The sequence below is a fragment of the Cibotium barometz genome, chromosome 48 (genome assembly GCF_041138505.1).
Source record: "Cibotium barometz isolate CiBa-2024 chromosome 48, ASM4113850v1, whole genome shotgun sequence".
In the NCBI taxonomy this organism is placed as follows: Eukaryota; Viridiplantae; Streptophyta; class Polypodiopsida; order Cyatheales; family Cibotiaceae; genus Cibotium; species Cibotium barometz.
The window spans coordinates 13074535-13218713 of record NC_141093.1 but is presented as its reverse complement, the minus strand read 5'-3'; the positions used below and the strand labels follow the sequence as shown (position 1 = coordinate 13218713).

The following is a 144179-nucleotide window of genomic DNA, read 5'->3' as shown; positions in this document are numbered from 1 at the left end:
TCACATGTTAACACATTCATTCACATGCTAACACATTCATTCACATCCTATATCATTCATTTACATCCTGATTCACATGACATCACATCTCATCTATTCATTCACATTTATCTGATTCACATCACATCTCATCACATCTATTTACCTCTCATTCTCATCACTTCTATTCTCATCACATCCATTCTCTATTCAATCTCATCTATTTATAGAATGTAAGAGAATTCTTATTTTTGATATAAAGATTCTTTACGCATCTATTTATGCATAAATTCAATTTTAAGGAGAATAACACTTTCAAAATAAAAATAAATCTTTTATGCATCTTTCTATGCATAAATTCAATTTTGATGAGAATAACTCTTTTGAAATAAAAATAAATTTCTTTATGCATCTTTCTATGCATAAAATCAAAATTGATGAGAATAACTCTTTTGAAATAAAAATAAATTTCTTTATGCATCTTTCTATGCATAAAATAAAAATTGATGAGAATAACTCTTTTGAAATAAAAATAAATTTCTTTATGCATCTTTCTATGCATAGAATTTAAATCTAATGAAAATCACTCTTTTATACTAATAAAAATAACCAATATGCATCTTTCTATGCATAGAATTTAAATATAATGAAAATCACTCTTTTATAATAAAAAATAACCAATATGCATCTTTCCATGCATAGAATTTAAATCTAATGAAAATAACTCTTTTATTATTAAAAAAATAACCAATATGCATCTTTCTATGCATAGAATTCAAATTTAAATGGAAATTGATCTTTTATAATAAAAAAATAACCAATATACATCTTTCTATGCATAGAGTTTAAATCTAATGAAAATCACTCTTTTATAATTAAAAAAAACCAATATGCATCTTTCTATGCATAGAATTTAAATTTTAATAAAAATAACACTTTTATAATAAAAATATTTTCACTATATATATATATTTTTTGTCCAGAATGAAAATAACATTTTTAGAATACACAAATGGTGGGGATTACTCTTTTTGAATAATAAAAGATAAAACTTATTTCACAAAATTTAAGAAAATTTTGCCATAACCTCCCTTGTATGGCTGACCATTTTTCAAAATTTTCTATCCTCAAGTTACTTAAAAATTATCCCAAATGGTTTAAAGCATCCTAAACTAATCAAATTCCACTTTTAAAAGAGAAACAATATGAAAAGTTTAATTCTAACAATTTGATTACTTATCTAGGATAAAGAAAGGCTAAATTTAAGAATGAAGAGGGGGGGAAAGCCTTTCCAACAAGGCATAACATCATTTTTTCATCTTAAAGAAAATAAAAATTAGAAAACCATTAAAAGGAATAAAGAAAAACTAGGATTTCTAGCTTACTTGAATTTTTGTGAGCTTTCCTTTGGCTTGATGGTTTGAGGGATCTACTCTTGTTTGCAATAAGAGTGGCCACCAATTCTTTTGAAGAGGGAAAGGTCAAAAACTAATGAATTATCAATAAATTCACTATTTTTGGCTCTGGGGTGTAGAGTAACAATGCATAAAACACTATTAATCATTTACAAAGGGGGAGGCCTTATTTATAGGAAAAAGTGAGCCTCTAACCAAGCAAATTGATTCTAGAATTTTCCATATCAGTTTGGTCAATTTTTGACCATTTTTAGGTCAGTTTAGCTTACTTTTTGGATCTAGTTGAAGTAGGAGAGAGGAGAGATGAAAATATCTCATTATTTGTGAGTTTAAAACTCAACCACACATGTGAAATAGGTGCTCCTTCATGAGGGGAATTCCCCCACACTGAGGTGTAAAAATGCATCATTTCTTCTAAATATCTCTTCTTTTTTAACTAATAACCTTGTCCTTAGTCAACTCTTCATCTTATGTGAGTATTTACTCATTTTTGGGGGGGTTTCCTTTTATTCTTCAATTTATCACCTGCCTAGATTTGGATTAATCTAATTGGTCCATAGGAACCTTAATTCAAAAATTTCAAAAAATTTGGACCTTAGGCTAAGGTCCTTTTTACGTGATTTCAATTTATTCCAATTGCACATTGGAAATTTCTTTTTGAATATCTATTTCAGGGGAAACCATTTTAGACACTAGGAGGATTTTTATATCCAAAATATCTCAATTTTGAATTACGGCCCTCTAGACATTTTCTCTCTCTAGGCCAAAACAGGGTAAAATAGGATCTTCATTTTATTTCAAAGAGGGGAATAATTATAAGATCAGAAGGGGAGGTTTTTACACTTACACACCTCAAAATTCGGAGGGAGGAATCTTATATCCTACCCCACTTAAAAAACACGATATGTCCTCATCTCGCAAAATTAGAGGAGAACTCTTTTCCTTAAGATCCAATTGATTTTGGGGTTCCTTATAGTATGGTGAACCCAACAGAATCCTGGGATAAAGATCCCTTATATAAAACTCATGATCAAATAATAATTCACTTAGATTGTAACATTCAATCCTTATCGTGAAATAATGATCCATGAGACCGAAAATTCTATTTGAACAGTCCTTCATGGAAATTTTCAAATATACAGATTTTTAATTTGACATCCCTTAACTTGATCCACTGGGTCAAGTGTTAACAGCAACAGCAATCTGCCAGCATAATCCACTAATCTCATAGTGATTTGCTGAAGTCATCAATGTCATTCCAGCTACGAACATCATCACAGGGACTCGTCCCATTCATCCTCATTGTGGTTTTGCTTAGTTTATTACATTTCAACCAAAATTCAGAAATCTTCATTTTTCAATCAGAATCCAAATCAACTCATCAATTCTCAACGAGAATTTAAAATCATATCAACCACATTTGAATTCATCGTCTGGATAGGATTAATGCTTATAATTTTAAGTTTTAGATTTACTCGTATATATTGCCAGTAAAGAGCTGCAGTTTTACCCTCGGTATATACGGGTAGTCACGGTCCTTGGAACTATAAGGTAAATATCATCATGTTTAGGCCTCAAGCAAGTCAGGGATTCCATACAATTGCGGTACTTCCATCTGAAGACCCAATTACCAATTTACGAATTTCAGTTTGAATATCAATTCGTATGAATTTTTTCACACAATTATAATCTTTTACTGCTTCTTCATAAATTTTTAACATTTTTGGCTTCTCGGTTGATCCTCATTAGCCAATTTGCTCTGATACCAGCTGTGAGGTCCCTCTCCCCATCGCGCAATGAATTCAGGGGTGCTAGCAGCGGAAGTAGCACTTCTTGTGTGGGGCACGGTCCCACACTCGGGGCCTCGCCCACCACGGATATCTGGACAAGAGACTAATCCATCACTTCTTCCAAAACCGAACCTGGAAAAACTTCCCTTGCCTCGAAAGCACGGGCGATTCCTCCAGGATAACTTTTCTCTAACATAGTCAAAAGTTTTAACTAACTAATTTAACCAAACTTGTAAGTCCCAAGTCAGATCAAGGAAAAGATTTGACCAAACTTGTAAGTCCCAAACTGATTTGACCAAACTTGTAAGTCCCAAGTCAGATCAAGGAAAAGATTGCACTTGGATCATAGAGACCAACGCTTTTTTCCTCATTGAGAGACACAACTGATTTGACCAAACTTGTAAGTCCCAAGTCAGATCAAGGAAAAGATTGCACTTGTTGGATCATAGAGACCAACGATTTTTTCCTCATTGAGAGACACAGCCGTTGATTCTTTTCCATAGAGCAATTTTTGTCCGGGATTTACTTCATCTATCGTACCATAACAGAATTAAGTCTCAATTTAAGGATCCATCAGTCCAGCCTAACCCCATCCAGTCCCATGGGTTAGCCAACCGCCAAACCACTGTAGTGATGGGATTCAATTAAGAATTTGGTTAGGTTATCCCAGGAACCAGGGAAAAGAGTTCCCAGGCCCCCTAGCCAGATATTCATGCAAACTTAAAACTAGTCACACCACTTACACACCCAATATGAAATTACATTTTTCACAGATTCAACAGTCTTTAAAACAATAATTTAATGAAACCATAGTGTCACTGATCACAATCCTCAAAATCTCCGGTTGAATCCTTATTTCCAATCATTCCTTCATCGGTGTACCTATGGCATCAGTGGCAACCAAGACGCTCACCACCTGTTCACATAGGGGCCTTTTCGATAGTTTCTACCTCATAGTAATAACCACCAATATATTCACATATCAAAATGGAATCTCTGTTGAAGATCAACAAGATCAACCAAAGAATCCATATAAAAGAGCCATGGACTCATCCGTTGAGGACGAGCAAGGTCAACCAACCAGATCCATGCCCAAATTCAGAAAACAACTCTTACTCCTTGTTCCAATATCTTCCTCGACGTATGTGTGGGTATCTCCGGTGACCCAAAGCCCGAGCACCGTATGGTAAGCACCCTCTAGGATCCTTCGGTAGGTCACCTAGCACTTCACTCATAGGCCACTTCCTTGGTCCCTCATCCACTGTACCGGAAGCTCACCATTTAAATAAAACCGAGGCTGGTCAAGACCTCGACTGACCTTGCTATGCGAGACGTCCTCCGTTGACTCTTCGTTGTAGTTGCAACTTTAACAAATAGGTTTCCACGACCTCATTCACAAGACGGTCAAAATGCTTCCCCAGCATTCTTGACATAAAACAGTCATTTAAAAACATATTTCACATACAAATACAGTTTCAACAATATTTCCATCTTTTCTCATCACTCCATATCCTTTCACATTAGTCCCCATCTTTTCTCATCTTCCCACAAATTTTTTTCTTCATCGATCCCTATCACATCACATCATTCCCACAGCAAATCACATCCAATCGCATCATCCAATCACATCAAATCACATCCAATCGCATCATCCACACATCAATCCACATCCATACATCCATCCACATCATGCACATTATCCACACATCAACCCAGATCATCCATACATCACACAACATCCATACATCCATCCACATTATCCACTCATCCATCCACATCAATCCACATTATCCACACATCAATCCACATCATCCATACATCCATTCACGTCAATCCACATTATCCACACATCCATCCACATCTTCCATACATCCATCCACATCAATCCACATTATCCACACATCAATCCACATCATCCATACATCCATTCACGTCAATCCACATTATCCACACATCCATCCACATCATCCATACATCCATTCACGTCAATCCACGTTATCCACACATCAACCCACATCATCTATACATCCATCCATCCACATCAATCCACATTATCCACACATCAATCCTTTGAAATCCACATCATCCACATCAATCCACATCATCCATACATCCATCCATCCACATCAATCTACATTATCCACACATCCATCCACATCTTCCATACATCCATCCACATCAATCCACATTATCCACACATCCATCCACATCTTCCATACATCCATCCACATCAATCCACATTATTCATCCATACATCCATCCACATCCATCCACATCAATCCACATCTTCCATACATCCATCCACATCAATCCACATTATTCACACATCAATCCTTTGAAATAAAAATAAATTTCTTTATGCATCTTTCTATGCATAAAATCAAAATTGATGAGAATAACTCTTTTAAAATAGAAATAAATTTCTTTATGCATCTTTCTATGCATAGAATTTAAATCTAATGAAAATCTCTCTTTTATAATAAAAAAAATAACCAATATGCATCTTTCTATGCATAGAATTTAAATCTAATGAAAATCACTCTTTTATAATAAAAAAATAACCAATATGCATCTTTCTATGCATAGAATTTCAATCTAATGAAAATCACTCTTTTATAATAAAAAAATAACCAATATGCATCTTTCTATGCATAGAATTTAAATCTAATGAAAATCACTCTTTTATAATAAAAACAATAACCAATATGCATCTTTCTATGCATAGAATTTAAATTTTAATGGAAATCACTCTTTTATAATAAAAAAAATAACCAATATGCATCTTTCTATGCAGAGAATTTAAATCTAATGAAAATCACTCTTTTATAATAAAAAAATAACCAATATGCATCTTTCTATGCATAGAATTTAAATCTAATGAAAATCACTCTTTTATAATAAAAAAATAACCAGTATGCATCTTTGTATGCATAGAATTTAAATTTTAATAGAAATAACACTTTTATAATAAAAATATTTCTACTATTCATTTTTGTATTCCTAGAATGAAAATAACATTTTTAGAATATACAAATGGTGGGGATTACTCTTTTTGAATAATAAAAGATAAAACTTATTTTACAAAATTTAAGAAAATTTCGCCATAACCTCCCTTGTATGGCTGACCATTTTTCAATTTTTTTCTACTTAAAAATTATCCCAAATGGTTTAAAGCATTCTAAACTAATCAAATTTCACTTTTAAAAGAGAAACAATATGAAAAGTTTAATTCTAACAATTTGATTACTTATCTAGGATACAGAAAGGTTGAATTTAAGAATGAAGAGAGAGGGAAAGCCTTTCCAACAAGGCATAACATCATTTTTTTATTTTAAAGAAAACAAAAATTAGAAAACCATTAAAAGGAATAAAGAAAAAGTAGGATTTCTAGCTTACTTGAATTTTTGTGAGCTTTCCTTTGGCTTGATGGTTTGAGGGATCTACTCTTGTTTGCAACAAGAGTGCCCACCAATTCTTTTGAAGAGGGAAAGGTCCAAAACTAATGAATTATCAATAAATTCACTGTTTTTGGCTCTGGGAGGGAGTAGAGTAATAGTGCATAAAACACTATTAACCATTTACAAAGGGGGAGGCTTCATTTATAGGAAAAGATGAGCCTCTAACCAAGAAAATTGATTCTAGAAATTTTTAGATCAGTTTGGTCAATTTTTGACCATTTTTTGGTCAGTTTAGCTTACTTTTTGGATCTAGTTGAAGCAGGAGAGAGGAGAGATGAAAATATCTCATTATTTGTGAGTTTAAAACTCAACCACACATGTGAAATAGGCGCCTCCTTCATGAGGGGGATTCCCCCACACTGAGGTGTCAAAAATGCATCATTTCTTCTAAATATCTCTTCTTTTTTAACTAATAGCCTTGTCCTTAGTCAACTCTTCATCTTATGTGAGTATTTACTCATTTTTGGTGGGATTTCCTTTTATTCTTCAATTCTCCTCCCTACATTTGGATTAATCTAATTGGTCCATAGAAACCTTAATTCAAAAAATTCAAAAAATCTAGACCCTTAGGCTAAGGTCCTTTTTACCTGATTTCAATTTATTCTAATTGCACATTGGAAATTTCTTTTTGAATATCTGTTTCAAGGAAAACCATTTTAGACACTAGAAGGATTTTTATATCCAAAAATATCTCAATTTTAAATTACCTCCCTCTAGACATTTTCTCTCTCTAGGCCAAAACAGCGTAAAATAGGATCTTTCTTTTATTTTAGAGAGGCGAATAATTATAAGATCAAAAGGGGAGGTTTTTACACCTGCACACCTCAAAAGCTGGACGGAGGAATCTTACAGTAAAAGAGAAATTCCCATGATAATTGGATTGCACTCATTAAAATGAGAAAAAGAGGGATTTCAAGTTTATTAAAAAAAAGGTAATTAAGAAGTTTAATGATAACTAAGAAAAGATGGATTTGAATTTTTATGATAACTAAGAAAAGATGGATTTGAATTTTTATGATAACTAAGAAAAGATGGATTTGAATTAAATTTTAGTGTCAAAAGATGAATTTCCACCATAATTCTACCTAATGAATTAAGGTTGAGAAATTATGTGATAGAAGGAATATCTTTGGATATTTTAATTGGTAAAATCACTTAACGGATATTTACCCAAAACTGGATGTTTATCTGAAGGGAATTCTTGTAGAACTAAACCAAATGAATTCGGTTAGACTACGAGAGGGACGGATAGTAAACCTACTTGTCCATCTCTCGATCTGATTTAAGTAAAAACTTCGTGGTGGGAGACCAATTCCACTTTCTAATCACAAAGAATAGACTACCGGAACTAAACTAGTTTTTCACACTTTTTGAGGTTATTCATCGATCCATTCTTGCAATCATCTTTCCTTTCTATCCTGTCGAATAATTTCTTAAATTTGAACCTCATTGTTCTGAGCTTGATCACAACCTTGGGATAGTTCCCACAATCATTCCTTTGATTTCGATAACTTAATCCTTTCGGAACTGATCTTGACAATTGAATTACTTTCTTACATTCTGGCAACGGTCAGACTTGACAGTGGAACAAGACTCGCACCTTGGTTCATAGAATCAATGATTTTTTTTCCATCGAAAGAAGCGAGGCACAGTCGTTGAATCCTTCCCCTAAAATGAGGACTTATTCGGGTCCTATAATACAAAAAGAAAATCTAAATATAATCCCGCAACTTTCCTTTATCCAAAAAATATATCCTTCTCTCGATCCTTTAGCGAGAGGATAACAACACGGCCATTATCCCACTACGATTCTCGGCCATTCTGAGGATGACCATCTCATTGTTTCATTGATGCTTGATCTTTTTTGCAACCTGTAACTTATTAGGATCTTCTATAACTATAGGTGTACTTCAGCATAACTTGAATGTCACCAAATCTGACCAGAGTACATGTACATGCACCTAATATCAACAATACATATGCAAACACTGTCTGTGCTCCCAAAATGCACCACTGCACTATAATAACCAGATTTCGACAAGAGATAGTTCTCTACTAGAACTTATCAAAATAGTTGCAGTTACCGAACGGAGACCGAAACGCACCCAAAATGCGATTATCTCTGCAAAACTGAAGTACAATGTACTAGTTACCACACAAACATCTCCAAGCTTGCAAAGAAAGCTCCTCAATCGGAGATGTGTAGCTCCCAGAGCTACCAAGGGGGTGTTGTACCTAAACCAAGAAGCAGAAGAGATGATGATACTCTTATCCATGTACCTCTTCCTTGATTTCTTGTTCTTGCCTCTTGCTTGCCTCCTTATCTCTCACCTAAATTGAAGCTCTGATACCATAAAGAGAATGCAGGGGGAGAGGGAGAGCTTGACTTCCTTGCAAGCAAACACACACACATAAGAGAGTACAAGACACAAGAGAGAGATGAATGGCTGACTTTTCTTCTATCTTCTTCTCTTCTCTACAACCATATAACTAAAAGATAAGAGTACATACATAAAGGGAAAGAACTCTCCTAACATACAAATGGTCGTGGTCCATAGTGTGAACCAGACTATATGAGCTAGTGCTATAACTATGTCATAACTCTAGTACTCCAAACTGGCTATCACCACACAGCTTGTCATCCACTGGCAACATATCAACCATAATCTCACCAACCATGCCAGTGGTATAAGTGTAGAAGCTATCACCCATGCGGGTCATCAATGTCCAATAGATCACTAGTTGAGCTCAATATCTCAACATCATACGAGTCTATAATTGCATTGATTTTGAATTTCTAAAGAGTGCAATTTGTCCCATCAAGCATGGCTAGTGGAAGAATGTGTAAGTCTGGTGCAATAGCACAATAGTCGAGGTAGAAGCCATCACTCTTGGTATTCTATGTAAAGAAGGACTAGACTTTGTGCACTATTTTTGTTAAAAGAACCTAATCTTTAATCCTATATAAAAATATAGCATAGCAAAAAGAAAGATAGCAAAACAAAGTGTTATAAAAAATGCAATAGATAGAGAATGGATACAATTTAAAACTCTGAGATAGGTAAAATGTGATGGTGTTATCCACATGTGTGTGCTCTTCAGTAGGCTTAGATGGTTATCTAGATAAACTCTGGATGGGTTTGGATACTCACAAGTGTTGTATGCCTAGCTTGTGATAACCATGTCTATATATAGTGTTGAGTGGTGTGATAGCTGTGTATACAACATGGATGGTTATGTGGTATAGACATGGGCCACCCTTCAAACGTGACTACCCTCCAAACATATTCTATGCCGTAGCTTGTGATAACCATGTCTATATATAGTGCTGAGTGGTGCTGCGTATAGAACATGGATGGTTAGGTGGTAAAGACATGGGACACCCTCCAAACATGGCCAACCAACCATACTGCCCATATTGCTGGGTTAGGGGCTCCATCTAATGCTCAATCCCTTGACCATATTTCAATGGTCACAATAATGAATCCATCAAGATCTAAGCCACAGGTTTCCACCAAACACATGTGCACTAATGGCTTCTCCTCATAATGGGGGGACCTATACAAATGTGCACCAAACATTGTGATATACATCCTAAGTGGTGCACATTAAGTGTATACTAACAACCCCCTCACAAAGATCCCTCAAAAATCCCTTATAGAGAGATTGGTTATCTCCCTCACATAGAGATTTTTGTTGCCTTAAAGATATGGTTATAATTTAAATACCAATAACTAAAGAAAAATGCATAAAGAAAGGAGACATGGTACTCATATCAATGCCAAGAAAAGAAAATGAAAGTTGAAACACAAAGGCCAAGGAGTCACAAAAATTGCTCGTTAAGGGACAATATAAAGATAGAGAACCTAGATGAAGTTTAGATATAGGGAAGAAGAGTTTAGATAGGGAAGGATGGTACAATGATAGCAAGTTGAAAAATGCTCCTCTCACCTGGGACATGCTCTAAGAAAAATGAGAAGAAACAAAAAGAGTCTAATAGAAGACAGAGGAGTCTAATAGAAGACAGAGGATAGGGCACACCTTGAGGTGATCCGATAAAAAAAGAACCAAATAGGCCATAGGTACATATTTCTATCCACAAAGCTAAGACCTTCATGATGTAGCTAAAATGATGGTTGAGATGGAAAAAATTGTGGAACACGATTACCTTGAGGTAAATTTCCCCCAAAAGGACCACATAGCTACCTTGGTTACTCTAGTAGTCACAATGTAATTTCTTAGGGGACATCAACTTTCATCATGGTACAATTGTCAATCTATAGCTTCAATTGGTTTAAATGAAAATTCTATAATGGAACTAGATCTATAACTGTTAGTTGTTTTGAATAAAAATTCTATAAAGAAACTAAATCCACATTTTATAAGATATATGTGACTCCACTAAAAGAAAGAATCCATAATTAAAAAGGGGATCAATTATAGCCATTGATTGTATAATATTTTGGTAGAAACTAAATCCACATCTTATAAGATATATGTGACTCCACTAAAAGAAAGAATCCATAATTAAAAAGGGGATCAATTATAGCCATTGATTGTATAATATTTTGGTAGAAATCAAATTTATACAATTGAGCTTCTCCATGGGGGACGATACCATACCTTTGGTAGATAAGGTTATCCCAAAACTTTTAAGATCCAAAGCCTCATCTCCATCACCTCAAGATAACCCTAAAACTCAACACTCCTCTTGTCCCACCATGTTGAATGTCCCCTCAACCCATTATGGGGATCTAAAAACTCTTATCAACAGAGATGAAGACTGTTCAGATATCGAGCTCATCTAGTGAGGCGGTGGACACTGATGACCCGCCTGGGGGATAGGCCACACACTTACACCATTGGCATGATTAGTGAGATCATGGGTGATATGCGACCAGTGGGATGACAGGCTGTGTGACAGCCATTCTAGAGACTGGCATAGTTATGGCGCCAGCTCATTTAGTTGGCTTCACACTATAGAGAACCCTAGTATGTATTTGGTTGAGTACCTTTCATATTGTGTGTACTCTTATCTTTATATATGGTGTGTTGAGTGTTGTGTGAAGAAGAAGAAGATTTTCAGCCTCTCACCTTGTGTGTTCTCTTTTAGGGTTTTGTGAGTGTGTGTGTGCTTGCAAGAGCTCAAGCTCTCTTCTCCCCTGCATCTTTTCAAAGACTACCCTCCATACAAAGGCTCAACCTCAAAATAACCCACAAGGAGGTCACTAAGTAGGACTAGATATCCTATCTATGTACGATGCACAAAGAAGGTCACTAAGTGGGAGTAGATAACCTATCTATGTACGATGAAGAAGAAAGTACTTGGTAGCCATTGCATGTTCAACCAAAAGCTTACCCATGTGAGAAAAAAGTAATATGCCAAGTGGGAGCAATAGATTATTACCCACCATGACTAGATCAATTATAGAGTTTTACGCACAGATCACCCCCTCTAGTGGGGAACAATAGAGTTCTTATCCATAACCTAAGCTCCCTCTAGATCCAAGTTGGTAGGATTCTTTGATGGGAACCCTTCCATTTGTTGGGTCCCAAAACAATGAGCCATTAGTGCCACAATCTCCTAAGCTAAATAACACCTCTAGTAGTTGGCCTAATAGTCCCAAGCTTCTAGAAAGCTAAATAACACCCGTAGTAGTTGGCCTAACAGTCCCAAGCTTCTAGAATCTGAAGGCTTCTATATATGGAGAACCCCTATATCTAGGTCTTGAGGTCAAAGAATCCTATATCACAAGCATTTAGAAATAGGCCATCAAATGCTAAACCAAGGATGGATTAAAGATCAAAATCCATGCCTTTGACACCACTCTACAAAAACTAATAGTAGAATGAAGAGCATTGGCTGCTACCATCTCTACTTAACCTTATATTATGTGTCTAATCCTTATTAAATCAAGTCATTAATCTTGTTTAATACACACAGAGGTACATCATTCTAGTGAAATTATAGTGAGATTTGATCCCATACAGAGGCAACTATATTGTCCTATTGGACAGAATTTTTCGGGCTGAAAACACGTTTCGGGCGCGTTAGGACCTCCATTTTTCAGAAAGATTAGGAGCACTGCGGGTAAGTCATCGATTCTATGCAGAACTTTGTCTTAAGAACTGCAGGAAGACAGATTGGTTGTGTAGACATTGTGTGTGCTGCAAGGAGGTCAACAGTTGCCATTGGGTGTATGTATGCACATTGAGGTCATCGGTTGTTGTGACATTTGAGTGTAGTACAGTACCGTTGTAGAAAATACAGCAGTTTGTGTGCAGGACAAACCAAAGTGTTGTTTCTAGTAAATTTGTGTGTCTGGCAAGATGTCAAATGATGGCATAAACCAGATTGTTGCTGAGAAGATTGACAAGAACAACTTCCATGCTTGGAGGTTCAGGTTGACAAATTTCCTACTGGGTAAGGGTTACTAGGACTACATAGAAGGTGAGCATGAAGAGGCACCGGAGATACCGGAGATCAATCTGACTGCTGTGTAGATGTGAAAGAGTTCAAGGATTGGAACCAAGGAGCCAAAAAAGTTATGTATTGTCTCTCTATCAGTATACATGCCACCATGATTGGGCTCATACAGGATGCCAAGTCCCCCAAGGAGGTGTGGGACACCTTGGTAAAACTCTATGAAACGAATACCAAGGCACGAAAGATTAGTTGAAGAATGAACCTCATACTGTGGAGAAAAAGAGTATGTCTGTGAATGACTATGCATTGAAGTTCAAGGGTATTGTGAAATCCCTTGCATCTATTGGCATTTCAATAGATGATGATGATAAGGTGAAAGTCCGTCTACGTGGTCTCGGGCCATAATACAAGGCGTTCAGACTCGGGAAAACATTCCCAATTTCACAAATTTGGTGTCTCTGTTGATTATAGAAGAGAAGAGATTGGGTGAAGACCAAAAGTCTTCACAAAACCAAAACAGTTCAGAGCAACAAGCCTTCTACAAAAGATCAAGAAGAGGACGAGGTAGAGGAGGCCGTGGACACGGCCAAGGAGGTGGCCGAACAGGTAATCAGAATTATGGCCAGCATAGCAGCAACAACAGTCCTAGAATTCACAACAGCAATAACACACAGGTGGACGAGGCCAATTGAGAGGCAGGGGGAGTCAAAGAGGTCGTGAAATTACCCAACTAATTGGGTCCACCCTACCACCCACTTTCTAGATTTGGGATACGATCAACTTTCAGGTTTTTTAATGATGGAGAGTCTAGTGGCTTAGAGATGAGCCTTGATGAGGATCTTGGGATACCAGCTATGAGAACACCTAGTGTAAAGAAGGCTATGGAATCCATGAATGCAAAGTTGCGAAGATCTGGGAGGAGAGTGAAGAATCCTGTGCACAGGTTTACCTATGATGGTTATGTGGCATATCACTATGCATACATGGCAGAATTTGTACAGGTTGTAGAGCCCACATGCATTGATGAGGCTTTTGGAAATGTGTGTTGGGAGAAAGCTATGGATGACGAGATGGATGCACTATATGGAAATGAGACTTGGAATTTAGTGCAATTGCCTGAAGGCAAGAAAGCCATTGGATGCAAGTGGGTGTACAAAGTAAAACATAACAGTGATGGAAGCATAAGCAGGTACAAGGCTAGATTGGTAGCTAAAGGATATGCACAGACATATGGCATTGATTATGAGGAAACTTTCAGCCCAGTTGGCAATAGTGAGAGTTGTGATAGCAGTGGCTACATCAAAGCAATGGTCTTTACATCAGATGGATGTAAAGAATGCATTCTTGCATGGGGATTTGCAAGAAGAGGTGTATATGTTGCAACCACATGGTTATGAGGATGTGAGTCACCCCCCCGAGCATGTTTGCAGGTTGAAGAAAGCCTTGTATGGCTTAAAACAAGATTTTTGAATATCTTGTCACTATTGGCTTTCATGTAGCCAATGCAGATTTCTCGATGTATGTGAGACACAGTGATAGAGGGGTTGTGCTTATTGTCATCTATGTAGATGACCTGATCATTACGGGGGACCATGCTGCAGAGATCTTTGATGTAAAGATCTTGCTTAGACAGAAGTTTGAGATGAAGGATCTGGGGGAGCTCAGATATTTCTTGGGCATTGAGGTGATTAGGTCACCACATGGTATTGGATTACTGTAGAGACAACATGGCTTAGACATGTTGTCCAAGAATGGTATGATAGGCTGTGAGCCTATCTCAGTGCCATTGGATCAGAATGGCAAGTTGAGTGCAGATTTAGGAGAGATTTTGGAGGATCCTACTATGTATAGGCACATAGTAGGAATCTTGATCTACATGACGATCACCAGGCCAAATTTGAGCTATGTTGTTGGGTTGGTGAGTCAGTTTATGCAGGTTCCTCAGAAGCCGCATTTGGATGCATTGAGACGCATACTGAGATATGTGAGGTCTACTTTGCATTGTGGACTATTTTATGAAACAAGGACAGAGATATGTGTACATGGGTACACATATGCTGATTGGGCTGGTAGTATCTCAGATAGAAGATCTACTAGTGGCTTCATGTTTTCTTTGGGGAGTGCTGCTGTGACTTGGAGCAGCAAGAAGCAGCCTACGGTTGCTCTATCCAGTACTACAGAGGCCGAGTACAAAGGTGCTACTATGGCAGCATGTGAGGTAGCTTGGTTGAGAAAGCTACTTGCAGATTTGTGGCTATCAGTGGATAGACAAGTTGTCATTTTCTATGACAACATTAGCAGTATACAGTTAGCCAGGAACCTAGTTTTCATTCTCGCCCGAAGCATATAGAGGTCCACTACCATTTTGTCAGAGAGAAGGTTTAGCAGGAGCGTTGACCTTGTTTATGTCAGCACACAGGATCAGGTCGCTGACATCTTCACCAAAGCATTGGGTACAGAGAAGCTTCGCAGATTCAGGGCTTCGCTTGGTGTACATGAGATGGAGTTGAGATCGAGGGGGAGTGTTAAGATATCGAGCTCATCTAGTGAGGCGGTGGACACTAATGACCCGCCTGGGGGATAGGCCCCACACTTACACCAGTGGCATGGTTGGTGAGATTATGGGTGATATGCGGCCAGTGGGATGATAGGCTGTGTGACACCCATTCTAGAGACTGGCATAGTTATAGCGCCAGCTCATTTAGTTGGGTTCACACTATAGAGAACCCTAGTATGTATTTGGTTGAGTACCTTTCATATTGTGTGTACTCTTATCTTCGTATATGGTGTGTTGAGTGTTGTGTGAAGAAGAAGAAGATTTTCAGCCTCTCACCTTGTGTGTTCTCTTTTAGGGTTTTGTGAGTGTGTGTGTGCTTGCAAGAGCTCAAGCTCTCCTCTCCCCTGCATCTTTTCAAAGACTGCCCTCCATACAAAGGCTCAACCTCAAAACAACCCACAAGGAGGTCACTAAGTAGGACTACATATCCTATCTATGTACGATGCACAAAGAAGGTCACTAAGTAGGAGTAGATAACCTATCTATGTACGATGAAGAAGAAAGTACTTGGTATCCATTACATGTTCAACCAAAAGCTTACCCATGTGAGAAAAAAGGAATATGCCAAGTGGGAGAAATAGATTATAGATTATTACCCACCATGACTAGATCATTTATAGAGTTTTATGCATAGATCACCCCCACTCTAGTGGGGAACAATAGAGTTCTTATCCATAACCTAAGCTCCCTCTAGATCCAAGTTGTTAGGATTCTTTGATGGGAACCCTTCCATTTGTTGGGTCCCAAAACAATGAGCCATTAGTGCCACAATCTCCTAAGCCAAATAACACCTCTAGTAGTTGGCCTAATAGTCCCAAGCTTCTAGAAAGCCAAATAACACCCATAGTAGTTGGCCTAACAGTCCCAAGCTTCTAGAGTCTCAAGGCTTCTATATATGGAGAACCCCCATATCTAGGTCTTGAGGTCAAAGAATCCTATATCACAAGCATTTAGAAATAGGCCATCAAATGCTAAACCAAGGATGGATTAGAGATCAAAATCCATGCCTTTGACACCACTCTACAAAAACTTATAGTAGAATGAAGAGCATTGGCTACTACCACCTCTACTTAACCTTATACTATGTGTCTACTAATCCTTATTAAATCAAGTCATTAATCTTGTTTAATACACACAGAGGTACATCATTCTAGTGAAATTATAGTGAGATTTGATCCCATACATCCATTTAGTGATCCTTCTATGTGACCTAAGTTTTAATATGGTATCATTAGGGCTCCCTTCCATGGGAGTGCATCTTAATTATTAACTAAGTAAGAGAATCTTGCTTATTAGTGCTTATTAGTGAACCTTTATGTGTGAGTGAGTCATTATCTTTGTGAGTATGGGTGTTTTGCAGACTTGCTTTATAAGCTTGTATGTGAAAGATCCCTTTCCCCACCACGTAATGAATTCTGGGGTGCTAGCAGCGGAAGTAGCACTGCTTATGCGGGGTAGGGTCCCTCACTCGGGGCCTCGCCCATGTATATCGGGACAAGAGACTAATCCCTCGGTTCTTCTAGAACTCGGAAAAACTTCCCTTGCCCGAAAAGCACGGGCGATTTCTCCAGGATATTTTTACTCTAACGTAGTCAAGAGCCATAACTAACTGAATTGATCTGACCGAACCTGTAAGTCCCATAGTCAGATCAAGGAAAAGACTTGTACTTGGATCATAGAGACCAACACTTTTTTCCTCATTGAGAAGCACAGCCGTTGATTCTTTTCCATAGAACAATTTTTATCTGGGATTACTTCATCTATCGTACTATAACAGAATTGAGTCTCATTTTAGGGATCCATCAGTCGAAGCCTAACCCCATCCAGTCCCGTTTGGTTAGGTTTTGTCCCAGGTACCAAGGAAAAGAGTTCCCAGGTCCCCTAGCCAAATATTCATGCAAACTTAAAACTAGTCACACCACTTACACACCCAATATAAAATTGCCTTTTTCACAGATTCAGCTGTGAAAACAATCTTTTAATGAAACTATAGTATCACTGATCATAATCCTCCAAAATTTTTCGATTGAATCCTAATTTCTAATTTTTCCTTCATCGATGTACCTATGGCATCATTGGCAACCAGAACGCTCACCACCTGTCCACTCAAGGGCTTTTTCGATAGTTCCTAGCTCATAGTACCCGACAATATATTCACTTATAAAAATCAAAATGGAATCTCCGTTGAAGATAAGAAAGATCAACCAGCAGATCCATATAAAAGAGCCATGGACTCATCTGTTGAGGACCAGCAAGGTCAATCAACCAGATCCATGGCCGAATTCAGAAAACAACTCTTACTCCTTATTCCAATGTCTTCCACGACACACGTGTGGGTATCTTCGACGACCAAGAGCCCGAGCACCGTATGGTCCGCACCCTCTAGGATCCTTTGTAAGTCACCTAGCGTTTCACTCCTAGGCTGCTTCCTCAGTCCCTCATCCACCATACCGAAAGCTCACCATTTAAATCAAACCGAGGCTGGTCAAGACATGGGACAACCTTGAAAATGGGACAACCTTGCTACGCAAGATATCCTCCGTTGACTCTCCGTCAGCTGTTGCAACTTTATCAGATAAGTCTCCACGACCTCATTCACAAGACGGTCAAAATGCTTCCCCAGCATTTTTGACATAAAACAATCATTTAAAAATAGGTCATAAATATAGTTTCTATAACAAACTCTCGTCTTTCCACATTGTTCCACATCAATCCTCATTTATTTCATATGTATTCCCATTCTCATCACATCATTTTCCATCTCATCATATCTTTCCTCATTTATCCGCATCAGATCTCATCCACTCGCATCACATCTCATCCACTCGCATCTACCCATATCCACATCTCATCACATCATATTCATTCACATCACATAACACATCTATCCCAATTTACATCACATCTCATTCACTCACATCTCGATTCACAACATGACATCACATCTCATTCATTCACATCCCAAATCACATCACATTCATTCATATCCATCACATTCATTCATTCATATCCACCACATTCATTCTCATAACCATCCCATCACATGCATTCTATCCACATTATATCACATCACTTCTATCCACATCATATCTCATTCATACACATCTCATCTCATTCATCCAGATCCATCCAATCATTCACATGTACAACTACCCACATCTATCCCTACATTCATATCTAACTTCACATCCACATATATTCAACTCACATCACTTCTCTTACACATCCACATCCATTCTTTACATACACATTCACATCCATTCTTCACATACACATCCACATCCATTCTTCACATACACATTCACATCCATTCTTCACTGTTATGAGAATATATTTTAAGTCCTCTTTAAGAATATTATTTTCCCCTCTTGAGTAATTTGGGGACGTCTAGGTTACTCTCGCGTCATGTCGGCTAGTTTAAATCCGACACCACTATAAATATTAATACGTGCGGTATATGACGTATGCTTGGGGCCGTCTATGATTATTTCAGTTAGGTTTGTATTGGCAGGGCGATTCCTGGAGTACTTACGCCTGGTAGTCATGAGTTGGTTATGGTTTGTGCCTGTTTAATATTTGTGGGATTAATTTAATTATTAATTGGGCTTATATTTTCAGGTCAAGAAGATTACGAGGATTGATGAATAATGTTGAGGAGAATGTTTCTTATGCGCATCATATTTATTTTTACAAGCGTAGCTTGTAACCTTAGTAGTTGATTTTTCCATTTTGATACATTGGGAAAAATACATTTATAATGTTGAATTTATTAAAGCCTAAAGGCTTTACCCTAGCCCCAATTTTTGGGACACTCTATTTTTATTGTGGAAGAGTCGTGCTCTCTAAAAGCACACTTTGTATATTTTTGGGGGCTATGGCCTATTTTTGCTTGGAAGCTAATAAAAATACTCTTGTGTGGGGGAAGGCCATGCACAAGGGGGGGGGGGGAAGATTGCACCCAGCCTTGTGTTGATTGTGTTGATGGTGATGTTTTTCTTTCTCTTGCCTTATGTTTTGTTTTATGCTTTAATTTTCAATTTAATTCAAGTAGTTGTTTTAATATTTGATATAATTTATGAGTTTTTGATTATTCTCTTCAAGAAGATTAAAGGGTCCTGTTTCAGTGTCAGAGCTTTGGTGTAATTTAATTTTCTTGAAGGCGGTCAAAAGAGGTGAAAGAGACAAAAACAGAGGTGATTTTGGTAATTTTCTTGAATTTAAATTAAAGAAGAACATGTTTAGGGATTTTTGTTTATGTATAGATGAAATAAAGCTTGTGTTTAACCATTGGGTAATCAATCTCCATCAATCTATTGCCCAAAGGGTAAAACTAGGTGGAAAACCATTAGTGGGATTCCCAAAACCATAAAATCACCTTCCTCTTCACTAATCCTCTTCTTAATTTGTCCGTACGGATTGAAAGAGCAAGCAGAGGAGCATGGAGAGCCATAATCAGAATTGCTAAACCTTTCCTTTGCTCAGTTTCTATAATAGAGGGATGAGAATTGTTCAAGAGTTGTTTTCAAAAATTACTTTTGATTTTTATTTATTTTTTCCTCCTCAGTTGATGCGCTGGGCCCAAGCTTAAAGTAATATATATATATATATATAAATTTCCAATTGATTTTTTTTATCTCTCTCTCTCTCCCTCCTTCATACCCGGGCGGCAGCGTGCAGATTCTCCATCCGGCCGGCGGGGCGAGCGCTGTGCAAATTCAGGGAGGGGAGGAATTTTCAGATTTGCGCGAAATCCAGGAGGCACTAATTTTTTTTAAAAAGAAATAAAATAAAATCTCCCTTTTTACTCTTACGCGCTGCGTTGTCAGAATAGCTGTGGGAGAAAAAGAAATTGTAAAGCTTATAAAAGCTTTAATAAGCTTAATTAAAAGCTTATTAACCAACATAAAAGCTTTATATATATATATAAGCTTTTGACTAAGCTTTAAAAGCTTTCAAATAAGCTTAAATGAGATCAATAAAATGTTTTACAAAAGAAAAATATTTTTTTGACTATTCCCATCATATTTTATCGAAAAGAATCTCATGTACATATAGTTAGTTTGGATTTCTTCTACAGATTTTTAGAACTTACCTCAAGAGAAATTTTGAGAGTTGTCAAATTCTTGTGAATAATGTTGTTTTCTAAATCCTCATGAAGTCTGAATAATATAAACAGCTTGTTAGTGAAGATATCATTAAAATGTTGCTTTAATCTACGGCTAGTTTTCTAATTTTAAAGAGTACATGGATTATTTCTTGAAAAATTATGCATTTGTGTATTGAGCTAACTTGGCAGGACTCACATCTACCTCGACGTTCCATATGAGATAAGAAACCCTATCTTTTCTCTTATTTTTAATTTTTTCTATTCCTTTTAATTGTCAGGAAATGGGTAAATATCCGCAGTACCGTCGTACTATTCAGGAACAGCTTGATTCTCCCCATATTCTTTTGAATCAAGAACGAGGGCATCGGGACAAATTTCAAAGAAAGATTGAACGACATCTGTCTAGAATGAACAAATATATTAAGAAGAAAGTTAAAACTGTGGAAGCATCTGACATGCATAGTCCGACCAATGACATCGTATCCAAGTTGTCTATTGTCAAGTGTTTCAGGTGTAAGATGAAGGGACATTATGCTAAATCTTGCCCAACTAAAAAGAAGAACCAAATTGCATCAAACGACAAGCTTGACACCGAAGAAGTTAACGCACTCGACACATTAACCAAAGGTGGAGGTATGTGTAAATTTTTTTTAATTTATTGTATACAATTTCTTGTTTGCTTTTGTATCTGTCTTCTGAATATTCTTTCCTTCTAAACCTAGTTAGAAAACTTTAGCTCCTGAAAAGAATTTTAGATACCGTGACCTAACTAGAAAGATCCAGACAAGATTAGAAAAAGTTATCTTCAAGATCTAGTTGCCCAAATTCAAGTAAAAATGATTGCTAGACATTTCATAGAAGATTAAGACCAATTTGAAGATTCAAGAACCAAGCAAGTTTCTCCAGTCTTTGATTCAAGTTATCAATTGCTTCACCCATCGAATTTAGTGATGATGAGAAAAGTAAAGAAATAGCTCTCAAGTGACTAGAAACCAAGCTTAAGTTATATACCAATCACAATTACGAAGTTTATACCAATTCAAGTAAAGTTTTGTTTAAATTTTCAAGTGTACTAGTTTAAGATCTATCCAAGTACAAGATTCTTTCTAGACCAAGAATTGCTCTTAAGTCAAAGATATATTCAACCACAAGATTAAAACCCCTTAAGAACAAGATTTATTCAAGAATTACAATTATGATTAATTAAAGACTAATCTCTCAATTTTCGTCCATTCAAGTATTTTTAATCTAAGCCAAGATTCATTACTAGTATATCAAGTTCTTGCTATCAACTAGGGCACAAGATGTTTATCTTTTTTCAAGTTCTGATTTCAAGTTTAAGATTAAGCTTAAGATTAAGATCCCCTTTAGATTTCATTGTTTACAAGTAAGATTCACAAATTCAAGAATTATAAACCTATTCAAAGATTATAATTTTTGAATTTAGTTAGACAATTACAAGATTAAGATTAAGATCAAAAACAAATCTCGAGAATTCATCAAGATTAAGATAAAAAATAAATCCCCAGAATTCATCAAGTTATTGACAGTAATGTAAGTGATTATTTTTTTCAATCTTAAGTTGATAAGAATTTCCATTTCGACCTAATTCATTTTTGGAATAAGACTTGTAGTCTAATTTTGAGGATAGAGAAAAGTTATGTCAGAATGAAAGTTTCAGAGGGAATTAGCTACTCCGCCTCAAACTTCTGTTCTTAAGGTAGTGTCGTGTGGAATTAATCTATGGTATGGGACATTAGATTGGTTTTACATGGCTACACCAGACGTATCTATGTCTTCTATCTTTCACCAGCGAGTGTTTGTATGTGGAAGGTACCTCTGTGGAATGGGACACTTAGATACATTTCACATGCGTTCACTTGTTTGGTTTTATTTTCAGAAATTGTTTGATGTGATGATCTTGTCCTCCACTTGTGCCATGAATTCCACTCATTGATTGCACAACTGAGGACAGTTGCTTCCCAAGAGGGGGGACTGTTATGATCCATGTTAATCAAATATCTTTTGACATTCAAAAACCATCCTCAAGAAGATGCAAAATGGATGCCCGAGAAATTTTTCCGAGCTTATCCTGAGATCCTTCGTTATTTTCAAACCCAGCAAACCTGCAATTGAGGGCAATTGCAAACTCAAGCAAGAGGGATGTTATGAGAATATATTTTAAGTCCTCTTTAAGAATATTATTTTTCCCTCTTGAGTAATTTGGGGATGTCTAGGTTACTCTCGCGTCATGCCGGCTAGGTTAATATCGTGGGTGACACCACTATAAATATTAATATGTGCGGTATATGACATATGCTTGGGGCCGTCTATGATTATTTCAGTTAGGTTTGTATTGGCAGAGTGATTCCTGGAGTACTTACGCCTGCACGTGCGGTATATGACATATGCTTAGGGCCGTCTATGATTATTTCAGTTAGGTTTGTATTGGCAGGGTGATTCCTGGAGTACTTACGCCTGCCTGGTAGTCATGAGTTGGTTATGGTTTGTGCCTGTTTAATATTTGTGGGATTAATTTAATTATTAATTGGGCTTATATTTTCAGGTCAAGAAGATTACAAGGATTGATGAATAATGTTGAGAAGAATGTTTCTTATATGCATCATATTTATTTTTACAAGCGTAGCTTGTAACCTTAGTAGTTGATTTTTCCATTTTGATACATTGGGAAAAATACATTTATAATGTTGAATTTATTAAAGCCTAAAGGCTTTACCCTAGCCCCAATTTTTGGGACACTCTATTTTTATTGTGGAAGAGTGTCGTGCTCTCTAAAAGCACACTGTATATTTTTGGGGGCTATGGCCTATTTTTGTTTGGAAGCTAATAAAAATACTCTTGTGTGGGGGAAGGCCACGCACAAGGGGGGGAAGATTGCACCCAGCCTTGTGTTGATTGTGTTGATGGTGATGTTTTTCTTTCTCTTGCCTTATGTTTTGTTTTATGCTTTAATTTTTAATTTAATTCAAGTAGTTGTTTTAATATTTGATATAATTTATGAGTTTTTGATTATTCTCTTCAAGAAGATTAAAGGGTCCCGTTTCATTCACATACATATCCATATCCATTCTTCACATACACATTCACATCCATTTTCACATACACATTCACATCCATTCTTCACATACACATCCACATCCATCCATTCACATCCTCCATTGATTCACATCACATCTATTCACATCATATCTCATTTCTATGCAAGTTTTTAGTTTGATTTTCTTTTGAATACAAGGAGTATTTCTTGACTCAGTATCCCCAAAACTTCTTGATCGGAATTCTGAATTTTCATACCAAAATTATCAAACACTCATAGAAATTAAGAGAATTCTAATTTTTATATAAAATTTCTTTATGCATCTATTTATGTATAAAAATCAACTTCAGTGGGAATAACTCTTTTATTAAAAAAATCCTTTTATGCATAAAATCAAATTTAATAGGAATAACACTTTTAAAATAAAAAGAATTTATTTGTGCATCTATTTATGTATAAAAATCAATTTTTATAAAAATAACACTTTTATAATAAAAAAATTCCTTTATGGATCTTTCTATGCATAAAAATCAAATTTAATAAGAATAACACTTTTGTAATAAAAGAATTCTTTTATGCATCTATTGTAAGAAAGCATTATGGGCCCAAGGCCATGGACAACTAGTAAGTAGGTGTGAACTCTTGGGTGGAGTATAAATACCAATGTAAATGGGATTATGGGTCATTCATGATAATGTTATCTGTTCCAAGAATCAATGGTGAGCTTCTCCCGTGAGATGCTAAGTGGTGACTCCTTCATGAGCCACGTACCCCTGTTACTTTCTTCCATTGGTATCAGAGCCTGGCTTTTGATCCATGATTTTTAATTTTTCTTTTTTTCTTCTCATTTCGTGAAATTTCTGCTTCATTTGATTCATGGGGGAAGGGGATATGGCTAAGGTAGAGTTTGTGGTTCAAATCTGAGCACATGGACCTATTTTTTTTTGAATGAGTGGACCAAATTGGGGAAAATTTCTAATCTTGATTAGCAGTTGTTAATCAAAAACGTTTTTTTGTTTGGGAGCTTTCTTGCAAACCCTAGCCATGGAATCTCAACATGAGCAAAGGGCATTGAGTCTCTCATGTATCTAGCAATGTTTTATGAAGTATTTCACCTATTTTCCATGAGCAATGGGGCTCCCAATGTGGCTGAAAATCACTACCAAAGCTGCCCACGTTTTTCACCAAAGTGACCCTAATCTTCATCTCCTTCAACAAATTCAAGCATTAAGGCTTCCCGGGTGACATTGGTGAGTTGCTCCATCACTTCCTTACAATTTTGAAGCATTCTTTCAAGCTATGGAGTGAATTAGGGTTTTATTACACATAAAACCCTAATTTTCAGAAATTGGACTTTAATCATGGCCATTCATGCTGCTCTTTATGCATTATGAATGCTTGAATGCTACACATAGCCATTCAATGCTATGCCTTGCATATTGGCATAAGTGAGCATAGCTTTTGGCACATTTGGGGGATTGAATAAAATGTTTTGGGTTGGAAGCCCACTTTTTGGTGACACCGTTTTCCATTGCCGGTTGCACGTTTTTGGTCATAACTCTCTCATACGAACTCCGTTTTTGGAGTTTTAGTACTCAAAACGACCGGCTCGTCGTCCTCTTCGAGACGAGCTATAGGTCTTGAGGTGCAGGATTCAGAAAGTGCTCTCTGTTTTCACTTTTGTACTGGATTTTCTAGTCCCGAACAGGAACTCGCACCCAGAACACGACCCGAGATCACCGCTCCGTGACACTTGGATGTTGTTGATATATGTGGAAATGTATTGACATTGCCATGAGTGGATGTGATGAAGGAAGCACTATGAACCATGTATTATGATATGAATGAGCATGAGTCATGCTATAAATCAATTGTAAGTCAACTCTACTCATTCATTTGAGCTTGTAACTCACGATTTTATTCCTAGAATCTAGAATGAAGTAAGGGTACCTTGGCATTTGGAGGAGAGGCCAAGGGGAGAATGTCTTGAATCTTCCTTGCCGTTAGTGCCGGGTAACGCGGTAAGGAAGAGGATTAGGTACTTGGTGGTAAAGAAATGGCCTCAACCTTCACCTTGGATGTAAACTTGGTGAAGGGGTGAGAAGTACTTGGCCGGGAGATCGGCAAGCATCGACGCGCTTCATCGACCACTTCATTCGACTTGAGCAAACAAGCAAATCCTCTACATCGACTTCTTATGCAAAAGGACAAAATTGATGCCATAAGGTCACATGCTCAGATGGAAAAATGATTGAGGATTGATTTGCTTACAGTGGTCAAATGCATAAGGATTTTAATACTTGATTGAGATGCTTTGATTTGATTGAGATTTGGTGCAAAAAGAGGGGAGACCATGGCAAAATTTTTACAAAATTTGCCTATTTACAGCCAGGACAAATCCTTGAATTTCTAGGGCTTTTCAAAAGCTTTTCAAATCTGTCCTGAAAGCTCTTCAATCTACCCGAAAACCTCTTTCAAACAAGCTAAAGATCACTCAAATCAGAGTAGTATTGAGCGGTCAAAGTTAAGAGTTGACTTTCAGCTAGAACAGTTGACTGGTCAAAGGTTGTTAACTTTTTCAAATCTATTTTTGGGGATCCTTACTTGTCTCATCAAGAGCTTCGCATCGATATAAAGATCACCCAAATCGGATAAGAATTGAGCGGTTAACATCAAGAGTTGACTTTCAGTCGGTACAATTGACTGGTCAAAGGCTGTTGACTTTTTCAGATCTGTTTTTGGGGATTCTTATTCGTCTTGTCAAGAGCTTCGCATCGATATAAAGATCACCCAAATCGGATACCGTTTGAATAGAAAAAAAAAATCAAGTAAGTGGTCTTTGCAAGGAGGGATCAATTACGCGCATGGAAATGACTAGAGGAGGTCAAAACAAGGGAGCCCGGAATGAAAATGATCAAAGACAACCGGAAGCAATGATGGCAACAAGCTCATCAACGAGGAATGAAGAAAGTTCAACCATAAAAGCACCATCTCCAGATGAATCTCAGCCAGTGGAAATGCCTCAATCTTTGGGAACTACTCCGCTAACAGTGGACATGATGTTAATGGCTATGGAGAGTATGTTTCAAAGGATTGAAAATAACCAAACAAATCGGCAACAACAATTTGGTGAACACCTCATGGAACGGTTCGACAAGCGACACCACTACCTGGATGACGTGATGCAAAGAGGGTTAAAAGACTTGGAGAAAGCCATTAGTGCATTGGCTCCTATCAAGCTCAACCAAGAAGCCGATATGAATGCAATGGATGGTGTACATTATGATGCCAAACATGATGGAAAGCCTTCTATGCCAGAAGAGAACAAAGTAAGACAAATGATGCCACCTCAAATGATGCCACATTCTTCTTACATGGACAAGGGCAAGAGACCTATGGGTGATGCTTCTTATGAGAGATCCAATGCCAGTATTCCAAGAACTTCATCCTTTATGCAAGATGCAAGAAGAGGGTATGAACAGAAGGGATTTAAAGATGCAGGTGATTGGCAATTGGAAGATGAGCAAATGCATAGACACTTGGGTGAAGGAAGAGGATTTGATGATCCAAGAGCACGGCAGAGGGGTTCAAGAATGCATGGTGATTTTGACAATGCTGTGAAGGACAAAATCATATTTAATAAGTTCAAAGGAGAATCAAATTCTATCGAAGACTTTGAAGAGTGGGCAAACAAGATGGATCTCTACTTCAAAATCAGCCCAAGGAGCGAGATTGCCAAAGTCTACTTCGCCTCACTTCATCTTGAAGGTTTTGCTCACACTTGGTGGAGGAGGAAGTAATCTCATGGTTATGTCATCACTACTTGGGAAGAATTCAAGAATGACATGGCAGAAGAGTTTACTTCTTGCATGCAAAGGGACAATCACATTGTGGAATGGGACAAGCTAGAGCAAATCACTACCGTGAAGGAATATTCTCATAAGTTTCTAAAGCTTCTATTATACTTGGACGACTTTGATGAGCATTATCTTGTTGTCAAGTATATAAGGGGCTTGAAAGCTCCTATTGGTGGTGATGTCAAGTCTCATGAACCCGCCACTTTGAAGAAGGCAATGATGCTTGCAGAAATTCATGAAGAGAAGTACTTGACAAAGTGGGCTAGCAAAGGGAATATCAAAGGGGAAGTGATCACAAGGACTGACATGGGTTCTCATGCAAAAACAAGACCTAATCTTCCAAGATTTCCTACCGTGTATGGTAGAGGGTCTAATAGACTTCCATTTAAACCACCATTTATGTCCAACAAAGCTACATACAATGAGTCCAAGCCAGCAAATGGGGGTTCAAAAAGCAAGGTTATCAAGGAGGACCGTTTGCATGAAATGAGGCTCAAAGGTCTATGTTTCAAATGTGGAGAAAAATGGAACAAGGATCACTTCAAAGTATGCAAATCCAAGGATATTTCCATAAGCTACATTATCACTGCTAATCATGAGGAGGAGGAATTCCTTGAATGCAATGATGCCTTAGGATGGGGAGATCCTCATGAGGGTGGAGGTTCTCATGATGATGGTTTTGATGAAGAAAATCCCGAGTTTCCTTTTGATCCGAGTGGGAAACTAAAGTTTGCTCATGACAAAATGGATGATGGGATGCCTCTATGCGTGTGGAATGAAAACAATAGTGCACATACTACCTTATGTACAATCTCTCATGATGCTTATGCGGGAAGTAAGAGTGCCAACACATTGAGATTGAAGATCAAGGTGAATGGGAGAGCAGCATATGCACTCATTGATACTGGAAGCACGCATAGTTTTGTCAATATAAAAGGTCTTTGAACACTCTCAAAATGCAACCAACTTCTTTACCAAACAAGCACATGGTGCAAGTGGCCAATGGTGATTCAATGGGTTGCAATATGAAGTGTCAAAGTACAGAATTGGAGTTGTCCAAGAGCTACTCTTGCAAAGTTGATCTTTTGGTGATTGAGTTGGGACCAATTGATATAGTACTTGGATGTGATTGGCTGTCCACTTTGAACTCTTTTACCATGAACTTACAGAAAAGTTTCATGAGTTTTGTGCATCATGGAGGGGTTATTACATTGAATGGAATGCAAGGGTCCAAGCTCTTCATGATCAATGCTACTCAAATGAAGAAAGAGTTCAAGAAAGAGGGCTATGTTTATGTACTACAGCTTTGCAAAGAGGAAGATAATAGCAAAAAGGATTGTGGACATGGTTAAGCTACTCAAGGATTATGAAGATATGTTTACCATGCCAAAATCAATGCCGCCAAAGAGGAGTGTTGATCACGCTATTGATTTGGAACCAAATGCCAAACCAATCAACAAGCCTCCCTATCGTTTGTCAAAGGTTGAAAAGGAAGAGGTGGCAAAGCAAGTCAAAGAACTCATTGACATGGGATGGGTTGAACCAAGTCAATCTCCTTTTGCTTCTCCAGTGCTACTTGTGAAGAAAAAGGATGGTACTTTTCGCATGTGCATTGATTACCGTGATTTGAATAAGATCACCATCAAAAATTGTTTTCCAATACCAAGGGTGGATGATCTTTTGGATGAGTTGAAGGGTGCCACATGCTTTTCAAAGATTGATTTGCGTTCTGGATACCATCAAATAAGGATGAAAAGTGGTGATGAGTTCAAAACAGCATTTTGTACACAAAGGGGTCTTTACCAATTCATGGTTATGCCGTTTGGATTATGCAATGCACCGGCAACTTTTCAAGCATTGATGAACAAAGTGCTTCAACCTTTCCTCTACAAGTTTGTATTAGTCTTTTTCGACGACATACTTATCTATAGCAAACATGAGGAAGTGCATTTGAAGCACGTAAAAGAGGTTTTGGAGGTCTTGAGGCAAAACAAGTTGTATGTTAAGGAGACAAAATGTACCTTCATGGCACATGAGGTGGAATATTTGGGTCACATTGTGAGCAAGGATGGCATTTGTGTGGATCCAAAGAAAGTGGAATGTATTAGGAATTGGCCGGTTCCTTCAAACACTACTCAATTGAGGGGATTTTTGGGGTTATCTTCATTCTATAGGCGCTTTATTGCCCACTATGTAGAAATTGCAGCCCCAATGAGACGGACAAATTGAAGAAGGAAACCTTCTTTTAGGATGCCATTGCCAACAAAAGCTTTGAAGATATGAAGAAGATGCTCACATCAGCACCTATTTTGGTATGTCCAGACTTCACCAAACCTTTCACAATAAGGCGGATGCAAGTGGAAGAGGGATTGGTGCGGTACTTTACCAAGACCATGGAGTCATTGCTTATGAAAGTAGAAAGCTGAATGACAAAGAAAGAGAACTCCATGTGTATGAGCAAGAGATGATTGCTATACTCCATGCTATCAAGAAATGGCACCATTACTTATATGGGAGTCATTTTTATGTGAGAAGTGATCATAGGGTGCTGAAGTATTTCCTCACACAACCCAATTTGTCTCCTAAGCAAAGAAGGTGGGTAGCAACACTACAAAACTATGATTTTGAAATTACATACACAAAGGGCAAAGAAAATGTGGTTGCCGATTCCTTGTCTCGTATGTGGGCCTGCTCATTGTATGCTATTTCTGAGGTGCATAAAGATTGGATCATGGAGATACAAGAAGAGTACTTGTTTGATGAAGAAACCTCACAAATAGTGCAGAAATTACAGCAAGGTGTATGTGAAGAGTTACCCCATTATGAGCTGAAAAATGGTCTCCTCTACTACAAAGGAAAAGTCTACTTGGTTCCTACTTCATCATTTATCAAGAAGATCATGGAAGAGATGCATTGTACTCCTATGGCTGGTCATTTGGGTGTCTACAAAACCTTTGATGCAATAAGGAAAAGTTTCTTTTGGAAGGGGATGTGGAAGAGCATTCATGCTTATGTAAGTGGGTGTCGGTCATGTCAATTGAACAAGGATCCTACACATAAACCGGGAGGTTTGCTTCAGCCATTGCCCATTCCCGAAGGCAAATGGAGTCATATATCAATGGATTTCATTACTAACCTTCCGCGCACAAAGAAAGGGTGGGACAGCTTGTATGTTGTGGTGGATAGATTGACTAAAGTGGCCCATTTCATTCCTTCCAAGGTCACATATTCAGCCCAAAATGTTGCCAAGCAATTTGTTGATGGGGTTTTCAAGTTGCATGGTATGCTGTCACAAATTGTGAGTGATCGCGATAACAAATTCATGAGCACTTTTTGGAGAACATTGTTTGAATATATGGGAACCAAGCTTACTCCAAGCACCGCCTATCATCCCGAAACCGATGGTCAAACAGAAAGAGTAAACAAATGGGTGGAAACATATCTATGCCACTATTGTCATGATACTCAAAGCACATGGGATGATTGGTTACCTTTGGCTGAGTTTGCTTACAACTCAACATATCATGTGAGCATTGGCATGTCACCCTTTGAGGCTTTATATGGTTACAAGGTCAATTTGCCTATGTTGGTGGGTACATATGAGACTTCTAACCATAATGCCAAGGAGGAAGCTGAAAGGATGCAAGCTTTGTTGCAACAATGCAAAAGTAATTTGAAGGTTGCACAAGAGAAAATGAGACAATATGCCAATGTTCATCGAAGACCATTGGAATTCAAAGTGGGAGATTGGGTTCTTTTGAGAATACCAAAGTCAAGATATGCGTCTTTGAAGGGAAGCACCAACACCAAACTAGCTCATCGCTATTTGGTGGAAGGAGTGGTGTGGAGAAAAGGATGTCCAAGAAAGCACTATCACCTGGGAACAAATCAAGGGAGCTGTCAAAGAAAGATATTTTCCCTTAGACTTTGAAACCCTAAAGATGAATGAGTTCTATAGCTTGACCTAAAAGAATTCATCAGTGGATGCCTACTACTCCCAGTTTGTTAAACTCAAGAAGTATGCTCCAACTATGGCCTTGGCTCAATCCATTAGTCAATTTGTACAAGGCATGCGACTGACCAGCCTTCAGGATGTAGCTTTTTGAGTCAAACCTTTAGAATTTTAATAAAGAAGAGAGATCTCCCCCTCACTGTATAAGTGGACCAACCCTAGAGATTTTGATTAAGAAAAGAGAATTGTTAGATATATTTAACTAGGGAACGTTTCTTTACAAAAATAGAAAAAGGTTATCTCCCTCATGTGAGTATGTTTATTTTCATGATTGCTACGTGAAATGTGGATGCAAGATTTCGACAAGACTGGTAGCATATTGTAAAACTATTGTAAAATTAAATCAAGGGACATGCTCTCTTGGGAATAACTATCCCCAAAATCAAATGATTAGGTTGGGGCAACTGGGTATTCCCCCACCCAGGGAAACCAACTCCTGAGTATTACAGAGTTGGGGGACAACTGCCTTTTGATGGTTAACCCACCACAAATAAGGGCGAGGGTTCCTTCCAGGATTGTAGACCCAATCTTGATAAGTTTCATGTTAGTGTAGGTGAGTGAGGGGACATTTAACCTTACTAATATTTATGAGATAACTTATCGCCCCCCCAAGACGGTTACAAAGCCTATATTGTATGTAACTCGATGTGTTGAGCGATGTTTTTCTTTTAGATTGTGTTGTAATTCAATTTATGATTATATATGTGTTGTTTTTAAAATGATTTGCTGGCATTAAGGGATAAAGGAACCCATGAAAAGAAATAAATTAAGGAACACTGTTATGAGACGCATATGTACCAACAAATGTGCTTTTAGTAATTAAAAAACCTCAAAGTTGATCGTATCCCAAATCTGGAAAGTGGGTGGTAGGGTGGACCCAATTAGTTGGGTACTTTCCAAAGAAGGAAAATATAGTTAAAATTAGGTAAGACTCCCAAGACCATGAATGTATTTGTATATCGACGGATAGTCACGAATTGTCTCTCGATTACATGATCTTCATAAGAAATTTTGGGGTGTTGCTTATTACTAGTGAGATCCCTCCCTACCACGTAGGATGGTAGGATACGGGAGGTATCTTACAAGTGGTATCAGAGCCATGCTAGGAGTAGAAAATAATAATAATAATTAATTGAGACAATTGAATTACAGGGTACGACCGCATATGAGAATTGATGGAACAATAGAAATACTCAAATTGACATTAGACCACTTAACAATCAAAACAATTGACTAACGAAAAACTTCGGCAAGTCACTTTATAGACTTCTATTGATTGAAAGCATCGAGGATGAACTTTCTATAGTTTTCCTCTACCCCATGAATGTATATTCACTAAGTAGATTCAAACATATGGATGCCGAGCCATGCATCCTTGAGATTTTAGAGAAGCTTAGAGTACTAAAATACTTTGTATTCTATTGGACTCTTTTCCCTGGTCAAATTGTCACTGCAAATGGGGAGCCTCATTACGCATCCCAACATATCTATGCTCTGATCACTCAATTCATCCCTAAGAGTAAAGTTTATTGTTGTGGTAGATTTCACCTAAGATTCTCAAGGATTACTGATTCCACAAAAATCTATGCCTTGGATCTTACCAAACAACCTCCCAAGTTTGTCCTAGGGATAAACAATCTTCAAGAAAGTATTGTAAATCAACACGTAACCTTGTTCTCAAAATGTAATAAAAAGTGAATATTATCTGTTTCACCTCTTTGGGCTTCCTTAAAATTGGCATTAAAGCATGTTCTCTCTTTTCACACCAACAGGAAGACAAATCTAAAAGGAAATTCCTACTTAAGCAAATGCAACCCTCTTTCTTCTCAGGAGAAAGAAAAGATGTGGCTAAAGATGAATAGGCATGGATAGAATCCATGACTGACCATTTCTCTCTTGTTGGTACTAAATGAAGCCAACCAATATTTGTTGGCCCATTTTCGATGACTAACTGGGGATGCTAAGCTATGGTGGAAGGAGTGGTGTAGAGAAAAGGGTGTCCAAGAAAGCACTATCATGGGGGAATAAATCAAGGGAAGAAAGATACTTGCCCTTAGACTTTGAAACCCTAAAGATGAATGAGTTCTATAGCTTGACCTAAAATAATTCATCAGTGGATGCCTACTACTCCCAGTTTGTTAAACTCAAGAAGTATGCTCCAACTATGGCCTTGGCTCAATCCATTAGTCAATTTGTACAAGGCGCCTAAACCCTCCCCTGAACCATCGGCCAGAATCCATGCAACCGACTAGCCTTAAGGATGTAGTTTTTTGAGCCAAACCTTTAGATTTTGATTAAGAAAAGAGATCTCCACCTCACTGTATAAGTGGACCAACCCTAGAGATTTTGATTAAGAAAAGAGTATTGTTAGATACATTTAACTAGGGAATGTTTCTTTACAAAAATAGAAAAAGGATATCTCCCTCATGTGAGTATGTTTATTTTCATGATTGCTATGTGAAATGTGGATGCAAGATTTCGACAAGACTGGTAGCATATTGTATAACTATTGTAAAATTAAATCAAGGGACATGTTCTCTTGGGAATAACTATTCGTAAATGATTAGGTTGGGATAACTGGGTATTCCCCCACCTAGGGCAACCAACTCCTAAGTATTACAGAGTTGGGGGGTAGCTGCCTTATGATGGTTAACCCACCACAAAAATGGGCAAGGGTTCCTTCCAAGATTGTAGACCCAATCTTGATAAGTTTCATGTTAGTGTAGGTGAGTGAGGGGACATTTAACCTTACTAATATGTGATAACTTATCCCCAACGATGGTTACAAAGCCTATAAGTGAAGTGAATGAGTATGTGAAGAATGGATGTGAATGAGTATGTGAAAGAATGGATATAGATGTGTATGTGAAAGAATGTGATGTGATGGAAAGAGATGTGATGTGTCATAAATATATGTGAATGTGAATGTGATGGATATGAATGAAAGTGAATGTGTTGGATATGAATGAAAGTGAATGTGATGGATATAAATGAATGTGAATGTGATGGATATGAATGAATGTGATGTGGTCTGAATGGATGAGATGTGAATGAATGTGAATGAATGTGATGTGATGAGATGTGGATATGGGTAGATGCAAGTGGAAGATCTGATGGGGATAAATGAGAAAAGATGTGATGAAATGGAAAATGATGTGTTGAGAATGGGAATACATATGAAATAAATGAGAATTGATATGGAACAATGTGGAAAGACGAGAGTTCGTTATAGAAACTGTATTTATGACCCGTTTTTAAATGACTGTTTTATATCAAGAATGCTGGGAAAGCATTTTGACCATCTTGTGAATAAGGTCATGGGGACCTATTCTAATAAAGTTACCACAGCTAACGGAGAGCCAATGGAGGACGTCTCGTGTAGCAAGGTCTTGACCAGCCTCGGTTTGATTAAAATGGTGAGCTTCCGGTATGGTGGATGAGGGACCCAGGAAGCGGCCTATGAGTGAAGCGCTAGGTCACTTGCGAAGGATCCTAGAGTGTGCTAACCATACGGTGCTCGGGCTCACATGCATCATGGAAGATCTTGGAACAAGGATAAGAGTTGTTTTCTGAATCCGGGGGCATGGATATGGTTGATTGACCTTGCTAGTCCTCAACAGATGAGTCCATGGCTCTTTTATAGCTAATCTTCAACGGATATTCCATTTTGATATGGGAATATATTGCCAGTTACTATGAGCTAGGAACTATCGAAAAAGACCCTGAGTGGACAGGTGGTGAGCGTTCTGGTTGCCAATGATGCCATAGGTACACCGATGAAGGAATGATTGGAATTAAGGATTCAACCGGAGATTTTGAGGATTATGATCAGTGACTCTATGATTTCATTAAATGATTGTTTTAAAGATAGCTGATTCTGTGAAAAAGTTTGCATGAATACCTGGCTAGGGGGCCTGGGAACTCTTTTCCCTGGTACGCACGACAAAACCTAACCAAATTCTTAATTAGATCCCATCACTACAGTGGTTGGGTGGTTGGGGTTAGGCTGGACTGATGGATCCCTAAAATTGAGACTCAATTCTGTTATAGTACGATAGATGAAATAAATCCTGGATAAAAATTGTTCTATGGAAAAGAATCAACGGCTCTGCCTCTCAATGAGGAAAAAAGCGTTGGTCTCTATGATCCAAGTGCAATCTTTTCCTTGATATGAATATGGGACTTACGGGGTCAGTCAGATTGTTTCAGTTAGTTAAGGCTTTGACCATATTAGAGTAAAATATCCTAGAGGAATCACCCGTGCTTTCTGGGCGAGGGAAGTTTTGTCCGGGTTTGGTTTAGGAAGAACCGAGGGATTAGTCTCTTGTTCAGATATCCGTGGGCAAGGCCCCGAGTGAGGGACCCTTCCCTGTGCAAGTAGTGCTACTTTCGCCACTAGCACCCCTGAATTCGTTGCATGGTAGGGACAGGGATCCCACAACGAGGAGGCCATATTTGGTGCCTTAGAGTTCCTATGAGCTCAAATCCTTTTAAAGGCATCAATAGCAGTTAGTCTTGTATAGGATCAAGCCCAAAAACATAAGATTTGACTAAATAATGAACACTTAATCTCTATTTTACCAAAGTCACTTACAGATTTGATCCAAAGCTTGATGTAGCTTCTCCTTAACGAATTTCAAAATTATGAGGCCACCAACGTGTTCAGCACACCCAAAAACCTCTTGGGAAATCTCCAATGTTTCCAATTAAAAGGCGTGATGGTGATTGTGATTTTTCTCAAAAAAATGGTGCCAGCAAATCGATGCCTCCTGACTGTGTCTATCGGTGGTTTGAGCTTCTGAGGTGCCACGCCTAGATGCCAGGGTGTTGGCAAGAGGGTGTGTGAGTTTTGTAGGCAATGGAGCTGTGTGGAGAGAGAGATCTAGTGTGGGTACTGTAGAAAGTGAAAAATGACTTATAAGGCTATTAGCACCTAATTAGTAACTAAGAAGGTGATTAGGCTTAAAACAATAGCTGAATGCTGAGCTAGGCTCTGCTACCAAGTTGAATTTGTAGCAATGTGATGGGATATGGTGGATCAAATGCAAGAATCAACATGATTAGCAAGCAATTAGAAAGTTATTAAATTAAGATTAGTGCACAATTAATCTAATAGCATATTGCAAGCATGGATACTCAAAAACCAGAAAATTCTCATTAGGCCAATGCCTCAATTTATAGCTTTTACATCCACAAGGTAACAAGCACCCACTCCCCACTCATTTCTCCTTGATTTATGCCACCTCCCCTACATCTAGGGGGCACCTTTTCCTAGAATCTTTCCACACCCCTATATTCACTCATGCTACCCTTGATTCTCTCATCCAATAGATTCTTCTCACCTTTTCACCGCTACCCACTCAATTACAAACTCCCTTTTACAATCTCTAGTTTAGAGCTAGTTCCCACACACACCCCATTCACTTGCATATTTTAACACCCATCTCCTGAGCTCATCCCCCCTATCTACTCCCTCGTTCCCTCTACTCACCAACATCGCTACCCTCTCCTTCGCTTCCTCGGAGTCCTCTCCCACTCACTAGTTAGCAACTAGCCCCCTCACTCTCCTTGCTTCACTCATGTGTGGTCTTTCACCACCCTTGCTAGTACTCACCCCCTCTCTCTCATCGCTCACCACCACTCTTACACTCTCTTACTATAGAACCCCCCACCACTCACATACTGCTCTCTCCCTCCGAGATTCTCTATCTTAGTCTCCTTCACATTCTCTCTCAACTTGTAGTCCCTCTCCCACTCTCCAAGTCTCCCTCCATCTCTCTTACTCTCCCACTCCCATAACACTTGCTCTTTCAATCAATATCCCTCTCTATTTCTTCCATTTTTCTCTATTAAGATAAATAAAATAATTACATCTTTCAATCAATATCCCTCTCTATTTTTTCCATTTTTCTCTATTAAGATAAATAAAATAATTACATCTTAATTTTATTAGTTATATATCACACATAAAGCCTAATGGTGGGATAATGAACTGAGAAATTAGAGGTTGTAACTTCAAGAAGTTTGCAATATACTCTACCTAAGAGAGGGTTTCCATTTGACTCCCAAGTCACGTGAGTTACTTCTAAGCAATAAGAAAAGGTTCAACCATGACAAAGAATAATGGCTCATGGAGGACGTGCAGAACGCGGAGAATGTGGGCATCCTAGGGTAATTGATCATGATGAGGATGCCATTGAACCTCAAATATAGCGGTAGCTATAAATGTTCCCCAAGAAAGTGCAGGACCGGCTTGCCTTCCCGTAACTGCGAATATTGGATCTCAACCTCACTGCGTAAGTGGACCAACCCTAGAGGTTTTGATTAAGAAAACAAAATTGTCAGATGCATTTAACTAGGGATTGTTTCTTTACGAAAATAGGAAAAGGTTATCTCTCTCATGTGAGTATGTTTGTTTGCATGATTGCTATGTGAAATGTGGATGCAAGATTTTCACAAGACTGGTAACATATTCTAAAATTGTTGTAACATTAAATCAAGGGACATGTTCTCTTGGGGATAACCATTCTGAAATGATCGGTTTGGGGAAAATATGTATTCCCCCACCAAGGGCAACCAACTCCTGAGTATTACAAAGTTGGGGCAACTACTTATGATAGTTAACCTACAACAAAGTAGGGCAAGGATTCCTTCTAGGATTGTAGACCCAAGCTTGATGGTTTCATGTTAGTGTAGGTGAGTGAGGGGACATTTAACCTTACTAATATGTGATAACTTATCGCCCATGATGGGCACAAAGCCTAGATTGTATTATGTAACTTGGTGTGCCGAGGGATGCTTTTCTTTCAGATTGTGTTGTTGTAATTCAATTTTATGATTATATATGTATTGTTTTTAAAATTACTTGTTAGAATTAAGGGATAAAGGAACCCGTGAAAGGAAATAAATTTAGGAACTCTATTATGTGATGCATTTGTACCAACAAATGTGCTTAGTAATTAAAAAACCTCATAGTTGATTGTATCCCAAATCCAGAAAGTGGGTGGTAGGGTGGACCCAATTACTTGGGTACTTTCCAAAGGAAGAAAAATATAGTTATATATTAGGTAAAACTCCCAAAACCATGAATGTATTTGTATATTGGATAGCCAGGAATTGTCTCCCGATTAGGCGATCTTCATAAGAAATCTTGGGGTGTTACTTACTAGTGATATCCCTCCCTACCACATAGGATGGAAGGATACGGGAGGTATCTTACACATCAACCCTTTAGTACCATGTTTGTAGGGCTTATTTTAGCTCACAGAGTTTAATGTGCAAACTTTGTTTTAAAAATTGGGAACCACAAACCTAGGTGATTTCTCCACATATTCTTCCTCTCCTTGAGGTTCCCATTAAGGAAATTAGAGTTTCCATTTGGAAAAAAAGCCAGTCCCCTTACGGCACTTCCAATTTAAGAATGGTGTGGAGTGAGGTTAACCTATGGCTATAAAAGCAAAAGTTTCCTGAAAGTCAAAACCTTCAACTTGTGCAAGACCTTTGTGCCTTGTACTTTTAAAAAGTACCATTAGATTTGTATTTTGCTTTGTAATCCCACTTAGTGCAAATTACCTTACACCTTAGAGAGGTCTCAAGTGTGGTTTTTTAGAATGGATTCGTATTTAGATTTCTTGGCTACCATCCACTTTAGATCCCCTTGTGCTTCAACAAAGGTGGTAGGCTCTTGAATCTTGACTACCTCTATTATAAAGAGAAAATTTCACACAAAGCCTTATTTTGCTCCTTCCAACCTTTTGGATCTGCAAACATCTTGAGGTGCATGCTTAAAATTTCTTGTACCAGTTAGGTAATGGCTTACCTTTTTGTAGCACATCATGCTCTTGCTATTAATTTGCAAAATCCATGTCCATAGGAAATGACATAGGCTACCCTCCATGAGAATGTAAGGAAGCCCGTGCTACATGTGGAGGTTGTGTTGCTTTGGTGATTTTCTTGTACAATGAAGAATAAGGAATCTTCTCTTCTATCCAACATGGTTGTTCTTAGATTGCCAAATCATGGCTCACTATATGATCTTCTTTACCTAAGGGTCAACTGATATCCCTTATACTCTATGCCATAACCCAAGAAGATACATTTCTATATTTTGGCATCTAATTTAGTCCTGTGAGCATCTAGAACATGTTTATAACATTCACAATCAAAAACTTTCAAGTGCAAAGCTAAAGGTTTCCTATTTGAGTAGGCATGTAATGGAATCATCCCTTTAATAACCTTTTTTGCACTCCTATTAAGAAAGAATATACACAATGGTGTTAAATTGCCTTAGCCCAAAAGGATTTAGGTAGATTCCTACCATTAAGTATACTCCTTGCCATCTTAACAATATTATGATTATTATGCTCTATAACATTATTTTTCTATGGAGTGTGAGCGGTAGTGTGATGAGCTATCACTTTATCCCTCTTTCTTCATAGAAACCCAAGAATTCATCACACTTAAATTCTCCTCCTCGGTCTGTTCCAAACTATTTCAAAATTTTCCCTGTCTTAGTTTCAACCAATGCAAGCTATTCCTTTGAATACACCCAAATCTTCCTACTCTAATTATCTATAAATAGAAAGAACCTCCAAGTTCAATTGTATTCATCTTCCCCATAGAGATCAGCATGTATGAACTAAAGAGGAGCCTTGGACCTAAAATTAGCCTCTTGTGAAAAGAGTTTCTAGTGCTTCTTTTACCCATCATCATACAATCTTTACATACATCTAGAGTGTCAAAATATTAGTGACAAATGCTTAACTAGATTACCTTTCTACATCTCCTAAAAGAGTTTGCATACTAAGATGCCTATATCCCTCATGGAAAAGTTTTCTATTATTCAAGCTAGTCTGGACTACAAAATGCCAAAAGATCATACAAGTTGTTCCTTCCAATGCCCTTTCCATTCCCATTAACAATAACTACACCATTCTTGTCAAAGTGAACCTATAACTTATGTTCTGTGTGGCCGAGATAGAAAGAAGGCTTCTCTTCATATCTAGAACCCAAAAAAAATCTTTAAATACTTTTTGTATAACCTAGTGAAATAGTTCGTGAACCTTTTATTGGGCACTTTGTATCATTACCCACTACCACCATGATTTCATCTCCCAAATGCTTGAGGGAGGAATACCAACCCTTACAATCGTTTATGTCCCTAGAAGACCCACTACTATCAATGATCCAATAATCATCATGTGCTATAGAATTAGCTATCTCAGTGCACACTTTGTCAATGGCAACAAATAGCTCTATTTTGGTAGCATAACTATATTCTTATTTGGTCTAGAGTGCCATTCTTGGAGTTTTCTTGCTTTTTCCTTCATTTTTTGGCTATGCTATTCTTAGCATCTACTTGCTTTTTCTTGCATTCTTTGGCTATGCCATTCTTGGCATCTTCTTGCTTTTTCTTGCATTATTTGCCTATGTTCCCTCTCTCTTATTAAAATAAAATCATTTAACCTTTTTCTTCTATTTTGAAGAGTTAGAATTCTTACTCTTTTCCCTATGTTAATGATGGAGGAAACTTAGTCCCCACCATTGCGATTGTACATCCTCGTCTCCTTGTCCCAAAGCAATGAGCTAAAGTTCTCAAATGTGAGAGAAGTAGGCCATGGATCCGTTGGTTGATCTTGCTGATCTTCAATGGAGATTCCATCTAGATTTTTCTTATGTGATTATATTTCCTGTAAGATCCCTGTTCCCACCAAGCAACGAATTCGGGGTACTAGCAGCGGAAGTAGCACTTCTCGCGCGGGACAGGGGTCCCACACTCGGGGCCTCGCCCACGGATATCCGGACAAGAGACTAATCCGTCGGTTTTTCCAAAACCAAACCCTGAAAAACTTCCTTCACCCGGAAAGTACGGGCGATTCCACCAAGATAACTCTTTACTCTAACGTAGTCAAGACCATTACTGATCAAGCTGATCCGCCGACTGCACCTATAAAGATACTCGGTCAGATCAAGGAAGAAACTTGCACTTGGATCATTGGGATCAACGCTTTTTTTCCCATTAAGAGGCACAGCCGTTGATTCCTATCCATAGAACAAATACTATCCGAGATTTACTTTATCTATCGTAAACAAAAATTAAGTCTCGATTTACGGATCCATCAGTCCAGCCTAACCCCATCCAGTCCCATGGGTTAGCCAGCCGCCCAACCACTGTAGTGATGGGATCCAATTAAGAATTTGGTTAGGTTTTGTCCCGGGTACCAAGGAAAAGAGTTCCAAGGCCCCCTAGCCGGAAGTTCATGCAAACATAAAACTAGTCACACCACTTACACACCCAATATGAAATTGCCTTTTTCTTAGCACAGCTAACTATAAAACGATCCTTTAATGAAACCATTATGTCACTGATGACAATCCTCATGGTCTCTGGTTGAATCCCTATTTCCAGTCATTCATTCATCGGTATACTTATGGCATCATTGGCAACCAGAACGCTCACCACCTGTTCACTCAGGGGCCTCTTCCATAGTTCCTAGCTCATAGTAACCGGCAATATATTCATATAACAGAATGGAATCTCTGTGGAAGATCAGCAAGATCAACCCACAGATCCATATAAAAGAGCCATGGACTCATCCGTTGAGAACCAGCAAGGTCAATCAACCAGATCCATGCCCGGTTTCAGAAAACAATTCTTATTCTTTATTCCAATATCTTCCACGATGCACGTGTGGGTATCTTCGGCGACCCAGAGCCCGAGCACCGTATGGTCAGCACCCTCTAGGATCCTTCGCGCAGGTGACCTAGCGCTTCACTCATAGGCCGCTTCCTTGGTCCCTCATCCACCGTACCGGAAGCTCACCATTTAAATCGAACCGAGGCTGGTCACGACCTCGGTCGACCTTGCTATGCGAGACGTCCTCCATTGACTATCCGTCAGCAGTTGCAACTTTAACAGTTAGGTCTTCATGACCTTAATCAACAAGACGGTCAAAATGCTTCCCCAGCATTCTTGACATAAAACAGTCATTTACAAACAGTCACAAAATAGAGTTTCTAAATCGAACTCTCGTCTTTCCACATTATCCCTCCTTAGTCCACATTACTTATTCCACATTCCATTCAATAGTACTCATTCTCATCCATTTCCTCATATCGACGACACATTAATTCATATACACATTCACATTCACATCCATACATCCACATCTACATGCATACATTCATTTTTACATCCTCATTTATACATCCACATCCCATATCCACATTCATACATACACATCCATATCCACATCCACATACACATTCACATCCATACATCCACATTTACATGCTTACCTCCATTTTCACATCCTCATTTATACATCCACATCCCATATCCACATTCATACATACACATCCATATCCATATCCATACATCCACATCCACATGCATACATCCACTATCACGTCCTCATTCATACATCCACATCCACATACATACATACATCCACATCTACATCCACATACATACATACATCCACATTCCACATTCACATCTATACATTCACATCTACATCCACATTCACATACATCCACATCCACATTCCCATTCACATCTATACATCCACATCTACATCCACATACATACATACATCCACATCCACATTCCACATTCACATCTATACATCCACATCTACATCCACATTCACATACATCCACATCCACATTCCCATTCACATCTATACATCCACATCTACATCCACATTCACATCTATGCATATACATCTTCATGCATACATCCATTTTCACATTCATACATCCCCACTCCCATCTCCACATCCACACATCTACATACATACATCCATTTTCACATTCCCATTCATATAGCCCCATATGCCTTCACATTTAATCTTTTACATCACATCCATTCTCGCCCTATCACAACCCATATACATCTTATCCTATCACATACACTTCTTACCTCATCCCATACACATCTTATCACATCTTAATTCATCTTATCACATCTTATACACCTCTTATCACATCCTATTACATCTCATATCTATTTATAGAATACAAGAGAATTCTTATATTTGATTCAAGATTTCTTTACACATTTATTTATGCATAAATTCTATTTAAGGAGATTAATACTTTCGAAGTAAAAATCAATCTTTTATGCATCTTCCTATGCATAAATTCATTTTAAATAAAAATGACACTTTTGAATGAAATTTCAATCTTTTATGCATTTTCCTATGCATAAATTCAATTTAGATGAGAATGACACTTTTAAATTTAAATTCAATCTTTTATGCATCTTCTTATGCATAAATTCAATTTGGTAGTAATTACACTTTTAGAATAAAAGAATTTCTCTTATGCATCTAAGTTATGCATAAAATCCATTTATGATGAAAATCACACATTTAGTATAAAAAGAATATCTTTTATGCATACCTCTATGCATGAAATCCAATATGATAAAAGTAACACTTTTACAATAAAATAATCAACTTTTATGCATACCTCTATGCATGAAATTCAAATATGATAAAAGTAACACTTTTATAATAAAATAATCAACTTTTATGCATACCTCTATGCATGAAATCCAAATATGATAAAAGTAACACTTTTATAATAAAATAATCAACTTTTATGCATACCTCTATGCATGAAATCCAAATATGATAAAAGTAACACTTTTATGTTAAAATAATAATCTTTTATGCATGCATACCTGTATGCATGAAAATCAATTATGCATAATATAAAAATCAATTTCTCTAGGATTACAATGAATATCTTTCAATTAATCTAGGATGATAATTCCTAGAATATGGTAGGAAGTCCTCTTTTCATGCTTTGAATGAAATTATTTTATGCATAATTTTTATAAAAATTTTGCCATAGCTCCGCTGCTATGACTGATAAATCTCAATTTTTCTAAGGGATAAAGCTTATCATTAAGGAAATAATTAGAATGATCCCTAATTGGATCATTAATCCATAATGGATTGAATCATCAATATTCATGAAATACATAAACTAAAAGCATAGAAAAAAGCCATTAATTTGGCCTCAAGCATAGATTAATCTTGGATTAAGAAAAAGCTTTATGAAAAGCTTCATTTGGATTGAGAATGGGTCATGAGTATGACCATTTCTTGAGTGAGAGAGAGAGAGAGAAATTACATAAAAACCATTTGAATTAAGCATAAATGAAAATTTATGTAATTCTTAACTATCATTAATCAATTAACTTCAATAGCATTCATCAAATTATGTAACTCTTCACTACCATTCATCAATTAACTTCAATAGCATTCAAAAACCATTCCAATTAAGCTTCTCAAGCTTGAGAAAGGTTGAGAAGAGAGAAGCATTGAGAAATCATAGAAAAGATCAAAATTCACCATTTACCTTACAAATTGCTTGATTCTTTGTTCACGGTAGAGGCCCCCAACCAATCAATTGGTTAAGTATGTTGATGGAGCCACTAATGGGGATTGAAGAAAGAGGGAAGCTCCAATTTCTTCAATTTGGAGAGAATTTTAGAGAATAGTAAAATTAGCATTATTTCAGCATGACTCTAGTATAGTAAAATTCTTCTATTTTTTTCAAAGGACTCATGTTCTATTTATAGGAGAGGGAAGCTCTAACCAAAGCTAACTGAATTCTAGAATTTTTCAAATTCAATTTGGTTGAATTTGGACTAGATTTGGACCTAGTTTGGTTACTTTTTGATTCGGTTTGGTTCCATTTTGATTTGGTTTGGTTCAAGAGAGAGGAGAGATAAAAATATCACATTATTTTTGAGTTTAAAACTCATTCAAGCATGTGAAATATGCACCTCCTTTAATGGACTCCCTTTCCTTACATATGTGTCAAAATGGAATCATTATACCCAAAATATCTCATATTTTTAATATTGCTCATAGTTTTTTACTAATAAACCTTGTACATTTTCAACTCTTCATCTTATGTGAGCATTTACTCATTTTTGGATACCCAAATTATCTCATATTTTTGATATTGCTCATAGTTTCTTACTAATAAACCTTGTACATAGTCAACTCTTCATCTTATGTGAGCATTTACTCATTTTTGGGTATCTTCTTTTACAAATTGGATTTATCTCCTCCCTACACATGGATTGATGCATAGGAACCTTAATTGGACCATAATCCAAAAATTTCTAAAAATCTAGACCGTTAGGCTAAGGTCCTTTATATCCATTTCCAATTAATTCTAATTGCACATTGAAAAGTTCTTTTTGAATTTCTGTTTCAGGGGAACTTATTTTAATAAGATGAGTTATTTTTCTATCCAAAAATATTCATAATCTGAATATTCTCTCTCTAGAATATTTTCTCTCTCTATGTTAAAACAGGCAGAGACGAGATCTCTTATATTTCTGAAGAGGGAATTGATTACAGGGGAATATACTGGACATTTTGAGAGGCTGGGGAGGAATCTTACATTCTCTCCCACTTGAAAAACGCGAGATGTCCTCATCTCGCAAACTTGGGATAATTTTGCGAGATGCACAAACATGAGACTTAGAGAAAGATTTAATTAAGATTAACCACCAAATAAAAAGTCTCAAAGAGAGTAAGGGTCAAGACAAGAACAAGATCTAAACTTTATTCATTCTTGGAACATATACAGTAAGGATAGAAGAACTCTTTACACTTCCATAAGTCCGTCCATCATATGATCACAAAAGCAGCACTCACAAGCTACGCATGTATAAGGTAACTCATCTATGGGAATAATTCTCTTGGTTATTGCCGCACCTATCTCAGTGGTATGAGGTGATCTAACAAAAGGACCTCTGAGAGGCAAGCCAAAAACGGGGTAAAGGCATATCTTCTGATGAGGAAGAAAACACACCAGTAAGAAGACCCACTCAGAAAACCCAAGATGTCTTGATCTCATGACGCAGTAGTATCGGGGACCCAAACCCAAGGCTTCAATAACCATGGCCAAGCGGACATTGTTACGAAAGTGCTGCTGACCCCAAGGTGTTACCCTAGTTATATCTTGATAGGTCTGCCATTTGGTCTGAGCTACAGAAGTTCCCAAGTGAGGAAAAAGTGAGTGCTCATACTGTTCTATAAAATCCTTCTTCACAGACTCGCTTGCATCTTGAAGGTGAGAAATCATCATGGATAAAACTAATTCCTGTTGCCAAGCCAAGAAGGAGATTAAGAAGAAGGGAGATCGATGGAAGTAAGATTACTGTGAGCGACAAGTAAAAGTTACGACTTATATAAAGGAAGGAGCTAGCGTAACTTAGAAGCCAACGGTATCTTGCCACTGAAGTTTTACCGTCTTTCCATGATTTGGGTTTGGCACATTTTTCTATAGAAGGCATTAAGAACTTTGAGATGAAGAGAAAAAAGAAGTTCGTAGGCTAAGTCACCTACTTTCTTTGGTCCACAATATCTGGGGATAACTACTTATACTCCCCTAGAGATAAAGAAATTCTTTTGGTCTGTATTCAAATGAAGACTATAACTGCTTCTTTGAATTCTCTGATTGTCCTCTTCTTATCTGTATATTGTCTCTGTCAATCCTGGGCAGCGTTTATATCTTTATTAATTGCCTGCATCTGTTGCTCTAAGTCGCCAAGCATTTGATTGGTCATCTCGACCCTAATCAATGGGTAAGACCTAGTTAATGGAGTTAAGCAATCTTGTCCAAGAGACGGACCCTGATTAGATTGGTATGAAGGAGTTGGTCTCTGAATTTGGGTTCTAGACTTCCCTGTGCCCTTTTCATGGTAGGAGTCGGGCAGTCCGTTAACTGATGGTCAAAACCTTGGCATCCAAAACACCGGTTCTCACTTCTGAATTCATTGTTCTGAATCTTTAAAACAGGTGGGCTCCTGAGAAGGTATTCTGGGTAAAGTGTCTTCCCTTTTTAAACAGAATCTTTCTTTTATTTAGAGAGGGAATAATTATAAGATTCTTACTCCTGTATACCTCGAAGGCTGGGGGAGAAATCTTACATTCTACCCCACTTAAAAAGTGCGAGATGTCCTTATCTCGCAAAGTAGAGGACAACTCTTTTTCTTAAGATCCAATTTATTCTGGGGTTCCTTATATTCTGGTCAACCCAACAGAATACGGGGATAATTATCCCTTAAATAGAACTCATCATTACATAACAATTTCATTCAATTCATATCATTCAGATCTTTAACACGATAATGGTCCATCAGACCGAAAAAATTTCCTTCTGAACATTCCTCTACGAGAATTTTAGTTAAGCAAGTTCTCAATTTGTCATCCCTTAACTTGATCTACCGTCTCAAGTATTAACAGTAGCAATTTGACAGTACAATCCACTAATCTCATAGTGATTTGCTGAAATCATTATCATCATTTATCATTACAGGGACTCGTCCCAATCATCCACATTGTGGTTTCGCTCAGCTCATTACATTTCAATCAATTTTCAGGGATCATCATTTTTCAATCAGAATCCAAATCAATTCATCAGTTCCCAAACAGAATTAAAAATCATATCAACCACATTCGAATTCATCAATTGGATAGCATTAATGCTTATAATTTCAAGTCTTAGATTTACTCGTATATACTGCCGGTAAAGAGCTGCAGTTATATCCTCGATATATACGGATAGTCATGATACTTGAACTATAAGGTAAATACCATCATGTCTAGGCCTCAAGCAAGTTAGGGTTCCATACAATTACCGTACTTCTAATTGAAGTCCCAATTACTAATTTACGAATTTCAATTTGAATAACAATTTGTATGAATTATATCACACAATTACAACCTTTTTGTGCGTCTTGATAAACTTTTGACATAATTGGCTCCTCGGTTGATCTTATTGGAGATCTATGACATATGTCTGATAAACAGATTTTTCTTTATCCGATCGTACGTAAACAATCACTTAAATAAAAAAAACATTTGTATATTTATATACAAGTTGCAATAAGTACATAGAGTGGCTCGGCTCCAAAATTCAAAATCTCCTCGAGAGACGCATAAGACGACGGTACTGGGCCATAGTCATGCCCTGTTACATAATTTCTCTAATTGCGAAGGGAGCTATTATTTTCTCCTTTAGGGATAAATCGACTAAAGAGTCTATAAACTCGGCAAGCAAGTCTGAAATTTTGAGGCGTTGAATGATATAGAATGACACCACGCGTCATTTTCAGCTTTATCAAAATCATAGCCAATGAGAGGTTCTGCCTCAGCATTGCATGCCGGTTGCAAGAGGCATGGATATATAGTCCTGCAAACCACTTATGCTGTTGTCTCTCCACTAGGTTAGGAAAATATAATTCCTCGAAATGGCGTACGAGTCTTGCTTGGCTTGTTCGAGTTGAAGCGGAAGAGATGAGAAGCTCGAAGGCAAATGCAATCATATGTTGAGACTGGGTGAGGTCGAGAATACCAGATAAATGGGAAACTTCCATCTATAAAAACAATTTCTTTGATTACAATTTCTTCATTAAAGAAGCTTACGGAATGAAAATACATTATGAAAATGCTGTTTCTGAATTCTTATTACCAATTTCAGATAAGAATTTAATTATCCTTATTAGCTTTCAAGTTGGCTCTGATACCAACTGTAAGATCCCTGTTCCCACCGAGCAACGGATTCGGGGTACTAGCAGCGGAAGTAGCACTTCTCGCGCGGGACAGGGGTCCCACACTCGGGGCCTCACCCACGGATATCCGGACAAGAGACTAATCCGTCGGTTTTTCCAAAACCAAACCCTGAAAAACTTCCTTCACCCGGAAAGTACGGGCGATTCCACCAGGATAACTTTTTACTCTAACGTAGTCAAGACCATTACTGATCAAGCTGATCCGCCGACTGCACCTATAAAGATACTCGGTCAGATCAAGGAAGAAACTTGCACTTGGATCATTGGGATCAACGCTTTTTTCCCCATTAAGAGGCACAGCCGTTGATTCCTATCCATAGAACAAATACTATCCGCGATTTACTTTATCTATCGTAAACAGAAATTGAGTCTCGATTTACGGATCCATCAGTCCAGCCTAACCCCATCCACAGTCCCATGGGTTAGCCAACCGCCCAACCACTGTAGTGATGGAATCCAATTAAGAATTGGTTAGGTTTTGTCCCGGGTACCAAGGAAAAGAGTTCCAAGCCCCCCTAGCCGGAAGTTCATGCAAACATAAAACTAGTCACACCACTTACACACCCAATATGAAATTGCCTTTTTCTTAGCATCAGCTAACTTTAAAACAATCCTTTAATGAAACCATTATGTCACTGATGACAATCCTCATAGTCTCTGGTTGAATCCTTATTTCTAGTCATTCATTCATTGGTATACTTATGGCATCATTGGCAACCAGAACGCTCACCACCTGTTCACTCAGGGACCTTTTCCATAGTTCCTAGCTCATAGTAACCGACAATATATTCATATAACAGAATGGAATCTCCGTGGAAGATCAACAAGATCAACCCACAGATCCATATAAAAGAGCCATGGACTCATCCGTTGAGAACCAGCAAGGTCAATCAACCAGATCCATGCCCGGTTTCAGAAAACAATTCTTATTCTTTATTCCAATATCTTCCATGATGCACGTGTGGGTATCTTCGGCGACCCAGAGCCCGAGCACCGTATGGTCAGCACCCTCTAGGATCCTTCGCAGGTGACCTAGCACTTCACTCATAGGCCGCTTCCTTGGTCCCTCATCCACCGTACCGGAAGTTCACCATTTAAATCGAACCGAGGCTGGTCATCACGACCTCGGTCGACCTTGCTAACACGAGACGTCCTCCATTGACTCTCCGTCAGCAGTTGCAACTTTAACAGTTAGGTCTTCATAACCTTAATCCACAAGACGGTCAAAATGCTTCCCCAGCATTCTTGACATAAAACAGTCATTTACAAACAGTCACAAAATACAGTTTCACTCTCGTCTTTCCACATTATCCCTCCTTAGTCCACATTACTTATTCCACATTCCATTCAATGTGTACTCATTCTCATCCATTTCCTCATATCGATGACACATTAATTCATATACACATTCACATTCACATCCATACATCCACATCTACATGCATACATCCATTTTTACATCCTCATTTATACATCCACATCCCATATCCACATTCATACATACACATCCATATCCACATCCATACATCCACATCCACATACACATTCACATCCATACATCCACATTTACATGCTTACCTCCATTTTCACATCCTCATTTATACATCCACATCCCATATCCACATTCATATATACACATCCATATCCATATCCATACATCCACATCCACATGCATACATCCACTATCACGTCCTCATTCATACATCCACATCCACATATATACATACATCCATATCCACATTCCCATTCACATCTATACATCCACATCTACATCCACATACATACATACATCCACATCCACATTCACATCTATACATACATACATACATACATCCACATCCATAAGTACATCCACATCCACATTCCACATTCACATCTATACATTCACATCTACATCCACATCCACATTCCCAGTCACATCTATACATCCACATCTACATCCACATACATACATACATCCACATCCACATTTCGCATTCACATCTATACATCCACATCTACATCCACATTCACATACATCCACATCCACATTCCCATTCACATTCACATACATCCACATCCACATCCACATTCCCATTCACATCTATACATCCACATTCCCATTCACATCTATACATCCACATCTACATCCACATTCACATCTATGCATATACATCTTCATGCATACATCCATTTTCACATTCATACATCCACACTCCCATCTCCACATCCACACTCCTATCTCCACATCCACACATCCACATACATACATCCATTTCCACATTCCCATTCATATAGCCCCATATGCCTTCATATCTAATCTTTTACATCACATCCATTCTCGCCCTATCACAACCCATATACATCTTATCCTATCACATACACTTCTTACCTCATCCCATACACATCTTATCACATCTTAATTCATCTTATCACCTCTTATCACATCTTATACACCTCTTATCACATCCTATTACATCTCATATCTATTTATAGAATACAAGAGAATTCTTATATTTGATTCAAGATTTCTTTACACATTTATTTATGCATAAATTCTATTTAAGGAGATTAATACTTTCGAAGTAAAAATCAATCTTTTATGCATCTTCCTATGCATAAATTCATTTTAAATGAAAATGACACTTTTGAATTAAATTTTAATCTTTTATGCATTTTTCTATGCATAAATTCAATTTAGATGAGAATGACACTTTTAAATTAAAATTCAATCTTTTATGCATCTTCTTATGCATAAATTCAATTTGGTAGGAATTACACTTTTAGAATAAAAGAATTTCTCTTATGCATCTAAGTTATGCATAAAATCCATTTATGATGAAAATCACACATTTAGTATAAAAAGAATATCTTTTATGCATACCTCTATGCATGAAATCCAATATGATAAAAGTAACACTTTTACAATAAGATAATCAACTTTTATGCATACCTCTATGCATGAAATTCAAATATGATAAAAGTAACACTTTTATAATAAAATAATCGACTTTTATGCATACCTCTATGCATGAAATCCAAATATGATAAAAGTAACACTTTTATAATAAAATAATCGACTTTTATGCATACCTCTATGCATGAAATCCAAATATGATAAAAGTAACACTTTTATAATAAAATAATAAACTTTTATGCATACCTCTATGCATGAAATCCAAATATGATAAAAGTAACACTTTTATGTTAAAATAATAATCTTTTATGCATACCTCTATGCATGAAAATCAATTATGCATAATATAAAAATCAATCTCTAGGATTACAATGAATATCTTTCAATTAATCTAGGATGATAATTCCTAGAATATGGTAGGAAGTCCTCTTTTCATGCTTTGAATGAAATTATTTTATGTGTAATTTTTATAAAATTTTTGCCATAGCTCCGCTGCTATAACTGATAAATCTCAATTTTTCTAAGGGATAAAGCTTATCATTAAGGAAATAATTAGAATGATCCCTAATTGGATCATTAATCCATAATGGATTGAATCATCAATATTCATGAAATACATAAACTAAAAGCATAGAAAAAAGCCATTAATTTGGCCTCAAGCATAGATTAATCTTGGATTAAGGAAAAGCTTTATGAAAAGCTTCATTTGGATTGAGAATGGGTCATGAGTATGACCATTTCTTGAGTGAGAGAGAGAGAAATTACATAAAAACCATTTGAATTAAGCCTAAATGAAAATTTATGTAATTCTTAACTATCATTAATCAATTAACTTCAATAGCATTCATCAAATTATGTAACTCTTCACTACCATTCATCAATTAACTTCAATAGCATTCAAAAACCATTCCAATTAAGCTTCTCAAGCTTGAGAGGGGTTGAGAAGAGAGAAGCATTGAGAAATTATAGAAAAGATCAAAATTCACCATTTACCTTAGCATTATTTCAGCATAACTCTAGTATAGTAAAATTCTTCTATTTTTTTCAAAGGAATCATGTTCTATTTATAGGAGAGGGAAGCTCTAACCAAAGCTAACTGAATTCTAGAATTTTCCAAATTCAGTTTGGTTGAATTTGGACTAGATTTAGACCTAGTTTGGTTACTTTTTAATTGGGTTTGGTTCCATTTTGATTTGGTTTGGTTCAAGAGAGAGGAGAGATAAAAATATCACATTATTTTTGAGTTTAAAACTCATACAAGCATGTGAAATATGCACCTCATTTAATGGACTCCCCTTCCTTACATATGTGTCAAAATGGAATCATTATACCCAAAATATCTCATATTTTTAATATTGCTCATAGTTTTTTACTAATAAACCTTGTACATTTTCAACTCTTCATCTTATGTGAGCATTTACTCATTTTTGGATACCCAAATTATCTCATATTTTTGATATTGCTCATAGTTTCTTACTAATAAACCTTGTACATAGTCAACTCTTCATCTTATGTGAGCATTTACTCATTTTTGGGCATCTTCTTTTACAAATTGGATTTATCTCCTCCCTACACATGGATTGATGCTATTGGCCCATAGGAATCTTAATTGGACCATAATCCAAAAATTTCTAAAAATCTAGACCCTTAGGCTAAGGTCTTTTATATCCATTTCCAATTAATTCTAATTGCACATTGGAAAGTTCTTTTTGAATTTCTGTTTCAGGGAAACTTATTTTAATAAGATGAGTTATTTTTCTATCCAAAAATATTCATAATCTGAATATTCTCTCTCTAGAATATTTTCTCTCTCTATGTTAAAACAGGCAGAGACGAGATCTCTTATATTTCTGAAGAGGGAATTGATTACAGGGGAATATGCTGGACATTTTGAAAGGCTGGGGAGGAATCTTACATTTCCAGGTACTATGAGCTAGGAACTATTGAAAAGGCCCCTGAGTGAACAGGTGGTGAGCTTTCTGGTTACCAATGAGGCCATAGGTACACCGATGAAGGAATGATTGGAAATTAGAATTCAAGCTAGATATTTTGGAGAATTATGATCAGTGATACTATGGTTTCATTAAAATATTGTTTTAAAGACAGCTGAATCTGTGAAATAAGAAATTTCATATTGGTTGTGTAAGTGGTGTGACTATCTTGAAGTTTGCTTGAAGCACTGGCTAGGGAGCCTGGGAACTCTTTCCCCTAGTACCCGGGGCAAAACATAACCGAATTTCTAAATGGATCCTATCACTATAGTAGTTGGGAGGTTGGATAACCCATGGGATGGGGTTAGGCTGGACTAATGGATCCCTAAAATGAGACTCAATTCTGTTAAGTTATGATAGTTGAAGTAAATCCCGGATAACCCTTGTTCTATGGAAAAAAATCAACGGCGTGCCTCTTGATGAGGAGAAAAGCGTTGGTCTCTATGATCCAAGTACAAGTCTCTTCCCTTGATCTGACCATGTGACTTATAGGTTCGGTCGGATCAGTTTGGTTAGTTAAGGCTCTTGACTACGAAAGAATAAATTATCTCGGAGGAATCGCCCGTGCTTTCTAGGCGAGGGAAGTTTTTCTGGGTTTGGTTTTGGAAGAACCGAGGGATTAGTCTCTTGTTTGGATATCTGTGGGGGCGAGGCCCCGACGACGGAGAGGCTCTGCCCTATGCAAGAAGTGCTACTTTCCCTACTAGCACCCCCGAATTCGTTGTGTGGAGGGGGTAGGGATCTTTCAGCAATAGATACACAATGGAGAGAATTTAAAATTCTGATTATACCAAAGAGGTACAAGTGATGGTGCTGTCCACCCGTGCGCTCTCAAGTAGAGCTTAGATGGAGATCTAGACAAAGTCTGGATGGAGTATGTATGAGGTGTAGAAGGGGGTGGATACTCACAGAGGGTACTTAGCCATTTATAAGACTTTGCAGGAAAAGATAAAGGATTCTAGTATGAAAGGATCATTATTGCCAAATCCTTCTTTGGTAAAAAAAAATTGTGTAAATAAGTAAACAAAGAGGTACTGCAAGCCCTGGGAACCCCATTTCATATTGAAGACACCTATGCTGCACCAACAAGAGATGTGGTCTACAATAGATACAATAATATTTTCTATGACTTGGAGGCCTTACAATCATATGTTATTCAATTTTTCGAAGTTACTCCTGAAGAATGTGATGGTGTCCTCAAATTTGTGCTAAACCTTGATGAGTGTCAAATTGTGAAGGAGAGAAAGTTAGAAACGGTTACCATCACACTAATAAACATGGCACTTGATACATCTATTATAAAAGCTGATCCTAGATGGTTTAGTGTTCAATCAAAAAACAATATATTGTCTTTAGGATCGTTTGAGGTAAAATTTATTAGACTCAGATATGTTTGTGAAAAAAGAATTACATATAAAAAACACTAATGGGTGTTGCATTCCTATGTTTCTTATGTATTGCAGGTAGAATCAGAGAATTTTGATGTTTTGCATTGGGTCTTTCATAAGACATCGATACCCGAGACATTGGTTTGCATGGTGGACATGCAAAAATTGAACAAGATGAAAAAAGGTCTAAGGATGGGAAGAATGTACCTAAGAAACCTTCCATTGGGGGTGTTAAAGCAAGAAGGTTTCCATTGGGGGTGTTAAAGCAAGAAGGTTTCCATTTGAACCAACACCAGAAGGTCGTAGAAGAAGACAATCAGTGCAGATCGTAAAATACAACAGATGGAAGTGCGTTCACAATGTAGTACTAGACCATGTAGACAATGGTCAAGAAAGAACACGGAAATCCAAGGTGTGGAAATCTCTAGACATTGTTTAAGTTCTGTGATAAGAAAGTGTGGACGAAGGAGGACCATGAGATATTTCAAACAGTGCTAGATGAGTTCAAGAGATCAATGATTGATGCATGGACAGATCAACACGTCACCCACTATATGGTATTAGATTGATTATGCATTAAACTAGTTTTTATATTGTATATTGAAAAATATACTAATTAATGTATTCTTTTATTATCTTGAAGCATATTATATACAATCATACCCCTTGGTTTGCAAAGAAGTATGGTAGTTTATCAATATGGTCAACCTAGCGAATGGAGAAAACACATTATCAAGCACACTCCGGGTATTTCAATCATACAAGACATGGTGGAGGAGCAGGAAAAGCTAACAATTTAGAGGAATTACCAGCTCATTTAGTTGGGTTCACACTATAGAGAACCCGTGTATGTATTGGTTGAGTACCTTTCATATTATGTGTACTCTTATGGTGTGTTGAGTGTTGAGTGAAGAAGAAGAAGATTTTCAGCCTCTCACCTTGTGTGTTCTCTATTAGGGTTTTGTGAGTGTGTGTGTGCTTGCAAGATCTCAAGCTCTCTTCCCCCCTGCATCTTTTCATCATAGAGGGCTGCTCGTTCACCTCCTGTAACCACTAAGGTGTCTTCTCTTATGAGCACGACAATATCCAACTGCTCACTTAAGTCCCTCTCCGTCGTCGCAGCCAAGTTTATCTCCTCCGTAACCTCTTGAACTTCATCTTTTGCTCTTGGAGGTTCCTCTGCCTTCTCCTCAATTTATTCATTTATAACTTTTTCATCCTCAAGCAGCACATTCAGGTAGCAGATAAATCCATAGTGGTATATGCAACAAGACAACACTTGCGATTATGAATGGGACACTTACTGTGTGTGTCTTCTTCTTATCATCTGGCACCTTTAAAACATCCATGTTTAACTTTTGTCTTAGGGTGGTTGTTGAAGTCTCAATATCATTCACGTGCACGTATTGGACATCGGCAAACATGATTGTACCACTTGAAGTGATCTGCTAAAATTGCTACTCTTTCTCCTCAAGATACAAACGAGCAGAAACGATCATGTCTTCGATGGAGAAATTGAAATTAAACATGTGTGAGATTTTAGGATGGCAATAATGCTGTCTCGAACTTTTTAAAGGAAGTCGAACAACTTTTCATATGGGGTTTCTTGAAGGTCAGCATCAGACTCAACCTCAATCCCGAAAGCTTTCATCTACAAGCCAGGAAATATGTCAGGGGACGACGAAAGTTCTGTGTAAGATAATAAAGGATTAGGCAAGATCAGTATAACATGATAAGCATTGGACAACTCTCACTGAGATCTCTAGTCACGTTGTATAGCGATTTGATGAAATATTAGTGAGAAAATGAAATTGCAAAGAAAATGTGCCAAAATCACTACAATGTGATATGTGTGGGAGAATTCCCACCGAGCCCTCTCTTCACGTTATAGTGATTTGATGCAATATTTCAAAGGCAATGGCGATTGTAAGAAAAATCACTACAAGAATGACAGTAGGACAAATCACTGTAATGCGATATGGGTGGGAGAGTTCTCACCGAGTTCCCTCTTCGCGCTATAGTAATTTGATCAAATATTTGTAAGAAACAAACCTATTTCTTAAAAATCTAAATGCCAAAATCTTTGAAAAAGAAAAAAAAGAACGGCAGTAGGACAAATGACTATAACGCAATATGCTTGAGAGATTTTGCACCACCGAGACCTCTTCTCGTGTTGTAGTGATTTCAAGAAATTTATGCAAGCAAATTACCATTGTAGGCAAAATCACTACAACGTGATATGGGTACGGTAGTTCTCACCAAGATCCCTCTTCGCGTTGGAGTGATTTGCTGAAATATTTATGAGAAATAAATTAAATTCTTAAAAATCTAAAAGCAAAAATCTTTGATGGAATATTTATAAAATAATTATACAATTTTGGCCAAATTGAAACACAAAAATATTTGAAAACATACCACAAAATTCACTGGAGGAGAGCAAGCAGCAGCAATGAAGTTGACTGTAGGAGGAGAGCAAGAAGCAACGTGAAGGTCGTCACGACTCTACGAGAAAAATTGCATGAGAGCAAAAAGCAATGAATAATGAATGTGGGTCACTTTATCCCCACCACGGAAACTAACGGTCTATACACGTGGCAAACATGCATGATGGCAGATCACGTGCTCTACGCATGTATGATGACATTTGTCAAAAATGGATTGATTGTAATCATCATGTATTTAATGAGTATGGCCCCACGTCCTCCTTCTCATGTGTTGGCATGCTCTTTTGCACGTGTGTCGTACTTGTCCTCAGTAAATGTGGTTCTTCTCCTCAGTAAATATCAAGTGTCCTTGTCTTTTGCCCCCATTTCGTTTTACCTCCTTCAGCTACGTGTATTCCTCTACCGTTCTTCATCTACGCCATCTCTGCGATTTATCAAGCAAGCGTACATCACCACCATTTTCCCTACGTGATTCTTTGGTGAGTTATCAAGCAATCACTACTAGTCTTAAATGTTATACTCAATCATATATATCATGTTTTACTACATTTATATATTGGGTCAAATGAAAGGCAATGTCTGACAAATCACTACGACGCGAAGAATGAATTATGACCTTTTTTATGTAGCCATATCGTGTTATAGTGTTTTGGACATACTTTCTTGTCCTATACATTGTTCAGTATTGTGTATGTTATTTATAACTTATTTTCATGACTTGCTTTGTGAAATGAAACGCTCTGTGTGCAAGAAATCACTACAGCGCAAGGAGGGTATGACGGTTAGGTCTGATGTGCCTATATTGCGTTATAGTGATTTGAACTTATTTTATCATCATAGGTATGTTAGGTGTATTGTTCATGTGTTATTTTGTCAAATGAAAGGGTGTGTTTGAGAAATCACTACAACACGAGGAGTTGATGTAGATTTTGTCTGATGTATCCATATCGCGTTGTAGTGAATTGAAGCTATTTCGTGATCCAAGTTAACTTTTTCAGTAGATTTTGTATTATTTTGTGTTTTGAAGCGCTAAGCGTGATAAATCACTACAACACGAGGATTGTGTCTGATATGCCCAAATCGCGTTGTAGTGATTTGTTGCTATTTTATTGTCCTATTTATTTGTTGCTATTTTATTGTCCTATGTATTTATTGAGAAACTTATCATGTAACATTATGACTATTTTCAGATGGTGCGTACAAAGAAGACTGCAAGGCTCTCATCCACAGATGATCCTAAATTAGGTAAAGAAGCTAGTTCGACCCCCACCTTGTCTCTTCTGGAGTGAACTAATCCCTAAACATCTCAGTAGTGCAAAAACCTCTCCACTACTCTCTACTTCCCTCAATCAACTTTTTCACTCGAGGATCCAATGGAAATTAGGAAGGAGAGTATGTTACCCACTTTTGGCTAACATGGTTCCTCACTAAACACATTCTCATCAACCTCTTCGTCAACTTACTGATCACACTAACATGATGCTCATCAACCTCTTCTTCAACTCAACGATCATACTAAAACTCCCACCTTGTCTTTTATGGCGTGAACTAATCCCCAAGCATCTCAGCAATGTGACAATCTATCCAGTTCCCTTAGCCAACTTCTTCAATCGATCATGAGGATGCATTGGACATTAGAGAAGGGAAGTATGTTACCCACTTTTAGTTAACATGGTTCTTCACCAAAAACATCCATGTACTTGTGGTAATGAGTGTCTTTATTTATATTGTAATCCCCATCATTCGGCATTATAAGCACTCTTAAGATGCTCTCAAGCCTTATGCTTCAAGGTCACAACATGAAGAGCCCAACCAGACGTGCCAAACATTTGTAAAAGCCTTGTATTTAATTATGGCTGCCTTGGGTGACTTACTCCAGGGGCAGCCAAGTGAGAAGAGTCTTATGAGCTAACTTATTATGCTTGTAAAATGAATGCTCCCCATTCATGCAATAGAGGTTACTGTTCTCTAGGTTGGCCAAGTAAGAAAAGGCTTATGAGCTAGCTTCTTATGTTTGTAATAAATTCTCCCCATTCATATAATAGAGTTTAGTGTTCTCTAGGATGGCCAAGTGAGAAAAGGCTTATGAGCCAGCTTCTCATGTTTGTAATGAATTGTCCCCATTTATATAAAGAGTTTAGTGTTCTCTCTACTTTCATGTTTGTAATGAATTCTCCCCATTTATATAAAGAGTTTACTTTTCTCTCTACTTTCATGTTTGTAATGAATTCTCCCCATTTATATAAAGAGTTTAGTGTTCTCTCTACTCTCTTGCTTGCAACTCTAATCTAGCATGTGTGGCTATGATTAGGATTAGGGTTTGGGCATGCTTTTAACTAATCAGCTCGTTTACTCTTGCTTCACCTTCTTCTCCTCTCTTTCCTCTTTCTTGAGCACAGTTAGGAATAGCATAGTGATTAGGTCATGTGAGGATTTCCACTTTGAGCTTTAGGAGGAGCGATTACACCATCCATCATAGGAGGAGGATCCGCAGCAATTTGAAGATGAGTGCGAAAGAAGCATGGTAGCCAGTAACTCTCCACGCCATGAGGGTTGAGAAGCTCGTAACTCAAGCTTGGTGTGCGGTAAGTTCCCCACATGACCCTTGCTCTAGCAAGGCTAAACAATTCAAATGAATTTGATTCCTCCTAACTTGCATGCGCGCGCGCGCGCACACACACACACACGCATGCCCATGCACACCCATAGAAAATTGTATTAAACTGTCTATGGAAGGCCAAAATGGCCAATGAGACCAAATACACAATATGAATACCATGTTAGGTCTTAAGAAAAATATCTAGTCCCATCAAAAGATAAACTTCAAAAGTCCTACTAATCATCTAATCAAGCTACAATGCTAGGCATAAAAAAGATTCACCTCATAAATATCTAGTTAGCAAAAGAGAAACTTCGATAGTCCTACTAATCATGTAATAAAGCTATGATGCTAGGCATCAAAAACATTCACCTCAACTCAACATCGGGTTCATGATTGAAATGAAGTCGATAAGAGAGAGAGAGAGAGAGAGAGAGAGAGAGAGAGGATAAACTCTTTTCATGGTTTGAGTGAAGCTGATTCCTCCTCGCATGCAAAAGTGAGAGAAAAAATTAGAAACATAAAAAAGCCAAACAAAATAATATTTTTTTCACATAGACATCAATACTTTGTGAAATATGCGAGCTCACATCCAAAACTCAAATGCTTTAGATGGTAAATATTAGAACATAAATATATAAAGTACATATTCATTGCGTATTAAGAAATTTTTGTGTCTCATCTCTATTTAATACTTGAGATATGGTTTAGAGGTAACAAAATATGCCTCTCCTTTAGAAGGTGGTGCATACACATTTAATCTTTACTCTATCACTTGAGATAAAAATAATTTAATAATGATGTTATATTTTATTTAACAAATATATGCATATAGGGGGGGGGGGAGCAATGCCCATAGTACCTCAACCAAGAGTGAATTTTTTTGGTGAAAAGGACAACTCAAACTTGACTAAAGGTCATTGCCTAGCATTATGCCTCAAAAATATGCTCAAAATCATATGAAAGGTGAGTCTTATGAGAGTACAAGACCTTGGCATCTTGCATCACCAACTCTGCATGGGAAAGAACAATCGCATTAACATCCCAAATGTTGATTGTACACACATTAGACCTAGGAGTAAACATCAATTATAGAGAGCATTTTTTTTCAGAAAGCGACTTCAATTATATAGAGCATTTGCAAAAATCCTACTTTAAGGATTTTCCCCTTAGTCATCCCTGTTACAATGATCAATAATAAGAGTAACAAAAGAACATATTTGTAGGTTTCTACCTCAACTAATCAACTATGTATCCTAACTAGGGGATACTTTCCATACACCAATAAAGATTGATTTAAGTAAGATCGTAGATTTTTTGTTGTTTCAACCATGGTAGTGTAAAATCATGACATTGAGATGTTGTAACATTCTAATGTTTATGTTATGAAACAAAAAACTTGAATGCACCGATTACATCGAAGAACTTAAGTTGCTTGTTGAGATGACTCAAATTCTAAACTTGTTACTAGGGTGATTTTTTCCTCGTGTTTGGACTCGTGAGCTAGACCCTTTAAGAGTCAAAGAGAAAAGGTAGTGGGCTGATGTCGTCTCGATGATGCCAAGTACTATGTGATCAGCAATGACCAAAATTCTAAACTTGCTAGGGTGGTGTTTGGACTCGTAAGCGAGACCCTTCAAAGAGTCAAAGGCGGAAAGGTAGTGGGCTTGATTCGTCTCAATGCTACCTGATGCTACCTGCTTCTATGTGATCACCAATGACCAATGATGACCATGCTAAGTTGGACACCATTTTATACTAATGGAAATTTTTGGACCTTAGAGACTAAGGGCGACCGCCCACCACGAATTTGTGACACACCCTTGAGGACTTATTCTATGGCGGCCAACCTTGTGGACATAAAGCGGACTTATTCCTTTCGAGAAAAATGCACAGACCCGCTCGCCTCTCAGGGCGTGCTGTATAGACCGTCCCCTCTTCCTCTTCCTCTTCGTTGCCTGCGGCGCGCGCTCCTCTCTGTCTCTCTCTTACGCGCGGGCGCCCAACACAGAGACACACCCTCTCTCTCTCTCTCTCTCTCTCTCACACACACACACACACGCACATGGCTTATTACGCATCCTCCTCTGTAGCCCACCTCCATTCAAACCTTTCTTCGCAGCTTCTTCATCTCAGACCCGACACAGTTTTTCTGCAGCATTGCTCGTCAATTGGGCGTAAAACAACAGGTTTTGCCAGTGTTTGCACCCATCGGCGACTACCATGGCCTCAAGCTACTGCAATTTCGAGCGATTCTGCCCCTCCTCCTCTTCCTCCTCCTCTTGTAGAGGTCCCGGGATCCTATGGCCCCCCTTTGCTAGGCCTTGCCCATGACAGGCTCAACTACTTCGTGATCCAAGGCAGAGACGAGTTCTTCCTTAGCTTGATGAAGCGCTACAACAGCACAGTCATCCGGGTGAACATGCCCCCTGGCCCCCCTCTCTTCCCGGACTCCAGAACCATAATGCTTCTGGATCAGAAGAGCATCAGGGTCCTCTTTGACACCACCAAAGTGGAGAAGAAGGATGTTTTTGCAGGCACCTACATGCCCAGTACTGACTACACCGGAGGCTTTCGCGTCCTGCCGTACCTTGACCCCTCAGAGGAGAAGCATGCCCCCCTCAAAAATTTCTGCTTCGAGATCTTGAAGTCCAATGGAAGAAAGTGGCTGCCGGAGTTCCGGACCGCCTTCGACGAAGCCGCCGCAGCATGGGAGAGGCAGTTGGATGAGAAAGGGGAAGCTGAATTTGCAGGGGTTTGCCAGAATTTCACCTTGAACTTCCTATTCAGAGCCATCCTAGACAGAGATCCTACTGCCCCGGGCACCGCGAGCCTCGGAGACCAAGGCCCGTCATTGATCCAAGCCTGGATCGCTGCACAACTCGCCCCTCAGGCCAGCCTCGGCCTTCCCAAGCCTGTCGAAGCCCTCCTTCACGTCTTCCCATTGCCCTTCCCCCTTGTCTCTAACCAGTACAACACGGTCTACCAGTTCTTCCATGTCCATGGCCAGCATGTGCTAGACATGGCAGAGCAGAAGTTCAGCCTCGACAGAGAAGAAGCCTGCCATAACCTGCTCTTCTTCGTCTGCTTCAACACATGGGGGGGCTTGCAGCTCCTCTTGCCGTCAATTATCAAGCGCATTGCGACAGCTGGGCTGAGCTTGCAGAGAGAGCTAGCAGCAGAGGTGAGATCTGCAGTGGGAGATGAGGAAGTGATCACCATGAGAGCTCTACAAAGCATGGAATTGGTTCATGCAACAGTCTATGAAGTGCTGAGGATGGATCCGCCTGTGCCATTTCAGTACGGGCGGGTGAAAGAAGACATGGTGGTAGAATCACATGATGCATCATACAAAGTAAGGAAGGGCGAGCTCCTAGGGGGTTACCAGAAGATAGCCATGAGGGACCCCAAGGTGTTTACAGCACCCCATTCATTCCAGCCCAAGAGATTCATGGGCCCAGAAGGCAAAAAGCTTCTACATAGCTTAACTTGGTCCAATGGGCCTGAGAGTGAAGAGCCCACACTCAGCAACAAGCAATGCGCGGGGAAGGACTTTGTCAATCTCATGGCTCGCTTGCTTGTAGCAGAACTCTTTCTCAGGTATGATTTCTTCAGGTTGGGGCCAATTGATGAGCAGGGAGCCAGATCATCTTTCAGCTTCACCACTTTGAAGAAGAAGAACAAAAACAACATCTAGAACCCAAGGAGTTTACACCTAGGAAGATCGGAGGAACGGGTCGGCCCGGCAATGACAACCTTATCCTGGCTGAGGTGCTTTCTGAACCTAGCCAAGCTTCTCATTGACACTAAAACCTCTTCTTCATCTTGTTTCAAGTAATTTGATGATTTAATTGTAATTTTGGGCGTAGGCCTACCTTTACAATAATGGACATACAAAAGACCTAGTAGATGTAAACATTGTTTGACCTACAACTAAAAAAATTATTCATGCTGAAGATTTGAAGATACACGAAGTACATGTGCTTGCATGCTATGAATGCACGTCTCCCAACTGCCCTAATGTGCAAGTCTTGGTGGCAAGTGCAACTGGGGTGTTTTGCAATAGTGGCATCATATCTTTCACCTTTAATGGCAAAATACTTATTTCCATTACAATGATCTCATGCTCCAGTTTCTTAATCACTGTTTCAACCATAATGATGCACGAGTATGACGAGGCGTGGTCAATCCTCTTTGTTGCAGCCCACTGACACCCTGCTCCTATACCTTGATGTTTGTGCCTGTCCACTAGCATCTTGCTCCCTTGCACTAGCTTCCAACTCCAACATGAATCATGCCCTCTCTAGTGTGGCTCTACCTCTATCTCCATTAGATTAGTTCCCTTTATTACTAGTCACACGGACGCTGATCTCACTGGAGCATTTTTTATTATGCAGATTCTCCATGTGTGGTCTACGCTAGTGTTGCAAAACCACATGATTTGCCTCTGTTGTCCACACTCCATTCTCACAATCCATTCTCGAAAGCCATAGAAAGCAGCTCAGTGTGGGAACTTCTTTGCTTGATTGCTTGATGGGTTTCTTGCACTTACCCATTTGATCCCCTAACCATGCTTTGCATGCAACCCTGCTGTTAAGACATGTGCGTTGGACTACCCACATGGTATCATGAATCTCAATCTCTCTGACCCTTTGGATACCTTGTTCCAAGTCAATAGGTTGATTTTCCTCCCTGTTATCTTGATGGTTGAACTGTAGAGGTCGACCCTCAAACATTTTGAGGTTAATTCTCTGTCACGTACTCTGGCCTAGGAGTTATTATCATCTTTTCTGACCCTTTGGATACATTGTTCCAAGTCAATACGTTGATTTTCCTCCCTGTTATCTTGATGGTTGAACTGTAGAGGTCGACCCACAAACATTTTGAGGTTGATTCTCTCTGTCACGTACTCTAGCCTAGGAGCTATTATCATCTTTTATTATGATGGTTACTAGGCAACAAAAAAGGCAACGTTTCTGTTGAACTATTTCTTTGACCAATTTGCTTGTGGGCTATTGGATTGGGAGATGCAGTAGTAGTGGTGATCGCATTCCTCTCAATGAGCTTTACAATGCTTGGATCCAAGAGAAGTTGCTTGCTCTCTTGGAATACATTCTTCTTAGTACTCTACAAGAGTACATTCATGAGAGGGTGGTGGTCCTCTTACACAAAAATATTTAAAATAATCTCTCTCTCTCTCTCTCTCTCTCTCTCTCTCTCTCTCTCTAATTGCTTGATCAAAACCATAGCATGAAAATATATCCAACTTGCTAGAATACACAAACAAGGAGAAGAACATGCACGACACCAAAATGGGTCAAATCTCCCCCACTTACTTGAACTTGTTCACATTATGAGTCGTCCCTTTTTGTGCCACATAATAATTAAAAGCCTTCTCAAGGATTCCTTTGAAGTTTTTTTTTTAAAGGTGAAAATTAAAGAAATGAAGGCCCTTAGCCTCTAGCAGGACATAGTGAGGGGGAAATGCTTGAAAAAAAACATTTTTCAACCAATGATAGAAAGATAATACACAAAGACTTTGTTATAAGCAACCAAAAGATTATAATGCTGAACATCCATATGCTAGCTTGCACATGTTTGGAATCAAAAGTCTAACCACTCATAAGGCTCATAAATGTGAGCTATATTAATAGCTATGCTTGCTAAAAAGTTATTTTTTGGTGGAAAGAGTATGTATAAAGAGTTCTTACCATGTATAACTCCACACTACAAAACATTAAAATCTTTAAAGCATTATAAATAGAGTCAGTCCGCCTCTACACAAGGATTTACATTCACTTTATGTTTTATTTATACCATCCTTGATATTCCAAAACTTATATTATTCTACAAAACATGGATGAAAAAGTGTCCTATTAAACATCCAAAAAACAAAAAATTAAATATTGTCATTTTTGCCATGCAACTATATAATGGTTAAAGTTCAATTAATTCATTCTTTGTACGAAGAAAATTATATATAGTGTCCTTATAATTTGTATCGTCCTTTAAAAAAAACTCCTCTCTCTCTCTCTCTCTCTCTCTCTCTCTCTCTCTCTCTCTAGCTCCAAGTAATTTGATGTAAATGTGTATTCTCAAAATTTGATTGTAATTTTCTTTGCGGGTCTAGCATTAAAATAATTGACATACAAAATACCTATTAGATGTAAACGTTGTTTGACCTACGGCTAGAAAATGCATCCAAGCCCAAGATTTGAAGGTACACAAAGTACATGTGCTTACATGCTACAAATGCACGTCCGCCAACTACCCTAATCTCAAAGTTTTAGCAAGTGGAATTGGAGTGTTTTGCAATAGTGACATCATATCTTTCACCTTCAATGGCAAAACGTGTTTCCATTACAAAGATCTCATGCTCCAGTTTCTTAGTCACCCTTTCAACCAAGGCGTGGTCAATGCTCTTTGTTGTAGCACTAACATCCCGCTCCTATACCTTGATGTTTGCGCATGTCTACCATCTTGCTCCCTTTCACTATCTTCCAACTCCAATATGAATCCTCCCTCTCTAGTGCACCTCTACCTCTGTCTAGATTAGATTATTTCCCTTTAGTACACAGGTCACATGGATGGCGATCTTGGTGGAGCATTTGTTATTGTGTAGATTCTCCATGTGTGGTCTACACTAGTGTTGCAAAACCACATGAACTACCTCCATCGTGCCCACCACTCCATTCTCACAATCTATTCTCGAAAAAGCTATAGAAAGCAGCTTGGTTTTGGAACTCCTTTGCTTGACTACTTGATGGGTTTCTTGCACTTACCCGTTTGTCCCCCTAACCACGCTTGGAATGCAACCATGTTGCTAGTACATGTGCATTAGACTGCCCACATGGTATCATGAATCTCAATCCCTCTAACCCTTTTGGATGCCTTGTTCCAAGTCAATAGGTTGATTTTCCTCCTCATTATCTTGATGGTTGAACCATAGAGGTCGACCACAAACATTTTGAGGTGATTCTCTCTCAGGAACTCTAGCCTAGTAGAGTTGTTATCATCTTCTATTGTGATGGTTACTAGGCAATGTTTTTGTTGAACTATTTCTTTGACCAATTTGCTTATAGTTGTTGGATTGGGAAATGCAATAGCAGTGGTGATCACGTTCCTCTCAATGAGCTTTGCAATGCTAGGATCCAAGCCAAGGTGCTTTTCCTCTCCGAATGCATGCTTCTTCGTGCTCTACAAGAGTGCATTTGCGAGAACGATCACTACAACATCGTGTGACAAGGTTAATGTGTCCTTGAATGCTTCGCCCCAGCCAATCACCATGCTTTGGCTCCACTAGGTTGGTTCACAGGATTTGTTGTCAAACTCCTATACAAGTGAAATAATAATAATTACTTTACATTGATCATTAAATGATGCTGAATGCTTTTAAAATAAAAAGTTGCTTACCCCAACTATGTGATGCCTCCAATGAGTAAATCTCACATTCCATCAACTCAATCGGTAATCCATGGGAGTAATATTTCCATCGGCAACCTTGCCATTGTTGAGAGATATAATCGCGGTGTTGTGTGTATGTGGGAAAGCACTCTAGAAGTGCAAGATATTGTGGTGAGATGGAATGCCACATGTAATATTGTATGGTGTGTGAGTATTGACCAAAAGAGTAGAAAAGGAGTTGCCACATGGATGATGATGTGTAAAGTGGGATAAGGCTAGAAAGCCTATATCATTGTATGGTTCATTGTGATATGCAAATACAAGGGAATAGTGTTGAGTGTGCAATCTCCCTCTCTCTCTCATGGAGTTTTTAGTGTGGTTTAATCCACCTTAATCTTATGCTTAATCTATGTCCTTCACCATGATCAATCCCATTTCTAGAATCTTAACATGGTATCAGAGCCAAATGGGCTCTTGGTCATGGTGTTTATTATGTATATTAGCTTGGTTGTGAGTTTCTTTGATTAAGCATTATTTTCGACTTATTGTGAAAAAAAAATCATGCACACTCATATTATCATTTGGATTTGCATTGGTGAGGATTTGAGAGAGATTTGGAGCTACCATTCTCAAGTTTCAGAGGAGATTTGCAACAAGAAGGTTGCATAGAAGCTGCCCAAGAGAGTTGCAAATGGAGATTTGCAACATGGAGAGTTTGCTCATCATCAAGGAAGCTGAAAATGGAGATTTCAGCATTATGAAGGCTATGGAGTCTTCATCATCGTCAAGGAGAAGCTGCCAAGAGAAGATATGCTGCTGATTATGCCTCAAGAAGGTTGGTTTTGTGAAGTTTTACCTCAAAGTTTTGTGTTTGAGCATGGAAGAATGCTCTATGAAGGGTTGCTATGTATGGGATTTGTGTATCCCGTGAATCTTGTGTGGAGGTGCATGCTTGTCAAGATAATGGCAAGTGAGATGGTGAACTTAATGGAGTTCACATGTGTGTGCATCAAGAAGAGGATGCACCTATGAATGTTTGCTCAATGAAGGAGAGCAAAGAAGGGGATGGAAACCTTGGCAGTTTCCACATGTTTATGCACCTATGGTTTCATTTGAGAGACCATGTGAAGAAGCACCCTTGAATGGATGCATGCATTGAAGGAAAAGCATGCTGATTTGGAGGCCATGAAGGCCATGTCAATGGTCATGGAAGACCTCAACTTGGAGGTCTTGGAGAGGCAAAGTAGCAATGGGAGAGCATGCAGATTTGAGAGCTCAATATAGTAAGCTCATGGAAGCCATTTTGGATGGCTTGTCTCAAGGAGGTTCTTGAGGAGAGCTCTGTGAGAGCAGATCCCTCAACATGTAAAGGACAAAAGAAGTACACTACACTCCTAACAGAGGTATTGAAGCCATGATGGTTGGGGTGAAGAAGCTCATGGTATAGTCTACAAGGGGCCCTGAGAAAATCAGAGCGCACAGCATGGTTTAGCTTAGCAAGAAATCAGCAAGTGACTAAGCAGATGGAGTTCAACAAAGAAGAATGGGAATAGTCTTAAGAGTGCATACATCGCGGTCAACACAGCTAGATAACTTTGACTGCAGCAGCAGACAGATAGTGCTCACAGAAATTACGGCCGCCCTTAGAGGAAGAGACGTAGAACAATGCTCTCACAGACGGGTGAAGTGGGAGAGATCCCATGCACATTGTGGAGCCGAAGGTCCCATTAAAGGTCAATCAGATTTTGCACAGAACTCAGTGAGCAGAAATAGACGAAGAGAACTGAAGCTAGACAGGCAGCACTTGCAACAGCACTGTCGTAGCAAAGAGCAGGCACTACTCTGGCACTCATCATCGAAGCTGCTCACATGAAGCAGCACCAAGAATGGCGCGATTCCGTGAGTAAGCGTCTTGGGGGCAGTCTCCATGATGGTAAGTAATGACAGCGTATGGAGAAGAGAGCTGAGCAGAAGTAGCCGAGGAGAAAAGCAGTCGAGAGGAAGGACTCCGCCATAACTGCTATATGCAGAAGCAGTCGAGAGGAAAGCAAAGAAGACAGCCCACTGATGTCAGAGAATCCGAGAATGGCGCTGAAAATTAAAAAATTGCGTGCCAGCAGCCTGCAACGCAAACATCACCTTTTTTTTTGAGAGAATAATTCAACTTTCTTTCTTTTTTTTAAGAAAGATCCATTCACACAAGGATTCTAAGGTTGTAACTTTCTTCAAAGATATGTTCACACATCGAAGGTCACCTACCCAGTTGCGACAAAAATAGATTGTATAATTTTTATTTTTTCACCCAAACATGATGATGGATAAACATCCACGAGCATGCGTGCTCAAAACAAAAAAAAATTGTAATCATCCATGGTATGAGGGTAACCATGCCCGAGCTCACCGAGAAGCTCGAAATGGCTGTTGCGTGATGTGTGCATGAGCGATGCACGTGTGAGGTGCATGCGCATGGGTTGGTTCCCACCCGATTCCCGAACTTCTACGTTCAAATCGGACTCAGTGGTTCCGCTGTGAGCCAGTCGGCTCAAAATGGACTAGGTGTCTAAGATGGTAGACACGCGCACACATGATTGGATGATGGACACTCTAATGTATCATTGAGGGGGAGTGTTGAAAGGTAGCGATTGCGGTTGTGCAATGCTACATTGATATGGGTGATGGATGATGGGTGAGTTGTGGAACACCTTGATTAAGAGAGAGATATAATCGCGGTGTTGTGTGTATGTGGGAAAGCACTCTAGAAGTGCAAGATATTGTGGTGAGATGGAATGCCACATGTAATATTGTATGGTGTGTGAGTATTGACCAAAAGAGTGGAAAAGGAGTTACCACATGGATGATGATGTGTAAAGTGGGATAAGGCTAGAAAGCCTTATATCATTGTATGGTTCATTGTGATATGCAAATACAAGGGAATAGTGTTGAGTGTGCAACCTCCCTCTCTCTCTCATGGAGTTTTTATTGTGGTTTAATCCACCTTAATCTTATGCTTAATCTATGTCCTTCACCATGATCAATCTATGTCCTTCACCATGATCAATCCCATTTCTAGAATCTTAACAGCCATTACGCCACCATGATGCTCTTTCATACTTATACTACATTAGTGCAGCATCCTTAGTTTGCTGCATGATGCCATCTTCTACATAGAATCTTGTGCTGATCTTGAAAAGCCTTGACAACATACTACATTTGTGTGTGTAGGCTCTACTCCCACTAAAAGAGGCATGCCCATTCTCTACCCTCCATCCTATTGTTAGGACCATTGTTGTGTATACAGTTCGGGGTGCCCTCTAATTAACCCGCCCATGTCAGCCCGTGAAGCCAAGGAAATCTGGCACTGAAAATCCCCTCCTCTCTACCACCTCATTTAGCATTCTCCAGAATAGTACTTGCGCAATTGTATCCTCCTCCTTCATCTTGCATGTTGCTAATGGACACTGCACCTCCAAATAGTATTAGTTCTTTTTTTCAAAACAAAAACATTCACACCACTTATAGAAATCTCTTATGCCCCTCACCTTGGATCATACATGTGAGCAACCATAGTGGTCCACAATCTTGAACTTTACACATGATCAAAGAAAACCCATGCCCTCTTGAAATTCATTTCAATCCACTCGTTTTCTTTTATTTATTTGAGCTTACCTCTCTCTCTCTCTCTCTCTCTCTCTCTCTCTCTCTCTCTCTCTCTCTCAAAGAGAGTGGAGCGACTTTAACCCCATCCTCACCAATGAAGTTCAATGCCAAAACCTCATAATCAACAGCCATTCCTAAAGAAGTTCCCACTACGCAACCATCTATCTCTAACAAGGAACTCAAAGGAAAAGCCCCAGAGCCTATACCTCTTCATCTACAAACCTCACCAAAGGAGACAACCGCATGCTCAAAAGCCTCATCATCGAGAACCATTCCACAAGAGAATCTAGCCTCATCATTGTCAAAAATACCCATGAGTCTCAAACATGCAACCTCAACGCCAACCAATGTCAAGGAGGGCCCCAAACCTTCCGCATTAACCAAAAAGAAAAATCCACCAAGACAACCAAAATTAAGGTGTCTTAATGGTATTAATATGTGGGTGGAGAAGAAGCTATTTGTAGCTCAAGGTTACTACAAAGGTGCCAATCAAATTTGGATGCCTCGACAGTCAAAGCCTCTTCCTCAACGTAACACTTAGAGGCCAAGGAAAAGTAAAAGTACTCCACAACACTATTCACAAATACCTATGCGACTTCATCAAAGAACTCCATCAAGTCAGCAAGTGTGGGTACCAAAAAGATTACTGCAAGCACAAGGGTACTACCAAGATAATACCAAAACTTGGATTTCCAACTGCATGACAAAGCCCCCTAAGCTTAAGTAAACAAGGAAACCTCAGCACCAAACGCATCAACCACCACCAATTTATAAGGTTCATCAAAGATGGGTGCCTATGCATGTGCTTCAATAACAAGGATACTATGATGGTAATCCCATCATATGGTTGCCAAAATCAAACAATGTGAAGAAAGCCTCACCACCGACTTCAACCCCAACAGCTTCACCTAAAGTGTGACAAGAATGGAGGCCCAAGCAATACCAAGCAAGTCACTCAACCACTCTCTTGCATTCAGCACCTACACAAGAGCTTGTGTGTTCAAGCAACCCCAATGGTAACCAAACTAGCAGTCTTATCTATTGCCTCGACAACATTTAAGCCAAAAATTCAAGAATCAATACCCATATCGTCAACGGAGACTTATGAGCGCATCAAAAACAAAATAAAAATGTTGTTGTCACCCCTTTGGATGTGAATCATAAGTGCATAAGAATCTGTTGATCACACGTCATGCCCTAGCTAACCCATAGAATCATTTCAAATCAAAAACCAACGGGGTCAAACCCTGCAATCTCACAGGGTAAAAACCTGCAACTTCACAAGGTCAAAACCTGCAACTTCACGAGGTCAAAACCTGCAACTTCACGGGATCAAAACCTACACTATCACGGCTTTAGGCCATTTCACGGAAGAACCCTTCACGACCTAAAAACCTACACTTTCACGGAGACGGCATTTCATGATATAACCCTTCAAGGACAAAAAACCTGCAATTTCTCACGAGTTCAGGTTTCTCACGGGTTAAGAGTCTCACAACTTAGACCCTGCACTTTCACACATTAAGCTTGTCTCACAGGTTAACCCCTCTCAAAAATTAACAGTCTCATGGCTTAAGAACCTGTACTTTCACGATTTAAGCCATATTACGGATTAAGCCATCTCACACATTAACACTTTCCCAACAATCTTCAATAGCCATTATATAATTGTTAAGCTGATAGCTTACTATTCTTTTGGCTAAATTAATGTAGCAGCTGCACCATGAGTACGTATCCATACTCATGCACTGGAGGACATTTGCACCAAAGCCTCAGCATCGATAACTTCCAGCTACATCTGTAGATGGGGGGAATGGTACAACCCATCGCCTGGAGTTTTCCTTCAAATTACAAACCTCTCCAAACGACACTAACATCTTCACAAATCAATTATCTTCAATCCTTAGTGAAGATATCTATATAGACCTTGCAAGTCAACACAATTCTTTTAATCCTTTTGCTGACAAGTCGCTACTTCAACACAAAGAACAGTTCAATAAGAGTCTATATGACTCACTTCTTGTACTTCAACACACAGAATAGTTCAATAAGAGTCTATATGACTCACTTCTTGTACTTCAAGTATATCTACTTCATAATAGGAGCACTTAAATGTACATAAAAACATAAAAAGCACATGGGAAGAAGCATGCAGGAACATGTCCTACTCAACAACATTTGACAAGAATCCTATCACACAAAGGGACATCATCGAAGGCCAATTTCTTCAAATGATGAATGTCGCTTCACTAAATCAAATGAGGAACTGAGAATCACCATCATGTTTTGATGATTATGTCTACGTTCCTCCGAATCCTCCTCTCTCTTCTCTCCCATTAATAACATCTCTTAGCATCCCCACTAACACAAATCACATGTAACCTTGTTTATGATTGCCAAAAAGAAAGTGAGCAAAAAAACCCCAAAAAAATGCTCACACAATTATAAAAAATGCAATCATTCACAAAAAACCCCACCCCCCACCCGTTAGAAAACCCCAATAAACCACTAACCTTTTCATTCACTAACTAGCTTTTCTTATTCCTTCCGGAGGAACTAAGAACATTGAGCGTCAATCAACATCAAAGCCATCGACAAAGCTTGTCCATTCTCCCCACACAAAGGTCTTCAATGCGATCACGAGGACACGATCACCATCAAGAAGGGGGGGATGTTAACCCATTCCAACCACACACACACTCAACTGTGGCTGTAAAAGCTGTCGCGTACTCAGTTTCACAGAAGTGGCCACTGTAGGTTGCTTCTTTTTGTTGAGCCATGATATACATGAATCATCAAGGCGAAAGCAAAACCCACTAGTGTGGACACTCATGTGTCATAACATCCATCCCAATCTCAATCACTGAAAGCATGCAGCTGTGACTCACCCCCCTTTGGATAAAATAATCCAAAATAGTGAATGCCCTGTAAATAGTGGAAAACCCACTTAATATCCTGTCAATGCTTTGTACCTGGGCTATGCATAAATCTGCTCAACCATGAGACCGCATACTGTATATCTGGCCTTGTGTTGCCTACATAAAGAAGGGATCCAATAGCCTCTGCTGATACAAACTAGCATCAAAAGAGTCTCCTGCATCTTGAAGAAGACTAAGTCGAGTACCTTTCTCCATAGGTGTAGCCATAGCTTTACAATCTTCAAGATTAAACCTCTTCAATAGCTTCTATATATATTTAGACTGCAGCATAACAATGCCATCATTGCGCTGCATAAACTGAATCCCCAAATAGTAATGCAAGGGCCCCAAATCTGACATCTCAAACAATAATTTTGCAAATCAGCATTAAAGGCTGAAATTTAATCTATATCAGGTCTTGTGAGCAGCATGCTATCAACATATAGAACGATGACCAAAAATGTGTCCTTACTCCTCTTCACATAGAGGGTACTCTCTGTTGGACTGTTGCAAAAATCATTTGCAACCCAGTATGTAAGAATCTTCTTATACCATGCTCTAGGATCCTGCTTAAGGCCATAAAGAGACTTTTTTAACTTGAATACTTTAGACTCCTTTCACACAGCAAAACCAGGAGGTTGTGTGATATATACACCTCCTCATGTAACCTGAATACTTTAGACTTTTCTCCTTTCATAGCAAAACCAGTGAAAGATCCCTGTCCCCTCCGTGCAACGAATACAGGGGGGCTAGCAGCGGAAGTAGCAATTCTTACGCGGGACAGGGTCCCTCACTCGGGGCCTCACCCATGGATATCCGGACAAGATACTAATCCCTCAGTTCTTCCAAAACCGAACCCAAAAAAACTTCCCTTGCCCGGAAAGCACGGGCAATTCCTCCAAGATATTTTTACTCTAACGTAGTCAAGAGCCTTAACTAACTAAAGTGATCTGACTGAACCCGTAAGTATCATATTCAGATCAAGAAAAAGACTTGCACTTGGATCATAGAGACCAACGCTTTTTTCCTCATTGAGAGAGGCACAACCGTTGATTCTTTTCCATAGAACAATTTTTATCCGGGATTTACTGCATCTATCGTACCATAATAGAATTAAGTCTCATTTTAGAGATCCATCAGTCCAGCCTACAGTCCCGTTGGGTTAGCCAACCGCCCAACCACTATAGTGATGGGATCCATTTAAGAATTTGGTTGGTTTTGTCCCGGGTACTAGAGAAAAGAGTTCCCACGCCCCCTAGCCTGATATTCATACAAATTTAAAACTAGTCACACCACTTACACACCCAATATGACATTGCCTTTTTCACAGATTCAACTGTCTTTAAAACAATCATTTAATGAAACTATAGTATCACTGATTATAATCCTCCAAAATATCCAGTTGAATCCTAATTTCTAATTTTTCCTTCATCGGTGTACCTAAGGCATCATTGGCAACCACAACAATCACCACTTGTCCACTCAAGGGCCTTTTTTATAGTTTCTAGCTCATAGTACCCAACAATATAATTACTTATAAAAATCAAAATGGAATCTCCATTCAAGATCAGCAAGCTCAACCAACAGATCCATATAAAAGAGCCATGGACTCATTCGTTGACCAAAAAGGTCAATTAACCAGATCCATGCCCAAATTCAGAAAACAACTCCTACTCCTTGTTCCAATATCTTCCACGACATACGTGTGGGTATCTTTGGCTACCCAGAGCCCGAGTACCGTATGGTCAGCACCCTCTAGGATCCTTTGCAGGAGGTCACCTAGCGCTTCACTCATAGGCCGCTTCCTTAGTCCCTCATCCACCGTACCAGAAGCTCACCATTTAAATCGACCGTATCGAGGCTGGTCAACCGACCTTGCTACGCGAGACGTCCTCCGTTGACTCTCCATCAGCTGTTGCAACTTTAGCAGTTAGGTCTCCACGACCTCATTCACAAGATGGTCAAAATGCTTCTCCAGCATTCTTGACATAAAACAGTCATTTAAAAACAGGTCATAAATATAGTTTCTATAACAAACTCTCGTCTTTCCACATTGTTCCACATCAATCCACATCCATTTCATATGTATTCCCATTCTCATCCAATCACATCATTTTCATCTCATCATTTTCATCTCATCCAATCACATCATTTTCATCTCATCACATCTTTCCTCATTTATCCTCATCAGATCTTATCCACTCGCATCTACCCATATCCACATCTTATCACATCACATCTCATTCATTCACATCTATCCCGTTTCACATCACATCACATCGCATTCATTCACATCACATTCATTTACATCACATCCATTTACATCCGTCACATCACATTCATTCATATCCATCACATTCATTCATTCATATCCACCACATTCATTCTCATAACCATCCCATCACATGCATTCTATCCACGTTATATCACATCACTTCTTCTTGATCGGAGTTCTGAATTTCATACTAGAATTCCTCGAATTCTATAATCTTGATCCACAGATCAATTCGAAGTGTCTCAAACTTTGTTTGAGATTTGGCGGGAGTTTTGAGTGTAATTTTCTAAACTGGTCACACCTTCTTTCCTCAAAACTGGACGAAAGAGTTTGGTCTTGGTCATAGTCTGATTCAAGGTTCGAGTCAGATAAGATTTTTCCTGATCTATCTTTCTCGAAAACGTTTGATAATTTAGGTACTATTTTACTGAATTTCTTTCTTTGAATATTCACTGAACTGATTTCTAAATTAGTTATGAATTCCAACGAAATAGATTAATCATTTATCTGATTATTTCAATCTCGATAGATTTTTTGAATTCTCTTTTTACAATCCGTGTGAATATAAAACGATAGAAATTTCTCTCTTAGAGTATTTAATTATTCATTTATCAAATACTCATAGAATTTAAACATAGAATTTAAGAGAATTCTAATTTTGATATAAAAATTCTTTATGCATCTATTTATGTATAAAAATCAACTTCAGTGGGAATAACTCTTCGATAAAAAAAAATCTTTTATGCATCTATTCATGCATAAAATCAAATTTAATAGGAATAACACTTTTATAATAAAAAGAATTTCTTTATGCATCTATTTATGCATAAAAATTAATTTTTATAAAAATAACCCTTTTATAATATAAAAATTCCTTTATGCATCTTTCTTTGCATAAAAATCAAATTTAATAAGAATAACACTTTTGCAATTAAAAAAAATCCTTTATGCATCTTTCTATGCATAAAAATCAAATTTAATGAGAATAACACTTTTGTAATAAAAAAAAATTTTATGCATCTTTCTATGCATAAAAATCAAATTTAATGAGAATAACACTTTCGTAATAAAAAAATTCCTTTATGCATCTTTCTATGCATAAAAATCAAATTTAATGAGTAACACTTTTGTGATTAAAAAAATTCCTTTATGCATCTTTCTATATGCATGAAAATCAATTTTAATGAGAATAACACTTTTGTAATTAAAAAATTCCTTTATGCATCTTTCTATGCATAAAAATCAAATTTAATGAGAATAACACTTTTGTAATTAAAAAATTTTCTTTATGCATCTTTCTATGCATAAAAATCAAATTTAATAATTAATATCAGTGATATCCATGCATATTCATAGGTGAATATATACATGGAGTAATTAGAATATTTCTTTTAGATGCAAAAATGGTGGGAATTACTCTTTTGGAATAACATAAAAACAAACTTTCTTTTCCACTAATTTTTGGAAAATTTTGCCATAACCTCCTTTGTATGGCTGACCATTTCTCATTTTTATCATTCTTTATTTAACTTAATTTAACCCAAATTAGATTTATAGAACTCTAATCTACACAATTATCTAAATTTAAGAGAGTAAACAATAAAAAGAGTTTAATTAATCCTTTAGTTAATCTTTCTAGGATTGAGAAAGGTTGGAATGTAAAGAGGAGAAGGGGGTGGCCTTTTTATCAAAGGCATAGCATTTGAATTTATTTCAACATCTACAAAACGTAAAAATTAAGAAAACCATAGATTCTTCATTAAACAAGTAAGAAAATTAACTTACATGGAGCTTGTAAGCTCTCCTTTGGCTTGAGGGATTGAGGGTTCTACTCTTGTTTGAAGCAAGAGTGGCACCAATTCACTTTGGGGAGAATTAGGCCAAAAACAATTGAATTTTTAAAAAATTCAATGTAGATGGCTCAAGACAGGAGAGCAAAGTAACAGTGCATAAACACCATTAAGCTTTTACAAAGGGAGAGGCTTCTATTTATAGGAAAAAGTGAGCCTCTAACCAAGTAAACTGATTCTAGAATTTTCTAGATCAGTTTGGTCAATTTTTGACCATTTTTTGGGTCAATTCAACTTACTTTTTGGATCTAGTTTTGAATTAGAAGAGAGGAGAGATGAAAATATCTCATTTTATTGATTAAAAATTAGGGGTAATGATGAGAAAAAGGTGCCTACTTCATGAGGGGAGATCCCCACACTGAGAGGTGTCAAATTTTAGTTTTTTAATTCTTATCTTTGGTCCTTAGTCCACTCTTCATCTTATGTGAGCATTTACTCATTTTTAGGAGGTTTTTCTTTTATTCATCAATTTATCTCCTCCCTACATTTGGATTAATCTTATTGGTCCATAGGAACCTTAATTGGACCATAATCTAAATTTTTTTGAAAATCTAGACCCTTAGGCTAAGGTCCTTTATACTTATTTTCAATTAATTCCAATTGCACATTGGAAAGTTCTTTTTGAATTTCTGTTTCAAGGGGAATCATTTTAGACATTAGGAGGATTTTTATATCCAAAAATATCTCAATTTTGAATTACCTCCCTCTAGACATTTTCTCTCTCCAGGCCAAAACAAGGTAAAACAAGATCTTTCTTTTATTTCAGAGAGGGGAATAATTATAAAATCAGAAGGGGAGGTTCTTACACCTGCACACCTCAAAAGCTGGAGGGAGGAATCTTACATCCTACCCCACTTAAAAAACGCGAGATGTCCTCATCTCGCAAATTAGAGGACAACTCTTTCCCTTAAGATCCAACTGATTATGGGGTTCCTTATAGTCTGGTGAACCCAACAAAATCCTAGGATAAAGATCCCTTATATAGAACTCATCATTAGATAATAATTCTTTCAGATCATATCATTCATATCCTTAACACAATAATGGTCCATTAGACCGAAATTTCCATCTGAACACTCCTCTATGGGAATTTCAATTATACAGGTTTTTAATTTGTCATCCCTTAACGTGATCCACTAGGTCAAGTGTTAATAGTAGCAATCTGTCAGCACAATCCACTAATCTCATAGTGATTTGCTGAAGTCATTATCGTCATTCTAGTACGAACATCATCACAGGGACTCGTCCCATTCGTCCTCATTTTGGTTTTGCTCAGCTTATCGCTTTTCAACCAAAATTTAGGAATCATCATTTTTTTCAATCAAAATCCAATTCAACTTCATCAGTTCTCAACTAGAATTTTAAAATCATATCAACCACATTCGAATTCATCATCTGGATAGCATTTTTACTTATAATTTCAAGGTCTTAGATTTACTCGTATATACTGCCAGTAAAGAGCTGCAGTTATACCCTCGGTATATACCGGTAGTCATGGTCCTTGGAATTTTAAGGTAAATACCATCATGTCTACGCCTCAAGCAAGTCAGGGATTCCATGCAATTGCGGTACTTCCATCTGAAGACCCAATTACTAAATTATGAATTTCAGTCTGAATATCAATTTGTATGAATTTTATCACACATTTTCAACTTTTTACTGTTACTTCATAAATTTTTGACATTTTTGGCTTCTCGGTTGATTCACTTTAGCCAATTCGCTTTAACCAACTAAAAGATCCATGTCCCCTCCACGCAACGAATACAAGGGTGCTAGCAGTGGAAGTAGCACTTCTTGCGCGGGGCAGGGTCCCTCACTCGGGGACCTCGCCCATGGATATCTGGACAAGAGACTAATCCCTCGGTTCTTCCAAAACTGAACCCAGAAAAACTTCCCTCGCCCAGAAAGCACGGACTATTCCTCTAGGATATTTTTACTCTAACGTAGTCAACAGCCTTAACTAACTACATATATGCATGAAATTCCTTAGACATATACTCCCCCCCCCCCTCGATCTGGAACGAAGGGTGCCAAATTTACATTCACATGCATTTTCAACCATGGATACAAAGTGTATAAAGCACATAAAAACCTTTGACTTATACTTTAATGTATACACCCAGCTATATCTAGAGTAATCATCAATAAAAGTGACGAAGTAGAGATATCCACCAATAGATGTTGTCCTCATAGGACCACATACATCACTATGTATAAGCTGTAATTTCTTAATAGCTCTCATAGATCCATCCTTTGAAAATGATGCCCGATGTATTTTACTACCAAGAATACACCCCTCACATACATGTCTAGCAAGGGTCTCAAGAGTTGGCAACTTAGACACCATATCATGCCTTTGAAGGCATAACAAACTGCCATAATTTAGATGGCCAAATCGTGCATGCCATAATTTTGCATCACTCATAGCACGAGTCGTAGAGACTAAGAGGCAATGATAGAATAACCATCATTTCTATCCTGAACTGTACATCTGTCATCCACAAATTTCACCATCAAGCCTGACAAGGCTAAGGCTGAAATTAACAATAAGTTCTTCTTAATGCCTGGCACATATAAAACTTTAGAGAGAGTAAATGCCTGGCACATATAAAACTTTAGAGAGAGTAAATGCACCCTAGTGAGCATAACTCTACCAACTCCTTTGATAGGATATGAGGAACCATTTGCACATGTGACGGCTCGTGCACTCAGGACACATTCCAAAGATGAGAATAGGGTGAAATCATGATAAGGTGGTACACTTTCTACCATTTGTATTGGTTGAGACCACACTTGAAGAAAACCAATATTAGTGGATTTAATATCATCATAAGATGTATTTAGCAATTTATCTAGTGCCTTTTAGATATAATAAATGTGAAATAAGATTAAACCACCATGTTTTATTTCTCTAATCTTGCATAAAAGTGTTTCACAACCAGTTGCAAACCATTGTCCAGGACACAAGTTTTCAGTCCACCTTATCATGCTTTTACCTAACAATTTTTTTTGTGAAGTAATGTGCTTACTAGCACCACTGTCAAAGTATCAAGCATTCGATTTTGCCACTGACATGTATACATCATGAACAAAAGGGTCATAACTACAATGTACAGTCCATGCCCAATCATCTTGAGCAAAACTTACAGATTCCTTCTTCTTTGCACTTGGTGTGCAGATGCATCAGCCACCACAACCATGTCCGATTCTTTCTTTTTCTCCTTCTCCAGCCTTTTCTTGCACTCATTTATGTAGTGCCTTGGTTTCCTGCAATAGTGACACTTGTCCTTCTTTTTAGGCTTATCACCTTCTTTCTCTGTGCATCCTTACTTGAGGATTCTAATTTTGGCTTATAGCCACCATGCGAAGAAGATTTACCTTTGCCTTTCTGATTGGCAACAAAAGCTTGGTCACCAACTTGGATAACAGATCTGTTTTGCTGCCTAGATTGCTCTTCTTGTAAGAGTACTGAAACCAGCTCATCAAATGTAAGGGCATTTGGATTTCCCTTCATCATCATAAGTCTAAAGGTAGAGGTAAAACTCTGATAAGAATCCGGCAATGCATTGAGAACTATGGGCACCAATGTACTATCAAGATATATCTCATCCATACTAGCAAGCTGCTCCTTAAAATCTTTAATCTTGGTCAAGAAGTTGTCCATTGAGTCTCCCTCATTCATGTGCTCAGACTCCAATTGTTTAAGCAGATATGCAACACATGCTTCATTGCGCACCTGGTATGATGCAGCAAGTGCATCCCATGCCTGTTTTGAAGTCTTACATGACCGGATATGAGGAATAATGCTTCGCTTCACAGAAAGTGCAAGCAATGAATGTGCCTATGCATCTCTTCCATCCCATCTCGTTTGAGCAGTAGTGGGAGGTACTGGTGGTGCATGTGGAGGAGTGTTAAAAATATGAAACAAGAGCTAGAAGACTAGAAGACTAGAAGTGAAATAAGAACAAGATTGAAGGACAAAGAGTTACCTTGAGATGAGTGTAGACAAGACACAAGCTAGATGCTTCTTATGATGTGATACCCACAATATATAGGTGTGTAATACAAGAGATAGTAGCCACGCTGATATGTGGGACAAATAAGATGCCACATGGCAGACACACAAGACTCAAGACAAAAGTTTATACTAGACTAGGAAAAGAGTACACCTAGTGTGCACTTGTTTCCAACACCCTCCTTAAGTGGACACTAGGAGAAAGACAGAAAGACAAGACTAGAAGACAGACATAAAGACCGACAGACAGAGAGACAAGATAGAAGACATGACAGACAAAGATCCTGAGACACCCCTCCTCAAGTGATATCCTCATATGGGTCCACAAGGATAGGGACAAGATGGATCTAAAACAAGACACAGTCAGATTGATAGTAGACAAATAGACAGACAGACAAGACTAGATAGACAGAAGACTGATTGTAGACAAACAGATGGACCTTGAAGACATCCCCTCCTCAAGGGCAATCTCTGTCTCTTGGGTAGGGACAAGAGAGAGGTCCAAAAGCAGAATGAGTAAGACACTAGAACCTCTTGACCTAATCATCGGTGGTCAAAGTGGTAGACAAGAAAGATGAAGTAATCAGAAAGCCCACGTTTCATCATATGAGGAATGAACAGCAAGATCTACTGATGGAGATGCTGCAGCAACATGGGCTGAGGTAGATGTAGGGGCTGATGTAGAGGGTTTAGAGTAGCAGTCCTTCTCCCGGTGATTATCACGGCCACAAATGGTGCATGGATGAGCCTTGAAGCAGTCCTTCTCCATATGATTAGTTTTGCCACAATGGGTGCGAGGCTTTCTTACCTTAGAACTTCCTTTCTTTGCTAAAAATGCAGTGTCAGTTACCTTTTGTTGTTGAGTTCTTTCCTCTTCTTGGAGAGCATTGATGATACCTTCAAGAGTAGGATTATTGTGATACTTGAAGGTAGTGACAAGAGTAGCATAGGTGTCAGGTAAGCTTTTGAGAAGCACAGCAATAACAATATCTTCGGAGATGGGGGACTTCACTGATGCAAGCTGAACCATAAGACTGCGAAGATAATTGACATGAGAGGCTATAGTAGCTCCCTCCTACATATATAGATCAAAGAATGAGATCATAAGTGCAATCTTAGAGTTTTTAGAGCGGGGTCCAAAAAGGGTATCCAAAGTGATCCATGCTCGAGAAGCAGACTGTATGTCGGAGATGTGATGAATGTAATCATCTCCAAGACCGAGCAAGATAATAGCATAGGCTTTGTCATTCTTGGCAGAGGGAACATAAGTGACAACTTGCTCAATGTCAGAATCTTCGGGAGCAGCATGGTGAACAACATCCCAAAGACTTTCTTTCATAATCTTGATGGCACTTGATTTTGATTTGCCAAGTATGAAAGTTGGACCCATTGAATTTGTCGATAGACATGAGAGAATGAGTAGAAGAGGCCATGTGGGAAGGTCTTACCTCTTGCTAAAATGCAAGGGCAGTGTCTATTCCCTTACAAGATTGCAGAAATGAATGAAAGAAGAGATCCAAATTGTTTTTAGAAGCTTGCTCTCTCACCACTTGTCAAGGCCATAGCATGTGACAGCCCATCGAAGTATGAGGAACCAGTAGTTTGCAGATATGAGCATGAACAAAAGGAGACAATGCACAGTACCTTGTAGACTCTTCAAGAGGAAGCGATGGCAGAACTGAATAGTTAGGCGGCCTGAAGGGGGAAAAAATAGATAGCGGCTGTAATCAGGGCGTGAGCAGACTGTTGTAGAAATAGACAGCTATAGCAAATGCCCACGAAGGTCCAAGTCAGGCTGCAACGTTAAAAACAGGTCGGCTAGGAGCTGTATGAGCTTGAACACGTACGGGAGTCCACAGCAGCTTGGAAAACAGGCCGGAACAGCCTCTGGAACAGGGCGGCAGCAAGAAAGTGGTCGGACAGCAACTGAACAAGCTCGGCCTGAACTAAATGTGAATAGGCTGAGGTAAAAAGAAAGGCCTGCAGTAGTAGCAGGGTAGAACTGAAGTAGAATAGGTGCGGCTGGTCCTAAAAGCTGAGCACAGCTAGGGAGATGGTGGCCTGAAGCTATGGCGGGCAACACAGGGCAGGAGCAGCCTACTCTGATACCATGTTAAAAATATGAAACAAGAGCTAGAAACTAGAAGACTAGAAGTGAAATAAGAACAAGATTGAAGGACAAAGAGTTACCTTGAGATGAGTGTAGACAAGACACAAGCTAGATACTTCTTATGATGTGACACCCACAATATAGGTGTGTAGTACAAGAGATAGTAGCCACGCTGATATGTGGGACAAATAAGATGCCACATGGCAGACACACAAGACTCAAGACAAAAGTTTATACTAGACTAGGAAAAGAGTACACCTACTTGTTTCCAAAACCATGTGCATATGTATCAAATTCTACTTCAGATGTACTTGGAGCACTTGGTTGCACTGGTAGTTATGAAACAGGATGAGTTTCACTACCACTGACCACATTCCAAAGGCCGTTAGCAACTAGTACATACCTCATCATATAGGACCACAATGGATAGTTAGTCCCATCAAGTTTGTCCTTAGTAGACAACATGTTGAATACATCACTACTGCCAGCCACCATGACTATCTACCAAATGCAAAATCTTTCAACACATTACAAGTACTCAATGTTCACTAAATGCAACCCCGGATGGCTGCCAACTGACTGAATCACCTGCAAAGTGTATGAAAAATAACATAGATTAGAGAATAGAGTGTTACTAGCAAAATTATGATGATCAATGGTGTTGAAGACGCTGTACATGCTGCTCCACACCAAATCTTTGGCGCTGTTGCACAACCCAAACACCCAAAATCGAGCAGAACCAATCCAAAATGACACTTCTCCAGAACGTCACAGAGAGAGAGAGAGAGAGAGAGAGAGAGAGAGAGAGAGAGAGAGATGCGATCTGAAATAACTAAATTAAAAAAAGAACCCCACCTTCATCACGTGTGGCAAGCTTGACACTTGGGATGGGGGAAGTTGGGTTTTTTTTCAAAAAATAAAAAATAAAAACTCTGCTCACCTCTCTCTCTCTCTCTCTCTCTCTCTCTCTCTCTCTCTCTCTCTCTCTCTCTCTCTCGCCACTTGGGATGAGGGAGGTGGGGTTTTTTTAATTTATTTTTCAAGTTTCAACTTACGGAAAGAGGGAGGTGACCTCAAATAAAAAATAAAGAACATTTTGAAAAAACAATGGCCTCCCTATATCCCAAGTGGCAAGGTGGGGTTTTTTTCCATTTTTATTTATTTATTTTTTAGTTCTCTCTCTCTCTCTCTCTCTCTCTCTCTCTCTCTCTCTCTCTCTCTCTCTCTCTCTCTCTCTCTCTCTCTCTCTCTCTAAGCTTAAACTTGAAAAAAATGAAAAACAAATTGAAATAAAAAAAATGAAAACTTTGAAAAATATCTCCCACCTCAGGGAGGTGGGAGATATTTTTCAAAGTTTTCATTTTTTTATTTCAGTTTATTTTAGGTGGGAGATATTTTTCAAAGTTTTCATTTTTTTATTTCAGTTTATTTTAGATGGGAGATATTTTTCAAAGTTTTCATTTTTTTTATTTCAGTTTATTTTTCATTTTTTTTCAAGTTTGAGCTTAGAGAGAGAGAGAGAGAGAGAGAGAGAGAGAGAGAGAGAGAGAGAGAGAGAGAGAGAGAGAGAGAGAGCTAAAATAACTCCCACCTCCCCCATCCCAAGTGGTGAGGTTATCACTTGGGATGGGAGAGCTGATTTTTTTTGTTTTCAAGTTTTAGCTTACGGGGCAAGAGAGAGAGAGAGAGAGAGAGAGAGAGAGAGAGAGAGAGAGAGAGAGAGATTAAAAAAAATTTAAAAACCCACCTCCCCCATCCAAAGTGGTAAGCTCACCAGTTCATGAAGCAAGTGGGTTATTTATTTATTTATTTCATCTCCCCTCTCTCTATCTCTCTCAATAAGTAGAAATTTATTGAAAAAAAGAATTTTAAAAAAATGCCTCCTCACCCATCTCAAGTGGTGAGGTTGCCACTTGGGATGGGGGAGCTAGCTTCTTTTATTTCAAGTCTCAGCTTATGGAGAGAGAGAGAGAGAGAGAGAGAGAGAGAGAGAGAGAGAGAGAGAGAGAGAGAGAGAGAGAGGCTCAAAATAAAATAAAAATTTGAAAAAAGACATCACCTTCCCATTCACAAGTGGCAAGCTTGGCCACTTTAGATCGGGGAGGCGATTTTTTAAAAAAACTTTTAGTTTTGATTTGTTTAGCTCTACTCTCTCTCTCTCTCTCTCTCTCTCTCTCTCTCTCTCTCTCTCTCTCTCTCTCTCTCTCTCTCTCTCGCATCATCGTGTACTCTCTCCTTTATCACCCTTTTTTAAGGGTGATAAAGGAGAGAGCGTGCACGATGCGAGACACACACACACACACACACACACACACACAGGGGGGAGAGAGAAAGGTGACCTTAATAAAAACAAACAATACAACATTCAGAAAAAGATCCCCCACCTCCCCCATTTTAACTTTTGAAATATACAATCTTCTCTTGAAGCTTATTGCTCTAGGATCCATGGTGGTTTGTCTATCCTTATGTGCATTCCATGTGAGGAGGGCTAGGATGTGTGTACTCCATCCCTATTGAGTGCCTCTCTTGCATTGGTATCAGAGCTTTGATTTTGATACATGCTTTGCTAAAATTTGTGGAAAATTTTGGTCACATGCTTTCTTGGGATTTCTTGCAAAAATTCAAAACAAAGTGAGCTTTCCATAATGTTCTTGGCAATGTTTGTAGAAAAATTATATAGGCTACTGTTAGATTTGATCGTGATGGTGACCAATTCTTGCTAGAGTCATCTCTCCTTGCATTTTCTTAAGTTTTGGGGGCATTTAGGCCTCATTTAAGCAAGGTTTGAGTCATTTATGGTAATTTTTGGACCAAATTTGGAGCAGGGGATCAAATTTTGAGAATTTGTGGATCAAAATTGGAAACAAATCTACTTCTCTTCTTTTCCTTCTTCTCCCTCTTTGTGCTTGAGTTTTCATAGCCATATCTCACCATACCTATCTCAAGTGCTTTTCCAAAGCTTAGGGAAAAGTTTGGGGGCTTTGCCAAATCTTAGGGCAAAGTTTGGGGGCTTGATTAGCTTCACATAGAGTAGCTATGGCATTGGGACTATAAAAGGCATGTTCTCTAGGACTATTGAAGCTTTTAACCTTTGATTTTTAAAATTAGGATTTATAAAAAAATTTAGCAACCAGTATTGAGTGATTTCTTAAATTATCTTACTTAGGTAGCAAAATTTTTCAAAGGTTAATCCTTAGAGCCCTTGTTTCTTCAAGATTGAAACTCTAGACTACCAAATCTTTGAATTCTTGAAGGAATATTGCAAGAAGAAGGTTGCTATACAGAAATTTGACACAGTTTCAAGGTTGCTGTACAGAATCTTGTTGCAGTTTTAAGAAGTATGCAGAATATAGTTATAGCATACAGTCACTATGCAGATTCAAGTGCAAAGTTAAAGATTACAGTGCATAATTGAAGAACAGTGAAGATCTATTTCAAGATCAATGCAGAATTAAAGATTCAAGTGTAGAGAGCAAGATTGGTGCAAAGACTCACAATAGTGAGAGATATTTGTCAAATCCTACTCATTCTTTGCATCTCTTTGCTATTTGTTATGGTTCTTGTTGAATTCTTACAAGAAACGGTTGAAATTCAAGAACTCAGTTGAAATATCAAGAGACAATTGAAAATGCCAAGAAATGTTTGCAAACAAAGTGATTACAACAATGGTTTAGTGTTAATCCTTGAAAGTTTAATGCTAAACATGATAGTATAATCAAGATTGAGTTCAACAATAACATAATATAAGAAACTTTTCATCATTGAGCTTTGGTTAAGCTCTCATTGAAAGAGGGAAAACAATTAGACAGTGGATAACACTATTATGGTATATTTTTCATCAAGAAAGTGACTAATCTTGGTCTACCTAGTCAAATCTTGGTGCTTTGCATTGAAGGACTTGGACTCTTATGAAGATACAGAAAGATAACAAAGGGGACCTTGATTCACAAACTGGCTTGGTTTATTTCCTTTTAGTGGTCTTATGGTTGATTATGCTATCACAAGCCTAGTTAACAAGTGCAACAGAGTTGATTAAGCCAACTTAAGCTTGACCAAGTCTTGTTTACAAAGATCACAAGACATATGCTTGTTGTAAGGAGTACAGAGTTCAGCTAATGTGCAAGTGCTTACATCACAATTCAACAATGGAGATTACAAATCTAAGGACAAAGTGCATAGTTATGTTATGCTGATAGCCTATACACAAACTTGCAAAAGAGCAGTGAACAGGGTTGCCTCTGTTGCTCCAAGAATATCCCTCTCTTGCATTTGGTGCAGGAGAGAGCAAGGAAAGCTAAAGTTTAAGGTCGTCAAGGAGCAAGGAAAGCTAAAGTTTAAGCTAGTCAAGGAGCACATACTTGCTAAAGAAACACAAAGTTTTTTACAACCATTTCACGCACAATCTGATGATCGAAATCTTCAAACTCTCAGCCGTGGTAATCATTGGGCTTCAGGTATACTTCTAACAAATGTCAAATGCCATGACCAGAAGTTGTGAAAGGTATGAAGACCAACCATAGTTGCAAAAAGAAATGCATGCAGTAGCCACCAAACTCTGTATGAAAGCTTGGTTGGTGCATTCTCACAGCATAGACGAGAGGAAAAGCAGAAAGAAGCTTGCATTCGTCACAAGATGATGCTTTCTGCAGCACAAGCTTCATCAGTGTGACAGATGGTTTTCGTTCTCTCTCTAGTTTTTTCCGCACTGAGCTCAGTAATCATCGCCTTCTTTAGGCTCAGGGATAACGTGTGCAGCTACAATATCTGTGTTGAGCAGCGTTTGATGAGAGCGCGTAGCGCACTGTTTTCGCATCATTGGCACACCTCACGACCACTTTCGCAGGCTATTCAACAAGCGTAGGTCGCCTTATAACAGGTGCACTCCTCGCTCTCATAGCTCTGTGATGGCCCGGATCACTTGGCTGCAGCACTCTCGCAAGGTATTCAGCAAGCGCAGGTGTGCTCAGCGTGCAGCGTGAAGCAGTCACGCGAAGGAGGGGTGGTCGTGGGCCTTAGAGCATTCCATCACAGGGCTTCATCGTTTGTGTTGACCGCCATTCGAGAGCAATCATCGTCGTCGTAGGAGCAAAACTCGACGCACAGGGAGCAATCCAGTAAGCACAAGCTTGACGTAGGAGCTACACCAACTTTAGGGTTTGTGTGTACACACTAAGTTTCTTTTGGCCATTCCACATTCCCATTATTAGGTAGGCACTTACACTTAGTCCATTCACACTTTCTCCCCCTACACATTTTTTTAACTCATTTTTTTAACTCACACTCTGGATTGTTGGGGGTAGTTCTTTCACACGTATTAGATCTTGTGGACCTCATTCACACATTTTGGGTTTCTTTCATGCGTGAGTTGAGTCTTGTGAGTTGTGGAGTGTGTTCATACACACTGTGTGGGACATTGGGGATTGTTGGACATTCACACACTTGGGAAGTTTTAGCCTTTGTTTGCATGCATTTGTGTTTGTATGCGTGGCACGTTTTGGGCTCTTTTACATATGTTTTTTGGGGGATTCTATAGAGATTGTTCATATGCAGTTATGGGTTATTCATTTTATTACTATCCTTCGTATGATCGCCTTGCTACTCAGTATCATCATTGTTGGCGGCATCACTATGACACTATGTCAAGCTCTCATCAATTGACATCTATTCATGCTCTATTGAGATGGCTCTACTTGCTCTATATTGAGCTACCATTTTGAGTCACATGTTGCATATCATTAGGTAAAGGCCACTTCCTTCACACACTCAACTTCTTAGGGTCCACTTTGATGCATTCTTTTCTCATAATGTGACCAAGATACTCCACGTCTTCAGCCATAAAAGTACATTTTCTCTCCTTTGCATAAAGTGGTTGCTCTTCTTCAAGCACTTCTCTAACATGAATCAAATGCTCTTCTTCAAGCACTTCTCTAACATGAATCAAATGCTCATCCTCTCCTTTGCTACTATAGATGAGGATATCAACAAAGAACACCAACACAAACTTGAAGAGGAAGGGTTGAAGTATTTTTTTCATCAATGCTTAGAAAGTAGCAGGCACATTGCACAATCCAAATGGCATAACCAAAAATGAAATAGCCCTCTTTTCATTCTAGACACTGCTTTGAACTCATCACCCTTGTTCATTCTACCATGACCTCAAATAAATCTTAGATAAGTACTTGGCATCCTTAAGTTCATCAAGAAGATCATATAGTCAATGCACATACAGAATGCCCATCTTTCTTCTTCACCAAAAGTATGGGTGAAGAAAATGGTGATTGAGTTGGTTCCACCCATCTCGTATCCAAGAGTTCCTTGACTTTTCTTGCCACTTCATCTTTTCCCACCTTAGAGAACCTATATGGAGGCCTATTAACCACCTTTGCATTTGGTTTAAGTTCAATACCATGATCAACATCTCTCTTTGGTGGTAGGGTGGGTATGCATGAAAATACACATACAAGAGGCTATATACAAAAGCCAAAAATACACATACAAGAGGCTATATACAAAAGCCAAAAATACACATACAAGACGCTATATGCAAAAGCCAAAAATTGAACATATAGTCCATATACATCCAAGTTTTAAAATGAAGATCGTGGTGACAAAGACGGTGTAGAGGCCTCCTGGATCAAATGGAAAGCCAAAGAGTCGCACGATCAAGGACATAGAGTGTGATTTTTGAGGGAGCTTTTCTTGGCTACCCTCTCTCTACTACTTGAAAAATCTCTCTAAATATTGCCACCACCATCTCCGCCTAGCCCAACCCAACCCACACCACCAATTTTTCTCCTTCCTTTCTCTCTCCTTCCTTACCACCGGACATCCCTTTCACTCTCCCACCTTCCCTCTATCTCCTTATCCCACCCTCTTCCCTCCCCCTCTCTCACTCTCTCTATCCTTCTCTTTACTCTCTCTATCCTCCCCCCTCTCTCTCTCCTTCATTTCCCTCTCCCTCCCTCCCTTTCACTCTCCCACCCTCCTCTCTCTCTCTCTCTCTCTCTCTCTCTCTCTCTCTATCCTTCTCTTACCTCTTATCCTCTTTCCCTCTCTCTCTCTCTCTATATCCTCCTCTCTCTCTCTCTCTATCCATCTCTTTGCTCACTCTCTCTATCCTTCTCTTTCTCCCTCTCTATCCTTCTCTTACCTCTTATTCTCCTTCCCTCTCTCTCTCTCTCTCTCTCTCTCTCTCTCTCTCTCTCTCTCTCTCTTTGCTCACTCTCTCTATCCTTCTCTTTACTCTCGCTCTCTATCCCCCCCTCTCTCTATCCTTCTCTTGGCTCTCTCTCTCTCTCTCTCTCTCTCTCTCTCTCTCTCTCTCTCTCTCTCTCTCTCTCTCTCTCTTTTTGCTAACTCTCTATCCTTTCCCTCTCTCTCCCCTCCCACCCTCTTCCCTCTCTCTCTCCTTGTCCCACCCTCCCTATGCATAATCTCCTCTTCCCTCCCTTTGCCCCGTGTTTCTCTTTCACCTTCTCTCTCTCTCTCTCTCTCTCTCTCTCTCTCTCTCTCTCTCTCTCTCTCAAACCCCTCTGCCCCTTCCGTGCACCGGATTCCTAGTTGCTAGCAGCGGAAGTAGCTTCCTCTTGCGCGGGATAGGGTTTCCCACTCGGGGCCTAGCCCTCAAATGTCCGGATACGAGACTAATCTGGTGGTCATTCCGAAACCAAAATCGGAAAAATTTTGCTTGCTCGAAAAACGGGGACCATTCCACCTTTTTTATTTTCTTAACGAATTTTCTAACGGGGTCAAAAGGCTAAACTATCCTTCACTTGATTAAACCAGATAGAAGGAAAACTATCACTGACTTAACTTAAAGAAATCAACGCTTTTTCCTAACCAAAATCAGGCCTAGCCATTAATCTAATCATTTGAGGAAATCAACACTTTTTTCTTAATCGAAATCAGGCACAACCATTGATCTACTCATTTGAGAAATTCTTCAGGTTTTTATTTAACTACTCGAATTCTAAGCGTATTCTTATTATTTCAATTTAATTATTAAAACTCCACTGATTCCAGCCTATCCGGCCCATAGGTTAGCCACCACCCAACCACTGGAATCGGTAGAACCAGACAACTACTCACCCACCCATAATTGAATGCCTTTCTTAACTTTTGCTTTCGAATACAGATACACACACACTCCTCTTTAAAACTTTAACATATAAAATAATCCATTGACAACAAACAGTTATTGGTTTACAGATATTATAACTCAAAATTTCCATCCAATCCCTTGTTTCTCAAAAAACAGTATCACTCTGGACTCTCCGTTGAGACCAGCTGGTTAGCAACAGATACGAGATCCAGTAACAGATTACAATAATCATTTTGTCCATCATACATATCTTCCACGACATACGCATGGGTGTCCTAGGCACTGCGAGCCCGTGCATCGCCTGGTCAGAACCCTCCAGGATCCTCCTTGGGTATCCTGGCACTTCACTCTGGGACCGCTTCGTCGGCCCTCACCCATCGTACCCCAAAAGCACACCATTTTTCAACCATACCGAGGCTGGTCAAGACTTGGACAGGCTTTGCTGCGTGAGCCGTCCTTTGAACACTCCCCGCCAGCTGTTGCAACCGAACTTCCCTTAGAAAAACATATACCAAATGCTCCCTCCAGCATTCTGGCATAAGACAGTCCTTTAAGAAAATAGGGTTTCTATGCAAGTTTTTAGTTTGATTTTCTTTTGAATACAATGAGTATTTCTTCAATCGGTATCCCCAAAACTTCTTGAACGGAATTCTGAATTTCATACCAAAATTCCTCGAATTTTGTAACCTTAATCCACAGATCAATTCGAAGGGTCTCAAACTTAGTTTCAGAATTGGCGGGAGTTTTGAGTGTATTTTTCTAAACTGGTCACATCTTCTTTCCTCGAAACTGTGATGAAAGAGTTTGGTCTTGGTCATAGTCTGATTCACGGTTTGAGTCGGATAAGATTTTTCCTGAACTATCTTTCTCGAAAAGGTTTGATAATTCAGTTACTATTTTACTGAATTTCTTTCTTTGAATATTCACTTGACTGATTTCTACGAAATCCAATGAGGAATAAATTAATCATTTATCTAAATATTACGATCTCGATAGATTTCCTGAACTTTCTTTTTACAATCCGTGTGAATATAAAACGATAGAATTTTCTCTCTTAGAGTATTTAATTATTCATTTATTAAAATACTCATAGAATTTAAACATAAAATTTAAGAGAATTCTAATTTTGATATAAAAATTCTTTATGCATCTATTTATGCATAACAATCAACTTCAATGGGAATAACACTTTTTAAAAAATCCTTTTATGCATCTATTTATGCATAAAATCAAATTTAATAGGAATATCCCTTTTTAAAATAAGGAGAATTTCTTTATGCTTCTTTCTATGCATAAAAATCAAATTTAATGAGAATAACACTTTTATAATTAAAAAAATTCCATTATGCATCTTTCTATGTATAAAAATCAAATTTAATGAGAATAACATTTTTATAATAATAAAAACTCCATTATGCATCTTTCTATGCATAAAAATCAAGTTTAATGAGAATAACATTTTTATAATAGAAGAATTTCCATTATTTATCTTTCTATGCATAAAAATTAAATTTAATGAGAATAACATTTTTATAAATAAAAAATTTCATTATGCATCTTTCTATGCATAAACATCAAATTTAATGAGAATAACACTTTTATAATAAAAAAAATTTCATTATGCATCTTTCTATGCATAGAAATTAAATTTAATGAGAATAACACTGATAATAATAAAAATTTCCATTACGCATCTTTCTATGCATAGAAATTAAATTTAATGACACTTTTATAATAAAAAAAATTTCATTATGCATCAAATTAAAATTAATGAGAATAACACTTTTATAATAAAAAAATTCTATTATGCATCTTTCTATGCATAGAAATTAAATTTAATGAGAATAACACTTTTATAATAAAAACAATTTTCATTATGCATCTTTCTATGCATAAAAATCAATTTTAATAATTAATATCAGTGATATCCATGCATATTCATAGGTGAATATGTACATGGAGTAATTAGAATATTTCTTTTAGATGTAAAAATGGTGGGAATTACTCTTTTGGAATAACATAAAAACAAACTTCATTTTCCACAAAATTCTGGAAAATTTTGCCATAACCTCCTTTGTATGGCTGACCATTTCTCATTTTTATCATTCTATTTTTAACTTAAATCAACCCAAATTAGATTCATAGAACTCTAATCTACACAATTTTCTAAATTCAAGAGAGTAAACAATAAGAAGAGTTTAATTAATCCCTTAGTTAATCTTTTTAGGATTAAGAAAGGCTAGAATGTAAAGAAGAGAAGGGGGTGGCCTTTTCCTCAAAGGCATAGCATTTGAATTTAAATCAATCAACTGTAAAACATGAAAATCAAGAAAACCATAGATTTAAAATTAAACAAGTAAGAAAATTAGCTTACATGGAGCTTGTAGGCTCTCCTTTGGCTTGAGGGATTGAGGGTTCTACTCTTGTTTGAAGCAAGAGTGGCCACCAATTCACTTTGGAGAGAATTAGGCCAAAAACAATTGAATTATTAAGAAATTCAATGTAGATGGCTCAGGAGGACAGATATGGCTCAGGAGGACAGATATGGCTCAGGACAAGAGTAGATTAACACTGCATAAACACCATTAAGCTTTTACAAAGGAGGAGGCTTTTATTTATAGGAAAAAGTGAGCCTCTAACCAAGCAAACTGATTCTAGAATTTTCCAGATCAGTTTGGTCAATTTTTTACCATTTTTGGGTCAACTCAGCTTACTTTTTGGATCTAGTTTTGAAATAGGAGAGAGGAGAGATGAAATATCTCATTTTATTGATTAAAAATTGAGGGTAATGATGAGAAAAAAGGTGCCTCCTTCATGAGGGGAGATCCCCAGTCTGAGGTGTCAAAATTCTCAATTTTTTAATTGTTTTCTTTGGTCCTTAGTCCACTCTTCATCTTATGTGAGCATTTACTCATTTTTGGGGGGTTTTTCTTTTATTCTTCAATTTATCTCCTCCCTACATTTGGATTAATCTTATTGTTCCATAAAAACCTTAATCCAACATTTTTAGAAAATCTGGACCCTTAGGCTAAGGTCTTTTGTGCACATTATAATTTATTTCTAATGCACCTAAGGAATTTCTTTTTAAACTTCTATTTTGGGAAAATTTATTTTAATAAGAAGGGATATTTTTCCATCCAAAGATATCTAAAAACTGAATTATCTCTCTCTAGAATATTTTCTCTCTCTAGGCCAAAACAGGTAGAAACAAGATCTTTTATTATTCTGAAAAGGGAATTGATTTACAGGGGAAGAAACTGGACATCTTGAGGGTCTGGGGAGGAATCTTACACTCACTCTCTCTCTCTCTCTCTCTCTCTCTCTCTCTCTCTCTCTCTCTCTCTCACACACACACACACATTTCACATGACTTTGCACAGCATTGCATGTGAGTTTATTTTTCTACATTTGTATTTTTACGTTTGCATGACATTTCCTGCTCTTTATCATCCTTTTGCCTGCATGTATGTGCCATTACAATGTACATTGCACATCATGGCATTTCATCTGGATGTTATTACATGTACATATCATTGCATGGTACTTCTTGCCCTTTGCATGGTGTTGCATGTCATTTGCATAGTGTTGCAGGTCATTGCATGCCTTTTCATGTGATTGTATGTCATTTGAAGCCTTTGCATGTGACCTTATATCATTGCATGTAAATACAATTGACAAGGTGAATAATGTATACAATTATACATATACAACAATTTCATTCTAGGCATGATATCTAGTATGCCTTTAGTACTATTTCATAAGAAACAGTGAAGAATGTAAATTTATTAAGGTCAATAGTTTCTCAATTATGATTGAGGTCATGGCATAATTATTTGACAGGAAGAGGGAGAGACAGAGCGAGAGGGAGTGAGAGAGAGAAGAACATGACAACATTAAATCCTAGGATTGAAAATACCAGTTTCAATTACAAACAAAACTAAGTTCATTCGCATACAACTTCGAAATACAACTCTTCTATCATAACTGGTATTCAAATCATGACAACAAACTGGATATTTCATTTAGTTAATCAAAACAACAACAAACCAAAAATTTGACAAGGTAATTAATACAAAAGATAAGGCAATCTATAGTTAAGACCACTTCATTCCATAAAAGTTATTACATCATCCTCTCTTGGGCTGAAGACAACTGTGTTCTTATAAGGGCTACTGCAATCAAGCATTGTTCCTACACCTATGTGCTTTTTTGGGCTATTCTATTCTTTAACTCCTCTCATAGGGGCTCCTCCGTCTCTTCGACAATATATCTGTAACTCTGCCAAGTGTCGATAGTGCTTCCAATATTCAAATTCCACACATACAAATCACTAAAATCAATAGGCTCATCCACTAGCATCTTGCTCCAAAGATTGCAGACCTCTGTCGTGATTTTGAGATGTTCTATCGTATCTCCATGCATTTTGTTGCACAAATGTTTGCAAACCCTATCCCAGGTTTCCTTCATAGTATAGCTCGAGCCATTAGAAGAAGCCATTAGAGATCAACAAAAGTTAGTTTATGAGGTGAGGGTTGTAAGGAAGAGAATGATGGTGAGGGAGAGAAATACAATGAGAGGAAGAGGGAGGCAATAAGATTTGGAAGTGAGAATTAGAGTAAGATGTAGGGGGTCATATTTCTAGATACACAAATCTAAAAGCAAAAAGATACTTTGCATGGTTATCCACTAAATTTAGAAAAGTAGATGCATGGATTTTTCCTAAATTTAGAAAAGTAGATGCATGGCTATCCACTTAATTTAGAAAAGTAGATGAATGGAAGGAACATATTTAAGCCATTGACATACAACCATATTGATTGTCCTGCTAAAACATTAGAAAAACGAAAAGTAAATAGTCCTTGCTAGAGAATCGAAACAAAGGCCCGGACATTTTATTATTGCAACATGAAGGATCTTTTCAAAACTACAATACAATGTCATCATTACAAAATGAGGTCCTTTTCACATTGCTCTCCTGATGTGCTGAACATTCTCACTAGGTCCTCCTTTTTTAGAGTGGATTGATGTATAAACATATTATGGTTAGCATCTAACCCAAAGATATGCAAATATATAAAATAAAGGTGCTTGCATGCATAATATGGTCATCCAGCACCTACCCTGATTTGAAAATTAGGACATGTGCATGATGGATTCTTTCTCATAGTCACTCGGTATTTTTCATTGTGTACTAGTGATTCCTCGGTCTCAACTACAAACACTTCCATATGCCCAACCTTAATTAACAAATGCTCAAAGACCATATAGTTGTGCTTGAAATTGTCGAGTCTATTCTCTTGGCTTCCATATCTAATATGCCACTTTTGTACCTTGTTGATCGATGGCCGACATCATTTGCTTCCTGACATGGTCCCTTTTGCAACACAAACCCACCAGCCTCCAATGCTCGGATCTCATCCACCACAGTCAGGTTTGTACCTTGTCCCACTAGCCAAACAACTATGGGTCTAGTAGGTGATTGACAGGTATGGTGTTACATACTCTCCAAGTATGATCCACGCTGTTGTTACAAAACCACATGAACTAACACCTTTGCCCCCTAGACCATTCTCTTATACCATAGAAAGAAGGAGCTAGAACACCTGTCACCTTGCCCACGGTTCTTAATGCTCTTTTTGCACTTGCCAGCTTGGCCACCTAACCATCCTTAGCAAGTTACATTTCTGTGTAGAGATGTTTGACGTATAGCCCACATTGAATCCTGTATGTCACTCTCAACAATTTCTTGCATCTCTACTTTAGTTGTCTCTCCCTTCCTCTGCATTGGGTAAACCACCCTCTGTAAGTGAAAGGAATAGTGGGTGGAAAGTTTAATCTCCTACCTTGTTTCTTACATGGCTGGTTTTCTATGACATACTCTGGATGATGTGATGAGTTATCTTCTCAAGATTTATAACTGTGGGTTTTTGATGTCGGCTAACGGTAATGTTATTACCCAAAAAGTTGTTGAGATATCGAGCTTGTCTAGTGAGGCGGTGGACACTGATGACCCGCCTGGGGGATAGGCCCCACACTTACACCACTGGCATGGTTGGTGAGATCATGGGTGATATGCGGCCAGTGGGATGACAGGCTGTGTGACAGCCATTCTAGAGACTGGCATAGTTATAGCGCCAGCTCATTTAGTTGGGTTCACACTATAGAGAACCCGTGTATGTATTGGTTGAGTACCTTTCATATTATGTGTACTCTTATCTTGTATATGTTGAAATATACAAGTGAATAGGGTGTGTGTGGGAACAAGCTCTTGGATAGAGGCTATAAAAGAGAAGATGTAATTGTGAAAGAACCTGTGAAAAGGTGAGAAGAATCTACTGGGAGAGAATAAAGGGTAGCATGAGAGAATTTAGGAGTGTGGAGTTATTCTGGGAGATATTCAGGGAAAAGAGAAGAGGTGGAGAGAATCAGGCAAGAGGTGGAGATATTCTGGGAGTGAATCATGGAGAAATCAATGGGATTTGATGCTTGATGTAAACTCTATAAATTGAGGCATAGCCCTAATGAGAATTTGCTGGTTTTTGAGTATCCATGCCTACATTAATCTATTTGTTAATTATTCACTAATTACATCTTAATCATTTGCTAATCACTTTGTTAATCATGTTGATTCTAGTGTATGATCCACCATAGCTCATCATTTTGCTCAAATTTCAACATGGTATCAGAGCCATGCCTAGAATCAATCAGATTTATGAGCCCATTAGTGAATTAATTAGGATTAGTAGGTAATTAGCAAAAAAATCAATTTTTAGTAAGTTTTTCATCTTCCCCTTCACCCCCAGCCAGTGGAGGACTCCATTCTCCATGCACAGTCAACATTAGGTCTTGCCCTTTTAACACAAGCTAGCCTACACATCTAGCTTCAAGCCCATCGAAACGGCGCTGCAAACCGCGAAGGCGTTGAGGAGAAATCGACGATTTGGCCAGCGCTGATTTTTCTGAGTAAATTGCAGATCTCCACTTCATCAGTTCAAATTGATTCAATTCCTCCTAGCCCAAGGGGTAATCAAGCATGTTCTACAAGCTGGTGAAGACAGAATTCAATTTCATCAAGTCTACATTGAGATCAAAGCTCTTCATCAAATCTGCAGGTGACTTTGGTAAAACAGAGATTAAGCTTTCATTATTTGGTCAAATCTTGTGTTTCTTGGCTTAATCCTCTACTAGACTCATTGCTATTGATGCCTTTGAAAGCATTTGAGCTCATTTGAAGTGGAAGGCACCAGATCTGGGCTCCCCGCATACTCTATTTTTTGCACACAAGCCAGAGCATTAATTTGCTAATCAGTGATTAATCAGTGCTAATCACTGTACTTTGGTGCAATTGAGGGTTCAAATTAACCATTAGGTATCTAATACAGATCCCTAAAGCTTCAGATTGCAAATCGGAGTTGGTTTGATACTCCAACCATCCCGTACAAATTGGTTACCCTTAATTTAATGTAATGGGTGGTGATTTTGTGCTGATAAAATTGTGAAAATCATCATTTTGCATTTAACCCTTGGTTAATGCCTGTAAATCTCACTCAAAATCAAGATTATTCAGAGCCAAAGTTGCATTTGGAATGTGCATAAGAATGGATGCTATACGCATTATGTATTTGGCACATTGCATCAGTGTAAAAATGGGAACAGACACTGCCCTTGTCCAGAATAAGGCAAGAGGTAAGACCTCCCCCATAAATTTGGGTTTGCATTGCATAATGATACAAGATAAACATAAAAAGCCCAAAGGAATTGTCAGCAAAACATTGAAACATGTTGCCCACATGGAGCAAAATGACCTGACGGACGAGCTCATGGCCCCAGCCATGGAAGAAGAAGAATATCTCTTCCCAAGAAGAGGATTCACACCAAGAAGATCTGAAGGAAGACATGGACACGAGAAGAGAAGCTGCCCACAAGAAGAGAAGCTGCCCTGAGAAGACTGAAAGAAGAGACGGATGCGTGGAGAGAAGCTGCCACGAGAAGAAGACTGAAGAAAAGAGAAGATATGAGGCTCCAAAGAGTGAGGAGCCATGTGAAAATCTCTAAGAGAGAGAGAGAGAGAGAGAGAGAGAGACCCCACAACCCAATGTAACCTGCCCCAATAAAGTAAAACCACCTCTGAGCCACCGATGATGTAGGCCACGTGGTAGATGTATGTGTGAGCACTTTAGTCAAGGTCGCGGGCACTTATAGTAGCCTTGGACACATAGAGAGAGTGTGTGTCAAGGAATATGGAGTTTAGGGACTTGAGGCACTGGTCACGGACTGTCAAGTAAGAGAAAGAAACTTGATACAGGGTCGAGGTGTGCTGAGATAACTTGAGGGGAGGAGTAGACACTAGTCGCGGACTATCAAGTAAGGGGAGGCAAACTTGGTATAGGGTCTAGGTGTACTAGGATTATTCACTTAAGGGGAGGTGTTGAAATATACAAGTGAATAGGGTGTGTGTGGGAACAAGCTCTTGGATAGAGGCTGTAAAAGAGAAGATGTAATTGTGAAAGAACCTGTGAAAAGGTGAGAAGAATCTACTGGGAGAGAATAAAGGGTAGCATGAGAGAATTTAGGAGTGTGGAGTTATTCTGGGAGATATTCAGGGAAAAGAGAAGAGGTGGAGAGAATCAGGCAAGAGGTGGAGATATTCTGGGAGTGAATCATGGAGAAATCAATGGGATTTGATGCTTGATGTAAACTCTATAAATTGAGGCATAGCCCTAATGAGAATTTGCTGGTTTTTGAGTATCCATGCCTACATTAATCTATTTGTTAATTATTCACTAATTACGTCTTAATCATTTGCTAATCACTTTATTAATCATGTTGATTCTAGTGTATGATCCACCATAGCTCATCATTTTGCTCAAATTTCAACAGTATATGGTGTGTTGAGTGTTGAGTGAAGAAGAAGAAGATTTTCAGCCTCTCACCTTGTGTGTTCTCTATTAGGGTTTTGTGAGTGTGTGTGTGCTTGCAAGAGCTCAAGCTCTCTTCCCCCTGCATCTTTTCATGGTATCAGAGCCTGGTTCGTGCTAAGGGATGAGTTACAAGCAAGAAAACCACAGGAAGCGGTACGAGGGTAAGAGCTTCAACTACTCTTCCCTATTTGTGTTGGTGACTACACCCTTGTCGGGAGCTCTACGGGAGGCACCGGCAAACGATCTCTGATTGAGAAGCTTTCTTCGCGGGAGTAAAGCTATAGGGAAACTATACTGTCCTATAGGGCGACTATTCTGTTCTATCGGACTGAATTTTTTGGGCCAGAAATGCGTTTTGGGCGCGTCTGGACCTCCGTTTTTCAGAAAGCAGGCGATTTTGAGCACTACGGGTAAGTCATCAATTCTCTGTAGAACTCTGTTTTAAGAACTGCTGGAAGACAGATTGGCTGTGCAGACACAGTGTGTGCTGCAAAGAGATCAACAGTTGCCATTGGGTGTATGTAAGCATATTGAAGTCACTAGTTGTGACATTTGACAGTACTGCAGTACCGCTCTGCAAAAAATATAGCAGTTTGTGCAGGACAAACCAGAGTGTTGTTTCTGGTAAAATTGTGTGTTTGGCAAGATTTCAAATGAGGGGATAACCCAGATTGTGGCTGAGAAACTTAATAAGAATAACTTCCATGCTTCGAGGTTCAGGTTGACAAATTTCCTAATGGGAAAGGGCTATTGGGACTACATAGAAGGTGAGCATGAAGAGGCACCGGAGGTACCGGACATAAATCCGACTGCTCAAATGTGAAAGAGTTTAAAGACTGGAACCAAGGAGCCAGGAAAGTTATGTATTGACTCTCCATTAGTATACATGACACCATGATTGGGCACATTCAGGATGTCAAATCCCCCAAGGAGGTGTGGGACACCTTGGTAAAACTCTATGAAACAAATACCAAGGCACGTAAGGTACAGTTGAAGAAGGAACTTCATACTGTGGAGAAAAAGAGCATGTCTATGAATGACTATGCATTGAAGATAAAGGGTATTGTGGAATTCCTTGCATCTATTGGTGTGTCAGTAGATGATGATGATAAGGTGGAGGTCTGTCTACATGGTCTCGGGCTACAATACAAGGCGTTCAAGACGTCTATTCAGACTCGGGAAAACATTCCCAACTTTACAGATTTGGTGTCTATGCTGATTATAGAAGAGAAGAGCTTGGGTGAAGACCAATAGTCTTCACAAAACAAAAACAGTTCAGAACAACAAGCCTTCAGGTAGAGGATGAGATAGAGGAGGCCGTGGACGCGGTCAAGGAGGTGGCCGAACAGGTAATCAAAATTATGGCCAGCAGCAGTAACAACAACAATCCCAGAATACACAACAACAACATCAACAACACACAGGTGGAAGAGGCAAATTCAGAGGCAGGGGGAGTCAAAGAGGTCGTGGAAATTGGCAAAGGTAGTATAATGATGCACGTGAATGCTTTTATTATGGTAAGCCTGGACATGTGCAGGCAGAGTGTTATAAGAAGCAGGCTGACATGCAAAATGGAAAATTGCAGCAAAACAACTATGCATCCTCAAGCAGAAATAATGAGGATAATGAAAGGTTGTTTGTTATTTAGCATGTCGTGAATGCCATGTCTGAAAATGTTGAAGCAGCACAAAAAGATGATGTATGGTATGTGGATTCAGGTGCTTCGAACCACATGAGAAGTCATGGGGAGTGGTTCAAGGAGATGAAAAACCCGGAAAGACCAGGTTTTGTGGAAACAGGGGATGACACTGCTCATCCAATTGCCCATATTGGAGATGTGCCATTGTCTACGTAGGATGGCAAAGTGAAGTACCTTGCAGATGTACTTCACGTTCCGAACATAACAAAGAATCTGGTTTCAGTTGGCCAGAAGATTGACATTAGGAAAATTCTAGACTCAAAAGAGGGCTGTTTCAATAATAATATAATAATAGACACATAGATTGAGTGACATGAAATCTACGAATGATATTCACCAGTGGTGGGACCTCTGTGTACAAACCCACCTAAAACATGGAGAAACTCTTATCTTCATGAAATATTTTTAAAAAACCATCACCTTGTCTTAAAATATTTAAAACCATTTTTTTGTCAGCACCTAACACAATAAAAGAATGTTTTCCACATTTCTGTGTTAGACGTGGAGCACTAAAAAATTCTTTCCACCACCCCTAGAACTAATGAAACTTGAATGCTTGGAATAGATAGATACACATTCTCCTGGTTATTCCCTCAACTTGGTTCCACTTTTGAATCTCGAAACATCTTTGGCACCCAAAAGAACACACAGTCTCTCATTTCTTCTTCCCTCCTTGATCCACAAAAGTGGTTAGCTCAGTCATCCACTTTATGCTACTTCTTCTTTCTCATACGTCTGTTAATCTCTCATGGCACCTGAAAGTGGACTGAAACGAGCAAGGAGCAGTATCTCATCTGTTGTGTTGTATAACATAAAAGACGAGAACGAAGAATGGATTCCCCAAGTATACAAGAAGTACTCTTGGGTCACTATACAGCCAGGAAAACGTGGCCACTATCGAGTGAAGGGAAAGGCATCTGAAGACTTGGCCAAACATTGGAAAGGAAGGATCCTTGACTTTAAGATGGCACTAGGAGGGAAAACTGTCAAAGAAGTGTTGATCCAGCATGTATTCATGCAAAAAGAGATCAACGTGGGACCATTGGGACTTCCAAGACACAGACCACATTGTAAGTGCTTGTGTTTTGTATTTCAATGTTGCAAATAAGGTGATTGATATACATTTTTTTTGCCTTGCACAGATTTGTACCCATCCAATCTTCAGGAGTGGGAGCCTGCCCAATGCTTGACGGGATTGTTAAATGTCGTACATGGTGAGGTGGGGGAACTTCAATATGAAGGTCATGCACCAAGTGATCTCGCAAGAAGTAGAACTTATTTCTATGACTCATTTTATACCTTGCCTACTCAATCGAGTCAACATGGAAAGTTGGAACGTATTCCGTTGCCCGCACTTGATAGTCTTGAGTGGCCATTGCTTGATACAAAAGTGATAGAGTCATACAGGACCAAAATGTTCAATGATATTAAATGTGCTATGAAGCCTAGCATTAGTGCAAGAAATGTCCACTTAAGTTTGTTTGTTCCAATTGCATGCTTTGTTGATTTATTTTCTGATTGTAAACAATTGAGAAAAACTGGAACAACTTTTGTGTGCAAAGATATAGATGAAGCCTGGCTTGATCATTTGTTTGACAAAGGTTGGAGAGTGAAATCATCAAGGGGAGATGATTTGATCGAATGTCGATTGAACACCTCCGACATTGCATTTCGGTGAGTGTTATAACATTCAAATGTATTTTTGTGAAACAATTACAATGCTTATTTGATTATACTCAAAAAATTATCCTAATGATATTTTGGAATCAGATATTATATTGCCAGGCAACATCTGTGCATTTCATTTACTTATAGAAGGTGGCGATGGATCAACAACAACTGGGAAAGCATGGACCAAGATACAAGAGATGGCAGCCACTCTTGCTTGATAGATATAGTTATGACTCGACAGGGTCACCCATCATTGACATTAGAAGTGGAAGAGAATTGGACTCTCAAATATGTTAGGAAGGAATTAGAAGTAGCTATTCAGAATCCTCCAGATCAATTTTGCTTCAAGCTTGATGGTCGGAAGCTAAGTAAAAGAAGAGAGCATCAGATCATTTGTAAAGATGTTGCAGTCCCACATGAATTGGAGGCACTAGAAGATATATGACCATGTATACGGTGACAATGTATTTTTCATATGCAATAAACTTATCTATTCAGAACATTGCTTTTGTGATGCTTTATTGTTTAAAACAATGTAATGAAGGCAAAAATTTCCCAATTAAATTTTTATGTACACAAAAAAAGGCTTAAAGTAAGAAAACAAGCAGTGAAGGAACACAGTAGCAAATTTGATCCTCTGATTTTCAAATTAAAAGTGCATTTACAATTGATGTTCTCTCTCCATGAACACCAAATATGTGCAAAAAATTATAAATGTACATGTCTAGCTGCATATTTACAAACATACATTTGTTGGAAGAAGGAAAAAACTATTTATTACTGGAACCCATAGGTATCGGCTTCAGGATGGAGCCATGGCTCTTCTCCCAAGTACGGAGCCCATGTAAGTGGCTCAGGGGAGCCTATCCCCCCTCGTGGATTGGGCAGGATAAAGTCCACTAGGCCATCTGGAGGCATAACTTCAGCGACGATCAATTTCGCAATCGTTTCCTCCCTAAACGTTTGGACGTCTAGGTCCACGTAGCAAGACATTGATGGAAACTGTCATCACAATTCATCAATGCATAAATAAGATCAACATGACAATATACAAGAAGATAACAAGAGTACGCATACGTATGGGAGCTGAAAAATGCTTACATCCTCTGAAGGGAGCTGAAAAATGCTCCGTAGCAGCAACAATGCATTAAGTGCAACTCTCCACCCACAGCTGTAACCATCTTCTTGTTTGGGGACACTAACCCTTCAAATGGTCGATCGATCCAGGGTGTCGATGTCCATGCTAAGGCTCTCATAAGCTGCCATTAGTTTCCTGACACCACTGTAAACAAAGACCAATCATTATCCTGATCAATCCGGACTTCTAACTCAAACAATAATATGTATCATAATGATTTTAACTTACAGCAAAACATTGCCATGGACACCAGATGTCGAATTTGCAAGGTAAATGACATTGTCTTGCACATCGACTAGTACAAGACTCCAATGGAAACTGCATCACATCCAAATAGATTTCTATTAGTTTCAATCCAAAGGAAGCACTATATAACTCGTGTATGGTGATTCGTATAAACATCATGCAAGAGAGATAGAGAGACAAACTCACTTTTCATGATATGCCAAAAAAATACTCGAGCATCGTCCAGCTGGACCTCCCGAAACCAGTTCAGCACATCGAGGTACGAAACTGAGTCTACTAGCAACAGTGTTGAGACCGACGAATCAATATGGAAAACTCCTTGTTGTACGTCCTCGGGCAATTGCGAAATAACAAAACTTCACAAAGAAACATATCAAGAGTGAGGCATAAACTTTAAGAGCCAAGAATGAAAAATTGTGGGAGGACAGAGAAAAGAGTATACCTTAAAACACATCTGAGCACTTTGTCGTTGACTTCAGTTTTAGGATCAAACAAAATGTTTATCTCCTCTGCATGAATCGGGAAATAGCATCTTTGCCCTCTTATATTAAAGGGTACATAGAACTCCGGCAACAAAAATTGAAGCGCCTCCCGATTCATAGCATGGAGTGCGCGAACATTTTCTCTTTTGGTTTGCAATGCAAGCATTGCCACTTGATGTTCCCTTTGAGCGCTTGTCAAATAATTTGCCCGAGTCTGATGTTCATGATCTGGACCTCCCTCGGTCACCTCTTCAATTCTCACTTTTTGTACAGGACGAACATCCAAAATTTACACCATTCGTGCATCAGTAAATGTAACTGGTCTAAGTAACTTATCATATCTGAAACGAAGGGCTACTAGGCTGAAAAAATCTTTGTTCATCACCCTGTGTGCATGGGCAGCAAGAACATAACTATCCAAAAAAAATTCAATCGTCCAATCTTCTGTGGCCTCCTGCAAGCAAAACAGGGCCGATGCCTTCCACCTAAACAAAATTCCATTTTGCTCACAAATTCTCCTGGCAAGCCTTTGGAAAGGCAATCGTGGGATAGCATCAGTCGGGTGCTTCATAAATTTTGTGATTTCTCGCAGAGCTGACGAATGCTTTGCGAAACGCCTTAGTCTAGGCTGCATTTTGGATAATCAGGAAGGACTGCTTGATTTCCTCGATCTTGAGGCTTTCAGAGTGCCCATCTTCTTCCCACTAGATGAGGGACCTGCATTGTCAATGGGTCTAGCTGTATGCCTTACACGAGCCATCTAAAAACGCAAGCAAGAGTAGAAAACTTAGCTATTTAGTAGTACACAATTAACAATTCACCATAAAGCGAGAGAGGGTGACCAAGAAAGCAATATGCACTTCCTCGCGTTATGGTGAATCCATTCATCATAACGCGAGATGAAGGCCCACCGAAACACAATAATCCTCCTCGCATTATGGTGAATTAATTGACACCAATAAGAGGTGGATTATCGTGCATCCTTTGAGCTTTGATCTTGCGTTATAGTTATTTGATTCACCATAACACGAGACTAAGAGCCAGTCAATGCAAAACAATCCTCCTCGCGTTATAGTGAATTGATTTACTACAACGGGAGGAGGATTATCGCGAATCTCTTACCATTCCGTCTTGCGTTTTGGTGATTCGATTCACCATAACACATAGAGTCGTATTGAGATTATAATGGCTCGTCGTCTGCTTTAAGGTGAATCGAATCACCATGGCAGAGGGCAAACAGTCGAAGAGAAAACAATGGCAGAGGGCAAACAGTCGAAGGAAAAACAAAACAATCAAGGAATATACAAGAAACTCACAAAACAATCAAGTAATACACGTCCATCACATTTTATGAGTGGGAATGGATGGAGACTGTCGTGTAGGAGGTGAATTAATTGACACCAATAAGAGGTAGATTATCGTGAATCCTTTGCCCTTTGATCTTGTGTTATAGTAAATTGATTCACCATAACGCGAGACTAAGGGCCAGTCAAAGCAAAATAATCCTCCTCGTGTTATAGTGAATTGATTTACTACAACGGGAGGAGGATTATTGCGAATCTCTTACCATTCCATCTTGCATTTTGGTGATTCGATTCACCATAACACATGGAGCCGTATTGAGATTCTAATTGCCCGTCGTGTGCTTTAAGGTGAATCGAATCACCATGGCAGAAGGCAAAGAGTTGAAGAAAAAACAATGGCAGAGGGCAAACAGTCGAAGAAAAAACAAAACAAACAAGCAATATACAAGAAACTTACAAAACAATCAAGTTATATACAAAAACTCACATTTCTTGCGTGGGAATGGATGGAGACTGTCGTGCAGGAGGTGGAATATTGGTTCAGTACTGTGGGGATAGTCAGAAGTCACCTGGAGGCAAGCAGGAGGACGGACAAGGCAAAATCGATAAGAGGACGAAAAGGTGGCGTGATTAACGACTTTCATTAGTCTTTAGAGCGAACACACGTGCTGGCGGGCTGCCAAGGCGACTAGGCGATGCTGACGTGTCACATAGCATTAAAAAGGGTTTTTAATTACCTCTCTTTCTTTGATTAGTCATTATAGCGTGTACACATGTTAGGTACATGGCAGTCTACCACGTGGCATTCATGGAATGGCGGGTGAAAACGCAGCGCTGACGTGTCGCATAGCATTAAAAACGGTTTTTAATTGCTTCTCTAGGATACCCATCTCATTTATTGCCTCTCTTGGAGTTCGTATTCTCATTTATCTCCCCACCAACGGCCTTCATCTCCATCAACGACTATCTCCTCCAACCCTCCTCCAACCCTCCTTCATCAATCAACGATTATCTCCTCCAACCCTCCTTCATCAATCATCCTCCTGTATCAAACGTCAAAGACAAACCTCCAACCTCCTTAACGACAAACTCCATCTCCATCTCCTGCGACGTTTGTATACAATTCGTTTTCCTGGTATTTTTATCTCTTTTGTGCTTCCTTCTTCTTTTGTTATTTCGTTCTTTTGGTTTCATTTGTGCAGAACTCCTTACTTTGTCTTTTCATCGCATTAAGGTAAATTGAAAACCTATGACTCCTCACATTATGGTGAATTGACTGCAAAGAAGACTATTTTAATTCGTTTGACACCTCCTCTCTCAGTATGGGTACTTGAGAAGTATCTTTATTTGTAATTCACCATAACGTAAGAGGCGGCGCTAAAGGATGAAAAAGTCATCATGTTACGGTGAATCAATTCACCATAACGCGAGCGAAGGTCCCATAGGAAGCACAATATTCCTCCTCGCATTATGGTGAATCGATTCACCATAACGCGAGAAGAGGTCCTTGACTAAGCTGCAATTTTATTTGCGTTAGGGAAAATAGATTCACTACAATGCGAGGAGGAATACCTGGATTCCTCTGGCATCTCCTCTCGCATTATGTTGGATCCATTCACACCACACAGAGATTTGTTGTTTAAGACCGACTGTCTCTTGATTCATTGCTTGAACTAATATTTCCATGTCTTATCTACACCCTTGAATTCAGCCATGGCGCAAGTTCAAGTCGAGTTTGATGTGGACGAAGAGATTAAAGAAACACCTGCAACTCTGTTGTATGACTTCCTCTACAAATGTCGACGTCATGATTTGCATCCTTCAATTTTGTTGATGTTCAATTGTGATTTTTCTCTGGAGGATACATTTTCTAGCCATCCCAGATACTTTGAAGAGGCAAAGCAAGAGTTTGATGAGCTCACAAATGAAGATCCAGTGATGATTGATGGGAAAAATCACATTCATTTTAATCTCAAGGTGTCGCCGGAGAAGAAGCAGAGGTTAAACAGGGATTGGCACAAGGTACCATGTGATAAGAAGAGAGCTTTGCTATGCCCTTTTCACAAAAGAAAATGCCGCTTGATGGAATACTCTTATGCCTTCTTATGCTTCTTGCACATGAATGTGCAATTAACAGATGAAGAATGTACAGAGCCGCATGCAACAAATGAAAGTGAAGACACGATTTCTCGTCAGGCTAGTCCCACCATTGAGGATGTTGCTGAAGAAGAGGACACTCCTCATGTGATTGAGGAGTTCAATGTTGAAGAAGAGAGGAAGCTCAATTCGGCGGTTGATATTGAGGCAGTGAGAGAACAAAACACTGATATAGGTCAGCTTGTGATTGAATCAGATGACTCCTCTCCCATTCCAATGCTATTACTCCCCTCCTACCAAGTAGGAGATTCTAAGTATATATTGCTGACAGACATACAACATGTATTTAACTTAAGGGAAGACCATTGCATAGCTTTCATAGCCCAAAATCTTGAGGTCGATGATAATTTTGTAGATGATGATGGGATAGATAAGTACTTACTAGTGGATAGCCATGTGAAAGACACCGAGTTCCTATCTGCTGTCTGCAGCAACACTAAAGATGATCTATGCTGATGCCCTTAAATATGAAGGAAAAGATGCCATAGAGGAAGAGCTACAAGAAGCAAGGGAAAGACTGAATATTACCAACATGGGAGGGTTTAGGGATGTGCCAAGTAAGACAGCGGAAACCGTTCCTAGTTCGAGCACTAATTTATGGCAAGACGCCTTGCTTGAAGCAGATGAGAACCAAGAGGTTAGTTTTTTTTGTTGTGTTTTCGCACTTTTGTTGCGGATTTGGCTTTATCAACTTTGTCCTGAAATGTTTGGTGATGTTGTTTCTGGCTAATGCTCCTTTAATTTTTCAATTGGAAATATATGAAGACACATTCGTCAAACGTGCTTCAGGCAAGCGTATGGCGGGATTGGGCCACGATTCGACACTAGGAACATATATACATCGCCTAAAATTCCCTCAAATTGTGATATTTCACGCTAGCTTCTCCAAGGACAATGCAAGTTTTCCTCTGATGGCGATAAAGACTCTATCCAGGTATTTAGGTGGCTATCACTTAAGGCTGAATGCAAACAAGGCAATACTTCTGGAGTGGCTATTCGAATTTTTGGAGAGGGACCTAGAGTATATTCGTTGAGATGTAAATATTATTTAACATATGCTGCTTACGGCTTGGCATGTGGAATCACAGATCCTAATCTGTTGAGTGATTGCGAGAAGAAGCATCTTCTTAGAACAACAAGGCCAAAGGTCCCTGTTGTGTCATTGATAGAGGATGAAGAAGATGATGTAGAAACTTCATCAAAAAGGGCTCGGCTGGGGGAAGTCTCTGCTCCAGATTAACAGATTTAGATTGTTCCAGTTGCTAAGAAGTTTCTTCATATTTCTCAATACTCTTCTTGCTTACCATTAAAAACTATGAAATGTATATATATTGAAAACATTTATATGGGACATAGATGAAAGCTCTTGTTCTTTTAAAATCTTTTACAGTTACATCATTGTTTTATAATATGTATCTCAATGATCAATTTTCTTCCACACTCTGCCCTGTCTTTGTCGTTGTCTTAGCCATTCAGCATGATTCTGCCTTCCCTGTGAGGAGACATATATTGATCGTCTCCGTTCAGCCTGCATCTTTCTTATTGCACATGACACAGTTGATTCAGATTGTTTGATCTCACACGAGCCCTCACTTGAATCCACCTATACCACCACTGACATAGTTGCTTCATGGGATTACTTTTCTTCACTCCTCCTCCATGTTGAGTGGCCCTTTGATAGGCACAACGTGCTTGCCAATGAGATCTTTCCATGCCAAATCCCAAGGCTTCCAAACTCTTCCGCAAAAAAGGTTCCATGTGCATGCAAAATGTGCTACAAATGCTCAACAACAACAAGACATTTAGTATCGTACAATATATTTTTAACAACAATAAAAACTCAAAGCTATAGGTATTCAAGTAATAACCATGTATTGTGTCAAGTTTGTCGCACCCCATGCCTTTTCATAGCTAGTGTAGAACTTTGTCACAACTGCCTCAAATTTCTCAACATCCCCATCTTCAAACCTTGCTTTTTGCAACACAAAGGTGCTAGGCGATCAAGTGCCAACCACGCTTTGACCTTTGCCACCCTTGCTTGTCCTGAAGAGCCTCGATCAGGTACAACTGCATGAAGCTTCCTCCACACCTCAAAATCTATACCCAGATGACCTCTCTGGGTATGATTAGATAAGAACTTTCTGGCTTTTGCACCTCCAAAACATGGTTTGCTACTAGGAACATTTTTGGTCTTCCCTGATCTTCTCAAGTCCTTCTCAATCTTCACTTGACCACAATGTAAACCTGCATCTGAAAGCACTTGCTCTATTTTTTTTAATAGTTCTTTCACTCTCTAATGTTGGTTTCATATTCCATGAAAATTCGATGTACATGTAGACTAGTTTCTCAATTATTCTAACTAGCGCATGCAAAACACAAATATGAACTCTGATCAAAGGGATAGGAAGAATTGGATCCCAATTAGGATCCACTCCTGGAGCATCACGATTTGGGGCTTCACGCCTATTACTGATTGCATTTAGGCATTTCCATTCTCTCTCTTTTCCTCCTTTGGAGACACCTCGTTCGGTCATGAAATACAGGCAAGGATACTATTGCTCCTTGGTAAATACCAAACATGCATTTCAAAGTTTTAAGATCTGCAGCCAGGTGCCATTCAACCTCATATTCACCATATCCTTCTACTGGATAGTGGAAGGAAGCTCAGTCTGGTTAAAGTACCACTTTAGAATTTCATGGGTCTCTGTTGGAACCTGTTAACAAGAGGCCAGTTAAATTGTCTATAACATCATAACAAGAGGATAGCAACATAATATACTTTTTTTAAAATGGATAGCACGTAACCTCAAATGTGCAGCCAGCCACCAAATCTCATTTTCGGATTGTACACTAAAGTGCTTCTCATCAACATTATTGATACTTGTATCCAAAGCTCTATTCATTAAAGTCATGCTAACCCTTTCCAACTTCTGTCCTTTGATCACCTCACTCTCATCAAGTTTTAAAACAAATTTCAGCCTTCCATTGCACTCATGTACACTGATGTCATAAAATTTCACCATAGCCATTTGTAATTTCCGAACATCCATAATGAAATTGTTGAACTCTGTAAGCTCTATGATTTTCTGTTCCCCGCTCTTTTTAGTCACTGTCAATGTACTAGACACGTGACAAGGCTCTCCAACAAGTTCGACCATTCCCAAGTTGAGAATATTTCGAGCTTTGTTCACGTGAAATGGTTTTGGAATGGGAATTACTGTTTTTTTTCCAAGCTTAGAATTGAAACCTTCTTTAACTTTATTAAACAACATCCTGTAAGACTTTGTGCTTATACCAGCCATGTCACATATACCTTGTGCATTGCAGGAGTGAATGCTTCACTCACCTCCTGCAAGGATTGCTTTGCTATGTCTGATCGAAGTCTTGCAAACTTAGGATGATGTATTGCTGACTCCATGATGTCTTTTGTCAGAACTTTGCCAAATATATCAGAACCTTGCTCTTTTGGACCCACAACATCTGTGACCATCCTGAAGCAACAACGATAGCTATGTCAGTCCATCATTCATCTAACTATACCACCCCCACACCCAATCCCCCATCTCCAAAAAAGGAACTAAAGATGTAAATGAAAAGTGAGTGCTCAAAGAAATTTAAGCTCAAAGAAAGTATAGATCCCAATACCTGCAAGCTTTTACACGACGCTTCCATTGGCCACCTCCAACATTGAGTTCTTCCAATGGTTTGATCTGTCTCTTGCGTAATCGAGCACCCAATGGCATGTCTTTCAAATATTGTAATTTTTTGTTGAACTTTTCAAGTTGTTTTCGAAGGTGTGCATTCTCACTCTCCAATATGAAATTATTGATTTCTCGAACTGCCAAAATTTCATTCTTCTCGTTGATAGTGTCCTACATCTTACGAAGTCTACTGCAAATGATCAAACTCTTTTTGTAACCCAGCACAAACTTTTGCTTTGTCCTCATTTGAAGCTTGCAAAGCTGTTGTGATCGATGCCAAGTAAAAATTTGCACCTTCAAGCATTTTTATTTTGGCATCTCTATCACTCAAATGTCTTTCAAAGATACTTTGACATTGGCCAAACAATCTTTTGCAATATCCAAGCAATCCATTTTCACCCTCACACACAAACTTGAAGAAACTTATCAACCCAAAGAATGATGGAGATTGAGAGGAGGTTGGATCTGGTGGGTAAATACTACCATCCAACCATAGGTCCATATTTTTCTTTCCTTCATTTCGAAGCTCAGTAACGCATGCTGGCCTAGACCAATTTCTCTTACAGCAGGGAGCATAATCGGCTTCTACTTGGAAGTGGATGTCCACCTTTTTCTTCTTTTGTTTCACAGGTTCCATTGCATTATTCTGTGCTTTAACAACACCAAAAAGCATCATGAACTCACACTTTAACCAAAAGAAACCAAAGATATTACACTTATCTCCCTTGAAGAAGATTGCTTCATTAAAACCAAAAGACAACATCACTAAATAGTACCTCCTTGTCCATCAAACAAACTTGTTGGTATCCTCGATGCACCAAAATGTACAGAATACTTGTAAGCACAACCCTCACTTGAAAAAGGTAAGAAATGGGATTGTTATTCATGCACAAGCAGGTATGGCGCATGAAGAACAAATACTTTTTCATCCTTTTTTAAAACTTGCCGCCTTGAGAAGAAGAGAAAATCAAAAACCTCCCGCTCAAAACAATTCGGATTTGGAGTGGTTGTGGTTGTGGAGTCGGGAAGACAATGAGGGAGACAATGCAAGATGATGGGTTGTAGGGACGAAGTTCGGTTACAGTTTGGTAAGAAAAGTTGGCTTGGTTACATTCAAAAGTGTAATGAAGAAAGAGAGTGGTGTCTTTTTTCAATAAAATAAGGCACCATAGTGGGAATAAAAAACTATACTTAAGAGGCATTGTTTTGAATTAAAAAACACCCTACATGTCAGTCAATGGAATAAAGAACTCAAAAATGGCGCACGTACCCTCCAATATTATATGTGGGTTTATTGGCTTGCTTTGTCCACATCACCATCGCAAGGGATCTCTTACAAGGCCCCTTTTTGAGTCTAAATTTTTCCTAATGGCAGGGTTTGCAGGTTCGGTTTTACCCTGATGGTTGTTATGTTGAAGACTTTAAAGACAAGTGCAGGTTGGTTGCAAAAGGCAACAGAGTGGGCAGAATGTTTACGTTGAATGTAGACATGCCTGAAATGAGTGCTGTGATGTTTGCAAATGGTTCAGGAATTGTGGTAAACAAATACATTTGGCATAAAAGAATTGGACATGTGAATGTGTAGAGAATGAAGTCTATGCAGACTAAAGGAATTGTGACAGGGCTGCCAAAATTTAAAGTGGAAGGTATGCAGAGAATATGTGAAGCATGCCAATTTGGAAAGCAAACAAAGCATGTATTTCCACATAACAGATATGTGAGTAGAAATGCACTAGATGTTGTGCATTCAGATGTATGGGGTCCTACGAAGACCATGTCTATGGGAGGCTGCAGGTATTATGTGACATTCATTGATGACCACACAAGGAAAGTGTGGGTATATTTCATGAAGGAGAAGAGTGAGGTGTTCACTCACTTCCAGAATTTCAGAGTTTTGGTTGAAAAGCAAATAGGGAAATATGTAAAGTGCCTAAGGTCAGATGGAGGGGGAGAGTACTTCTCCAATGAGTTCTCTGAATTTTTGAAGAAGAATGGTATTCGGAGACAGTTTACATGCAAATACACTCTGCAGCAAAATGGAGTTGCTGAGCGGAAAAACAGGCACATTGTTGAGATTGCGTGAGCATTGATGGAAGAGAAGAATATGCCGCATAGCTATTGGACTGAGGCTGTTTCTACAGCAAGCAGTATACATCATGAACAGGACTCCAACTGCAGCCATACATGATGTAACTCCAGAGGAGAGGTTTACTGGCAGAAAACCTGATTTGTCTCATCTGAAAGTTTTTGGATGCATTGCATATGTGCATGTGCCAGATGAGCTGAGAACTAAACTGGATCCGAAAGCTGAAAATGTGTGTTTATTGGATATTCCCTTGAGCAAAAGGGATACAGGTGTTATAACCCTGCTACACGTGATTTGAGGGTAATCAGGGATGTTGTCTTTGATGAGATGAGCAGCTGGTATGCTGCTGAAAAAGAAGCTGTAGGAGCTGATGTGAGTGGAAGTGTGGTTGCACAGAATGCAAGTCAGCAATCACAGTCTTTGAGTGGACAAGGAGAGTCCTCATTTAGTGGGTCTATTAATAGACCATGGAGTGGCAGGCTGCATCATAATACCAGTCCTGCAAATGTGATTAGTACATCACGTAAAGGAAAAGAGAAAGTGGTTGAGCCCCTTGGTATGCCTGACATGTCTGCAGGGCATTCTCATGTTGATGGAGAGTCTAGTGGCTTAGATATGAGCCTTGATGAGGAGCTTGGGATCCCAGCTATGAGAACACCTGGTGTAAAGAAGGCTATGGAAGCCATGAATGAAAAGCTACAAAGATCTGGGAGAGTGAAAAATCCTGTGCAGAGATTTACCTATGATGGTTATGTGGCACATCAATATGCATATATGGCAAAGGTTGTGCAGGTTGTTGAGCCCACATGCATTGATGAGGCTCTTGGAAATGTGTGTTGGGAGAAAGCTATGGATGAGGAGATGAATGCACTATATGGAAATGAAACTTGGGACTTAGTGCAATTGCCTGAAGGCAAGAAAGCCATTGGATGCAAGTGGGTGTACAAAGTAAAACATAACAGTGATGGAAGCATAAACAGGTATAAGGCTAGGTTGGTAGCCAAAGGGTATGCGCAGACATATGGCATTGATTATGAGGAAACTTTCATCCCAGTTGCCAAGATGGCAACAGTGAGAGTTGTGATAGCAGTGGCTGCGTCAAAGCAATGGTCTTTACATCAGATGGATTAAAGAATGCATTCTTGCATGGGGATCTGCAAGAAGAGGTGTATATGTTGCAGCCACCTGGTTATGAGGATGTGAGTCACCCCGAGCATGTTTGCAGGTTGAAGAAAGCCTTGTATGGCTTAAAGCAAGCACCAAGAGCATGGTTTGACAAGATTTTTGAATATCTTGTCACTATTGGCTTTCATGTAGCCAATGCAGATTTCTCGATGTATGTGAGACATGGTGATAGAGGGGTTGTGCTTATTGTCATCTATGTAGATGACTTGATCATTATGGGGGACCATGATGCAGAGATCTTTGATGTAAAGATCTTGCTTAGACAAAAGTTTGAGATGAAGGATCTGGGGGAGCTCAGATATTTCTTGGGCATTGAGGTAATTAGGTCACCACATGGTATTGGATTACTGCAGAGACAGTATGGCTTGGACATGTTGTCCAAGTATGGTATGACAGGCTGTAAGCGTATTTCCGTGCCATTGGATCAGAATGGCAAGTTGAGTGCAGATTCAGGAGAGATTTTGGAGGATCCTACTATGTATAGGCGCATAAAAGGAAGCTTGATCTATATGACGATCACTAGACCAGATTTGAGCTATGCTGTTGGGTTGGTGAGTCAGTTCATGCAGGTTCCACGAAAACCGCATTTGGATGCATTGAGACTCATACTGAGGTATGTGAGGTCTACTTTGCATTGTGGACTATTCTATGAGACTGGGACAGAGATATGTGTACATGGGTACACAGATGCTAATTGGGCTGGTAGTATCTCAGATAGAAGATCTACCAGTGGATTCATGTTTTCTTTGGGGAGTGCTGCTGTGACTTGGAGCAGCAAGAAGCAGCCTACGGTTGCTCTATCCAGTACAGAGGCCGAGTACAGAGGAGCTGCTATGGCAGCATGTGAGGTAGCTTGGTTGAGAAAGCTACTTGCAGATTTGGGTCTATCAATGGATAGACAAGTTGTCATTTTCTGTGACGACATTAGCAGTATACAGTTGGCCAGGAACCCAGTTTTTCATGCTCGTACGAAGCATATAGAGGTCCACTACCACTTCGTCAGAGAGAAGGTCTTGGCAGGAGACCTTGACCTTGTTTATGTCAGCACACAGGATCAGGTAGCTGACATCTTCACCAAAGCATTGGGTACAGAGAAGCTCCTCAGATTCAGGGCTTCTCTTGGTGTACATGAAATGGAGTTGAGGATCGAGGGGGAGTGTTGAGATATGGAGCTCGTCTAGTGAGGCGGTGGACACTGATGACCCGCCTGGGGGATAGGCCCCACACTTACACCACTGGCATGGTTGGTGAGATCATGGGTGATATGCGGCCAGTGGGATGACAGGCTGTGTGACAGCCATTCTAGAGACTAGCATGGTTGGTGAGATCATGGGTGATATGCGGCCAGTGGGATGACAGGCTGTGTGATAGCCATTCTAGAGACTGGCATAGTTATAGCGCTAGCTCATTTAGTTGGGTTCACACTATAGAGAACCCGTGTATGTATTGGTTGAGTACCTTTCATATTATGTGTACTCTTATCTTGTATATGGTGTGTTGAGTGTTGAGTGAAGAAGAAGAAGATTTTCAGCCTCTCACCTTGTGTGTTCTCTATTAGGGTTTTGTGAGTGTGTGTGTGCTTGCAAGAGCTCAAGCTCTCTTCCCCCCTGCATCTTTTCAAAAGTTCAATTGCATGTGCATTGGTGTGCTACTCACTGCTTCCCCCACCAATCTGCTAGTACTTGACAGACTTGGAGCTTTCAATGTTCTGGCCTTCTCAATCAACTTTGTTATTGTAGGGCATGCTTTATGATATTTTCCTTGCATGAATGCATGCTTATTTGTGGATTGCAAGAGGGCATTAGCGAGATCCTAAACAACTGTATCATATAAAGAGATGGTTCCCCTAAAACCTGTTGAGATTCAAGCTCGATGTCAGTGTGAGCCAGCTATGCTATGTGCTGGCAGATTAGGTAGGAACATGTGTGAGACATAAATGACCGCGTGTCCAGCTGGTCATAGTGTGTGGACATTAGCTAGGGTTAGTAGAGTGTAGACACAACTCATTGTGTGTAGTGTGGATTATGGATTAGTGCATTATGCTTTGTGTGAGAGTGGACATGGCTTCCCTCTATGGTTAGGGTTTGTAATAGACATTAGGGTTTGCTCCTGTGTGTGTGTCTCCTCCCCCTCTACCGATCTTTTAACATGGTATCAGAGCCTTGTGCTGTTTATTAGGGTTTATGAGTGAGTGAGTGAAGAGGGAGAAGAAGAAGCTGTGAAAAAGAAGCTGTGAAGCTGCCATTGGAGCTGTGAAGCTTGGAGCACACCGAATCTTATCAGATTTGAAAGCTTGGCCTACCGAGTAAGGTCTTCTAAACATCCTTGAGCGGATTGCAGGTGAAACAGGCAAAAGCAAAGCATTTTAGAGCAAATCAAAGCAAAGCAAAATTCTGGTTTTTGAAGCTTTCCATTAAAGCTTGGCAACATTGATGTATGGTGGAAATACGCGTGATTCTGGCAAAAGACATATGCATTTGTCAAAGAGGGATGTATTGGCAACCCATGAGCAAGCCTTGAACAAAGTTTGGAGCAATTTGGATGTATTTGATTGAGTGAAAATTCTGGTTTTTTGAGCTCTCACAAAACAGTGAAAAAGAAGCCCAAATTTGAAGCATTTGAAGTGAGTTTTTTGCTAAAATCCAACCATTGATTGGTTGCACACATACCCAAGTGTGTTGGGCACCTATATCCATCATCAATTGCCACTTCAAACCTTCCCCAATCCCCTAAATGCAGGCGGCGCAGACTGCAACAGAGAAACAGAGCACATTTTGGTCATTTTGATTACGAGGAGGTCGATTATCACTCGGTTGCTTGATATCTTCCACAACTCTCTTAGCAATTGGATGCTTTACATCTTGGAGAAGAGGGCTATGTGATTTGTTTGGTCAATGATGCTTAATTGAGCTGGGAATGAGCTGATTAAAACAGGCTGTCCACTGGTTGCAGAGAAACAGAGCATTTTAATCGAGCAATTAATCCTTGGTGTTTTACAATTGGACAAATTCCTCTTACATGGAGTTGATGGACACTATTGCTAAGCCAATGAATGCCTGGTTGCTCAATTTGGTGAAATATTGAAGGAATTAGAGCCAAATCATTACTGGTTTTTCTGGTTTTTCTGGTTTTTCCAAAAACAGAAAAAGGGGTTTTCAAAAATTGATAATTACACATGTCAAATGGAGTTGATACTCAACATTGAGGTTCATTAGGTGTCAATGCAAGTTTTGTAAGATTCCTCCCCCAACCCCCTTTTTGATGTCTAGTATCTTCCCCTGTAATCAACCCTCTTCAGAAATATAAAGACCCTGTTGCTAACTATTTTAGCCTAGAGAGAGAAAAATTATTCTAGAGAGAGAATATTCAGATTTTGAATATTTTTGGATAGAAAAATATCTCTTATAATTCAGATGAGTTCCCCTGAAACAGAAATTCAAAAAGAATTTTCCAATGTGCAATTGGAATTAATTGGAAATAGGTATAAAGAACCTTAGTCTAAGGGTCTAGATTTTCAGAAATCTTTAGACTATGGTCCAATTAAGGTTCCTATGGACCAATAGCATCAATCCATGTGTAGGGAGGAGATAAATCCAACTTGTAAAAAAGAAAATACCCAAAAATGAGTAAATGCTCACATGAGGTGAAGAGTTGAAAATGTACAAGGATTATTAGTAAAAAACTATGAGCAATATTAAAAATATGACATATGTAAGGAAGGGGAATTCTTTAAAGGAGGTGCATATTTCACATAAGATGAAGAGTTGAAAATGTACAAGGATTATTAGTAAAAAACTATGAGCAATATTAAAAATATGACATATGTAAGGAAGGGGAATTCTTTAAAGGAGGTGCATATTTCACATAAGATGAAGAGTTGAAAATGTACAAGGATTATTAGTAAAAAAACTATGAGCAATATTAAAATGATTCCATTATGACACATATGTAAGGAAGAGGAGTTCTTTAAAGGAGGTGCATATTTCACATGCTTGAATGAGTTTTAAACTCATAAAAATTGAGATATTTCATCTCTCCTCTCTCCTCATTCAAGTCTAGTTCCAAAAAGTTAGCTTAACTGACCTAAAAATGGTCAAATATTGACCAAACTGATTTAGAAAATTCTAGAATCAGTTTGTTTGGTTAGGAGCTCAATTTTTCCTATAAATAGAAGCCTCCCCCTTGTTGAAAAATATATAGTGTTTATGCATCGTTACTCTACTCCACCTAAGCCAAGAACTGTGAATTCATTTAATAATTCACTAGTTTTTGGAGCTTCCCTCTTTCTTCAATCCCTATTAGTGGCTCCATCAACATACTTAACCAATTGATTGGTTGGGGGCCTCTACCGTGAACAAAGAATCAAGCAAGTTGTAAGGTAATTAGTGAATTTTCATCTTTCTATAATTTCTCAATGTTTCTCTCTTCTCAACCCCTCTCAAGCTTGAGAAGTTTAATTGGTATGGTTTTTTTTTAAATGTTATTGAAGTTTGAATAGTAGTGAAGAGTTACATAATTTAATAAATGCTATTGAAGTTAATTTTCATTTATGTTTAAATTCTAATGATTCTTATGTAAATTCTCTCTCTCACTCAAGAAATGGTCATACTCATGACCCATTCTCAATCCAAATCAAGCTTTTCATAAAGCTTTTCCTTAACCCAAGATTAAGCTATGCTTGAGGCCAAATTAATGGCTTTTTCTTATGCTTTTAGTTTATGTATATTGATGATTCAATCCATTATGGATTAAGGATCCAATTAGAGAATCATTTTAATTATTTCCTTAATGATAAGCTTTATCCCTTAGAAAAATTGAGATTTATCAGTCATAGCAGCGGAGCTATGGCAAAATTTTTATAAAAATTATGCATAAAAAAAAATTTCATTCAAAGCATAAAAAGAGGACTTCCTACCATATTCTAGGAATCATCATCCTAGATTAATTGAAAGAATTTCATTATAATCATGGAGAAATTGAATTTTAATATTATGCATAAAGGATAAATTTTTATATCAAAAGTGTTATTTTTACCATTTTTATTTTCATGCATAGAAGTATGCATAATGGATAAATTTTTATATCAAAAGTGTTACTTTTATCATTTTTATTTCATACATAAAAGTATGCATAAAAGAAAATTTTTATATCAAAAGTGTTACTTTTATCATTTTTAATTTTCATGCATAGAAGTATGCATAAAGGAAAATTTTTATATCAAAAGTGTTACTTTTATCATTTTTAATTTTCATGCATAGAAGTATGCATAAAGGAAAAATTTTTATATCAAAAGTGTTACTTTTATCATATTGGATTTCATGCATATAGGTATGCATAAAAGATATTCTTTTTATACTAAAAGTATGATTTTCCTCATAAATGGATTTTATGCTTAACTTAGATGCATAAGAGAAATTCTTTTATTCTAAAAGTATAATTCCCTACCAAATTGAAATCATGCATAAGAAGATGCATGAAAGATTGATTTTAATTTCGAAAGTGTTAGTCTCCTTAAATGGAATTTATGTACAAATAAATGTGTAGAGAAATCTTATATCAAATAAAAGAATTCTTTTTTTTTTTTAAGATATGAAATGTGATAAGATGTGATAAGAGGTGTATGAGATGTGATAAGAATTGATAAGATGCGTATGGAAAGTGATAGGATGTGATAAGAGGTGTGATAAGAGGTGATAAGATGCTTATGAAATAAGTTAGGATGTGATAAGATGAATTAAGATGTGTATGGGGGGATGAGGTAAGAAGTGTATGTGATAGGATAAGATGTATATGGGTTGTGATAGGGCGAGAATGGATGTGATGTAAAAGATTAGATGTGAAGGTATATGGGGTTATATAAATGGGAATGTGAAAATGGATGTATGTATGTGGATGTGTGGATATGGAGATGGGAGTATGGATGTATGAACATGAAAATGGATATATGCATGAAGATGTATATGCATAGATGTAAATATGGATGTAGATGTGGATGTATAGATGTGAATGTGGAATGTGGATGTAGATGTATGTATGTATGTGGATGTAGATGTGGATGTATAGATGTGAATGGGAATGGGGATGTGGATGTATGTGAATGTGAATGTAGATGTGGATGTATGTGAATGTGAATGTACATGTGAATGTGGAATGTGGATGTATAGATGTGGATGTATGGGAATGTGGATGTGGATGTATGTGAATGTGAATGTGGAATGTGGATGTGGATGTATGTATGTATGTGGATGTAGATGTGGATGTATGGATGTGTATGTATGAATGTGGATATGGGATGTGGATGTATAAATGAGGATGTGAAAATGGAGGTAAGCATGTAGATGTGGATGCATGTATGTGAATGTGAATGTAGATGTGAATGTGGAATGTGGATGTAAAGATGTGGATGTATGGGAATGTGGATGTGGATGTATGTGAATGTGAATGTAGATGTGGATGTATAGATGTGAATGTGGAATGTGGATGTGGATGTATGTATGTATGTGGATGTAGATATGGATGTATGGATGTGTATGTATGAATGTGGATATGGGATGTGGATGTATAAATGAGGATGTGAAAATGGAGGTAAGCATGTAGATGTGGATGCATGGATGTGAATGTGGATGTGGATGTGGATGTGGATATGGATGTGTATGTATGAATGTGGATATGGGATGTGGATGTATAAATGAGGATGTGAAAACGGAGATAAGCATGTAGATGTGGATGTATGGATGTGAATGTGGATGTGGATGTGGATGTATGGATGTGGATATGGATATGAATATATGATATGTGATGTGAAGGAATCTGAAGTGAAGAGATGGAAAAAGGAGGTGATTGGATGAGTACACATATACATGGAATGTGGAATAAGTAATGAGGGATAATGTGGAAAAATGAGAGTTAATATAGAAACTGTATTTGTAAACTGTTTGTAAATGCTGTTTGTAAATGGCTGTTTTATGTCAAGAATGCTGGGGAAGCATTTTGACCGTCTTGTGATTAAGGTCGTGGAGACCTAACTGATAAAGTTGCAACTGCTGACGGAGAGTCAATGGAGGACGTCTCGCGTAGCAAGGTCGACCGAGGTCTTGACCAGCCTCGGTTCGATTAAAATGGTGAGCTTCCGGTACGGTGGATGAGGGACCAAGGAAGCGGCCTATGAGTGAAGCGCTAGGTCACCTGCGAGAAGGATCCTAGAGGGTGCTGACCATACGGTGCTCGGGCTCTGGGTCGCCTAGGATACCCACGCGTGCGTCGAGGAAGATATTGGAATAAGGAGTAAGAGTTGTTTTGTGAAACCGGGCATGGATCTGGTTGACTGACCTTGCTGGTCCTCAACGGATGAGTCCATGGCTCTTTTATATGGATCTGTTGGTTGATTTTGCTGATCTTCAACGAGAGTCCATCTTGATAAGTGATTATATTGCCGAGTATTATGGGCTAGGAACTATGGAAACGGCCTCTGTGTGGACAGGTGGTGAGCGTTCTAGTTGCCAATGATGCCATAGATACTCTGATGAAGGAATGATGGAAAATTATGAATCAACCGGATAAATTGGAAGATTGTGATCAGTGGTACTATGGTTTCATTAAAGAATTGTTTTAAAGTTAGCTGATGCTAAGAAAAAGGCAATTTCATATTGGGTGTGTAAGTGGTGTGGCTAGTTTTATATTTGCTTGAACTTCCGGCTAGGGGGCCTTGGAACTCTTTTCCTTGGTACCCGGGACAAAACCTAACCAAATTCCAAATTGGATCCCATCACTACAGTGGTTGGGCGGTTGGCTAACCCATGGGATCGGATGGGGTTAGGCTGGACTGATGGATCCGTAAATCGAGACTCAAACTTTTGTTTTTACGATAGAAAAAAAAAATCCCGGACAGTAACTGTTCTATGGATAGGAATCAACGGCTGTGCCTCTTGAATGGGGAAAAAAGCGTTGATCCCAATGATCCAAGTGCTAGTTTCTTCCTTGAACTGACTAAGTATCTTATAGATGTAATTGGATCATCTCGATCAGAAATGATCTTGACTACGTTAGAGTAAGAAGTTATCCTGGTGGAATCGCCCGTGCTTCCGGTTAAGAAAGTTTTTCCGGGTTCGGTTTTGGAACAACCGACGGATTAGTCTCTTATCCGGATATCCGTGGGCGAGGCCCCGAGTGTGGGACCCCTGTTCCGCGCGAGAAGCGCTACTTCCGCTGCCAGTACCCCGAATCCGTTGCTCGGTGGGAATAGGGATCTTACAAGTTTCCTATACTTGATTGCACCATTACATTGCGATCTGGAGCCTTGGAAGGCGTGTCAATTCAGGGTATCCCGCACTGAGTGAGTCAGTTCATCTCGGATTACAGGTTGATTTTATACGTCAAATTTGGAGTTTGTTTGCTACCTTGGAGTATCTGGAACATTAATTGGAGTGTGGTTGAGCTGAGGAAGGCTCATTTACAGATTTGAAGTGTGCAGAAGGTGTATGCATTGAGCAACATGTCGGACAATCCAGTTCAGATAGTTGGTGAAAAGCTGGATAGGAAGAACTTCCAGGCATGGAAGTACAGGATAAAGAGTTTCTTGAAAGGAAAAGGATTTTGGAATCTCATTACAGGTGCTGAGCCAGAGCCTGAGCTACCTCGGCAACCTACACAGCAGCAGCTTATTGCTCATAAGCAATGGTCAGAGAGAGCATTCAAAGTGCTGCATTATTTGTCTATATGCATTTCTGATGCTATGCTTATACACATTCAGGATGCTGAGAATCCCAAAGATGCATGGGATACTTTGGTCAAGATGTTTGATACAGATACGAGTGCTCGCAAGTCTCAATTGCGACAGCAGATACACAATGTGAAAAGGAATAAAAGGAGTATACATGATTATGTGCAAGAAATCAAGAAGTTTGCAGATGCATTGGCCACAATAAATGCCCCCATGCCTGATGATGATTTGGTGGATATTACCTTGCGTGGTCTTGGCAAGGAATACAAATCCTTTGATACATCTATCTCCATGAGGAGTACAGGTCTACCCGACTTCGATGAGTTGGTTTCACTCTTGTTGGTTGAGGAAATCAAGCTCAGTGATTCATTTCTGGATGCATCTTCTAGCCATGATGATGGCAGAAATCAGGCTTTCTACTCGCAGAGAGGTTTTAGAGGCAGGGGGAGATTCGCATCACATGGACGTGGTGGTAATGGTCGTGGATGGCAGGATAGACCTCCACAACAGAATTTTCAACCTTCTTATGGTGCTCGAGGTGGTCGTGGTTATGCACCTCAGCGAGGCAGAGGTACCCCCCGTGGAAGTGGACGTTGGCAAGGCCAACAAAATTCAATGCAAGATGTGGAATGCCATTATTGTGGCAAATATGGTCATATGGCGAGAGATTGCTTTCGCAAACAGAATGATTTGAGAGGGGGAAGAGCACAACGTGGTGGTCATTATGGTGGAAACTATGCACAACATGGTGGCAACTATGCATCAAGTAGCAATGATGGAACTGCAAATCATTTGTTTGCCATGAAGCATGTTGTGGGTTCTATGACAACAAATGCTGAGAATGATGATACATGGTATATGGACTCAGGAGCATCAAACCATATGACATGCCATGGTGAATGGTTTGAGCACATGAAGCCAATGGATGTCAAAGGCTATGTGGAAACAGGTGATGATACCCAGCATGTCATTACACATGTTGGAAGTGTACCATTGGTCATGCATAATGGTCAGACAAAGTCTATGTCAGATGTGTTGTATGTGCCTTCGATCACTAAAAGCTTGGCCTCAGTTGGTCAAATGGTGGAACAGGGATTACAGGTTCGCTTCAATGAGCATGGATGCTTCGTTGAAGATTTTAAACATGGATGTAGAGTGATTGCTAAAGGCAAGAAAGAAGGAAGACTGTTTAAGCTGGATGCTGGAATTCCTGAGCTAAAATTAGCCATGTTCTCAAAGAGCAGGAATGTGGTACAGGATATTGATATGTGGCACAAGAGGATTGGCCATGTAAATATACAGAGATTAAAGAACATGCAAACAAGAGGCATTGTCAATGGATTGCCTAGGTTCAAATATGATGGACATATGCATGTTTGTGAAGCCTGTCAGTTTGGGAAGCAGGCAAGATTGAGATTTCCTAGAGAAGGAAATATGAGTAACAGGCCACTTGAGATAGTACACAGTGATGTATGGGGTCCTGCACAAAACCCATCTATCAAAGGCAGCTTATACTATGTTACATTCATTGATGACTTTAGCAGGATGACATGGATATACTTTCTCAGGGAGAAGAGTGAAGTATTGGAAAAATTCATGGATTTCAAAGCTTTTGCAGAAAAGCAGTATGGCTGTTGGATTAAATGTCTGAGGACAGATGGAGGTGGTGAATACACCTCAAAAGCTTTTGAGCATTTCTTGAGGAAGCATGGAATAAGGAGACAGCTGACTTGCAGGTATACACCTCAGCAGAATGGTGTGGCTGAGAGAAAGAATAGAGTTATATGTGAAGTGGCAAGGGCGATGCTTAATGAAAAGAGCATGCCAGAATACTATTGGGCAGAAGCATGTGCTACTGCAGTATACATATTGAACAAAACACCTACAGCAGCCATTCATGGAAGCACGCCAGAGATGCGGCTCACAGGTTACAGGCCAGACATTGGACATCTTAAAGTTTTTGGATGCATAGCCTATGTGCATGTGCCTGATGAAAGAAGAAGGAAGTTGGATCATAAGGCAGAGAAATGTATATTTGTTGGATATGCACAGGATCGAAAAGCCTACAAGTGTTATAATCCACAAACTAGACAAGTGGTCATCTCACGTGATGTGGTGTTTGATGAGCTTGCTAGTTGGTATAAAGCAAAAGATGAAGGTGTTATTGAGTCACTGGAAGCAGATGTGCCTGTGAACTTGCCATCACAAGCAAGTTCTAGTTCTACTACTATGTCTGGGCCAGCAGCAGAAGCTGAGAGTAGCAGTGTACGTCCATGGTCAGGACGTTTGAGGCATGAGAGTGTAAGCACTGGGAGTAGTGCTATGGATAAAGGCAAAAAGAAAGTCGAAGGAATTGGAATCACAGGATATGAGTCATCCAGTTCTGAAAGTTTGGATGAGGAGCTTGGCATACCTGTTTTACGCACACCTGGTGCTAGACAGGATAGATATGTGCCACCACATGCTAGAGTTACAGGTGTACAGAGTGACCCGCATGCATTGCGGAGATCCCAGAGGGTCAGATATCCTGTTGACAGGTTGACATACAGAGATTTTGCTATGCACTATGCATACATGACATCTATGGTGAAGCATGTGGAACCTACATGCTATACAGAGGCTGTTGGAGAGCATGTATGGGAAAAAGCAATGGATGTGGAGATGGACGCATTGGTCCATAATGATACATGGGACTTGGTTGCACTACCAAAGGATAAGAATGTTATTGGATGTAAATGGGTTTACAAAGTGAAGTGCAAATCTGATGGTTCTATTGAAAGACATAAGGCAAGATTGGTAGCAAAGGGTTATGCACAGACCCATGGATTGGATTATGATGAGACGTTTAGCCCAGTGGCTAAGATGGGCACAGTGAGAGCAGTCATTGCTATGGCTGCAGCTAATGGCTGGGAAATGCATCAGATGGATGTTAAGAATGCATTTCTGAATGGAGATCTACAAGAGGAAGTATACATGGCACAGCCAGAAGGGTATGTACACCCTAGATATCCCACTCATGTATGCAGGTTGAAAAAGGCATTATATGGTCTGAAGCAAGCACCACGTGCTTGGAGTGATAAGATGAGTAGATATCTTATCTCACTTGATTTTCAGATTTCTACAGCAGATTCTTCACTCTATGTGAAGAAGACACAGCATGGGATTGTTTTACTAGTCATCTATGTGGATGACTTGATTATCATAGGTGATCATGGTGCAGATGTGATGCATGTCAAGAAAGCTTTGAGTGGGCAATTTGACATGAAAGATCTTGGTGAGTTGAGATACTTCCTTGGCATTGAAGTGATGAAAGATCATGCAGGTACTTGGTTAGTACAGCGCCAATATGCATTGGATATGTTGGCAAAGTATGGCATGACAGGGTGTAAGCCTATGAGTACACCATTGGAGCAAAATGTGAAGTTGCGAGCTGATTATGGCGAGGAATTGGATGATCCTTCTATGTATAGGAAGATGGTTGGTAGTCTCATATACATGACTATCACACGCCCAGATTTGAGTTATGCAGTGGGGCTAGTTAGCCAGTTTATGCAGAGCCCCAGGAAACCACATTTGGATGCAGTGAGACGCATCATGAGATATGTGAAGACCACAGCACATTATGGTCTATTTTATGAGAGTGGTAAAAGCTTGGACATACATGGCTACACAGATGCTGATTGGGCAGGTAGCGCATATGACAGGAGGTCTACTAGTGGATATGCTTTTACACTTGGAAGTGCCGTGGTGAGTTGGAGTAGCAAAAAGCAACCTACAGTTGCTTTATCCAATACAGAGGCTGAGTATAGAGGTGCAGCCATTGCTACTTGTGAGGCTATATGGTTAAAGAGTCTCTTGGCAGATTTATGTGAGCCTCTTGATGGCAAAGTTGTCATACATTGTGACAACATGAGCAGTATACAGTTGGCAAAGAATCCAGTATTTCATGCGAGGACCAAACACATAGAGGTCCATTATCACTTTGTCAGAGAAAAGGTGCTGGATGGTACAGTTGATCTTCACTATGTGAAGACTGATGAGCAGGTGGCTGATATCTTCACGAAGCCACTTAGCAGGGAGAAGTTCGAGTACTTCCGGACTATGTTGGGAGTACATGGGATGAGCTTGAGGGGGAGTGTTGAGAGTGTTGATATCCCAAGCTCATCTACATCTTCATCGGCAGTACATCATGAGCTTGAGAGGGGCTGTTGAGATTCAAGCTCGATGTCAGTGTGAGCCAGCTATGCTATGTGCTGGCAGATTAGGTAGGAACATGTGTGAGACATAAATGACCGCGTGTCTAGCTGGTCATAGTGTGTGGACATTAGCTAGGGTTAGTAGAGTGTGGACACAACTCATTGTGTGTAGTGTGGATTATGGATTAGTGCATTATGCTTTGTGTGAGAGTGGACATGGCTTCCCTCTATGGTTAGGGTTTGTAATAGACATTAGGGTTTGCTCCTGTGTGTGTGTCTCCTCCCCCTCTACCGATCTTTTAACAAAACCCTCTCCTACTAATCAACTTGCATATTTCATTTCTGCTAGATTGGTGGTTGGCATGTGCGACACATTGGAATCATCGACATTCTACAATAGGAGATGAAGTTAATTGCAAGCTACAACCACATTCTATAACCAAAAGATTAACTTGACAACTTTCAAAAACCAAGAAAGTAATACTTACCCCTACAAGATGTTTCCTCTAATGGGGATATCTAGTATGCCACCAACTAAGCCAACGATCCATGGCTAGTAAGTTTGCATCAACAAATTTACCATTCATCTACCACTATTTAATGTTTTTGTATTTTAAAAGTATCTCTTCTTCACTCAATGCACAACGCCACTGATGACATAGTCTCTTGTCCTCTTCCTAAAAATTTTTAACTACATATTATACGATATGGATGTTCAAGCTTTGCTCCCAATGAAAAAGACACGAATGCTCATGACCTTCCAATATATTATCTGGTCCATTATTATAGACTGTCCTAGCTGCCCTCTAGTTGGCTCCAACCTCATTAGCCATGAAGCCAAAAAAATCTAGTTTGGAAAAGCCTTTTTGGACCACCACATTGTTAATCATTTCCTAAAACTATGTCCTCCTCTTTCAATTTACAAGTTGCAATTATCATGAGCTCTTGGCATGCGTGCCATCATACAATAGTTGGAAAACTACTAAAAACAAGATCAAATTTATTAAGAACTTTTCAAGACTAAATTGTACCTTAGATTATATACATGTGCAGCCATTGTTATCCATCCTTGCACATGCCTGATGTGATTAAAACAAACCCAAGCCCTCCTCAAATCACCGTCTCCTGCTTGGCGCATACGGTTCACGAGATCTAAACCCGATATACAGACCCTACGGTTGATATTTTAAACATGTAACATCACTCTGACTCCTTTAAAACTTTCCCAGGAAAATGACTACCATGGAAGAACTCAAAAGCACATTGTCTCTTCAATTCTAGGATACTTGACTCTACTTCTTACACTGAACCATTGATCCTAGAAGCATGTACTATTCTCTTGAATCTACAAGAGAATTGAAAAACTTAACAAAAAATATAAACCTAAGTTTACAAGAATCACTAAACAATTAAAAGCAATATGGAATTAACATTACCTTTGACATTGAATTAGGGGATGCATGTATTTCGATAATAGTGACAACTCCATGATGCTAATATTTGATTCATTTTTCGTATTCTTCCTGACAACTACATCCAATACGAGTTGTTTTGGTGATATCCATTTGTATCTTCCTCTTGGACCACTTGTAGATACGAGTTGTTTGGTGATATCCATTTGTATCTTCCTTGGACCACTTGTAGATATGAGTTGTTTGGTGATATCCATTTGTATCTTCCTTGGACCACTTGTAGCCACCTCTGAAACTGCCTCTTGCATAAGTTCTCTTATCTTTTGCAATGCCTGCCTTGATATGCCCCTTTGTACCTCATGCAAATGTTCCCCTTGATGTATCATCAATCTCGTCGTATGTGGGTCAGCAGGCATGCGATAGTACACCATAGCACCACACATTCTTCTACATATAGGTTTGTTCTTGCAGTAGAAGCAAGCTGGTGATCCATATCCATCCATTATTAAGCCCAGCGAGGGAAGCTTCTATTTGAGCTTTCCTTTTATGTGAAAAAATACAAAGTTTCAATAAATACTCTTATTAATTGAAGTTTATTGAAATTGAGCCAAGATAATAATCTTACCCCCCATGATGTTGTATTTGGTGTGCCGTTCATAGTTATGCTTCCACACAAGGCATAAGTGCACTCAAATAAGCCTGCACAGGACTCTTTCATACAACTCCAGGAAACTTCACGTGACTCTCTATAGTTTCACCCAACAATGGCCATCATGTGCTTGCTCCATTCCTTGCATTGGAGAGGCTGAAGAATCACGTATGTTTAGAAATTAAAAAGCCACATTGCCATTATAGATTTGAGGAATCTCTTCTACTTTCTCAATATGTGTGCTTGCTAATAACATTCTACAAAGAACACCAGCATGAGATTCCTCAGACAATAAGTATTTGACCACACTCTTCTGAAGTGGTGTAACTATGGGAAAATCTTCTATTGTAAGAACAACGACTTCTTTTGGGGTGCTTGATGTAGTGTTGCTTGACTCTCCTATTATTGAAACAACAAGGTATTATATTGTTATATCTTTATCAAAGATATAACATGGTTCCTCTCCAACGGTTCTAGCTAACTGGATAGATATAAGATAATCTACACCATCATCTTGTGGTTTGATTGCAAAAACTTTCAATCCAGATTGAAGACATAATATTGCATCAAAATCATTAGCTTTAGTAATATAAAAATGACCCTATACAGTTCTAACAATAGGATCACTCTCCAAAACTCCTATAAAAATGTGAAAAGAAGTGTTCTTCATAGCAAGAAAAGCTCTCAAAAATCATCAGCTTTAGTAATATAAAAATGACCCTATACAGTTCTAACAATAGGATCACTCTCCAAAACTCCTATAAAAATGTGAAAAGAAGTGTTCTTCATAGCAAGAAAAGCTCTCAAAAAACCAGCTCACAAACACACAAGCTCTCAAAAAACCAGCTCTCAAACACACAACAAACTAATGAGAACGAATTCATAATCTAAATACTAATTCTATACATATTAGAATTTTTTTTAAGCATTTTTTAAAAGTAATCATTATTCTAACAAACATAAAAACATTCTTCAATCATTATAAATAGTGTCATTAATATTCTGACCAACATAAAAACGTTCTTCAATCTCATTTAATGATTATTCCATAGCTAATTCCCATTTAATGATTATTTCTTTTTATGATTTCGTCCATTTTTATTTCAAGTAAAGAGTACATGCCCTTGTATAGTTCTTAAGCCATTGATTTTAACCCGAAGTGCCATGTCCCAGTCCCCAATTATAGTTCTTAATTGATCCATTTTCATCCCTTGTATCTTTTTATAGTACTTATTCCATTCATTTTAATCCCAAGTAAACAGTATAGACCCTTGTGTAGTTTTTAAGTGTCCATTACAAGTCTAATTTTTTACATTGCTAAGACTACTTTTGTACTACTGAATAGAGGTAATTAAATGAAAGAGAAGATAAAGAGAGAGTAGGCCAATAACACACCAAATGAAGAGGATGACTTAAAGTGGAATGAAGAGGATGACTTCTCCACCGGGGATTGATCGAGGCCATGTCCTCGTGCCTGGATAGAACTCATGTGTAGACTCATTGTAAGCTCATTTATAAAGAATACTAGACTACAACATCATGCCACATTACTAAGTATTATGGTCATCCCCAAGGACTAGATGGTCAACTACATCCTCACATGGTAAACATGGCTGGTGCTCCTCTCTTATTAGGGAAATAAGGAGGGGGAGGGGTTTGCCTTAATTTGGGGGGTGTGTGAACAAGACAAAATGTGCGACGGGGGGGGGGGGGGGGTGCCACCCCTCACCCTCACTAAGGGTGAACGTCGCCCTTAGTGAGGGCCCTTACTAAGGGCCCTCACCAAAGGTGATAGTAAGGGCCCTTAGTGAGGGCCCTTACTAAGGGCCATCACTAAGGGCAATGGTCGCCCTTAGTGAGGATGAGGGGTCGCACACCCCCACACCCCACTAAGGGCGATCGTCGCCCTTAGTTGGTAGGGTGACCTTAGCCTTGCCCTCAATAAGGGTAATCATCACCCTTAGTGGGTGATGGGTGTCCCACTCCCCACTAAGGGCGATCATCACCCTTAGTAAGGGTGAGGGGTGGCACACCCCTCACCCCTCACCAAGGGCGATGATCACCCCTCACCCCTCACCCCTCACCCCTCACCAAGGGCAATCATCGCCCTTTTGGGTGTCCCACCTCCTTGTTGCACCCAACAGCTCGATGGCAGCGTCCAGTAGCTCAGTGGTGGTAGAGCGCTGAGTTTGACCACCTTCCATGTCATGAGCACCACCTCGGTACTACACGGGGAATTGTTTTGGTGACGAGCATTTAACGGGCAAGCTTTTTGGTGAGCTTTGGTTCCATGGGTTTTTCTTACCTAGACTACCCTAATGATGTGGCACTTGATGTGTCCATGTAGCATGTGACATGGAATGGACATGGACATACATGCTATCATGTGTACCATTGATATACATGCATCATCCACACGATGGCCATGCATGATGTCATAGATTATGGCCTTGGATGGTCCATATATGTGTGGAATCTCCATATGCTTAGTCTTCTCTCTCCGTGTACTCTGCATGGTCCATGTGATTTGTATATGGAATCTTCATATGCTTGTCCTTCTCTTGGTGTGCTCTGTATGGTCCATGTGATTCGTATATGGTTGGAATGGGCTCTATGTGATTTCTATTTGCATGGTCTTCTCAAAATGTGCTTTGTGATCTATACATGGTCCAAACGGGATGGCCTCCAAGAGATCTTCAAATGCTTGATGTCATCTAGGTATGGTTTGTACGGTCCATATTTTCTCTACATGGTTGGAATACGTATCTTCAGATATTTACATACTCGTCATCCTGATGTGGTCTGTATGGTTTATATGGCTGTGCACATAGTCAAAGTAGGCTGTTGGAAATCTTTACACTGGTGCTATCATCCCGATGTGGCATGCATGGTTAGAATGGGATCCTTGTGACCTTTTTGTCGTCTCTATAATCATTGTGTGTTTTGAATGATCCAAAAGGTTTGTATGTGTGGCAATATACATGCCTAACTTGTATGTGTATTCATCCCAGTATAAAAACCCATGTGGATGTCCTCTATAACATCAAAAATAGGGTTGCTGTAAAATGCAATCCACGTGCCTCTGCTGCCACCTGGACCATGGCTGTAGACGGATCCAAACACCTTGGTTTTGCCCAAGGTTTTTCTTGGTGATAATCCAATATATCTACTAGACCCTCGTGATGTCAACTGGACAGGCTAAAACAGTGAGCAGCACGGCAGGCTACAAGTAGTGCACAACGTGCAAAGGTTGTCATTTTCGCTAAGTTCACACAACCAGACCGCGAGTGCTATTGCCAAGCTAACATCACGAGGGTCTAGTAGATATGTTGGATTATCACCAGGTCAAACCCTAGGCAAAACCAAGGTGTCTGGATCTATCTACAACCTAGGTCTAGGTAGCCATAGAGGCATGTGGATTGCAGTTTACAGCAGCCCTATTTTTGATGTTACAAATGACATCCACATGGGTTTTGATACTAGTATGAGTATTCTAAATGTGTATATGGGTGAGCCATCAAGATTTGAAAAGTTTGGACATGTGGGTCATGTCAAAACAATGAGCAACAGGGCAGGCTACAAGTAGTGCACAACAAACAAAGGTTGTCATTTTCACCAGGTCCGCACAACCAGACCATGAGTGCTATTACCAAGCTGACATCTAGTAGATATATTGGATTATCACCAAGTTAAACCCTAGGAAAAACCAAGGTGTTTGGATCCATCTAGAGCCATGGTCCAGGTGGCAGCAGAGGCATGTGGATTGCAGTTAACAACAGCCCTATTTTTTATGTTTTTGATGTTACAGATGACATCCACATGGTTTTGATACAAGTGAGCCATCGAGTTTTGAATAGTTGGACATGTGGGTCCCACTAGGACATGCCAAAACAATGAGCAACAACAGGTCATGCTACAAGTAGTGCACAACAAGCAAAGGTTGTCATTTTCACCAGGTCCGCACAACCAAAACGTGAGTGCTATAAAATAGGGCTACTGTAAACTACAATCCATGCGCCTCTTCCGCCACCTAGAACATGGCTATAGATGGATCCATACTCCTTAGTTTTTCCTAGGGCCTGGTGGTAGTCCAATATATCTACTAGACCCTCGTGATTTCATCTTGCCAATAGTATTCCTATTTTAGTTGTGCAAACCTAGTAAAAATGAAACCTTTGTAGGTTGTGCACTACTTGTAGCCTACCTTGTTGCTCACTATTTTTACCTATCCTAGTGGGACCCACACGTACAAACCCTTCAAAAATCAATGGCTCACTTATATACACAATAGGTATACTCATCCCACTATTAAAACCCATGTGGATGTCATATGTAACATCAAAATCATAAAAAACTTGATTGTTGTTAACTACAGCCTACATGCCTCTGTTGCCACCTAGAGCATGGCACTTTGGTTTTGCCTAGGGTCTAACTTGGTGATATTCCAATATATCTACTGGACCTTGGTGATGTCAGCTTGCCAATAGCACTCCTATTCTTGTTGTGCAGGCCTCATAAAAACGGCAACTTTGCGTGTTGTGCACTACTTGTAGCCTACTATGTTGCTCAATGTTCTAGTGGGACCCACATGTCCAAAGTGTTCATAAGTCTATGGATCACTTGTATACACATTGGGTATACTCATCCCAATATCAAAACCCATGTGGATGTCATCTATAACATCAAAATCATCAAAAGTAGGGTTGTTGTAAACTGTAGTTTGCATGCCTCTCCTGCCACCTAGACCATTGTTGTAGACGGATCCAAACACTTTAGTTTTTTATAGGGTTTGACCTGGTGATAGTCCAATATATATAATAGACCCGTGTGATATCATCTTTCCAATAGTACCCCTATTGTGGTTGTGCGGAACTGGTGAAAATGACATCTTAGCTTATTGTGCACTACTTGTAGCCTACCTTGTTGCTCATTGTTTTGACCTATCCTAGTGGGATCCACATGTCCAAACCCTTCCAAATTGATGGCTCATATGTATATACATAAGGTATACTCATCCCAGTATCAAAACCCATGTGGATGTCATATGTAACATTCAAAACATCAAAAAACATGGCTACTGTAAACTATAGTCGGCATGCCTCTGCTGCTGCCTATACCATGGTTGTAGATGGGTAGGGTTTGACCTAGAAATATTCCAATATATCTAATAGACCTTGGTGATGTCATCTTGCCAATAGCACTCCTATTCTGGTTGTGTAGACCTGGTGAAAACGATAATTTTGTGTGTTGTGCACTACTTGCAGCTTGCCCTATTGCTCATTGTCCCACTAGGACCCACATGTCCAAAGTGTTCAAAACTTGATGGCTCACCTATATACACATTGGGTATACTCATCCCAGTATCAAAATGCATTTGGATGTCCTCTGTAACATCAAAAGCATCAAAATAGGGCTATTGTAAACTACAGTCAACATTCCTCTATGCCACCTGGACCATGGTTGTAGACGGATCCAGACACCTTGGTTTTTCCTAGGGTTTGACCTGGTGATATTCCAATATATCTAATATACCCTTGTGATGTCATTTTGCCAATAGTACTCCTATTTTGGTTGTGCAAACCTGGTGAAAATGACATCTTTGCTTGATGTGCACTACTTGTAGCCTACCTTGTTGCTCACTATTTTGACATGTCCTAGTGAGACCCACATGTCCAAACCCTTCAAAACTTCATGGCTCACTTTTATGCACATTAGATATACTCATCCCAATATCAAAACCCATGTGGATATAATATGTAACATCAAAATCATTTAAAAAAAAACATGGCTACTACTATAAAAAAAACATGGCTACTACTATAAACTACAGCCCGCATGCCTCTGTTGCCACCTATACCATAGCTCTAGACACTTTGGTTTTTCCTAGGGTTTGACCTAATTTTAGTCCAATTTATCTACTAGAACTTAGTTATGCATAGATCTCTCACACATGTCATGCTCTGTCAAAAACTCCAAATTTATACCATTCACACAAGTGCAATATCCTTCCTCAGATTCCACATATGTAAGACTCAATCTATATGCTTATCCACAAGGCAACATCACATGTCACTTTCATGAATACCAACTGATTACATGATATCCCCAAGCACATCACCACATGTCACTCTCTATACTACGCTTCTACAAAGCTAAAAATCATTCTTTTAAATCCATTGTCATAGATGCAAGAAGTTTATTTCAAACCAAAAGTGATTTTTGCTCTCAAACTAGACAGAGATATTGAATTGGGAATGTTAAACATAGTAATGATGATAGCATACCCATGGTAATTAGTTTCTTTACATGTAGAAAATCAAACAAAGCAATCAAAGACACCATCATAAGCAACCTTTATCTCATCACAAAATCATCCATTCAAGAGAAAACTAAGAGATGTAAATCCCAATGAGATGTCTGCAAATAAGATAGAGAGTAATACACAATATCATCCCAAATTTCATTGTTGTACAAGAGCACTACATGAAAGTTCCAAGTAGTATTCTTAGTGCTATCAGAAACCCGATTAGTTCTTCTCTCAGAGGTATCTGTGCCATGATCTTTCAAACTTGTATGATGGCTAGAACGGCTTTCCGGGTGACTTTGACTTCTCCTATCATTATGACCATGACTGCGGCTGTAACTGCGACTATGGCTGCTATGGGCATAATTGTGATGACGATTGCCTTTGTTCCATGGCTCTCTCAAACTCCAAGTCCATTGCTAACCTTCTGCAATGATTCATCCTATGTCGTCCTCTCAATTGGAAGACTAGAGGAGGCTAAAGGTCCCTCCTCATGGAATGTGCTTCCTTCATTGGGGACAATTGTGGATTGAGACACCTTCTCTTGTTCACAACCCTATGTACCAAGCAATTGGGATTGTGCAAGAAACTTTGATGCTCTTGTGTGTCAATCCCCTCATGCAAATCCTAGTTCACCTCACCCCCTTACATGCTCAAGGTCCCTACATCATCACATGGCATATTTGAGGGACCAACATTACAATCTTGAATAGACATTCTTGAGATAGATCACTTACATTATACTTAGATTTATTAATAGTGATTGAAATTAGACTAGCTGAGTTAGATCACTTACATTTTACTTTGATCTATTAAGATGGCGACTAAGCCCAGACTAAGTTGGGTTAGCTCACATTAAGATGTACATAGTTGATTTTTATATTTTATGAGTTATGTCTTCATTGAGGATTGTTGCATTTTAGTTGATGTTCTTGGTTTATGGATTTATTTTTATTGAGGGTTTAGTTGCATTTTTTAATTCATGGTTTATAGATTTAGGGTAATGGTTTATTGTTTATGAAAAATCCCTCTCTTCCTCATGCCATCATCATACCCAAACATGGTCCAATGTTAGGGTATAATGGCATGGAGAAGATTAGAATTTTTCAAAGTCTCTTGAGCACTGAGAGACTTGAAAAATGCACATTGGGTGCTATCAGACCAATCGAACATCATTCGATGGTGATGAATCTTTGCAAGCATGGCAGGGTTCCTCCCCACATTCTTGCAAAGTTTTATCACCGTCAATGATATTTGGGTATAATGGCATGGGTAAGAGCATATTTTTTGAGGCCTCTCGAGCACTTAGAGACTTGAAAATTGTGCAATGGTAGACTAATTGAACATCGTTTGATGTGGTGATGAAACTTCGCAAGCATGTGGGCAGGATCCTCCCCACATGCTTACAAGGTTTCATCACCACCATCTGGTAGACAATGTTTGGGTATGAGGTGCTATCAGACCAATTGAACATCATCAGATGGTGATGCTTGCAAAGTCTTGTCAACCATCAATGTTTGGATATGATGGCATGGGGAAGAGCATGATTTTTAAAGTCCCCTTGAGCACTGAGAGACTTGGAAAATGCACACTGGTGGGTCCGCCCCACACGGTTGCAAAGTTTCGTCACCATGGGACAATGTTTGGGTATGATGGCATGGGAAAGAGTGAAAATTTTCAAGGCCTCTTGAGCATTGAGGGTATATAAAAACATAAAAAGCACATGGGCAGAGAGACAGGAACAGGTCCTTCTCAACATTTGACAAGAATCCTGTCACACAAAGGGACATCATCAAAGGCAAAATTCTTCAAATGATGATTGTCGCTTCAATGAATCAAATGAGAAACTGAGAATCACCAACTCGTTCTGATGATTAAGTCTACGTTCCTCCGGATCCATCCCTCTCCTCTCTCATTATTAACATCTCTTAGTGTCCCCAACCACTAACAAAAACCACATGTAACCTTGCCGATGATTGCCAAAAACAAATTAAGCCAAAAAGAAAAAAGAAAAAAAAGGGGGGGGGGCTCACACAAATATGAAAAATGCAATCATTCGTAAAAACCCCCACCCCCCATCTCATTTAGGAATTCCCAATACACCACTAACCTCTTCATTCATTAGCTAGCTTTTCTTATTTCTTCCGGAGGAATAAAGACCATTGAACGTCACTCAACATTAACGCAATCGACAAATCTTGTTCATTCTCCCCACACAAAGGTCTTCAATGCGATCACGCGAGGAAGCGATCGTCGTCGGGGAAGGGGGGGATGTTAATCCAATTCTAGGATTAACAAGAGCTACCGCCATTATCTTATATCAAGGAGTCACGGTAGATACACCAAAGGGTCATACATTCAAGATATGAAGCAATAGTGTCTAAAGCTACAACTTGGACGGGCACCCGTAATGGTGTGATGGAGTATTTATGGCGATTCCCGCTTCAAGAGCGTGTGGTAGCAAGATAGGATGAAGTTCTAAGTATGTACTTCATGGATATATTATGAGAGTAGCCATTATAATAGCATTAGGCCTCTTATGAGCCTAAAGTATCCGGCCGGCCATAGTTTAAGTGAGTGTGAACACTTATGGCCATGTATATAAGTGAATTTCTCTCATAATACAAGATACTCTCCCATTGTGCAATTGAGTCTTGCTCTTGCTAATCCTCTTGCTAGTCTCTCTCCCTAATGCATGGTAGTGAGTATGTGTGAGTGAAGTGAGGTGAGAGGAGGGACAAGGACCCGTAGTGCAACGCGGCGGTGTGACAACGCTCGTGGTGGGAGACGTGGTGGAATTGCTTCTCAAGGAGTTGTAGAGCTTGGAGACCTTAAGGGTTACGAGGTCGGCCATTGGAAAGATCCTTCCGATTGTTGTGGTTCACCAGGTAATCTCTTTTTGGATGTGTTTCAAGAAGGAGGGTCAGGATGAGCTATAACAATGACATGAGTGTACTTTACACAGTGGGAGGACCCTATCAAGTAAGGATTGCATAGAAAGAACTTGTAGAGCAGGGGAGGAGGGCAAGAGCTTACACACTTACACCATCATTCTATGAAATAATGTTACCGCGACTCCTTGTCCCTTCTGGAACATGGTTGGACGTTTCTTTGATAGCTTAACCTATGGTAGCTACTTAGCTCACTTGCCTATAGCACCCATGCCATATCATAGTGAGGTTGCACTCTAACAGTTGCCTCATACACGAAAGAAGGCATATATATTAGAATTAAATCGTAAGGATAATGAGCTTAGTGACACTGAGTTTGACCCAGCGTATAAGTTTTAGCTATCTGATGACCTATTGCGATGACTTTGAAGATTTTATTTAAGGTTCATAGGAAGCAATAATGGAAGTTCTCAACATTACAAGTACAATTTTACAAGACAAACTTCCCACTGTATAACTAACCAAGTGTATTCTAAACCCATCCTCAACTACTACTATTGTTTTAAATTTCAATTTTTTTAATAAATTTTCCATTCAATGTTTGTTCTAGAGCTTGTGTGTATCCTTCTGTGATGAGGTGATTGGTCTATCTTTCTTCTAGTTATTACTTGGATAAGCATTAAGGACTTGGTCCTAGTTCAATCTTTACTTAGATCAACCTTGAAGTATGCCAAAGGAGTATGCCAGGTACTCCACTTTTCTTTTAGTGTGCCCTCTTTAGTTAGAAAAGAGTCTTCTAGGTGAATTGTGAAGGTGGAAGTAGTTTTTAAAAAATAAAAAAACTAAAAAAACCCCCCCAAAAAAATAAAAAACAATGAGAAAAAGGCCCAAGAAGATAACCATCACCATGGGTCTTGGTGGTAAGACTTTTGGCTCTTAGTGATAGAGCCTTAGGACTGTAGCCTTGATCTTCATCAGATATGGGACCTTGTGTGGCTAAAAACATATCAATAAAGAGCTTTAAAAACTCATCATCATCAAGGTACTTTAGCAGTTCTTAGATACTCTTATATGGGGTCTTTGGGCCATTTCTTGGGTCTCTATAAGGTGGTGCCCTACTCTTACATTTTTATCTTAGAATTAAATATTATAATTTCTTATTTTAAAAAATTAAAAAAATCAAAGGCAAAAGTTTGTAATAAATCACTTGGAAATTTCATTTATAAGGCTAGATAATAGCTAGAGATAGCTTCCCAAAAGTGATAGTGTGTAAAGACTAAGGTCATAACCCAGGGCATGTTCTTTGCTCCATCTTAGTTTAGATCAAATTTTGACCAACCTTAATATTACCCTTGTCTTAACTAGAAAAATTTGACCAGTCACAACAAAATTTCCTCACTACTAAATAAGTGTTTGCATTGTGCATAAATTTCAATTAATTTTTCATAGGAACACATTACTGGTTATACCACATGTCCTTGCAGACCTTACAAGATCTCCAACATTTCCAACACTAACATGCATCCAGCATACACCCTCATTAATATATTTTGAGTATATAATCTACATCGGGAAGGGGGTATGTTAACCCTTGTTGGAAGAACTCTATGTCGGCAATGTCCGCCACCTTACTACATCGGGAAGGGGGTATGTTAACCCTTGTTGGAAGAACTCTATGTCGGCAATGTCCGCCACCTTACTATATTCAAAAAAATTAGCCAAAGCCACTGGAAACACCAAATTTTAGTGGAATGTACTTATAGTGTATTATTTTGCGTGTGTGATTGTCGCTTATCTATTAAAGGTGCACCACACCGGATCTTAGGGGTGAGTAATATTTGTGATTAGGTGTTTGCACAAGCTAGAGTGGTCGAATGAGCCCCATGACCTAATTTTAACTTTGGCCACCTAAGAGTGTAAACCCTGGTAGTCACACATAAGAGGTAAAATGTAACGCTCACCACTCATTCTTTTATGCATAATGATAGAGTTCTCTTCTTCTCTACTCTCCTATACTATTACTTGCTTGCCTTTTGCTTGTTTGAGCTCTTATGTATGCTTGCTTGCATATGTGAGAGAGTGAGTGAGTAAGATTGAGTGGTGAGGAGGGTCGAGCTTCCATTGGAGTGCGACAGCTACCGGTGGTGGTGGAGTGAAGCTTTTGGGTGCGGCTATGTGACAACATTTCCTCCTACAAGAATCCCAGGAAACCAGCTTTCACAAGGTAAGTGACACACCTCAACCGTGCATTTGTGTGCTAGGCCATGGTAAACAGGTTTCTCGGTTAAGCTATTTGTGTTCCCGAGTGTGGTTGGGCAAAGCCCCATGACATTGGGTTGTTCCCTACATTCTTTCTATGGAACTAGGGCTTCTGAATTACATTTAAAATAAACAACTGCTTAGTCAATACACTTTTTACTCAGCCACTAGTAGAAACCTCGTTTTCGATACCTTCTAGGTACATCTTTGGATGGGGGGATCATAGTAGGTGTATGCATGACC

At 38.9% G+C, this 144179-nt stretch overlaps 1 protein-coding gene across 1 annotated transcript; it reads left to right on the top strand.

Annotated features, from left to right (window-relative positions):
- Nucleotides 1-62374: 62374 nt before the first annotated feature.
- LOC147610828 (allene oxide synthase CYP74A2-like) lies at nt 62375-64552 on the top strand. Its single transcript, XM_086785441.1, has one exon. The coding sequence runs from the start codon at nt 62652-62654 to the stop codon at nt 64281-64283; it is 1632 nt and encodes a 543-aa protein (XP_086641567.1). The 5' UTR covers nt 62375-62651; the 3' UTR covers nt 64284-64552.
- The last annotated feature ends 79627 nt before the right edge of the window (nt 64553-144179 follow it).

Excerpts from the sequence above, each read along its gene's own strand:
- LOC147610828 (XM_086785441.1), top strand. The coding sequence starts at position 62,652 with ATGGCTTATTACGCATCCTCCTCTGTAGCCCACCTCCATTCAAACCTT.